A 144,179-nucleotide genomic window follows, 5' to 3' on the forward strand; every position below is an offset into this window, starting at 1 on the left:
AGTCTCCGAAGATTTAGATTTCTGATCAGATGCCTCATGTTTGATGACCGTACTACACGAGACGAAAGAAAACAGGTGGACAATATTGCTGCTATTCGTTAACTGTTTACATGTTTTGTTGAAAACTGCCAAAAGAACTATTCTTTGTCCACTAATGTTACTACAGATGAAAAGCTGGATACTTTCCGCTGCCGTTTCCGCTTCAAACAGTACATCCTTGCAAAGCCTACTAAGTATGGAATTAAGATCTATGCATTGGTTGACGCAAAATTATATTATACTTACAACATGGAAATTTATGCAGGAAAAATGCCTGACGGACTTCATTCCATTAGTAACAAGCCGGCTGATGTTGTCAAGAGATTAGTGCAGCCCATAGTTGGAACAGGACGAAATATAATTGCGGACAATTGGTTTACCGATTTGAATGTAATTGCTGACTTGAAAGTACGAAAATTATCGTATGTAGGAACCATAAAGAAAAATAAAAGACAGTTGCCGCTGGAACTTTTGAATCTATAGTATAGGCCTGAAAAGTAAAGCATGTTTGCATTTTTGATTGATGTTACTCTCGTTTCCTATGTATCGAAGAAAAACCGAAATGTTTTAGTAGTATCAAGCCAGCATTTTGATGATCGTATAGACGAAACAAGTGGAATTGCCGCAAAGCCAGAAATGATTACCTTTCATAATCAGACGAAATCAGGTGTTGACATTTTGGACAAAATGTGTGCCTCGTTCAATGTAGCCAGATATACACAGCGCTGGCTGTGTGTTGTATTTTTCTCGGTGCTGAATATAGCTGGTATAAATTCACAAATAATCTTTCTTGGTAATGGTCAGGCTAAAATTACTAGGAGGTGTTTCTTGAAACAACTAAGTTATGAGCTTGTGCAGCTCTGTGTCATGAGCAGCTCTGCAAGAAAAATCTTCTAAGTCAAGGGATTCCATCTGCTTTGCAAGCGAGTCTGGAAAAGTATCGACCAGCAAATGAAGCAGATGAAGAATCGGTTGGTGAAGGAACTGAACGTTCATAAAAGCGACGGAACTGCGATTTATGTAGGAAGAACAAAAAACGAATATTGAACAGAACTAAATACAAGAAATGCAGCCGACCAATTTGTCTCCAGCATATGGATCCCGTGTGCACCGATTGCTTTCCTCGATTAGAAACAATACCAGTTGAATCGAGTGACGAGTAAATGATTTGTGATTGTTTATATTTCTATGTTTTTTTAATTCGAACTAACGTGATATCAGGGGTATAATGACTTAATATAAGTTCATTTTTTCTATATACTCTCCTATACTTATTTTGTTTAGAGACATTACAACATTCCTAAGCAGTGTTTGTGCTTAGCAATATCATTCACGGAGGATTGAGTTGTTATAATAATCTTGCTTTAGTTGTCTAGTGCTTTAGATTTTGAATAAATAAAAGCAATATGTAATATGTTTGTGTTTTAGATACAAAAGCATATAAAGAAGAAAGCTTCCAGAAATTTGTGTGTCAGTCTGATACCTTGCGACTTATTCCCTGACTATTTTTTCTTTAGCTACTGTGATTTCATAGTGTTTTCAAAATATATTTTTTTCGTCAAATTAGAACATTTAAAACACAATGCGACGTAATTAATCGCCATAGCATAAGCCAATGCTTTCATGTTCTTTTTAAAAAAGGTAATAAAAAATAACTACTAGTATTAAATCAAAGGGAAAAGCGAATGTATCAATCTGATACATTGCGACAAAAACCTTGGATCTAAATGTTGAGACTAACCGAGGGTTAAGAAGAAAATGTACCCCTAAACAAGGATGCCAATGTCTTATTTGTATTTACTTTATTAAACACAATTCTGAATACAGTTTTAGATGTTACAGCAAAGTATATTTACTGTTTGTTAAGATTAAGGTTTCTAGTTCTCTGAACATAAATTTATTTTAAAATCCCAGGGATTACTTTGGAAAAAGCTGGAAGCTCTACACATTTTATATTATATTTTTCTATTGTCTCAATTTCTTAGCAAAATGATTTGCGAATGCTCGTATTCCAGCAAAACCTTCTTCAGCAACAGGCAAAATTTCATATTCTGGTAGATCGAATCCATCTCCTCCCAACTCAAAGGTATATGCATAGCTGATACCTGCACCTCCTTTAGACCAATCATCACTTGATCCAGCTGTATCACCTATTGAAAAAAATCTTTCTTAGTTAGTGAGAAACTTTAAAGTATTTCATGACATGTAACCGATCAAGCTGCTATGCAAATTGTACTAAGGAGAGAACGAGGATGTACAGGCAAAGTTTACGCAGAAACATAAATGAAAGCAACAAACCAGGAACTATTGTGCCTGTACACGGTTTGTTCATTTGCTTAACTAGTGTTACGACTAGTTCCAAGAACTTCGAAAGGAAATCTGAGTCTATACACTCTGCGTTACTGAGTGCACAAAACTAGTCATCCTGAAATTTATAAAAATTATGTACAGTGGAAATTGTACTATTATTAATATAAATATATAGATATTAAGTTGATGGTGTGCACTTCTCTGAGCGTACACACAGTGATGCCAACCTGAAACGTTACAAAATGCCATCTCGAGAGGCGGAAATTCCCATTTTACTCTTCAATTTCCCACGCTATACTTAAAACAAAATTCTCTAAACTAGAAAAGATAAACAGTGAAATTAGGTTATATAAAATGTTCAATATATGAGTGAATGATCCGAAAATTCCGATCGTCCAAGTTTATCAAACACCTTATAAACACGTATTTACCTTAATTGAAGAAGATAAATGAAACTGCTGATAAAAATAAGTAGGCTATATTTTGTTGTGAGTTTTGTATTTCCATCACGCTTTTCTGCCATGATCTTCCACTGAACGTAATAAAACTAGATAGACTTCATTCTTCAGTCTTTTCGTATGGAACGTTTTGAAAGTTGACGTTTCCCATTTCACCTTCTTCCGTTAATTCTGTTCTTTCTTTCATTGTTCTCTCTTTCTTTAAAAAGATACCAGAGTATATGTGACATTCTTTAACGCTTGTTTTTTGAGATTCACAAGTCGCTGCACAAATTACTTTAGCACTAACATGCATTTTACAGTAACAAAATTTGACAATTAGCATTAATTTCACGTTTATTAGACTCGCCTATAGACAATTTTATTGGCCTCAAACAATCCTGCTAATAATATGAAAAATCTCGTGAATCCTGCCAATTTTTATGATAATTCCTTTTATCCCATTTCGAGAAATAATTGTCAAAAATACCACAACATGGGATATTTTCCCCAAGTGGTGGGCATCATTGCGTACACATTAAACACGAATGTTTCCTGCATCTGATTGATACTTCTAATATAAAATTGATATGGTATGACAATCGTAAGAATCAAGACATAGGTTGGATTGTGATTAATGTTCCGAACGGTTTCCTAAAAGGCTCTCCCATCCGCAAAATGTGTTGCTGCTGTTATTGTGGTTCATCACATCTTTCTCGGTCGAGTTCAAACCATCACTTCGGATCATTACACTAGTGAACTTAATGAACTACATCATTAACTTGTCCGCAAAGCATCTAGCAAAGGTACCCTAATGTTACACGACAATCTATACTACATGTCGCTCAAAAGACGTTTAGCAGTCTCCATGAGTTGCATTATTAAATATTTCCTGAACTACAATATTCCTCTGATGGGTATGTCCACGGAAATAGGGATAAGATTCATGAAAAAAATACAGTTATAATTTTTAGTCAAGTTGTTCTTTTGATAAAAAATATAGTTGTATGTAGCTGGCATCATTAAATTTTTTTTCAAAGAATTACTTTTTACTTATTTTTCCCGTAGGTTACCTTTCATCTATTAAGTTTTAATGTTGATTATATTATACAATCCTTATTTATTATTACATAGGTCTTACCTTCTCCTGTCGGTATCCGAAGTAAAATTTCATATAACTGATGAAACCTTTTCTTAAAGTAAAGTTCAGAGTTCAACTTAGTTAAACTGTGCTTATTTCAAATTATTATTAATATTTGTTGCTTATATTTAATAATAAAAGATCGTTGACAAATGTAACGTGAGTTACCCGACCCTGTGAATATTTCACTAAAATAAGTAGTCATAAAATGTAAATAAAAATTTAATATTTTTGTCATATTTAAATTATGTGTCACTATCTTACATAGTAATTTCATGCACATAGCTGTGCCAGGACAAAAGAAAATGTACTAAAAAATCACAAGTTCTGAATGTAGGGAAAAAACTTGTAACGTGAGTTACTATAGTATTTTCTTTTCTCCTAGGTTTGCTATATCATATAAAATGACGATATTTGGTAATTATCTGTATAAATATGACAGCTTTCCTTTTTTTTAAAAAAAAATCGGAGCTTTTAAGTTTATTGTGGTTAGTATCCTTCAAAATATACATCATTACATAACGTGAGTTACCATGGACATACAATGATGTTTCTCTCACCGGATACAACATTTTCCGGCAGTTGAGTCACTTTTTGGCAAGGAATAATTTGAATAGTAACCCGACAGAGACCCGGTGTCACAGGGAATTTTTACCCCTGGAAACATTTACCCCCTGGAAATCTTTACCCCCCCTGTCGGTTTCTGATAATTTCAAAGGAAAAGTCAAAAGTTACATTAAAAATTCATATCATTGAAAGTGATCTCCCAGTGTATGCACTCACTTTGGTCAAGATGGCTTTAAATCCGAATATTTGGTAGGGGGGTAAAAATTTCCTAGGAAATTATTACCTCCCTGTCCGCTATTGGTTACTTCAAAGACAAGCTCAAAAGTTACATTATAAATTGAAACCAGTCCGTAGTATATCTTAACATACACAGTCACTTTGGGAAAGATGGCTTTAAATCCGAAGATTTGGCAGTGGGTAAAAATTTCCTAGGAAATTAATACCTCCCTGTCGGCTATTGGTTACTTCGAAGACAAGCTCAAATGTTACATTATAAATAGATACCACTCCCTAATAACTCTTAACAGACACACTCAATTTGGGCAAGATGATTTTAAATCCCAAGATTTGGTAGGGGTTAAAAATTTCCTAGGAAATTATTACCTCCCTGTCGGCTATTGGAAATGAAATGAAATGAAATCTTTCAGTTTTACGTCCCACGGTTATGCCGGTTAGGCTAAAGGAGACGGTGATGATGATTAATGAATGAAATGGTGGAATGAAGAAAGTGGGAGGAAACGGGAGAACCCCGAGAAAACCCAGGCACACGGTGTTTTTCCCCACAAAGTTCAATTGGCGGGAGGTGGATCGAACCCGGGACGCCAAGCACCAGAGGTGAACGCTCTACCAATGAGTCACAGCGGCACCCTGTCGGCTATTGGTTACTTCAAAGACAAGCTCAAATGTTACATTATAAATAGATACCACTCCCTAATAACTCTTAACAGACACAGTCACTTTGGGCAAGATGGCTTTAATCCGAAGATTTGGTAGGGGAAAAAATTCCTAGGAAATTATTACATCCCTGTCGGAGATCGGTTACTTCAAAGACAAGCTCAAATGTTACATTATAAATAGATACCACTGCCTGATAACTCTTAACACACACAGTCACTTTGGGCAAGATGGCTTTAATCCGAAGATTTGGTAGGGGGAAAAATTTCCTAGGAAATTATTACCTCCCTGTCGGCTATTGGTTAGTTCAAAGACAAACTCAAATGTTACATTATAAATTGAAACCAGTCCGTAATATCTCTTAACAGACACAGTCAATTTGGGCAAGATGATTTTAAATTCGAAGATTTGGTAGTGGGGTAAAAATTTTCTAGGAAACTTCCTAGGAAATTATTACCTCCCTGTCGGATATTGGTTACTTCAAAGACAAGCTCAAATGTTACATTATAAATTGAAACCACTCCGTAATATCTCTTAACATACACAGTCACTTTGGGCAAGATGGCTTTCATCCGAAGATTTGGTAGGGGGAAAAATTTCCTAGGAAATTATTACCTCCCTGTCGGCTATTGGTTAGTTCAAAGACAAACTCAAATGTTACATTATAAATTGAAACCAGTCCGCAATATCTCTTAACAGACACAGTCAATTTGGGCAAGATGATTTTAAATACGAAGATTTGGTAGTGGGGTAAAAATTTTCTAGGAAACTTCCTAGGAAATTATTACCTCCCTGTCGGCTATTGGTTACTTCAAAGACAAACTCAGATGTTACATTATGAATTGAAACCACTCCGTAATATCTCTTAACATACACAGTCACTTTGGGCAAGGTGGCTTTAATCGGAAGATTTGGTGGGGGGTATAAATTTCCTAGGAAATTATTACCTCGCTGTCGACTATTGGTTACTTGAAAGACAACCTGAAATGTTACATTATAAGTAGATACCACTCCCTAATAACTCTTTACAGACACAGTCACTTTGGGCAAGATGGCTTTAATCCGAAGATTTGGTAGGGGGTAAAAATTTCCTAGGAAATTAGTACCTTCATGTCGGCTATTGGTTACTTCAAAGACAAGCTCAAATGTTACATTATAAATTGATAACACTCCGTAATATCTCTTAACAGACACAGTCAATTTGGGCAAGATGGTTTTAAATCCGAAGATTTGGTAGGGGGTAAAAATTTCGTAGGAAATTATTACCTCCCTGTCGGGTATTGGTTACTTCAAAGACAAGCTCAAATGTTACATTATAAATAGATACCACTCCGTAATAACTCTTAACAGACACAGTCACTTTGGGCAAGATGGCTTTAATCGGAAGATTTGGTAGGGGGTAAAAATTTCCTAGGAAATTATTACCTCCCTGTCGGCTACTCCCTGTCGGCTATTGGTTACTTCAAAGACAAGCTCAAATGTTACATTATACATAGATACCACTCCTTAATAACTCTTAACAGACACAGTCAATTTGGGCAAGATGATTTTAAATCCGAAGATTTGGTAGGGGGTAAAAATTTCGTAGGAAATTATTACCTCCCTGTCGGCTATTGGTTACTTCAAAGACAAGCTCAAATGTTACATTATACATAGATACCACTCCTTAATAACTCTTAACAGACACAGTCACTTTGGGCAAGATGGCTTTAATCGGAAGATTTGGTAGGGGGTAAAAAATTCCTAGGAAATTATTACATCCCTGTCGGAGATCGGTTACTTCAAAGACAAGCTCAAATGTTACATTATAAATAGATACCACTCCCTAATAACTCTTAACAGACACAGTCAATTTGGGCAAGATGGCTTTAATCGGAAGATTTGGTAGGGGGTAAAAATTTCGTAGGAAATTATTACATCCCTGTCGGAGATTGGTTACTTCAAAGACAAGCTCAAATGTTACATTATAAATAGATACCACTCCCTAATAACTCTTAACAGACACAGTCACTTTGGGCAAGATGGCTTTAAATCCGAAGATTTGGTAGGGGGGTAAAATTTCCAAGGAAATTATTACCTCGCTGCCGGCTATTGGTTACTTGAAAGACAACCTGAAATGTTACATTAGAAGTAGATACCACTCCCTAATAACTCTTTACAGACACAGTCACTTTGGGCAAGATGGCTTTAAATCCGAAGATTTGGTAGGGGGTAAAAATTTCCTAGGAAATTAGTACCTTCATGTCGGCTATTGGTTACTTCAAAGACAAGCTCAAATGTTACATTATAAATTGATACCACTCCGTAGTATCTCTTAACAGACACAGTCAATTTGGGCAAGATGCTTTTAAATCCGAAGATTTGGTAGGGGGTAAAAATTTCGTAGGAAATTATTACCTCCCTGTCGGCTATTGGTTACTTCAAAGACAAGCTCAAATGTTACATTATAAATAGATACCACTCCGTAATAACTCTTAACAGACACAGTCACTTTGGGCAAGATGGCTTTAATCGGAAGATTTGGTAGGGGGTAAAAATTTCCTAGGAAATTATTACCTCCCTGTCGGCTATTGGTTACTTTAAAGACAAGCTCAAATGTTACATTATAAATTGAAACCAGTCCGTAATATCTCTTAACAGACACAGTCAATTTGGGCAAGATGATTTTAAATCCGAAGATTTGGTAGGGTGGTAAAAATTTCCTAAGAAATTATTACCTCCCTGTCGGCTATTGGTTACTTCAAAGACAAGCTCAAATGTTACATTATAAATTGATACCACTCTGTAATATCTCTTAACATACACAATCACTTTGGGCAAGATGGCTTTAATCCGAACATTTGGTAGGGGGAAAAATTTCCTAGGAAATTATTACCTCCCTGTCGGTTATTGGTTACTTCAGAGAAAAACTCAAATGTTTAATTATAAATTGATACCACTCCGTAATATCTCTTAACAGACACAGTCAATTTGGGCAAGATGGTTTTAAATCCGAAGATTTGGTAAAGGGGTAAAAATTTCGTAGGAAATTATTACCTCCCTGTCGGCTATTGGTTACTTCAAAGACAAGCTCAAATGTTACATTATAAATAGATACCACTCCCTAATAACTCTTAACAGACACAGTCACTTTGGGCAAGATGGCTTTAATCGGAAGATTTGGTAGGGGGTAAAAAATTCCTAGGAAATTATTACATCCCTGTCGGAGATTGGTTACTTCAAAGACAAGCTCAAATGTTACATTATAAATAGATACCACTCCCTAATAACTCTTAACAGACACAGTCACTTTGAGCAAGATGGCTTTAATCGGAAGATTTGGTAGGGGGTAAAAATTTCCTAGGAAATTATTACCTCCCTGTCGGCTATTGGTTACTTCAAAGACAAGGTCAAATGTTACATTATAAATTGATACCACACCCTAATATCTCTTAACAGACCCCGTCAATTTGCGCAAGATGGCTTTAAATCCGAAGATTTGGTAGGGGAGTAAAAATTTCCTAGGAAATAATTTCCTCCCTGTGGGATATTGGTTACTTCAAAGACAAGCTCAAATGTTACATTATAAATTGAAACCACTCCGTAATATCTCTTAACATACACAGTCACTTTTGGCAAGATGGCTTTAATCCGAAGATTTGGTAGGGGGAAAAATTTCCTAGGAAATTATTACCTCCCTGTCGGCTATTGGTTAGTTCAAAGACAAACTCAAATGTTACATTATAAATTGAAACCAGTTCGTAATATCTCCTAACTGACCCCGTCAATTTGCGCAAGATGGCTTTAAATCCGAAGATTTGGTAGGGGGTAAAAATTTCCTAGGAAATTAGTACCTTCATGTCGGCTATTGGTTACTTCAAAGACAAGCTCAAATGTTATATTATAAATTGATACCACTCCGTAATATCTCTTAACAGACACAATCAATTTGGCAAGATGGTTTTAAATCCGAAGATTTGCTAGGGGGGTAAAAATTTCGTAGGAAATTATTACCTCCCTCTCGGCTATTGGTTACTTCAAAGACAAGCTCAAATGTTACATTATAAATAGATACCACTCCCTAATAACTCTTAACAGACACAGTCACTTTGGGCAAGATGGCTTTAATCGGAAGATTTGGTAGGGGAAAAAAATTCCTAGGAAATTATTACATCCCTGTCGGAGATCGGTTACTTCAAAGACAAGCTCAAATGTTACATTATACATAGATACCACTCCCTGATAACTCTTAACACACACAGTCACTTTGGGCAAGATGGCTTTAATCCGAAGATTTGGTAGGGGGAAAAATTTCCTAGGAAATTATTACCTCCCTGTCGGCTATTGGTTAGTTCAAAGACAAACTCAAATGTTACATTATAAATTGAAACCAGTCCGTAATATCTCTTAACAGACACAGTCAATTTGGGCAAGATGATTTTAAATTCGAAGATTTGGTAGTGGGGTAAAAATTTTCTAGGAAACTTCCTAGGAAATTATTACCTCCCTGTCGGATATTGGTTACTTCAAAGACAAGCTCAAATGTTACATTATAAATTGAAACCACTCCGTAATATCTCTTAACATACACAGTCACTTTGGGCAAGATGGCTTTAATCCGAAGATTTGGTAGGGGGAAAAATTTCCTAGGAAATTATTACCTCCCTGTCGGCTATTGGTTAGTTCAAAGACAAACTCAAATGTTACATTATAAATTGAAACCAGTCCGCAATATCTCTTAACAGACACAGTCAATTTGGGCAAGATGATTTTAAATCCGAAGATTTGGTAGTGGGGTAAAAATTTTCTAGGAAACTTCCTAGGAAATTATTACCTCCCTGTCGGCTATTGGTTACTTCAAAGACAAACTCAAATGTTACATTATGAATTGATACCACTCCGTAATATCTCTTAACAGACACAGTCAATTTGGGCAAGATGGTTTTAAATCCGAAGATTTGGTAAAGGGGTAAAAATTTCGTAGGAAATTATTACCTCCCTGTCGGCTATTGGTTACTTCAAAGACAAGCTCAAATGTTACATTATAAATAGATACCACTCCCTAATAACTCTTAACAGACACAGTCACTTTGGGCAAGATGGCTTTAATCGGAAGATTTGGTAGGGGGTAAAAAATTCCTAGGAAATTATTACATCCCTGTCGGAGATTGGTTACTTCAAAGACAAGCTCAAATGTTACATTATAAATTGATAACACTCCGTAATATCTCTTAACAGACACAGTCAATTTGGGCAAGATGGTTTTAAATCCGAAGATTTGGTAGGGGGGTAAAAATTTCGTAGGAAATTATTACCTCCCTGTCGGGTATTGGTTACTTCAAAGACAAGCTCAAATGTTACATTATAAATAGATACCACTCCGTAATAACTCTTAACAGACACAGTCACTTTGGGCAAGATGGCTTTAATCGGAAGATTTGGTAGGGGGTAAAAATTTCCTAGGAAATTATTACCTCCCTGTCGGCTACTCCCTGTCGGCTTTGGTTACTTTAAAGACAAGCTCAAATGTTACATTATAAATTGAAACCAGTCCGTAATATCTCTTAACAGACACAGTCAATTTGGGCAAGATGATTTTAAATCCGAAGATTTGATAGGGTGGTAAAAATTTCCTAAGAAATTATTACCTCCCTGTCGGCTATTGGTTACTTCAAAGACAAGCTCAAATGTTACATTATAAATTGATACCACTCCGTAATATCTCTTAACATACACAATCACTTTGGGCAAGATGGCCTTAATCCGAAGATTTGGTAGGGGGAAAAATTTCCTAGGAAATTATTACCTCCCTGTCGGTTATTGGTTACTTCAAAGACAAACTGAAATGTTTCATTATAAATTGATACCACTCCGTAATATCTCTTAAGAGACACAGTCAATTTGGGCAAGATGATTTTAAATCCGAAGATTTGGTAGGGGGTAAAAATTTCCTAGGAAATTATTACGTCCCTTTCGGCTATTCGTTACTTCAAAGACAAGCTCAAATGTTATATTATAAATTGATACCACTCCGTAATATCTCTTAACAGACACAATCAATTTGGGCAAGATGGTTTTAAATCCGAAGATTTGGTAGGGGGGTAAAAATTTCGTAGGAAATTATTACCTCCCTGTCGGCTATTGGTTACTTCAAAGACAAGCTCAAATGTTACATTATACGTAGATACCACTCCCTAATAACTCTTAACAGACACAGTCACTTTGGGCAAGATGGCTTTAATCCGAACATTTGGTAGGGGGAAAAATTTCCTAGGAAATTATTACCTCCCTGTCGGTTATTGTTTACTTCAGAGAAAAACTCAAATGTTTCATTATAAATTGATACCACTCCGTAATATCTCTTAACAGACACAGACAATTTGGGCAAGATGGTTTTAAATCCGAAGATTTGGTAAAGGGGTAAAAATTTCGTAGGAAATTATTACCTCCCTGTCGGCTATTGGTTACTTCAAAGACAAGCTCAAATGTTACATTATAAATAGATACCACTCCCTAATAACTCTTAACAGACACAGTCACTTTGGGCAAGATGGCTTTAATCGGAAGATTTGGTAGGGGGTAAAAAATTCCTAGGAAATTATTACATCCCTGTCGGAGATTGGTTACTTCAAAGACAAGCTCAAATGTTACATTATAAATAGATACCACTTCCTAATAACTCTTAACAGACACAGTCACTTTGAGCAAGATGGCTTTAATCGGAAGATTTGGTAGGGGGTAAAAATTTCCTAGGAAATTATTACCTCCCTGTCGGCTATTGGTAACTTCAAAGACAAGGTCAAATGTTACATTATAAATTGATACCACACCCTAATATCTCTTAACAGACCCCGTCAATTTGCGCAAGATGGCTTTAAATCCGAAGATTTGGTAGGGGAGTAAAAATTTCCTAGGAAATTATTTCCTCCCTGTCGGATATTGGTTACTTCAAAGACAAGCTCAAATGTTACATTATAAATTGAAACCACTCCGTAATATCTCTTAACATACACAGTCACTTTTGGCAAGATGGCTTTAATCCGAAGATTTGGTAGGGGTTAAAAATTTCCTAGGAAATTATTACCTCCCTGTCGGCTATTGGTTAGTTCAAAGACAAACTCAAATGTTACATTATAAATTGAAACCAGTTCGTAATATCTCCTAACTGACCCCGTCAATTTGGGCAAGATGATTTTAAGTCCGAAGATTTGGTAGGGGGTAAAAATTTCCTAGGAAATTAGTACCTTCATGTCGGCTATTGGTTACTTCAAAGACAAGCTCAAATGTTATATTATAAATTGATACCACTCCGTAATATCTCTTAACAGACACAATCAATTTGGCAAGATGGTTTTAAATCCGAAGATTTGCTAGGGGGGTAAAAATTTCGTAGGAAATTATTACCTCCCTCTCGGCTATTGGTTACTTCAAAGACAAGCTCAAATGTTACATTGTAAATAGATACCACTCCCTAATAACTCTTAACAGACACAGTCACTTTGGGCAAGATGGCTTTAATCGGAAGATTTGGTAGGGGGTAAAAAATTCCTAGGAGATTATTACATCCCTGTCGGAGATTGGTTACTTCAAAGACAAGCTCAAATGTTACATTATAAACAGATACCACTCCCTAATAACTCTTAACACACACAATCACTTTGGGCAAGATGGCTTTAATCGGAAGATTTGGTAGGGGGTAAAAATTTCCTAGGAAATTATAACCTCCCTGTCGGCTATTGGTTACTTCAAAGACTAGCTCAAATGTTACATTATAAATTGATACCACTCCCTAATATCTCTTAACAGACCCCGTCAATTTGCGCAAGATGGCTTTAAATCCGAAGATTTGGTAGGGGAGTAAAAATTTCCTAGGAAATTATTACCTCCCTGTCGGATATTGGTTACTTCAAAGACAAGCTCAAATGTTACATTATAAATTGAAACCACTCCGTAATATCTCTTAACATACACAGTCACTTTGGGCAAGATGGCTTTAATCCGAAGATTTGGTAGGGGGAAAAATTTCCTAGGAAATTATTACCTCCCTGTCGGCTATTGGTTAGTTGAAAGACAAACTCAAATGTTACATTATAAATTGAAACCAGTCCGTAATATCTCTTAACAGACACAGTCAATTTGGGCAAGATGATTTTAAATCCGAAGATTTGGTAGTGGGGCAAAAATTTTCTAGGAAACTTCCTAGGAAATTATTACCTCCCTGTCGGCTATTGGTTACTTCAAAGACAAACTCAAATGTTACGTTATGAATTGAAACCACTCCGTAATATCTCTTAACATACACAGTCACTTTGGGCAAGATGGCTTTAATCCGAAGATTTGGTGGGGGGTATAAATTTCCTAGGAAATTATTACCTCCCTGTCGGATATTGGTTACTTCAAAGACAAGCTCAAATGTTACATTATAAATAGATACCACTCCCTAATAACTCTTAACAGACACAGTCACTTTCTGCAAGATGGCTTTAATCGGAAGATTTGGTAGGGGGTAAAAATTTCCTAGGAAATTATAACGTCCCTTTCGGCTATTCGTTACTTCAAAGACAAGCTAAAATGTTACACTATAAATTGATACCACTTCGTAATATCTCTTAACAGATACAGTCACTTTGGGCAAGATGGCTTTAAATCCGAAGATCTGGTAGGGGGTAAAAATTTCCTAGGAAATTAGTACCTTCATGTCGGCTATTGGTTACTTCAAAGACAAGCTCAAATGTTATATTATAAATTGATACCACTCCGTAATATCTCTTAACAGACACAATCAATTTGGGCAAGATGGTTTTAAATCCGAAGATTTGGTAGGGGGGTAAAAATTTCGTCGGAAATTATTACCTCCCTGTCGGCTATTGGTTACTTCCAAGACACGCTCAAATGTTACATTATAAATAGATACCACTCCCTAATAACTCTTAACAGACACAGTCACTTTGGGCAAGATGGCTTTAATTTGAAGATTTGGTAGGGGGTAAAAAATTCCTGGGAAATTATTATATCCCTGTCGGAGATCGGTTACTTCAATGACAAGCTCAAATGTTACATTATAAATAGATACCACTCCCTAATAACTCTTAACAGACACAGTCAATTTGCGCAAGATGGCTTTAAATCCGAAGATTTGGTAGGGGAGTAAAAATTTCCTAGGAAATTATTACTTCCCTGTCGGATATTAGTTACTTCAAAGACAAGCTCAAATGTTACATTATAAATTGAAACCACTCCGTAATATCTCTTAACATACACAGTCACTTTGGGCAAGATGGCTTTAATCCGAAGATTTGGTAGGGGGAAAAATTTTCTAGGAAATTATTACCTCCCTGTCTGCTATTGGTTAGTTCAAAGACAAACTCAAATGTTACATTATAAATTGAAACCAGTCCGTAATATCTCTTAACTGACCCCGTCAATTTGCGCAAGATGGCTTTAAATCCGAAGATTTGGTAGGGGGTAAAAATTTCCTAGGAAATTAGTACCTTCATGTCGGCTATTGGTTACTTCAAAGACAAGCTCAAATGTTATATTATAAATTGATACCACTCCGTAATATCTCTTAACAGACACAATCAATTTGGCAAGATGGTTTTAAATCCGAAGATTTGGTAGGGGGGTAAAAATTTCGTAGGAAATTATTACCTCCCTCTCGGCTATTGGTTACTTCAAAGACAAGCTCAAATGTTACATTATAAATAGATACCACTCCCTAATAACTCTTAACAGACACAGTCACTTTGCGCAAGATGGCTTTAAATCCGAAGATTTGGTAGGGGGTAAAAATTTCCTAGGAAATTAGTACCTTCATGTCGGCTATTGGTTACTTCAAAGACAAGCTCAAATGTTATATTATAAATTGATACCACTCCGTAATATCTCTTAACAGACACAATCAATTTGGCAAGATGGTTTTAAATCCGAAGATTTGGTAGGGGGGTAAAAAATTCCTAGGAAATTATTACATCCCTGTCGGAGATTGGTTACTTCAAAGGCAAGCTCAAATGTTACATTATAAGCAGATACCACTCCCTAATAACTCTTAACACACACAGTCACTTTGGGCAAGATGGCTTTAATCGGAAGATTTGGTAGGGGGTAAAAATTTCCTAGGAAATTATTACCTCCCTGTCGGCTATTGGTTACTTCAAAGACTAGCTCAAATGTTACATTATAAATTGATACCACTCCCTAATATCTCTTAACAGACCCCGTCAATTTGCGCAAGATGGCTATAAATCCGAAGATTTGGTAGGGGAGTAAAAATTTCCTAGGAAATTATTACCTCCCTGTCGGATATTGGTTACTTCAAAGACAAGCTCAAATGTTACATTATAAATTGAAACCACTCCGTAATATCTCTTAACATACACAGTCACTTTGGGCAAGATGGCTTTAATCCGAAGATTTGGTAGGGGGAAAAATTTCCTAGGAAATTATTACCTCCCTGTCGGCTATTGTTTAGTTGAAAGACAAATTCAAATGTTACATTATAAATTGAAACCAGTCCGTAATATCTCTTAACAGACACAGTCAATTTGGGCAAGATGATTTTAAATCCGAAGATTTGGTAGTGGGGTAGAAATTTTCTAGGAAACTTCCTAGGAAATTATTACCTCCCTGTCGGCTATTGGTTACTTCAAAGACAAACTCAAATGTTACGATATGAATTGAAACCACTCCGTAATATCTCTTAACATACACAGTCACTTTGGGCAAGATGGCTTTAATCCGAAGATTTGGGGGGGGGGTATAAATTTCCTAGGAAATTATTACCTCCCTGTCGGATATTGGTTACTTCAAAGACAAGCTCAAATGTTACATTATAAATAGATACCACTCCCTAATAACTCTTAACAGACACAGTCACTTTCTGCAAGATGGCTTTAATCGGAAGATTTGGTAGGGGGTAAAAATTTCCTAGGAAATTATAACGTCTCTTTCGGCTATTCGTTACTTCAAAGACAAGCTCAAATGTTACACTATAAATTGATACCACTCCGTAATATCTCTTAACAGATACAGTCACTTTGGGCAAGATGGCTTTAAATCCGAAGATTTGGTAGGGGGTAAAAATTTCCTAGGAAATTAGTACCTTCATGTCGGCTATTGGTTACTTCAAAGACAAGCTCAAATGTTATATTATAAATTGATACCACTCCGTAATATCTCTTAACAGACACAATCCATTTGGGCAAGATGGTTTTAAATCCGAAGATTTGGTAGGGGGGTAAAAATTTCGTAGGAAGTTATTACCTCCCTCTCGGCTATTGGTTACTTCAAAGACAAGCTCAAATGTTACATTATAAATTGATACCAGTCCGTAATATCTCTTAACAGACCCCGTCAATTTGCGCAAGATGGCTTTAAATCCGAAGATTTGGTAGAGGGTAAAAATTTCCTAGGAAATTAGTACCTTCATGACGGCTATTGGTTACTTCAAAGACAAGCTCAAGTGTTATATTATAAATTGATACCACTCCGTAATATCTCTTAAGAGACACAATCAATTTGGCAAGATGGTTTTAAATCCGAAGATTTGGTAGGGGGTAAAAATTTCCTAGGAAATTAGTACCTTGATGTCGGCTATTGGTTACTTCAAAGACAAGCTAAAATGTTATATTATAAATTGATACCACTCCGTAATATCTCTTAACAGACACAATCAATTTGGGCAAGATGGTTTTAAATCCGAAGATTTGGTAGGGGGGTAAAAATTTCGTAGGAAATTATTACCTCCCTGTCGGCTATTGGTTACTTCAAAGACAAGCTCAAATGTTACATTATAAATAGATACCACTCCCTAATAACTCTTAACAGACACAGTCACTTTGGGCAAGATGGCTTTAATTTGAAGATTTGGTAGGGGGTAAAAAATTCCTAGGAAATTATTACATCCCTGTCGGAGATTGGTTACTTCAAAGACAAGCTCAAATGTTACATTATAAATAGATACCACTCCCTAATAACTCTTAACAGACACAGTCACTTTGGCAAGATGGCTTTAACCGGAAGATTTGGTAGGGGGTAAAAATTTCCTAGGAAATTATTACCTCCCTGTCGGCTATTGGTTAGTTCAAAGACAAACTCAAATGTTACATTATAAATTGATACCAGTCCGTAATATCTCTTAACAGACCCCGTCAATTTGCGCAAGATGGCTTTAAATCCGAAGATTTGGTAGGGGGTAAAAATTTCCTAGGAAATTAGTACCTTCATGTCGGCTATTGGTTACTTCAAAGACAAGCTCAAATGTTATATTATAAATTGATAACACTCCGTAATATCTCTTAACAGACACAATCAATTTGGCAAGATGGTTTTAAATCCGAAGATTTGGTAAAGGGGTAAAAATTTCGTAGGAAATTATTACCTCCCTCTCGGCTATTGGTTACTTCAAAGACAAGCTCAAATGTTACATTATAAATAGATACCACTCCCTAATAACTCTTAACAAACACAGTCACTTTGGGCAAGATGGCTTTAATCGGAAGATTTGGTAGGGGGTAAAAAATTCCTAGGAAATTATTACATCCCTGTCGGAGATTGGTTACTTCAAAGACAAACTCAAATGTTACATTATAAATAGATACCACTCCCTAATAACTCTTAACAGACACAGTTACTTTGGGCAAGATGGCTTTAATCGGAAGATTTGGTAGGGGGTAAAAATTTCCTAGGAAATTATTACCTCCCTGTCGGCTATTGGTTAGTTCAAAGACAAACTCAAATGTTACATTATAAATTGAAACCAGTCCGTAATATCTCTTAACAGACACAGTCAATTTGGGCAAGATGATTTTAAATCCGAAAATTTGGTAGTGGGGTAAAAATTTTCTAGGAAACTTCCTAGGAAATTATTACCTCCCTGTCGGCTATTGGTTACTTCAAAGACAAACTCAAATGTTACATTATGAATTGAAACCACTCCGTAATATCTCTTAACATACACAGTCACTTTGGGCAAGATGGCTTTAATCCGAAGATTTGGTGGGGGGTATAAATTTCCTAGGAAATCATTACCTCCCTGTCGGATATTGGTTACTTCAAAGACAAGCTCAAATGTTACATTATAAATAGATACCACTCCCTAATAACTCTTAAGAGACACAGTTACTTTCTGCAAGATGGCTTTAATAGGAAGATTTCGTAGGGGGTAAAAATTTCCTAGGAAATAATTACCTCCCTGTCGGCTATTGGTTACTTCAAAGACAAGCCCAAATGTTACATTATAAATTGATACCGCTCCCTAATATCTCTTAACAGACCCCGTCAATTTGCGCAAGATGGCTTTAAATCCGAAGATTTGGTAGGGGGGTAAAATTTCCAAGGAAATTATTACCTCGCTGTTGCTATTGGTTACTTGAAAGACAACCTGAAATGTTACATTATAAGTAGATACCACTCTTTAATAACTCTATACAAACACAGTCACTTTGGGCAAGATGGCTTTAAATCCGAAGATTTGGTAGGGGGTAAAAATTTCCTAGGAAATTATTACCTTCATGTCGGCTATTGGTTACTTCAAAGACAAGCTCAAATGTTACATTATAAATTGATACCACTCCGTAATATCTCTTAACAGACACAGTCAATTTGGGCAAGATGGTTTTAAATCCGAAGATTTGGTAGGGGGGTAAAAATTTCGTAGGAAATTATTACCTCCCTGTCGGGTATTGGTTACTTCAAAGACAAGCTCAAATGTTACATTATAAATAGATACCACTCCGTAATATCTCTTAACAGACACAGTCAATTTGGGCAAGATGATTTTAAATCCGAAGATTTGGTAGGGTGGTAAAAATTTCCTAAGAAATTATTACCTCCCTGTCACCTATTGGTTACTTCAAAGGCAAGCTCAAATGTTACATTATAAATTGATACCACTCCGTAATATCTCTTAACATACACAATCACTTTGGGCAAGATGGCTTTAATCCGAAGATTTGGTACGGGGAAAAAATTTCCTAGGAAATTATTACCTTCCTGTCGGTTATTGGTTACTTCAAAGACAAACTCAAATGTTTCATTATAAATTGATACCACTCCGTAATATCTCTTAACAGACACAGTCAATTTGGGCAAGATGATTTTAAATCCGAAGATTTGGTAGGGGGTAAAAATTTCCTAGGAAATTATTACGTCCCGTTCGGCTATTCGTTACTTCAAAGACAAGCTCAAATGTTACACTATAAATTGATACCACTCCGTAATATCTCTTAACAGACACAGTCACTTTGGGCAAGATGGCTTTAAATCCGAAGATTTGGTAGGGGGTAAAAATTTCCTAGGAAATTAGTACCTTCATGTCGGCTATTGGTTACTTCAAAGACAAGTTCAAATGTTATATTATAAATTGATACCACTCCGTAATATCTCTTAACAGACACAATCAATTTGGGCTAGATGGTTTTAAATCCGAAGATTTGGTAGGGGGGTAAAAATTTCGTAGGAAATTATTACCTCCCTGTCGGCTATTGGTTACTTCAAAGACAAGCTCAAATTTTACATTATAAATTGATACCACTCCCTAATATCTCTTAACAGACCCCGTCAATTTGCGCAAGATGGCTTTAAATCCGAAGATTTGGTAGGGGAGTAAAAATTTTTTAGGAAATTATTACCTCCCTGTCGGATATTGGTTACTTCAAAGACAAGCTCAAATGTTACATTATAAATTGAAACCACTCCGTAATATCTCTTAACATACACAGTCACTTTGGGCAAGATGGCTTTAGTCCGAAGATTTGGTAGGGGGAAAAATTTCCTAGGAAATTATTACCTCCCTGTCGGCTATTGGTTAGTTCAAAGACAAACTCAAATGTTACATTATAAATTGAAACCAGTCCGTAATATCTCTTAACAGACCCCGTCAATTTGCGCAAGATGGCTTTAAATCCGAAGATTTGGTAGGGGGTAAAAATTTCCTAGGAAATTAGTACCTTCATGTCGGCTATTGGTTACTTCAAAGACAAGCTCAAATGTTATATTATAAATTGATACCACTCCGTAATATCTCTTAACAGACACAATCAATTTGGCAAGATGGTTTTAGATCCGAATATTTGGTAGGGGGGTAAAAATTTCGTAGGAAATTATTACCTCCCTCTCGGCTATTGGTTACTTCAAAGACAAGCTCAAATGTTACATTATAAATAGATACCACTCCCTAATAACTCTTAACAGACACAGTCACTTTGGGCAAGATGGCTTTAATCGGAAGATTTGGTAGGGGGGAAAAATTTCCTAGGAAATTATTACCTCCCTGTCTGCTATTGGTTAGTTCAAAGACAAACTCAAATGTTACATTATAAATTGAAACAAGTCCGTAATATATCTTAACAGACACAGTCAATTTGAGCAAGATGGCTTTAAATCCGAAGATTTGGTAGGGGGTAAAAATTTCCTAGGAAATTATTACCTCGCTGTCGGCTATTGGTTACTTCAAAGACAAACTCAAATGTTACATTATAAATTGAAACCACTCCGTTATATCTCTTAACAGATACAATCAATTTGGGCAAGATGGCTTTAATCCGAAGATTTGGTAGGGGTTAAAAATTTCCTAGGAAATTATTACATCCCTGTCGGAGATTGGTTACTTCAAAGACATACTCAAATGTTACATTATAAATAGATACCAGTCCCTAATAACTCTTAACAGACACAGTCACTTTGGGCAAGATGGCTTTAATCGGAAGATTTGGTAGGGGGTAAAAATTTCCTAGGAAATTATTACCTCCCTGTCCGCTATTGGTTACTTCAAAGACAAGCTCAAATGTTACATTATAAACTGATACCACTCCCTAATATCTCTTAACAGACTCAGTCAATTTGCGCAAGATGGCTTTAAATCCGAAGATTTGGTAGGGGAGTAAAAATTTCCTAGGAAATTATTACCTCCCTGTCGGATATTGTTTACTTCAAAGACAAGCTCAAATGTTACATTATAAATTAAAACCACTCCGTAATATCTCTTAACATACACAGTCACTTTGGGCAAGATGGCTTTAATCCGAAGATTTGGTAGGGGGAAAAATTTCCTAGGAAATTATTACCTCGCTGTCGGCTATTGGTTACTTCAAAGACAAACTCAAATGTTACATTATAAATTGATACCACTGCGTCATATCTCTTAACAGATACAATCAATTTGGGCAAGATGGCTTTAATCCGAAGATTTGGTAGGGGGTAAAAATTTCCTAGGAAATTATTACCTCCCTGTCGGCTATTGGTTACTTCAAAGACATACTCAAATGTTACATTATAAATTGAAAGCAGTCCGTAATATCTCTTAACAGACACAGTCAATTTGGGCAAGATGATTTTAAGTCCGAAGATTTGGTAGGGTGGTAAAAATTTCCTAAGAAATTATTACCTCCTTGTCGGCTATTGGTTACTTCAAAGACAAGCTCAAATGTTACATTATAAATTGAAACCACTCCGTAATATCTGTTAACATACAGAATCACTTTGGGCAAGATGGCTTTAATCCGAAGATTTGGTAGGGGGTAAAAATTTCCTAGGAAATTATTACTTCCCTGTCGGCTATTCGTTACTTCAAAGACAAGCTCAAATGTTACATTATAAATTGAAACCACTCCGTAATATCTCTTAACATGCACAGTCACTTTGGGCAAGATGGCTTTAATCCGAAGATTTGGTAGGGGGAAAATTTCCTAGGAAATTATTACCTCCCTGTCGGCTATTGGTTACTTCAAAGACATACTCAAATGTTACACTATAAATTGATACCACTCCGTAATATCTCTTAACAGACACGGTCACTTTGGGCAAGATGGCTTTAAATCGGAAGATTTGGTAGGGTGTAAAAATTTCCTAGGAAATTAGTACCTTCATGTCGGCTATTGGTTACTTCAAAGACAAGCTCAAATGTTACATTATAAATTGATACCACTTCGTAATATCTCTTAACAGACACAGTCAATTTGGGCAAGATGGTTTTAAATCCGAAGATTTGGAAGGGGGGTAAAAATTTCCTAGGAAATTATTACCTCCCTGTCGGATATTGGTTACTTCAAGGACAAGCTCAAATGTTAGATTATAAATAGATACCACTCCCTAATAACTCTTAACAGACACAGTCACTTTGTGCAAGATGGCTTTAATCGGAAGATTTGGTAGAGGGTAAAAATTTCCTAGAAAATAATTACCTCCCTGTCGGCTATTGGTTACTTGAAAGACAACCTGAAATGTTACATTATAAATAGATACCACTCCCTAATAACTCTTTACAGACACAGTCACTTTGGGCAAGATGGCTTTAATCCGAAGATTATGTAAGGGGGTAAAAATTTCCTAAGAAATTATTACCTCCCTGTCGGCTATATGTTACTTCAAAGACAAATTCAAGTGTTCCATTATAAATTGATACCACTCCGTAATATCTCTTAACAGACACAGTCAATTTGGGCAAGATGGTTTTAAATCCGAAGATTTGGTAGGGGGGTAAAAATTTCCTAGGAAATTATTACCTCCCTGTTGGCTATTGGTTACTTCAAAGACAAGCTCAAATGTTACATTATAAGTAGATACCACTCCCTAATAACTCTTAACAGACACAGTCACTTTGGGCAAGATGGCTTTAATCCTAAGATTTGGAAGGGGGGTAAAAATTTCCTAGGAAATTATTACCTCCATGTCGGCTATTGGTTACTTCAAAGACAAGCTCAAATGTTACATTTTAAATTGATACCACTCCCTAATATCTCTTAAGAGACACAGTCACTTTGGGCAAGATTGCTTTAAATCCGAAGATTTGATAGGAGGGTATTATTTTTCTAGGAAATTTTTACCCCCGGTCGGGTTTGGTTACATCAAGACCAATTGCAATATTACATTATAAATTTATATTATTTCGTGTTATGTCTTAACAGACGCACTCACTTTGGCTAAGATTGCTTTGTATCCGTAAAATTGAGAGGGGGTATTTTTTTCTTGGAGAATTTATGTCCCCTTGTCCGTTCTTGTTTTTTCAAAGAAAAAAATCTATTGTTATTTTATAAATTGATATTATACCCTGTTATCTCTTAACAGACGCACTGACTGTCGGTATGATGTCTTTATATCAGGAATTTTATAGGGGTGCTTTTTCCCTATTGAATTTTACTCTTGTATTGGTTCTGTGTTACTTCAAGGATAAGGGCAAATTTTTACATTATAAATTGATGTTATACTATTTTATGTCTTAACAGACACACACAGTCTGTGAACGATAAAGGATGGTTTTATTTTCGGAAAGTTCATAGGGAGATAATATATAAAGAAGGCTAAAAGTTGTATTTATTTAAATGAGATGTTGAAATACTAAATTTGATGACTGGAGTTTAATAGAGTCCGAAAATGTACACGTTTTTATAAGATAATTTTCACCCGTATTCTTCGCTTCCCCTTCGAAATTCCAAAAATCGTTTCTCTGTGGTATCTTACGTCTTAGATCCTATGTACTGAACAAGCTTTAAGTTTCCAACTTCAGCGGTTGTACATACAACTTGAGAATCTTCCTTTTACAAACCTTGTACGTTGTTCTGGTGGCTAGCTCGCGCTGGCTAGCTACGCCATTTTGAACAGTGTTGACAACTTTATCAATGTTTATTATATCTCCGGTACGGTTTAAGATATTGAAGTGCTGTAAACGGTAAAATAATTTGTACGTTCATTGCAAACCATACATGTAACTAGATATAATATTTACCTAAGATTTTCTTAAATAAAGACTTTCAAAAAATTCAAAATTTTCAACCCCTGTAACTTCGTTTCTATTCATTCGAAAAACGTCATACCATGACCATGGTATTCAGCGCTAGAGTTCTTTCGATGTACATTATCCTGTGCATCTCTGTTGTGCTGTGTCTGTTCTAGAAGCTTCCAAACTTCGGATGTTTGTGATACCATAATATGTTTAGCTTGTAACATTGATTAATAAAAGTTTTATTTTAACTTTACATTTGACATGTTGGTTTGAAATATGAAATAAACTGACGTAGTGCCATTTGAAAAAATATAAACTTATATTTGGTTGGCAACACTGTTGTGAATTTCTGTCTAAACCCGTTATAGCGGCTGATCATGATAATTTGTCTACCATGTGTATATAAGGAGAGAGAGAGGAATAAATTGCAATAACGTTGTTTTTAATTGAAAGATGTGTTTTACGTTTTCAATCATTTATGTTATAAACTGTGTAATAACAGTTGTCAAGATTATAAGGCAACTAATATCTAATATTTTACACTGCAAATTAGGTAATATTTTGGAATCAAATTCTGCTTTATCAGTTGCAAATAACATAATTTAAAGTTAGATTTACTTACCTTTGTTTCAAGAGAATGTTTATTCTCAATATATTTTCTTCCCACGTGTTCCACACTATCAAAAGAAACAAGTCGAGTTTCAAAATCAATAGTTTTCTTTCGACGCTACTGAATCCTTAAATCTCGACTACTAGTAGAACAAGTCAAGAGCTGCTTTCACGAACGAAACTATGAAATATTTTTTTAACAGTGCAGTGTTTCGGAGGAAAGTTTCTTCCTCCTTTTATACTAGTCAGCTAAGATGTAAGATTTGAATTGTTCCTCTTAAAGAGCAGCTTATACAAATTTCATTGAAATAATAAGAAAACAATTAATAGAAATTAACACTTTGACACTGCAACTATCGTAGGACAACTGGGGGGGCGCGGTGGCTCAGTGGTAGAGCGTTCACCTCCGGTGTTTGGGGTCACTGGTTCGATCCCAGCTCGGGCCGTGTGTAGTTTGTGGTGGAAAAACACCGTGCTCGTAGGCATTCTCGGATTCTTCTGTTTCCTCACACTTTTTTCATTCCATCATTCATTCATTTCTCATAATCACCGTCTAATTTAGCCTAACTGGCATATGCGTAGGACGTAAAACTGAAAGATATCATTTCATTTTTTCTTAAGACAACCTCATCAGAAAGCAAATCACATGCAAAAATGGAAAAGCAATTATTTCCTATGAAAGCATTACGAACTATCAAGTTTTGGGTTATGAAGCCAAATTTTCGGACATAAAGCAATCTTGGCCAGAGTGATTGCGTCTATTAAGAGATGCTACGGAGTGGTATCAATTTATAATGTAACATTTGAGCTTGTCTTCGAAGTAACCAATAGCCGACAGGGGGGTAATAATTTCCTAGGAAATTTTTACCCACCTACCAAATCTTCGGATTTAAAGCCATCTTGCCCAAACTGAGTGTGTATGTTAAGAGATATTACGGAGTGGTTTCAATTTATAATGTAACATTTGAGCTTGTCTTTGAAGTAACCAATAGCCGACAGGGAGGTAATAATTTCTTAGGAAATTTTCACCCACCTACCAAATCTTCGGATTTAAAGCCACCTTGACCAAAGTGACTGTATCTGTTAAGAGATATTACGGAGTGGTTTCAATTTATAATGTAACATTTGAGGTTGTCTTTCAAGTAACCAATAGCCGACAGGGAGGTAATAATTTCTTAGGAAATTTTTACTCCCCTACCAAATCTTCGGATTTAAAGCCATCTTGCCCAAAGTGAGTGCATACACTGGGAGATCACTTTCAATGATATGAATTTTTAATGTAACTTCTGACTTTTCCTTTGAAATTATCAGAAACCGACAGGGGGTAAAGATTTCCAGGGGGTAAAACTTTCCAGGGGGTAAAAGTTTCCAGGGGTAAAATATCCCTGTGACACCGGCATTGGAGACTCAGAGTTTTTTCGTTAATGGCTGAACGAAGTCTATTGAGGCAACAAATTTAGTTTGAATTAGAAGTCAGAAGATATTGGTTTGAATAGTCAGATATTTTAGCTTTAATGATTTGATTTTTGAAAGTGACACATTTGAACATTTCAGTCGCACCAACCCAAGAGATAATTAAAATGTTCAAATTATAGCCATAATGTACGAATTTTCATGTTGCAGGGAAAGCTTTAATTATATATATTCTAATAATGATGTCAAACGTCTAGTCTGCGTGTCACACTAATGCTAATAATAAAGCCATGCTTATAGATATTGCTACCTTTAGTAACACTTGCCTACCTAACACTAATAGATGTCGCTTCCTTCACTAACGTTTGCCTACATTAAAACATTTGCCTACCTTCACTAACGCTTGCGTACACGAAACTAAAAGATGTTGCTACTTCACTAACACTTGCCTACCTAACACTAATAGATGTTACTACATTCAATGACGTTTGCCTGCATGAAACAAAAAGATATTGCTACTTTCACTAATGCTTACTTATCTAAACTAATAGATGTCGCTGCTTGCACAATCGTGTGCCTGTATAATGAAGTCCTTGAATAATAGAATAAATATGTTGTGGAGTTTGAGGTTGTTGGTGGGGAAACACAACACACACACGCATATATATATATATATATATATATATATATATATATATATATATATATATATATATATATATATATATATATATATAGATATAGATATAGATATAGATATATAAATATAGATATAGATATAGATATAGATATAGATAGAGAGAGAGAGTATTTTTTTAGAAAAATAGAGTTTCCGTGAAAAAATGAGAACGTAAGATAAATGTTGATTGTTGCAATTCTGCGATTGTATATTATGTTTGTTTACTGTTTGCAAGGAAATTCTGAATAAAAAACATGAAATAACAAATTCGAAAAAAATCTAAAAGTTCCTATTTAGACATCTAGCTGGTAAATCGCCGCAACTGGTAGCTCATATCACACTGCAATTAAAATTGCTAACAAATAGTAGATTTAAATGACAAGCACATTATGTAGTAACTCCCCTTCCGAAATTATTTCTTTGTAAAATGTATATTAACACTAGGGGAAAATCGGGAAGTATCGGACAATGTTAGTTCTGAAATAGCTGTATGAGCTAGAACTACTGTATCAGCAGAAAAACAATGCCGTTTCTTCTTCAGTCCATGTACAAGTAGTAGGAGGTCTCGGGTTAACAAGTGTGGACGTTCTTCTTTTGCGCATTGGTGTTCCAACAGAAGTACTTTTCAGGACATTTATCTTATTATGATATATAAAAGAAATATAAACAAGTGTCTTCGTAAATCTTGGAGTTTAATCAAATCTTGGATGAAGTATCACTTAGATATTTGACTCATAGGACAATGGCTGATTTGCAAATATACCTAAAATAGAAAACAAAACAAGGAGTTCATGGGTCTTGGATAGAAAATGAAAAGAAAGCAGCAATTGGATGTATGTTTATTGAAATGTTAATGTAAGAATAGCTGCGAACAGATATGGTGTCCATAAAGCTCTTTGCAAGATAAAATTTCAAAACGAAAACAAAGGATGGACTTCCGTGTTTCACCTACATTAGGTTAGATAGCTTCGAAAAGACTATTTTCTGATAGGTATGAGGAAGTTATTAAATTCCATGTAAAGCAGCTAGCTGATAAATTAATGTTATTCTTTCGAAAGCAATTTCTAAAAATCTGACTTAGCTGAAGAACTACAATTTAACAACAAATTGAACGAAGAAAATTAGAATGCCGAAAAAATATTTATTACCAGTTTATGAAGTGACAATCTGATTTTTATCCTTGGACATTTGAATCTATGAGCGTAGTAGGATCAACATTTTTAATTTGGAACAAATAGGATAGTTCTTCACAAATTTGTGGACACTGATGGAGAAATATTTCTTTCCTGCGCTGCGAGTAAGTATATCTATATGCAACAGACATTCGATTCTCCTCATCAACTGTCAACTAGTAAAAAGGTTTCTATTATTGGAAAATTTTCACCATTTTCAGAGAATTGCAAGGAATGTTTAGCATCGAGAAGAGTAAGAACAAACTTGAGTGAAATTCTAACATCTTCACCATATAAGGAATGCCTTTTAAGAAAGTGAATTCAACAAAAGAACTATCACGGACGCAGGAAGTTAATCGCCAATCTACAGGTTTCTTGTGTGACAAAGGAAGAAGAGGAAATGTACTCAGCTGAACACGATAATATCAATGCATCCATAATTGTTAGGATATGTTTAACTACAACTGCGTACAGTACGAATCTTGTGAAGGCTGGGACAATGAAAACAGCACCCATATCGAACTTACAAATAACCGTTAAATATGTGACTTTTGTAGTTCGCGGATAAGTTTATACTGTCCCTTATTAGTAAACCATGAGTAGAGAAAGAATTGAGAGTTCGTGGAGGTCAGTGTATGGTGAAACAGGTCAGTTAATTCCAGGTTGAACTGATTTCGTATCAACTGTATTATATCCTTTACAGGAACTCCTGTAAATAGAGAAACTACGTCGAAACTGACCAGGAGGTCGTTAGGATTCAATTTCAGTTCTTCAGTATCTTAACAAAATCACAAGAGTTTTTATTGTGATGTTCACAGTTTCTAACCAACGGATTTAAAGTTGACGTGAGGTAATTTGCGAGGCGATATATTGGACTCCTTATGATTCTGACAGTAGGCCTCAGACGTGCACCATTCTTATGAACTTTTGGTAAACCATAGAGTTGAGGTCGTTGACTTCTGGTTTCTTCTAGGCTGGGTCATTTAGTAGGTCAGCCATCTTCTTACAAGCTTGTGTAGGCAATAGGACAGTGACATTACCCTTGTCTGCTGGCAGTTTTGTTATGTCTAGGTTATCACAAAGCTACACAAGAAGAGCACGTTCTGCTTCGGTTGTGCTGGATTTTGGTAGATTGGCCCTAGAAAAGGCCTGTTTAACTTTCACTCATATCTCGTCACTCACATCCGCTGGCAGGTGGCTGTCGGCTCGTGAAATCCCTTCCATGATATTCTCAGTGCGGATGTACTTTGGTGTAGGTGCAAAGTTTAGTCCTTTCTTCAGCATAGAGATGTTGGCGTCATCTAACAGTTTATCTGTACGGCTAACGATTGTTCCTTGTCATTGGATCTTGGTACTTTAGTTTTCTTGATCTGCAAACGTGAACATTCTTTTCTTGATTGGAAGGTAGGTTTCGTCGTAGTCGGTCGGCACTACTTGTGGTAGAAGCATCCACCCATTCTCAATCAAATACTGACAGAATCGCAATCTGATCTATTTGATAGTAAGTAAAGTGAATCCTTTCGCTAAGTATAGCATGACTGGTGTATGTCGAGATCCATGTGATTCCCGGAGAGTGTAGATGAAAACGAAGTGTTGTAAATTTAGGAATTATGACTTGATCTTTGTATCTCAGTAGAATGACTAGGTGTGTAAGTAAACATGCGTTCTTTAATCACAGTTTTTGAAGATGACGTATGCTGCGAAATCTATCCTTCCCGTAAAGGAATCCGAAGAAATAATTTAATTTTCCCTTGTGACATCATTTTAGTAGATGTTTTCATGTTAATAGTCAGGTGAAGATATATATATATATATATATATATATATATATATATATATATATATATATATATATATATATACAGATGGTGATCAGAAAAATGGAAACACCTGTAGTTGGCAACACGTCAGATGTATGGGTTGGCAGTGGTTCCGTGGCGCCCGCAGCGCCGGACCGCTGGTGGTGGTGTGTTAGGTCGGTCTCCATACTACGTCAGGCGCAGTGGAACACCAGTGTCCAGTGGCTGCAGCAGAAGGAGATAGTGTAAAATGAGAGACCTCTCAGATTTTCAAAGAGGGCAAATTGTTGGTGCGCGGTTATGTAGAGTGAATGTGACGGCAGTGACTACTGTGTTAGGTGTGTCGCGTGGGACAGTGTCGAAGGTGATGATGGCCTACACAACACACGGGAAAACCACATCGGGGAAGCGGAACAGTGGGCGGAAGAAAATCATGAGTGACAGGTCACGCCGGGTATTAAAGCGCATTGTCACGCAGAACCGTCGTGCCACTGCGGAGCAAGTGACGGAGGAACTCAATCAGCACCTCCCCCACCCTGTTTCGACAATCACAGTCCGCCGCGAATTACATGACATGAACTTACGGGATCGTGTTGCACGGGCCAAACCGCTCATCAGGGACCATAACGCTCTCGCAGACCGCAAATGGTGCCGTGACCATGCAACTTGGACCGTTGAGGACTGAAACGTGTGATGTGGTCGGATGAGTCATCCTTCACCCTATTCCCAACCACGGGCCGTGTTTTTGTGTGGAAAACGCCCAATGAAGCTTATGATCTGCAGTGTCTCCGCCCAACTGTGAAACATGGCGGCGGCTCGGTGATGCTATGGGCCGCCATATCATGGTTTTCATTGGGTCCTGTGATCACACTCAGCGGACCAATCACTGCCAACGATTATGTCGCAATTTTAGGAGACCACTTGCATCCTATGGTCCGGATGTTGTTCCCGGACAATGACGCCATCTTCCAGGATGATAATGCACCCATTCACACAGCTGGCGTTGTTGCAGCGTGGTTTGAGAAACATCGGGATGAAGTTCAACACCTCCCCTGGCCCGTCCAATCCCCAGATCTCAACATAATTGAACATCTTGAAAACACTACTCCGGCGACGATTTCCACCTCCATCCTCTCTCACAGAACTGGCTGATGCCAAGCACGAGGAATGGTGTAAAATTCCACTTGCTACTATTCACGACCTCTATGCCTCCATCCCACGTCGCATCAAGGCTGTTCTGAAGGCGAAAGGTGGCCCAAGACCATATTAATCTGGTAAGTTGCAATTTCGTGCAGGTGTTTCCATTTTTCTGATCACCATCTGTATATATATATATATATGGTAAATGTTTAGGGGTGAAGCTATGAATAGAAGCTTGTGATAGGCTGAGGAAAATGCTTCCTGCTGGCTGTTGTTGCTGCTACAGGAAATAACTTTGTTGGACGCCTGTTTTTTGCTCCTAAAAAGGGCTGACCAGATACCATATACCCGTACTACGTTGAAATCGATTGTCTCTATCGTGACTGTTCCTTTGACGTGAGATGGTTTCCTTTATTATTCTGTCCCAAAAAATGCTACACTTCGCTATTATGGTGGTATTTGTAAAATTAACTCTTTGTTCCAGCTCTAAGCTATGCTCTGCTAGTCCTGACTTTTCGGGTTGCTAAAATCTTACGTAGCTGTAGTGCTGTTTGCATCCTTGTTCTATGGTACGTCCAGTTAAACAACGTATAATCTGCCACATTTACATGGTATATGTTATACTCCAGTAGTACGCAGGTGAAGATTGTCTTTCACTGATTTGAGTAACGATTTGATGTTCGATGGAGATTTTAAATTCATTCGACGAGAAGAGGAAGTTCTCATCCCCATTGATCCGAACCCTGGATTTAATAGACCTAATATAAAACATTGTATCAGAATACCATGATAAACGAGAAGTGATTGAAAACTAATCTCTACATCTAGAATCCTTTTCCTCGATCTGTAACCTCAGGCATGCGCGCCGATACGTGGGTGCTCCGGGGCTTCGGCACCCACACAAACCGGGTTTGAATTCGTTTCTCTTGTGTTTAAGCCAGCTGTATTACCGACTGAGCTAGGGTAGCCCCAACTTATCCTTATAGTACCAGTGTATTTTACTTTATCACAGCACATCCCTTTATGACAGTGTTCATAAAAGATTTTAACTAAAAATAAATCAATCAAATATCAAAATTTCCCTGAAAACATATAGGCTAACACGTCCCTCCATTGATATGCACCTACATAACTTCTGAAAAGTCGGCACCATTGACCTCAGGGCGCGCTATGAAGTGGTTACAGGAGCCCATATACACAGAAAATAGAACCTCTTTGAATTAAGTTGTCAGTCGATTCGTCGCCTTCGACCAGTAGTTGATTAGGTCGAAGTCTTGTTTACACAGTCGACTGAGTTGTAAGTGACGCCAGTTCAACTGAATCGACTACAAATCAACTAAGTGAAAACGCCCCTAAGTTGTAGTTTGAAGTCTTACAAAGTAAGTTCGATGAAGAATAAGCTCTAAAGAAAGAAATAAACAATCCATTTATTACTTATTAGCTAAATTATAAATTTCTTAGGTGAGTCAATGAATAAGAAGTTGAATTAGAGAAAAACAAAATAATTTTTACTTACCAAAAAGCTCAGTAGATTGAGCTGCTTGATAATAATTTCCGTGCACATTATAAATAGCTTCAGAAGCCTCGTCAGCGAGACTTTGCTACAAATAGTATATATTAATTAGAATATTTTTACCAAAAGATATTCAAAGAGATTAATTTAAAAATACTTCTATTTATGGTTTTATAGTTCCAAAATGCGCTAATTGCAAACATGACATAAAAAGCATGGTGCTCGAAGCTTACTAAACCAATTGAATCGGTGAGGGAAAAAAGCGGAACATTTAATAACCGCTTCACTTTTGAGAAAAAGTAACTTTCCGGAAATAACTTTGTTTATTTAAAAATAGTTATATAGGAGATTTGTAGTGTATTTTAAGACGCTTCATTTTCCAAAATACCGAAAAAGTAATGTGATTGGATATTTAGTTATACAGAAATGGATTGTTAATCATGGAATGTACTTCTCTATTTTTGGAATATTCTGCTCTTTTCGAATCACCGATTCAATTATAAATATGAGCTGAATATTCACTCCTGCTTTTTGTTTGAATAAAAATGGAACTATTTACTGTGAAGGAACTTATATTCAATCCAATCTCTGATTTACGAGATCTCGTATATATGGAAATAGACTACACATTTATTGTATTACCATGCATCGTAATACGTAGGTCAGTCAGAAAATTAGTTGCACTCCTTCGTGAATATTTTCGGTCGAAGGCTATTTTGATGAGACTATGCGGCAACGCTGCAGACCTGTAGCTGTATCGTGTGAGGTAGCGCTTTCACGAGGCAAGTGGAGGTTTCTGATAATCAGTCGTAAACATGTATCTAGGGTTGATCGATAAGGCTGAGGACCTATCGAACTTCGGGATTAAAAATTTATCGAGTTGTCATCGGTTACTCGAAACCGTTCGAGTATTTGAAATTATCGAAGTTTCGGGTATTATCGAAATTTCGAGTATTATCGAAGTTTCGGGTATTATCGACATTTCGAGTATTATCGAAGTTTCGGGTATTATCGAAATTTCAAATACTATCGAAGTTTCGGGTATTATCGAAATTTCGAGTATTATCGAAGTTTCGGGAATTATCGACATTTCGAGTATTAAAGAAGTTTAGGGTATTATAAACATTTCGAGTATTATCGAAGTTTCGGGTATTATCAAAAGTAATGGACAGTTCGGTTCCTTCATCTCTCCAATGATTCCTTCTTACAGCCAAACTAGTCAAACAACTTTTTTTTCATCTGATAAGTTATTGCAAAGTTGTATTTATCGAAATCACACGTAAAATTATTTTTCTGCCTGCAATCAGCAAAGTGACTATTAGTAGACTAATGGTGTCTTGGGTTCGAATTCCATTCGGGTGATGCATGTTTTCTCTTCCTCTTTCTCTTTTCTGACAGACTGCTTAAACCTTGTACAGATCTGTGGGGAAAAAACTTTTCCTTCACTTCATTGCTAAGGAGAAAAGTTTTAATATGAACACTCTGCATATATGTAATACATATTATATATAACTATCATAACCTCGAATGCATTGTTTCTTCCGAACACTCCGATAATCCCGTACTTTTCAAAATATTCAAGCGACTTGACAAATGCGATCATATTGATATATTTCTGTATTTGCTGCTTTCAAACAATTCGAGACTCTCGAACAGTTCGAGTGTCTCGAAGTTGTCTAATGTTTCTTACATTTCGAGTGCCTCAAACACCTCGAGAGTCCCGAACATTTCGGGAGTCTCGAACATTTCGAGAGTCTGGAACATTTCGAGAGTCTCGAAAGTTCGGTAATTCGATAAAATTGAAATTCTTTATCGATGAAACGGTTTTGAAATTTTATCGAATTGTTATCGATTACTCGATTATCGGAACAGCCCTACATGTATCGACAGCTTTAAGTGACATCCTAATTGGAAATACAGTGCAGTGATTCGTTCTTTTTATGTGGGCGAAAAGTGTAACTGCACTGAAATTTAACGGCTGTTGCATGAAGTGTATGATGAAAATGCGATGTCATGTCAAGTTGTTACGAAGTGGTGCAACATATTTGAGAACGGACATACAGATTTTGACGATGCTGAGCGCGAGAGAAGACCATCAACTGCGACAAATCCGGAAATCGCTTCTTGCGTGAATGAATGCATTCTTGCAAATAGACGCGTAACAATAGACGAAAACGCAAAGAAACTTTCAAAGCGACGACATCACTCGGATTACGAGGTGGAAGCTGCAGTCCAAGAATGGTTATCGGGCATTGAACGGGATTTCTTTGCAGAAGGCATAGAAAAACTTGTGCCACGCCTCCACAAATGTTTAAATAACGGAGGTCATTACGTCAAAAAGTAGATTCTGAATGGAACTTATGACACAAGTAAAGTTATTCTAAAATTTCTATCCTGTTTTATTTTCTTAAGCAGTGCATCTAACTTTTTGACTAATCCTCTTATTTTATCTAAATTGTATTGAGCACTAAGTAACATATTGAACAAATTCGAAAAAGGAGCATATTATTTTGAAAATATTATTCACAGTACTGACAAATTGGAACATAATTAATAAAAAAAATTAATGGGCAAGAAAACGTGCTATAATATTATGATATCGAAGAAATTAACAAACAGGTATAATTCATAAAGAGATTTTCGTTATAAGGAAGGGTAACATTTACTCGTCTCTTTCTTTCTCTTCGAATAATGTTTGCGCTCGTCGAAGTTGGGTAATCGCGTTCATCTATGCACTCATTTCTTTTTGATCAGACTTTAACCACATGTTTTTCTGCCTGAATTTATAACATCGGATCGTTAGTGTATTTTGAACTGAATATTTCACATTTGTTATAATTATTCACAGGTATGACATCTACAGTTAATCGTTATTAGGGCAATCATTTATGTAAAGAAGTTAAATGGGCAAACATAGGCACGGCGAACTGTGTCAAGTCATGAGTCCTCTATCTTTTCAGATCCACTTTTACCCGATATATTTATCGGGTGTTCTAAAATGACGCCCACGGACTACAGAGCACTATTTTACAAGCCAAAAGAAAGCAGGAAAATATATACAATTATATACCTTTCAGATCTTCGTTTGGAGACGCGAATGTGGCAATGTCCCAGATAATGAATTAAAGAGATCTACCCATCTATCAAATAGTTATATCAATTTTTTCCAGATAAAGTCCATAGACGTTGATACTATCTACACTTAGTGTAACAATCGATGTAATTGCTTGATGGATTCGTAGAGTAATGTTAATGGTTACAAGTTAATCTGCGACATTGTCACATAATGAAAATTTGATTCTCTATAGCGGCTGTAGGAGGCCCTGGAGGGTATGCCATTATATAGGATTTTCGCCTTATTTTGACCTGAGGAATAGCGTTCTATTGTCTGTAGACATCATTTTTAGAACAACTTATATGTATATAATCTGAGAGAGATAGCAGATGGATAGGTAGATAGATAAATATAATTCTCTTAGAAAACAAACTATACAAGAGTTCTTACGTTTTAGAATGCAACGCAAATTTTACCACCTTGAGTTCGAACTAAGAACTGTTTCTATTGTATTTTGTAGCGTCACGTTCAAACAAACTGACTTTAAGAAGGGAAAACATACGAGATAATATACAATAGTATATTTTGGTTAGTGAGAGTTAGTCAAGGCTTTACCGAAACCAGTCTTTTCCTGTCTGAAAATTTTAAACGTTTATTCTCACAGATAAATATGGAGCGCTCAAAAGAATTAACAATTAAGATCCGGAAACTTTTTATTGACATGACTGGAAAACTCTATTGATCGCATCAGACAAATATCTTGGAATCTGTCCATTCAAAGGGCATCTCCACCTTGCATTGTTGACTCCTACTTTCTTGACCGATGAGTACTAGGGTTGATATGGGTATGTGGAGAACCAGTAGGCTCTCTAGCTCACGAGTATGTAGATCTCGATGTCGCAAAGTGAGGTGTGTTCGAACAGGAATCGTGAAACCGATCGACGGTCCCAACAGGGTCTCGTGCGCCACTGAAGAGGCTTCCGGTTGAGATCTTTGGATCTATCCTCATCTCTTGACTCTGCTGCATAATTCTATACCGTACACCACCCATGAAATCACAGAGATCCAGCAGGGTATTCACAAGAACTGACGAGAACGGACCCAGAAACACGGATTGTTTACTTGTGGAGGCACGTATCTCCGATAATCTACAGGCCCCTCGGGCGATGTAGATATGGGAAGAACGTGCAGACACGCTAGTTTTCAAATATTCAAACCTTGGTGTCTTATTTTAAGTTGTTTCGGTGCCAGAGCTCTAAACGGGCAGACACTGCTGATTGCTCTCGGCTATTTCGACCGAAGCGTCAGCTGAGCTTGGTTAGGTTCCAGTTGGAACCTATTCTTGGGCTTGGTTGTAATATCCAACAGGCCATAGCTAGGAGTGTAGACATAGTTCAATTTGTTTCCTGACTCTCTCTCTCTCTCACACACAAATCAAGTTCACCGTACGCATGGGCCAAAATAGTCGAGAGCGGCTGGTTGTTCATGACCCTAGCACTGCAACAACATCAAATGCGACATCAGGGTCTGCATATTAGGAAACTAGCATGTCTGTACGTTCTCTTCATATCCGCATTGCCTTAGGGGCATTCGGTTACCGGAAATACGCTCCCTCACAAGTAAACAATCCGTGTTTCTGGCCCCGTTGAGGACCCTGCTGGATCTCTGTGTTTCATGGGTAGTGTGTGGCATAGAATTTTGCAGCAGAGTCAGGAGATAAGGATAGACCCAAAGATCTCAACCGGAAGCCTCTCCAGTGGTGCACGATGACCTGAGAAGTGACCACAACACTGTCGGCACCATCGATTGGTTTTTCGACTCCTGTTCGAACACATCTTATTTTGTGACATGGAGACAAACGTATTCGTGATCTACAGAGCCTACCGGTTCTCTACATACTCATATCGACGCTGGTACTCATCGGTTAAGAAAGTAGGGAGTCACCGGAGATGTCTTTTCTGCCTGCACATTGAGTTGAACAATTCGTAGTTGCTTGTTTTTACAACAATAAAAGTAAGCCGGAAAAGTACAGAAGTGTTTCCCAAATTTGTTTGGCTTTTTTCTTTCACTCTTGGTTAGGTCATGCGTTATGTATCTATGTGTATTTATGTTTAGGTATAACAACGATTTTGCAAACTCGAACCGGTGCGAACCGACTGAATAGCACCACTGGTTATATCGCTTTGCCATGTTCTACGATACAAATTTCAACCTTCTAGAATCAAGACGAATCGCTTTTTTATAGTTCAAATTATATAATTGCGCAAGAACACTTCAGGCTTGAATTCATAATAATATAAATTTGGACAATGGAATAATTCACTAAATAATTTGCCTATTTTTTGTTATAACATATGCTAGAAAAGATAATTTTACTCACTAAATTTCGCCAATCGTCAGGACGTTCAGTTGTGTAGCTCCATGGATATACAAGGCACTAGAATAAGATAAATTACAAAGAATTATCTATTCTGTTATATTTTAAGTTACTATATTTTCAACAATAACTAATAAGAACATAAAGGAAAGTCTTACCGCGATTATTTTGTTATAGTCTACGTGCTTTGTATTTGGCAACAAAGCCACGTCCTTCGTTACTAGTACTATAAACCAGCAGTCGACGGATACATACATCATCGATGGGACACGTGACCGACACTAGCGCCGCCCCCATTCAGAAAGAAAATACAAAAGTCACCGAAGGACCTCTAACAGCATCAGTTTTGATTGGTCACTCTTCTCTTTCAGCTTGCCTGGAGCTCTTATGGGATTTAAGCCTCTTAGCTTGCCTGCATGCAGTTCTGAGGTTCCTTTCCCTCTCAGCTTACCCGGAACTTTGAAAGATATAGCTAACCTAGCCTCTTAGTTTACCTGGAACTCTGAGGTTCCTTGCCCACTTAGATTGCCTGGAGCTCTGTGGGTACTTGACCACTCTCTCTTTGCTTGTCTGGAATATTGAGGATTCCTAACTTCAACTCCGTATCTTCGCTGGAGCTCTGGGGTATCGTGACTGCGTGTCCTTGGGACCATCCGATTATCAACAAAATCCTATAGGGAACATTGTTTTGGTCTCGGAGATATATTTTAGTTCCTATTGCAAGATTCCACGTGCTTCCAAAACCACGTGCTGGCTGCAAATACGCTTCAGATGACAGTCACGAAGAAGATGTCAACTATCGCTAAAGATGAACAAGTGACTAAGACTCAAGCAGTCAGGAACATTTCTGCATAAAAGGAGACAAGACACCGCAGAAGGCATCAATCTCTATCGATTGATCAACCACCAACACTCTAAGACAAATGGCCTTGAGAGTTCCCATTCATCTCTATAAGATGCCTGGTCTTTGAGAGGCACCTATCCAACACGCCCTAAGAGACACAGTCATTGGGCTCCTATAATTTACCAGCAAAGTATCAATCTGTAATATTTATTACTATTATATGCGAGAGGAAACTTTTATAATAAAAGTGATGGGAAAGTTCAAACAATGTACCATCTACCATCTTCCATAAAAGACAGAAATCTTTATATATGCAGACTGCAGACAAAAATGTCGATATTAGTGAAAAGACAAGAATTTTCATCGTCATTCTTGTAAACATTATTAATTATTTACATCTTCTAACAGGAATATGAGAGTATCCATAGACCGTGTGGCCTAGACGTTGAAGTAGAAAATGAAGTACGCAAGGATGATAAAGGGTTTAGTATTCTTCGGGATGAGCTTGAAAAAGCCATATCCAAGATTAGGAATGGAAACGCAAATGGGCTACATAAAATATCACTTGAATTCATTAACAATGTGGGAAACAAGGGTAAGAAAGTATAGTTCCGACTCGGCAATGAAATATACGAAACAGGAGGGTGGCCAAAAGACTTCCTGAAGACGTTAATGATACCAATGGTTAAAAAATCGAATCCAGAGAGATGTGGGGATTACAGGACTAGTCTCATATCACTTGCAACAAAAACTTATTTCGAAGTATGAACAGCTGGTTGTATGGAAGAACAAATGAAAAAGTTGAGGAGGAGCAGTTCGGGTTCAGGAGAATTAAGGAAACAAGGTATGCAATTGGATTATTAAAGGTGATTGGTGAAAGGTTTATAGAAAGAGAGAAGGATGTTTATGTGTTATTCATTGATATAGAAAACCCTTTTGACTGTGTAATTTGGAAATTGTTGCTGGGAGTTCTAAAGAAGGTTGGGTTGAAATGGAAAGATCGAAGATTCATAATAAACTTATATGTGAACCAACAAGTAAGTGCTAGAATAGGGGAGGAAATGACAGAGGAGAGTATAATTGGAAGGGGAGTTCGACAGGGGTGCTGTCTCTCGCCAACATTTTTAATATCTATTTAGAAGAGATAGTGAAAAAAGCCTACATGATGAAGACGGCATTTCGGAAGGAGGTAGAATGATTAGATGTATACTGTTTGCAGATGATATGGCACTTGTGGTGGAATCTGAACCGAAGTTAGTAAGATGTTAGAAAACTTGAAGAAGGGTTGTGAAGAATATGGGATGAAAACAGGGGTGTAGCCAAGGGGGGGCCAATCGCGGCCGGGTCCCCCCAAATGGTTTCCTAGCCCCCCGAAATGACCAGCTTTTAAAACATCATAGTAAAATTATCTCGCTTCATTCATTTAAAAGTAACAAATTTTATTGACAATTAATAATTTATGGTAAAATAGTAAGGAAAAATAGTTTTTTTTCCATACCAATCGAAAAATAGTATAGTATCTCTTCCTCATACCGATCGAAAAATAGGATACTCTTTTTTGTGACAGCAGATTACACAATTTACTGTGATTTATATGCTTTAACAAGTATATTTTATATGCTTTAACAAGTGTTTTAAAAGACATAGAGGATGGAAAATTTGGTGAGAAACAATGTTTTTATTCAATTTGGATTTCATTCGCTCTCTCTTTTATTTCTACTCAGTGTAATAAAATAATTGTTTTTTTTTTTTTTTTAAGTCACGAATAATAAATATTCTTCTGGACCTTATTCTGGTACAGTGCTGGTTTCGGCTGTTTTAAAATCGGTTCATGGGATGCTAACCAATGATGACGGCGCCGTGGAGCTTCGTATAGGACACACTTTTTATCATATGTCAACGCCCTGTCCAGAAATGGCACCGAAACAGTAAATAAACACAGGCGACTGCCGCGTTTCCTTCTGGCTCGGAGTCAAAATATGTGAGATCCATTGACCCAACTTGTAGTGCTTCACAAGTTGATGGATGTGCTGCCGAATGGTTTCTCCACACACTGAATTGTAGTCCCAGTTCCTGTTTGTACATGTGTTGGTCTTCCGGCACGTGATGTTTTCGGGTGTTTCGTCATCGTCCTTAAACTTGTTAAACCATCGCTGCAATGTCCGCGTCGTCACGACACCCTCACCTAAGGCCTGGCATATCTTCTGTCCCGCTACAGCGGCGTTTGATCTCCATTTGAACTCGTTCAGCATACATGCTCTTATGACGCTCTGTGGATGTCCCATGTTCTCTCTGTCTTTACGCAAGTTCACGGTGTGTCTGAATTGCCACAACCAGGTAGTATGTTGGATATACCCACACCAACAGTTGACGTTCGCCTTATCTCCACTCGCATTCAACTCACGGTGTGAGGTCCAATTGAATACAGACTTCTACGAAAAGGAACAGAACTTTCTTGGTTACCTTTATAGTTATGCGCAAAAGTATAGCGTTTGGTCCCGGGCAGTTGTTCTTGATTAAGCATAATAAAAACTATCTTGAATATAATTTATGGGTAATAATAATAATAATAATAATAATAATAATAATAATAATAATAATAATAATAATAATAATAATAATAATAAGAAGAAGAAGAAGAAGAAGAAGAAGAAGAAGAAGCTAAAATAGTGTCTTTAGTTTTCCATAAGAAAACCAAAATTTTCCTTTCTTTCAGGCCTCAAAAACACTAGCAGCATCACTTTTTTTGGCTTTGTACATTGTAGCTGGCTCCCCCTCAAAAACGGCGCCCCCGTACAAAAACCTTCTGGCTACACCCCTGGATGAAAATAAATGTTAGAAAGACAAAATCCATGGTGATAGGAACGAAATGGTTGATATCAAATATAGAAATAAGAGGGGAGAAAATAGAACAGGTGATTCGTTTGAGATACCTGGGTAGTATCATTAGTGATGATAGAAAGTGCCATCGTGAAATAAAAGCAAGGACAAGAATGGCGAAAGGAACCTTTAGAAGGAAGAAAAATCTGTTTTGTGGAACCTTCAATAAAGAGTTGAGAAAAAGACTCGTAAAATGCTTCATGTGAAGTACTGCACTGTATGGGGCAGAAATATGGACATTTACGCAAAAGTTATGGAAAACAACTGGAAGCTTTCGAAATGTGGTGTGGAGAAGAATGAAGAGAATTAGTTGGGTCGAACAGAAGTCCAATAAAAGGGAGTTAGAAATGGTGCGGGAGAAAAGATCAGTTTTAAACATTATTGAGAAGAGGGAGGGAAACTAGTTGGGACAGTGGCTAAAAAAAACGTATCGTGAGGGACTTGCTAGAGAGTATGGTAGCAAGAGAGGGAGAGGCAAAGGAGGATACAATTGAAGGACAATGTCAAAACAGAAATATCGTACGTGAAGACGAGAAGGTTAACTGAAGACCGTGTAGCATTGGAGCTTTTCAGATGCGGCAAGTGACCTGCCAATAATGGCAGAATACCTATGATGATGATGTAATATACCGTAAATACCCTTTCGAAACAAATAATCACCAGAATAAAGTTGAGTTTCGTTAATTATTTTTATGTTTTCTGCTTTCTATCCCCATAATTTATAAGAAATGCTTATCTGATTTTATGACCGTTTTTGTTAGGTGGCTTATTCTTCCTTCTCGAGTGTCTTTTACCATTCTTTTTTCTATACGTTCTTTGCAAAGACTCCAATGTATTATGAGTTTTGAGAAACAAAGAAAAAGTATTCGCTCTAATTTTAACAAATATGGCATTACCATCACTTGAGAGAATTTTTGGGGTAATTAACAAATACGGTATTACTACCAATCTGTATTAGAGGGAATCTTAAGTAAGTAGACATGTTTCCCTTTATTTCGTGTTTCTGTGTGTATATGAATTTTCTTTGATTTAGTTGACTTCCAATAGGAAGAGATAGCATTGAATGTTTGGCTTTAATTTTATTGATATTGTACTCAGTGGCGTATTTACGATTTTGTTTCGGGGGGGGCTTTGCTAACTTTCGGGGGGGCTTTGCCTGAAAATGTGAAAATTCTGCAAGATATTTCATATACTTTACTATAGTAAGTAAGATTTCGGGGGGGGGGCTTAAGCCCGGAAGCCCCCCTAAATACGCCACTGAGTGTACTATACGATTCACTAAACTATAAAGGGAATATTTAGAACTGTTATAGTAGGAATTATTTTTGAAATTGTAATTACTATAGAAGAGACAAGGTTGTAAGCCAATGAGAGTGTAGAAGCGGATCGAGATGTTGCGGAGGCAGATTGATATACTGCGGACCTGATATGTGTGCAAATTTTTGTATGCTTCCAGGGCTCTAGTTATTTAATATAATTTGATATTTTTCTTTCAACACGCGTAGTTATTTAATCACGAATACGAAATTCGAGCAACGGTGATAATTACAAATTCTGATAAATATTTTCCTTGCTATCAAATAAAAATAGTGACATCATGAGACGAAACTCCGCTCTAAACGACCTTGCTGATGGCTGGAGTGTGCTACAACTTGTGGCGTGATATTAACTACGTGCATAGTCTGCGTTCGTGAATCTGGAGGATGTATGGTTTCATAGAATTAAAGTTAATTACCGTAGAAGAAACCACCATCGATACCTCATTCTGTAACGGCTTGCGACAACGTAACGCAAAATCTGTGTTTTATTTTGCGATGTTTGGCTTAGTATTACTTTTGCATTGCGTTACGCTTCGCAGTTCTTGCGAATGCTGATTCAGAATGTGGTCCCGTTAATATCAATAATCGCAACTGATTATCTCAATTTAAATGGTAACTTATTTATTTTTACAATTTAAGTAAAGTACTTAATCTGAGCAAAACGAAAAGAATTACAGGCAAATTAGAGCAACCATCGGTTTTAAACATTAGGTCACTGTATCCTTCTTCACTTTAAATTTTCAGTGAATTTTATTGTGTGGAAATTACGTAAAACATTACTTTTTAAATCCATCCAACTTTTCTCAACCCAACCAAAATTATATGCAAACAGTATCGTTAAAATTTGAGAAATTCTTTATGTATAAATCGGGTTCATTATATTCATAATATGGATGGTAGGTGAACCAGTATCACTATTATATTGCTTTCTGTTTGTAGTGAGTGATTGAGTATCTTATTACACTGGTGGAAATGCATTTAAAAACACCTAAAACGAATTACAATGCTTTAAGTTGATACAGAAGAAGAAGTTGATATTCTCTGATGGTCAACACAATATGATGACGATGGAGCATGCAATATATGTGATACAGGATGTTCAGGAACATTTTAATGTATTATGTAAACCCTCCAAATGCTCTCATTAAGTGTTCTAGGAAACAGGCCCTTGGGTATCCTACCTTCTCTAAAGATATTAGCATAGTTGGCGGTGTTTCATTCGATATTTAGATAGGTGAGAGTGGGGAAAACCGGGACCCTAAGGGTTGAAGGCTTCCAGAAATCACTGTTTTTACCGCAAAGGAACACTAGTTATCTGTTAATGCAGCCACAGTTTTAAAAACATTATTTAATTGTTTTTGTAATTGTAGGTGCTGCTTTTGTAAAATAAGTCATTTTACCCCGTTTTACTCCACTAGTGAGGTAAAACTGGGTAGACGTGTTATTGTTATGGAAAATAAAAATGTTAAAAGTTTCCACAAAATTCAAGTTTTTCATTGACATAAGATAACTATAGTTATAAAATATAGGAATAAGTCTAAAAGGACCCAACTTGATGAGGTGTTAATAAATTTAATTTTCTTTCTCTTTACTTTTTTTCTGTAATAGAAGGCCTATTGACACAAGTCGCAAATAAAATAGTCATCTTCCTCTTCGGCCCCAGAGCAGTTTCCATGGGCCCGACATTGGGTGCATTGGATCCATCCCTCACCACCCTTGGAGTCCGAATAAAGCGTATCGGTTTCTCTTGTTTTGGGCGCTTAGTTTCTGTCTGTTGTTCTTTTTTGTGGCATCTTTAAAATTTTCCTTTTCTTTGATTCGTTTATTTGTCTTCTGTCCATCTTTGTTCTTCTTTTCTTCATTTTGCTTTTCTTCTAATGCTGTCTGAAGTTGATGCTTGTATGGGAAGCCCGTCAAAATGACTGTTTTTTCTTTTCGCGTGTCCTCCTTCGGCTGCGTCTTTCTCTGTGTGTGGGGGAGGCATCAATTCGGAGGGTGAAACATTGAATGATGCTTCAGGAACACGTTTAGAGTCAGGCGTCAAGGACTTAGAACAGCAGGATAAATTGAGTGGTTCAGGTTCAGAAGGTGTTGACACATTAGGAACACTTGCTGCAGGACTTATAGGGACTCTTACTGCTAAACCTTCCTTGTTTGTAGAGTCTTGATGCTGGCTTTGAGGATTTCTTGTAACTTCCACCGTGGTTTCTTTCGTTCGTGGTTCAAATCCCGCTGGGAGCTTCACACCTCCGATACAAACGCGAGTAGTAGCTGAACTGTCACTTTAAACAGTAGGCCCCATCTCATATAGACACAGTGCTGATGTAGAACGTAAAAGTGGAACCAACCAACCAAGCAGTTCATGGGAGCGGAAAAATGCAAGGATATTATTGTAAAATATTTTATTGTATAATATTAAACATTAATATAATACAATAAGAATATTTTACAATAATAATTAGGCCTATATACAATAATAATATTTTACTATTATTGTTTAATATATCTAGTTTCGTAACCTCTTACTTGTATACTAATATGGTCAAATAAAAGTATTTCAGGGTATATAATAATAACTTTCTATGTTTTAAAAACCCAAGGGCCAAAACAGAGTAGTGCCCGGTTTTGCCCCACACGTACAGCTTTCATCACACACGGCGTCATTTGACTATGCAAAACGCTATAGACAATTACTTAAAATGATAATGAAAATAATTAAATGCTGTACAAAGACAGCTACATACCTTTACTCTTGCAGAAACAGGAACGCAGTATAACCCGTCTATTTTTCTTCAAAAATTGTAAGCAAAAACCATTCAAACTGAATTTTCTTCACAGCAACAAAAGCAGCGAGTCTATTGCGTTCTGGTAATGGCCACTGTTCCTTCGTCAAGATGGAACGTAGTTCCGGCGATTTCCGCGCGATCGCAGCAGATACAAAAGCTAGAAGGAGGTACCCGGTTTGCACCCGACTTTCCGGGTTTACCCCACTCTCCTCTACTGTACAATCATGTTCCTTACATGGCTGATAAAGCACAGGTCGTGATATCTGGTAGGTCAAAGTAGAAGGTAGAATACAGTCTACATTTTGGATCCGTTTGACACTGAATGTTTGGTTTCTTGAAGTTTTGTAGGATTCCACTTATGTCTAAACGCATTAAGCCACTGTCCTTAGCCACATTCCAGTTGTTCTGGCAACACAGTGAAAGGCAGCAACTGGCACGTAAATCCCACAATTCCTTATTAATCTTAATGTTTCAGAACTTCTGTGGCTAACAAATTCACATATCCCACTTATCTGATCTATAATCTCAGAATTCTAGCATATGTCTAGCACAAATGTCTAGCTAAATATTAAAATAATTTACCTGTCCGTTGCTGTGGTAAGTTATGTAGATTTGAATGCGGTCAGCATTCGCTAAAATAATATCTCGCATCACTCGTGTCTCAGGCTCAGAGAAAGGTTCAGATCCGGAGAAAATTATTGAACAAGGGTTATTGCTCGTACCACCCTCTGAAAATATGAGAAATAAATTTAGTTAGTTACGTTTAAATTATTTGACATTAGTTTTAAGTGCTGTAACTGCTCTAAAATTGGAAAGTCATTTTTAATGTCTCTATCGTGCTCATTATTCTAGATAAGTTGACTATAAACTAACTTTTATAAATCATAAGATGTTTTACTACGTTTCTTCAGATTTAATAGCTAAATTATTCCGTATATTGAAAAGTCTTGTTTAAAGATGAATATTTGTTAATAGTTTGGTATGCCTCTATTGTTGATTATCATCCTTTCTACTAAGTAAAACCTTCCATTCCTTAAAACAGGGATGCAAATAAGCACTCGCCGGCGAGTGATTCATTGGTACGGGCGAGTATTTAATATCATATCGAAGGTAAGTAAATGATTTCTATTATGGAATGTGGGCCAGTAGCTCTTTTCTTAGGATAGTAAAATTTTGTTGCTTATTTGCATCCCTACCTAAAACATATTGTGGTCTGTTACTGTCTTTTTTTAATAATTGAAAATCGTAAGTAAAATGGTTTATTTAAATATGGTTTGATCTGCCACTTGGCATCTTCTTGGGATAGATTTTCACAATTGATATTAGAACTATTTGTCGCAACACATAGTATAGCACAAATTACAGTGGATTATATTTTAGAAAATGTTTCCAGGTCAAGTAGTACACCTAGGCCTATTATTGTTATTTAAGTATTTGCTTCTCTTAATAAATAACATTCATCATAAATAATACCTACCATTCCAATGATATCCAAAATTTCTATTGTTATCAGCTCCTACACAACTCGGAGTATATATGGCACGGTTTTTTCTCCAAAATCTTTCCTGTAAAAGGATTATTATATTAGATGCTTAAATGTATTAAAACACTTTTAGTCCAGTCATTTTAGGTGAAAACATCAAACTAATTGTAAAAGAAATAAAGTAATGTTTTTTAGATTTGGAATAATATCCCCAACAACATAGCAGAAGTCTACCGAAATCCGAGCATGGGAAAGCAGCCATATTGGCCGCCATATTGAATTTCCTCACAAAATCTAGAAATTTCCAATTTAGTTCCAATTTAAGTGAAATATACATAAGTGGATAGCTTTTTAAACCAGGAATCATCCGATCATGTTTCTATTCATATTCCATTTATTACAAAATGATAATAATAGGCCTATAGGTAGTAAAGTTATGAATATTATAAGGATACATTATCAGTGTTTGTAAGAGATGGTTAAACTTGTACAGACTTGTTTAAATTACTAGACTCTCTTTAAAAATACTAACAAAACACAAGTAACTAACACAAGTAAGACACTGCTGTCACTTCCATCGTTATCACTCTCCATCAGAAACACCATCGTTGTATAGCTACACTATCTTCTGTATTGGAGTTGCAGCACAGTATACCATGACATTCACTGCAAACTGATGAACATTCTAAACCATGCTTTCTACATGAGCACCTTGAAGTGCTGCAATCTGTCTTGCATTTACATCTTATGATATCGAGCAGAACTGGTGGTGCTGGTGGGAGATCAGTGAGTACTGGAAGGAGTTGTCCATCCTGTAACTGCCAACCACAATCCTCAGGTAGAAGAGTTGTATTGCCTTTCCAATCCTGAACTTGGTAGTAGACCCGTAAGCTATGGAATTTAGCAGCAGCTGAAGTCGGTGGAAGTGACTGGGCTTGAACAGCTTGAACCATATTTTTAACAACCTTTGTACTGAAGCATCTGTATCTGAGTTCATCTAAGGTATCAGATGTCTTTCCTCCATACATGGCACAAATGACATGTTCCTCGACAGTGATTATGTCTTCTTTCAGACTGTTTGCATTGTTGAATACTTCTGCATACTCCATAAATGATGTATTTTTCATGATATTCGTTAGACCTTTGCCTTTGCCAATCCCAAACAACTGTGACGTGGTGTCACATCCCAAAAGCGCATGAATAAAAAGCAAGCCACTGCAGACTTTTAATCCTAATGACGACTTCGTAGATTGAATGTTCCATTCTCGGATGTAGGTTGCACCACGCTTTGGTTCTGGTCTGAAGAAGACTCTTTTACTATCCATTTTAACATAGAAACACAGAAGTATCAGGACATCAGTGTCGTTTTTATTTGCTAGTTAATGATAAAGCAAAAATGGTTATACCGTTGGATTTATGGTAAAATTTGCTATTAATAAGGTGTCAATGTTATGCATTTTGTTTAAAACTTTTGTCTGATTCAAAATGGCGGATTTGAACATGGCCGCCATCAAGGCAACTCTTACTATAGACCTAATATTTATCCACCTGCTTTTTATTTAATTATTATCATTAACACAAAATTTACAAGGTGCGGTAAAGGACTAATACATATGCTGCAACAATATTTAATTTCCTTGTAACTTTTTACCAATTGTGTGTAAATCAAAATTAACGTCACCATTGTTCTTCTGATTAAATTTACGCCTTAAATCATGTATCACCTGACCCTATTCCTATTTTAAAAACTTAACCTTAATTCAAAATGGCGGATTTCAAGATGGCCGCCGTCAGGTATATCCTTACTATATGACTTCCCCCTAGTCCTAATATATACCCATATATTTGTTATTCACCTTTTGTCGTTACAAGAGGTCTTACAGGGCTTTTACCTCCAACTGTATGAAGACTATTCTGTACTTCCATGTGATGTTCTGGTAGCTGTATCTCCTAAACCCCTGGAGCTTCGCACCTACAACATCACTGAAATACTGACCACATTTAGTACTGCTTTCTCATATGTGTCTCAGTCAGCAACTCGATTCACCCAAACGTAAGGTTTACTTGTAAGTCACATATGGTCATTTGGTCTTCATCATTATCTTTGAGGTCTTGCATGACAGCAAGAAAACTTTTCGTTCTTTCATCCTCCTGGGGTCGGCCTTTCAGTTGCAGCTTATTTTTGTTGCTTCACTCTTTGGCACATACCTCGTTGGAATTGCTTTTCCATTTCTGAAGTTTACGTTACATTGATTGTGGTAAACTGCATCTACGGCTGGAAGATCCTTAGCAAACAGAAGTCTTGCATACACTTGTTTACTCCATTCATCGTCCCTACTGGTGCATACATTCATTATGGTAGCATGCGATGCATGAGTTCGAACTGGGAAAACTTCATATCCTCTCTTTCTACCATCGAATTTGGCTTCCTGCCCACAAAACAGACAATGTTTATTGAATCGAAACTTCCCCACTTGTGATCGAAGCACAGATCCATTACTAGTACTAACAACTGGTTTTCTCCTTTTCAAAACCTTAATGTTCTTTGGATTACACCATGTTTTCCTACATTTCACATGAACGGATTGTCCTTCTTGTGTTCGTATACCACTTCCTCTTAATTCACTTGCTTTGTTTATTCCTTCACTTCCTTTGCTTCGTAATGTCACAGTTTGTTCATCCGATAAGTTCTTGTCACAAATGACACATTTCACATCTAAATTTTTATCCATGATAATTACATCAGCTTATAAAAAACAAGTGAAAAAAATTGTTAACAATATTAATGAAAATAAACTGCCTGGGATTATGATAAAGGAAAAGAGTTCAACAAATATATTAAAAGCCTTTCTCAAGTTTATTATTGGTAAAGTTTTTTAACTGGTTTAAATTAACACACTGTTTTAGAGTTCGTATATCACTTCCTCTTCATTCACTTGCTTTGTGGATTCACTCACTTTCTTTGTTCGACACGTCACTATTGGATCCTCAGATAACTTTTTGTCACAAAGGCACATTTCACTTTTACATTCTCATCCACGATGCTTAAACAGCTCAAAATAATCAACATCTGAAACAAAACGAAAACGAATAAATTTTAACAGCGGTAAGAAATAAAAAGAAACTGCATGGTATTATAATCAAGAAAAAGACCTCAAAAAACATATCAAATGCCTTTTTCAAGCTTGTTACTGGTTAAAATATTAGTAAATGGCTTAAAATAACGTTCATAGTGCCCAAAACTTTCTTTTCGATACAGATTTGAAGTTAATTGGAGGAATAATTGCATTTTATAGATTTTAAGAGTAAATCCAAGATGGCGGCCAATATGGCTGCTTTTCCATGCTCGGATTTCGGTAGACTTTTGATATGTTGTTGGGGATATTATTCCAAGTCTGAAAAACCTTACTTCATTTCTTTTACAATTAGTTTGATGTTAAGCCCTTTTTTCACCTAAATTGACTGGACTATTTCGAAGTGTAGAAACATGATATGTGCACAAAAACTACTATCATGTGTTTAAAGTTCAGAAACAACGAAATTGTGAGAAAATAGAAGTAATAGTGAATGAAATTATCTATAAACGGTACAGTTTCTTTTGTTTAGTCCTTAGAACGAGTTGAAGAACTTAAATTACGAAGTACTATGAACATTGGAATAATCAATAAAACGTTAATATTTTTACCTCATGGAAGACATTATTACGTAAAACTTTAATAACATCCCAAAGCTTACTTTAAGGAACAGTAAATCAAAATTTAACCAACTGCCTTCTTAACACGTAGTAAATAACTTGCAATGGTTTAGTGAATTGACTATGCTTATTAACTATTGAATACAACGGGAATAATGACAGTTATTATTTAATGGCTAATTGTCTATACCGTACTAATTTTTAAGTCGCTGCGTTAACGTTCTAACAAACAATTAACGTAAGTGTCATTTACCATAAATTACTAGATCCTAAGACCATTCCAGAAACCGTCCGTCAATTTGAAATTTATGGTGAAGTACGGCAGATTACGAGTATGTTCCAAGAAAACAAAAGTGTCTGCTGCTATTTTGTGCAGTATTTCGTAAGATTATTTAAGGAAGATAATTAATTATGTTGTTTTAATTATGAACCACTTACCATATTTGTATGTTGTTTAACAGTAGATGTAAAAGTATTACTAGGATCTGTACTTAGAATGTAAGTCAGGTTTTTTTCTTCAAAATGACCTGGGCGCACAGATCGCACCATAACGATGCCGAGCCGTTAGAAATGAAACTAGAGGAGAGACTAAAGAACAAAATTGAGCAACGGATTATTTCACGCTCGAAACGAGATACTGCTACTTTTCGAAACGAGGCAGCCGAAAATACAGAACTAAACTTTTCTTTAAAAAAGTGTGAGGCCTACTAATAACACATTGAAATTATGTGATTAGGATACGACCGTAACAAATTGTAAATGATACAGAATGGTATTATTTCTTGTGTGATAGTAGCATGGTGGAAATTAGAGTTCAATGTACCGATTGTAATAAATGGGTGCATGAATCATGTTCTGGAAGCACAAATATACAGATAAAATATCCTTCATTTACATTTGTGATACATACAAGTAAACTTTGGCTCATCAGCTTGCCAGTGATTATACTCAAGAACTACTCAGGCCATGAATAAGAAAATTAAAAGTGGAGCAACTTTATTATTAGCAATGTAATGACTATCATTTCTTAACGCTTTTCTTATGTTTGCCGTTTTCGTTTACACAGACTTTGTGTTTCACAGGTTTCGTATTAGGTCTAATAGTCCACACGTTCAGCATGTCAAAACTAAGAGTCATAAGAGATCAGAATTTGGTTATTCATGTTAACAATACAGTGTGGTTTTTTGTCTATTGCTTTTTTTAATTACAAGTCGCCACGTGTAATGTTAGTATAATTATTTCACAATTAAACAATTTGGGAGTAACGTTGCAACCCGATTTTCTAGTCATTGAAGTGTAAGCCTGCTACTTCTTATTAGTTTCAATTGCAGTGCGATATAGGCTATCGTCAGTGATAAAAGTGGATTTGGAAAGGTAGGGGGAGGGTAGGTAGCTTAATGACGTCACGCCGTCCCCTGCCTATCTTTGCCCATTGTGATTTTTTAGAAACTCGTGGGACGCCGTACATTTTTGAGGTGGAGGACGACGTACCGCCGCATTCCTTTGCATTTTTACCCCTGGCTATGGTAGTGTGGTGTAATTTAGCAGATCGGATGCCTAAATGGCACGGTTTCGATGGGCTTCGAATTTATTTGTTATTTCATGACAAATTCACTCTAATATATCATCCTTGCAAACTGTTATTTCTTATTTATTATTTCTTTTCATTGGAATAGATCTTCCTTGCAAACAGTAAACAAATGTAACATATTGCCACACAAATAGCAACAAATAACATTTGCCCTACGTTCTATGTTTTCACGGTAACTTCATTTTTTTTAACATGTGCGAATTAGGCAACTCTTCAGTAGATATTTTTCATGGATATCGAGTACAATAACACGAATTTAACAACATGAGAGCGAACTCAAAGATATAAGGCTTTTCATTAGAAGTCAATAGGTAATAACATAAGGCTTGCTCTTACTCTCATGACTAAAAAGCTCATTAGTTGTGAACTTGTTTACAGATTCAAATTCTACAAATGCCTTGTATTCAAATCCCAATAACGTTTAGGGTTCCACGTTTAGTGTCTTTGTGTCATTTATAATCTGGGTGTTTTTCAAGGATGAAAATCGTGATCACAAAACATATCCGCGTTGATATGTTAAATCCAGATTATAGAATGGAGTAAATGGTATAATAATCACTTTTTCAACATTGAAATCGGAAACTCATTAAACCAATCTGGTCTCTTTACGTGGTTTACAGTTAGGACGCCTCATGTTCTGATAATAAGAAATTATACAAAATTTACACAGCTGTGAAGTTAAAGCCATAGGAAAATCAAATGGAAGGAAATTGAAACCAAAGCTTTAAGGTGGATCACCACCCGGCAGTCAGTACATATTTTAGCTCGTTCTCTTAACTACTGCGCAATGAAACGTTACCTATTATAAATATTGTACTATAAAATAGAGTTATGTTTCAGCTACAACAAAAGACATTGATTCATTTGGTTGTGTCTTCTGATATCGAAAAAGGTAACAAGTAACAGAAAAATTTGATTCGTTTTACAATGACCATACAAGATGTCACTTACTGTTAGATCTTACTAGAACTTCTCAGTTTTATGAAATGTTTATTTGAATATGTAAAATATTTTAAAGTAACGATTTCATTATGAAACAGATATATTGTTTGACCGTTTTTGTGTTATGCTTCACATTTTATTTGAATATTAATCTATGTTTAAGGAAATAGATCTTAGAAGGAACTTGCGCAGAACGCCATTATGTGTTGTTGCCAAATTTGTACGTTTATTGTGGTAGTCCTGGATTCTAGTGTTTCAGTTCGAGAAGTGGAACTTAGCTGAGGGATCGTAGACTAATTTCTCCAGTACGTATCCAAGAATAATTCCATGATTACTTTACCTTTATTATCTGGCACCAGTAAACACTCCACACTATTTGGCAACACCACACTGTTCAAGCAAGGTTTCGCATTGCACGAATAACACCTAGTGATCCACCTTAACTCTGGTTGTGTTTTTAATATCAGTTTTACTGTAATTGTACAGGATGGATGAAAATAGCTAAGTATTTAAAACTGTTATTCTTTAATATTGATACTTATTTATTTCAAAAACATGTACATGTCCTTTCTTACGTAAAAAAGCAATATAATATAGTCTTTTTCGGTATTAACGCAGTAGGCGACATATTTTTCGAAATTGGCTTTTTTGCAGTTTTTGGCTCAGAATTTTAAGGCATATCGAATGGTCTAATCGCCATGTTTCTATCTTTAACCGTTGTCAAGATAGCTATGTCGCTTACACGGGTATTTTCGTGCTTGGATCAAATAAATGTGGTATGAACATGATTATTACAATATTCCATGACAAAAGTGTAGTAAGCGACAGCTTGAAGTTGGTTCTGAGTTGCTTGAAATAATTTTGATGTGGTGATATCAATGATTTCTAGTATTTGTTGCAGTTCTATTTACCTGCTAAGAACAAATACTTTTCCTTGCAGCAATTTTGCTATGTTAAAAATATACGTAAGAGACTCTCAGCCTCACTTCTGAAGCAAACGGTAATATTGTTATAGCTACTTACTGCTGTTTTACTTACACTAACAGGGTATAACGCCGTATAATACATTTTAAGGTTTCATATTTCGGTGCAGAAGTTCTTCGGCGAAAACTTCCAAAGCTGCACGAGCGTCCATTTTACACGATTTCAGAGCTCCTGTTAGGAAAAAAATAGTGTGTTGCGAGTAATCAAGGGGGTAGGAGCTAAGAGGTTCTACGCTTGGCGTTTAATACTTTTTTCCTAGTAGACTGAAAGTGACAATTGTATTTTAATCCATGCAAGAGGAAAATAATGGTATGGTTTGAAGCAACTTTTAGGAAGTTTTCACAATGATTAGGAATGATTATTTTATACACTAAGACTAAACGATCACTACATTAGGGACACTTATCTAATAGCGTGTTCGTTCACCTATCTGGGTAATCAAAGCATTCAAATGCTCATGAATAGATTCCTCAAGATATACTCATTGTATTCTGCAGGTTCAGTCCAAGCCATATATGCTGCAGCGGTTCCTGCAAGTGGTGCACATTTGGATGATGTGCAGCACACTGCACAGAACATTCCAGCATGTTCCATGCATGTCTAATAGGATTAAGTCTGGCAATATTGGATGTCAGGGTAGTATTGAAAATTCATTTTCATGTTCCTCCAACCATTGTGTAATAAACGTAACCCGATAACACCTTCCGTTCTCCTACTAGAATATGGCGCTGTTCTCTTCGAATTAGAGGTATGGGTTGCAATATCTTGCGCCATGAAAAGTTTAATCAAGTATGAAATACCTGTGTGTTGCTTTCCAGACCCAGACAATAAACAGCACCGCCATAGTCTTATTGAATTACCATACTGCAACTCGGAGACGCATAGGCCTACTCAGGCTGTTTCCAACAATCTCATCGACATAGTTTAGTGAAAAGCGGGACTTAACACTGCAGATAATCTTCATTCATTGATCCATAGTCCAATGATCCCTTTGCTTTTGTCAATGTCAGCCCTGTGTTATTTTTGTGTTGTTGTAATAGTGTTGGTCTACGGCTATGATACCCTTACCGATGTAAGGTATGGCACATGGTTATGTTTGAAATTAGTTGTAGGAATTATTGGCCCACTTTGTACTGGTGCGTCAACTCCACCATTAGACGAGTAAAATTGAGATTGAACCTAGAAATAATTGTAATAAAAGGTATTTTTATTGTCTCTTGTTCTATTGAGTGTCCTGAATAACATATCGAAAGTCTACCAAAATCTGACTACGGGAAAGCCGCCATTTTGGGCCGTCATCTCGAATATTTTCATAAACCATTTCCATAAACTTTTCTTTTAATATCTTCGCAACGAATCAAGCTAGAGACTTGGTTCTTGACCCAAAAAGGAGCTAATAAACCATACAATTACGAAAATGTATAATTGGTATAACTGTATGCAGAATTATTTAAATATAGTTATTTTAGGCTGAAAACGTTGTTGAATTGATCTCCTTTTCTCACTTTCATGGCTAGTAACTATAAAATCCTCAGAGATACTGGAAGACACCCCAAAATAAAAGTAATAGATTTCAGTATTAGCTTTCTATCGACACCAAAACTGCTTACCTATGTCTAAAAGTAAGGGAGCTACTTGGTTTTATGTGATACAGGATGTTGTATTTTGAGTCACTCACATACGCAATTCAGGTATTGTGGTTAGACATCAAAACAAGAAGAAAGTTGGCAGAAACAAGAAATGACATCTTAAAATCACTGGTTGAAAAAGGTCGACATACTATGGAACATTTCACGTCTTCTAAAGCCAAGTGTACCTGACTGCAGGGCGTGAGTCAACTATTTCACAAGGGCTAACATCATACTATATCATCTTTGGTTTTCCTCCCTATTATCGACATGGATTCAGCCAATGTGTCTTGCATTCTGTCAACGCTGTTATTTATAGCAAAGCATGCAGCAAGTTACAACCAAGTTCCCATAGTGACCTTTGATCAGCCATTGTACTTGAAAGCAGTTGGAGTCGTAAGCATCGAATCACAGGGAAGTCCTTCAAAGAAATGTAAGGAGGTCTGCACACATTAAGAGTTTCCTTGGGTGAATAGGTTTTGTCATGACTGGATCCAGTTTAGCTGAAATTTTGGAAGTTGTGTAGGCAGGAAACACAGTGAAGCATATGCTGTCGGACAAGCCAATTGCCAGAGCTATTCGTGGCCACATGCTGGTGTCATCAGTCCTTAATAATATTTTAGCTAAGGAAGCAGTAAGTACAGAACCTGAAAGCACCGATATAACCATAGAACGATTAATATTTGTACGATTTCTGAAAGAAGAAATGTTGGCTTCCGAAATTCCTAATGGGTAGGAATGTAATCAGTATGCTTTATAAGGAAGTAAATGATAAAATAATGGAACTGATAACCAGCAGTACTACTGCACTGTGCATGGTGTACTACCATGAGCAAAATAAATGACGCGTCTCTTTATTCTGAAGTTTTTTGAAAATATCTCTGTTTTCTTTATATGTTCGAAATTTCGGAAGGTTTCCCCAGCAGGATAGGTTAATAACAAACCCGTTTTTAATATTTGTGTTAGATATTAGCTTAAAATAAATAAATTAGAAGCAAAAAACATTAAATCGACAGAAATCTCGAGAATTACCAACTCTGCTAAAGTGGGAAATTTTCAAGAACGCGAGGGAATTCTGCAGTTCAAAACGAAGCAGCGACATGTATGTCATTGAGAGAAGCGTGGATTAGATCTACAAACGAAAATTTTAACGAAACATTTCTAATGTGTCTTATTACATGCATTATCAGCTAACTCCAAATATATGAATCTATGCTAAGTATTAACGTATAGATAGAGCAAATAGTGGAAATTACCTATGGAAAAAGACGAATTCTTAGCACAATCGTAATGAAAAATCGTCTTTACCGTAGAACAGGTTCAGTTTACGTAAGAAAACAAGTAGCTCAGTTAGTTAAAGCAACTAGTCTGTATGCCGAAGGTATTGGGTTCGAACCCCATGGAAGTGCCGTTGTAATTTTTATTACTGTGGTTATTTTATTTATTTTTTATGTGGGAAAAAATCAAATTGTAACATATGTGTAAAACTCATGACGATACCAAAAGAAATAAAAAAAATGCCGTTCTCGCACTTGCATTAGTGTCTCTAATTTTTGTTTGCAAACAGTTTCGTAATAATTTCCCCTGTGCTCACTACTCACTACATGCTCAGTGGTGCATAACGAATGTTTTCCAGTAAATGTTAAGTCTAATTTGGAGAATTTTATAAAGTTTCACAATGTTTCTCGCTTGATAGTCTTCTATCTACTTTTTTGGATATTTTGATAACAGATTTCCCTATTAAATGTTTAATTTCCCCTATATATATTTAATTACAGAAAAGTTTTACACGTATTTGTCTTAAATTGAAATTGTTTTGAATTTACCACATGAGGTAAGTAGCCCGAAGGAGGAGAACTGAAGTAACTGATATTCTACGTAGAAACAACCTATTGTAGAATGATTATGCTTCTTAACTTCAGCACATAATCTTTACGTTGGTCAGACAGAGAAAAACCCTGTTTTTTCCTCCCCTATGACCACTCATCTTAAAGCTCTACATGTAATGATTCGTGTCACATAATTTCGGCTCTCCAAAGACATTTATTATTATTATTATTATTATTATTATTATTATTATTATTATTATTATTATTATTATTATTATTATTATTATTATTATTCCTGAATATGCCACCCTTACATAATGTAACTTTAGATATCTTGGTTTAAAGTGCTTTCTTTAGTAATAATTTGAGCAACCATGTAATAAAATTTAAAATGTATGAGGGGGCACGAAGTTTTATTCCCCCCTCTCTTTTCAGCACCGTCCCAACAGAAAGTATATAATTTCTGACAAGCAGAGTAGACAAAATGAATTAAGAAATATATTTAAAGTAACCTTTCCTCCTTCGTGAATGGAATATCACGTAACATTTTTTATTCTACTGAAGACGACCCTAGGCCGTTATGGTTAGGTAACAAAAGAAATACCTAATATATTTATTGTGCACCTTGACTGTAATATTACCTCTTCTTTATTTGTTCGAGGCCACCCTACATAACCAAGGGTGACAAAAAGAATAGGAAAAGTGTCTAAAGATTACAAAACACTTTATATTTTGTCAGAAACAAGGCAGTGTATACACAGCATTGCTTTCGTTAACAAGTGTTTCACCGTTGAGTCGCTTATAAAATTAGGCAGAATAAAGTTTTCTAGAGGGATTTGTCCAGGATGGTTTTGTGTCGGGCTAATAACGATGAGTATATTTATTTACATCACCGTTAAAGAAATAGCAAACTTTCTGAAAGGAACTTACTTAGGAAACATCAGATCCTCCTTCTACTTAATGGCATCTGGCGTTCTGAATGAAAGTTCTATGGGACTAATAGAAAAATATATATTCCCGTTTCCACGCTGATGGTAGAATTTCTTAAGCAGTTATTGAATTACGTTCGAAGCATACGCGTAAATAGCGCCCCCGCAACCCTGTGGCGTGGGGACCGCACAAGCTGCAAGGCCAAAAATATACAGAAAGTACGCAGGGGCGGACCAGGCCAAATTTTCACCCGGGCAAAGTGACTTTTTGGCGCCCTCCCCCTAGTACTAGCCTATATTTTACATTTTATCATAGTGTTTTTAATATTTTAAACCCAGTTTTCAAAAAGACATTCATTACCTAGGAAAACTTCACAAAGAATATGGCCCGCTATAAACAATACGAACTCCCCGCCCCCCGCTTGGTCTTGTGGCTAGCACGCCTGCCTTCTGTGGTACCGGATCCAATTCCCGGTGGATTACTGTTGAACGATAAAAGTGGTTCAGATTCCACTATAATTAGTATCCACATCTCCTTTGGCCATTAAGGCATAACCGTGGAACGCTAAACTCAAGAAAACAAACAAAAAATACGTACACCCCCGCCACTCTTTATTCTGCATGCCATCTCTCCATTTTTCGATACAGCCCCCTTATTACTATGAAACTCTCTTCTTCCATGGTTATGTAATTGCCACTACTTTACAAGAATATAAACCAAAAACCAGTAGAAAACACGTTCTAAAATTTACTTTTTGAGGCTCGTTTTCGCGCCCCTCTTTCTCTGGCGCCCCGGGCAGTCGCCCGGCCCTTGGCACGCACCTGAAAGTACGGACGCATAACTAAGTACTGCGGAGGAGAGGTTAACCTTCATATTATGCCACTGGTTTGACGTGTTTCAAATGTTAAGTGACTGATCGGTTAGTGAAATAATTTCGACGGTTACTGATGTTTAAAGTTTAGCTGAGACAAAGTTACCTAACCAAATACATTTGATATCGCGATGTCACAATTTGATTTTTCCTCACCGAAAAAAGATAAAAACAATCAATAGTAATAAAAACCCTTACTCGTACTGGGCTCTAACTAACAACCTAATTCGTACAGACTAGTTGCTCTGACCAACTGAGTTTCGATTTCTTACGCGAAAGAAGTCTGTTATATCACGAGGCATGCTATTCATTAGCAAAACTGTTCGAAGTAATACGAACATGGCTCAAGAACAGAGACGGAACTGAATTACCACTCGATTGACCTTGAGGCCAAATCACCAAAGGGTAGATATAAACGTAAGTTCAGCATGCATTTCTGTGGAGTTCTGTTCAGTATTCCTATCTGCCAATTACGCTTGTTTGTAAGAGTAATATTTTACAAACCTAACCTTTCGATAGAGCACAATAGCAAAAGAATAAAAGGGAAGGAATTCTTGCCCTTGTGAACGTTGAATACCACCATGTGCAATAAAACTGTCGCGTCTCCTTGAAGTGATATTTTATCGAAAATAACTCTTTTCCCTTTATATATCCGAAGTTTTTGAGGGTTTCAAAATGAGGAAACGTTACTGACAAACAAGGACGCATTTAGGGGTGGGTACAGGGGGGCCAGACCCCCTCTCAAATCCCAACTTTTCTGTAAATTTAGCCTAATTTTTGGGATTATCTTCTAAAATTTTATTATAATTTATCCTAATATTGAAGTCGGGCCCCTTCCGAAATAAATTACTGTATACGTGCCTGCTGACAATTTTCAATATATTCGTTAAATAATAAAGTAAAATAATTAAATTAGGAGCAAAAAGCTTCAACACAGGCTAACTTTTGTCCACTGCCAATATTGTTAGAAGGGATATTAATAGCAAAAACTGCTAGTCAATGCTTAACCTTGAAACTTCACCCCGAACAGCAAGCCTATTATTGAGAACTACATATGAAACATTTTATCAAAACTTATCTAGCTTTTATCTGACATGAAATTATTATATACCAAAATGCACTATCCTAAAATGTGTATCTAAACATTGCTCTACGTATCTCCGAAGCAATGAAATTTTTTTATCGAAATATTTGGGCAGGAAACTCTAACAGCCAGCCATTTTATTTAAATCGTAATAAACCCTGTAACCGTGCGTTAACGTGAAGACAAAGCTTGGTCCATTGGTAAAGTGTTGGAAGAATGAAAACTCAATGTTCGTAGGTTCGAATCTATCCACTCACCAGAACATTTTATTCTTATGTGTAACGATGAAATAAGAAAGAAAAAATGTATAACCGTTAAGACAAAACTTCAACCAAGTCTGAAGAGAACAATACTAAAATAGTAACACAATGACGTCAACCAAGAATTATTTCATGTAGCTTTTGGACGAAATTACAACTGTCAATAATTGCAGAAGTAAAAACAGGCTGATAGGCGTAATGTAGTCTAGTCTTCTGAATGCATTTACTTCCTCAAAACTTCCGTCTCGTCATTGGTATACCGTTAGTCATGGTAAAACCTTTCAATTGGAAGTGAAAGACAAACTAAAACAGTTTTAAATCAATAAATGTCTATGTGTAAAAGCAGGTGTCTCTTATCTGTAGTTCTGAGTTCCTTTTACTTTGAAGTGACAAATGAGAGAAGAAATTATGGTGATCGAAAAAAAAATCAAATTTGAGATTTCAACGAATTTACACGTATTATAGCCCCTAATACCGAAAAAGTTATTTTTTGATACATGTCCATCTGTTCGTCCGTCCGTTCGCTACACTTTTCTGTGCACTCGCCTAGAGGCCAACCGTTCAACTTATCTGCACCAAATTTTAATTTAAGATTTTCATAATATTTCCTATAGTTTCTTTTATTTCCCTCGTACTCCCAAAACAAGGGTAGTTTCCTGTACGATGAAAATAGAAAAAATATATTTTCTCATAACTGGCTCTAACGATCTTGTTTTCTTTCTTTTTTTATAAATCAATATTTAATTAGCAACCCTATTTTGTGGTATAAGGCATTTATCTGAAAAAAATCTACAAGGGGTAGTTTATACTTAGGGGTGAGTTTTTTCTCAGTGATTTTCTCAAAATGGACTCAAGTGTTTTCGTTCATATTTCATAAATAAATATTTCATTAATAACTTAACAATATGGCATAAATAACTCGTTTGTCCTAAAAAAATGCGAGGGGTAGTTTATTCTTGGTTGAGTGTGTTGTCTGGGCGATTTTCTCAAAAATGACTCAAAAGAGTTTATTCGTATTTCAAAAATACATATTTCGTTAATAACCGAACAATATGGCAAAACTCGTTTGTCCTGAAAAAAAAAATACGAGGGGTAGTTTACTCTTGGGAGTGTTTTTCCTCCACGGTTTTTTCTAAAATGAATCAAGCAATTTTGTTCGTACTCAGAAATAAATATTTCATTAAAAACCTAATAATATGGAATAACTCGCTTGCCCTGAAAGAATCCTCAAGAGATAGTTTATTCAGGGAGTTATTTTTCCCTCACGATTTTCTCAAAACTTACGTGGACAATTTTATTGATAATTCATAAATAAATATTTCATTAATAACCCTATATTTTAGTATAAGTCATTTCTATGAAAAACAATTACGACGGATAGATTATTTTGGGGATCAAGGTTTTTCCCAACAATTTTCTCGAACGACAGGCGATTTTGTTCAAATTTCGCAAATAAATATTTCATTAATAAGCAAAAGTATATCTTATCTCATTGTTCGAAACAATTCACAAGAGGTAGGTTACTTCTGACGTGTTCTTTTTGAACGACTTTCTCGAAAATGACTCATTTGATATTTTCATATTTCATAAACAATTATTGCATTAATTGCTCTATTATATGTCTAATGAAAATGTGCTCAAAGTGTGAGTTAGTTTTGTAGTGTGGATTTTCTTCAATCGAAGTTTTTTATTCGATAATCTGACATTCGATGTATTTGAATAATACGATATTTTTTTTTCGTATTATCCAAATACACACTTCAGTAACAACTGCGGCCTAACACAGTTAAGAAATTGAATTGGAAAAGTTTAGTGCGGTGGCCCTGTAATTGAATATTTTTTGGTAAACACCCTAGCTTTTTGTGGTAAACTCAGGCTTTTCTTTTCGAGCGACAAAAGAGAGAAGAAAATATGGTGATTGTGAAAATAGCATATCAAATTCAGATTTCAACGGATTTACATACTTCATGACGTCTACATACCGAAAATGTGATTTTTCGATACCCGTCCTTCCGGTCCGTCCGTTCGGTACACTTTTCTGTGCACTCGCCTAGAGGCCATACCGTTCAACGTATCTACACCAAATTTTAAACTTAGGGTTTACATAGTATTCCTACAGGAGATTTTCCCATTTTTTCCTACCGCCTAAAATAAGTGTGGTTTACTAGCAGCCGAAAATCGAAAAAAGCTATTTACTCCAAAATGGTTTTAACAATTTTGTTTATTTTTCATTAATCAATATTTAATTAATAACCCTATATTGCAGTATCAGATATTTCTCTTAGAAAAATTTACGAGAGGTAGTTTATTCTTAGAGGTGACTTTTTCTCGACGATGTTCTCAGAAAGGACACTGGCAAATTTTGTACACACTTCATAAACAAATATTTAACCTTGCAACATGGTGTAAGTCAATTGACCTGTAGTAGCTTATTCTTGGAGTTGAATTTATTTCCAGTGAGTTTCTCAAACACAACCAGTTGGCAACCCTGTATCTCGACAACGAAGCTGAACTCGAAAACTGCAAGAGGGCTATTTGTCTCCTTTTGATGTCACGAATCATCTCCCGAAGTTTGTGGACATCTTTCAGGTTCACCCTTAATGAAGCTTCTTTTCGAAAAGTTAACTATTAACTTTAGACATTGTTTATTTTTTTTAAAATCACAAATGCCGTTATTAATTTTAAGGCAGAGAGCTACTTTTGAGAGAATAGATCTTTAAAAATAATTTTAAAACTTAGACTTTTGTTTTCGAGACATTCCAGACAAGACGAGACATTTTAAAAGCTATCTCGTGTCCAAAACATTTGTTAAGTCTTCTTTTGGATGTCACAAAGCGCGTCTCGTCTCTTTCTCGAGACATGTCTTATCTCGTGCGCATTCGTTAACACTTGGGAAGGATTATCTTTCTACTCAAAGCATTGTTTTTATAATGGTTGCATATTTACGATAATTGCCGTCAACATAAATTACAGTTCTTTCAGTTGAATTAATTGTTTATTATTATTATTGAAATTAAAATTAAATGGAATATCTAGTTTAACGTTGCACGATTATGCACCTACGCTAAGGGAGAATGATGATGAATGAAATGATGAAATGAAGAAAGTGGGAGGAAAATGGAAAATTCCAAGAAAACCCATACCCATGCACACGGTATTTGTCTACCTCAAATTTCACTTGGCGCAAAGTGGAGTCGAGCCACGGACCCCATGAATGCTCTATTATTATTATTATTATTATTATTATTATTATTATTATTATTATTAATAATAATAATAATAATAATAATAATAATAATAATAATAATAATAATAATAATAATCGAACTGAGCTTAACGAGTTTCAACCGTCCGATTCAACCAATGTTTGAGTGCCTATTCGTTCGTCTACTCCATGACAACTTTTCATAAAATACATTTCCTTTTAATGAAACTAGTAAGTGCCTTTTAGCTTTGAGAAGTAACTATTGCTTGGAATTTGAAATCCGCAAAATAAAAGAGGTAAAATTAACCAAATGGTGCAAGTTTACACTAATGTATACAAAACAATTTTGCAATATCAATTACGTGAATCTTGTCCCATAAAGAAGCCGAAACCCCTACACCGAAGAGCCCTCCGAGATTTGATAATTGTCCACAAGGACTGAAATTGTCATTTGAAGCCAAGACTTTAATATGAACCCAATAATTTCTTCAAAATAGACGAAAAATTCGAAAGTTATAAGCATTTTCATATTTTTGCCTTTTCCCATAATGGAGCCGTAGCACACTATACTGATGAGCCCCCCGACTCCAGGATTTGATCATTCTCCATCGGACTGAAATTGCCATTTGGAACCAACACTTTAATAGGAAGCCCAACATTTCTTTAAAATAGACGAAAAATTCGAACGTTATAAACATTTTAATATTTTTGCCTTTTCTCATAAGGGGCCCGTATTAGGCTACACTGAAGAGCCCTACAAGATTTGATCCTTGACCACTGGGACTGAAATTCTCATTTGAAACCAAAACTTTAATATGAAGCCAAAAATTAAACTTTTACATCAATTTAAACTGACTGGGTTTCAGTTCACCCCACTATTATGTTTAGTTTAGTTAAGTGGTAATTTGTGACAGCTTCACATCATCAAAAGAATCTTTCACTCCCCCCCCCTAGAAGTTTGTGCTGGATCCACCACTGGATTCAATAGACATTTTTCCTATTCTTTTTATCACCTTGTTGGGGCTCCCTCGTAGAAATAAAGAAGCGGTAATATTACAATCAAGGGGCGCTATATATTAGGTATTTCTTTAGTTACCTACCCCTAACGCACAGGGCCATCTTTGGTAGAATAAAAAAATGCTACGTGATATTCCAATCATGAAAGGGGAGAGGATGCTGTAAATATATTTCTTATTCATTTTGTCTACCCTGCTTATCAGAAATTACTTTCTGTTGGAAGGGTACTGAAATGAGAGGGGTAAAATAAAACGTCGTACCCCCTCCTACATGGTTGTTCAAATAATTACTAAAGAAAGCACTTTAGACTAAGATATCTAAGATTTAAACTACAAAACTAAGATATCCTTACATTATGTAAGGATGGCATATCCAGGATTATTATTATTATTATTATTATTATTATTATTATTATTATTATTATTATTATTATTATTATTATTATTATTATTATTATTATTATTATATGAATGTTTTTGGAGCACCGAAATTTTGTGAGACGAACAATGGAATGTAGAGGTTTAAGATGGGTGGTCATAGGGAGGAAAAACCAGAATTTTTTTCTGTCTGACTCTCTAACGTGAAGATTATGTGCTGATGGCAAGAAGTATCATCATTCTACAATAGGTAGCTTTTACGTAGAATATCAGTTACTTGAGTTTTCCTCCTTCGAGCTACTTATCTCATGTGGTAAATTCAAAACAATTTCAATTTAATACAAATACATTGTAAAACTTTTCCGTAATTAAACATCTAGGGAAAATTAAACATTTAATAGGGAAATCTGTTATCAAAATATCCAAACAAGTAGATAGAAGACTATCTAGTGAGAAATATTGTGAAACTTTATAAAATTCTCCAAATTAGGATTAACATTTACTGGGAAACAACGCGCCAGCGAGCATTACGTATAGTGAGCAGTGAGCACAGGGGAAATAATTACTAAACTTTTTGCAAACAAAATTAGGGATGCTAATGCAAGTGCGACAACGACATTTTTTCTTTTTTTGATATCGTCATGAATTTTACACATATGTTACAATTTGATTCTTTCCCACATAAAAAATAAATAAAATAACCATAATAATAAAAATGACGTCACTTCCATCTGGATTCGAACCCGCTACCTTCGGCATACAGACTAGTTGCTTTAACTAACTGAGCTATTTGTTTCCTTATGTGAGCTGACCCTGTTCTACGGTAAAGACAATTTTTCATTACGGTCGCGCTACCAATTCGTCCTTTTCCATAGACAATTTCCACTTTTTGCTCTATCTTTACGTTAATACTTGGCATATATTCATATATTTGGAGTTTGCAGATAATGCACGAAATAAGACATATTAGAAATATTTCGTTAAAAGTTTCGTTTGTAGATTTTATCCACATTTCTCTCAGTGACATAGATGTCGCTGCTTCGTGTTGAACTGCAGAATTCCCTCGCGTTGTTGAAAATTTCCCACTTTAGCAGAGTTGGTAATTCTCGAGATTTCTGTCGATTTAATGTTTTTTGCTTCTAATTTATTTATTTTAAGCTAATATCTAACACAAATATTAAAAACGGGTTTGTTATTAACCTATCCTGCTGGGGAAACCTTCCGAAATTTCGAACATATAAAGAAAACAGAGATATTTTCAAAAAAATTCAAAATAAAGAGACGCGTCATTTATTTTGCTCATGGTAGTACATTGAAATGATGGATATTCTGAATTCATTTAAGAAAGCTGAAAGAACAGATAATTGAGAAATGCATCTGCATACGGTAAATGAAATGATTCCTTTTTTCGAAGCATGTGGCCATACTTCGTATGCATGTTGAGCGCGCATGTTACAAGGCATCTTAGAACTTGAAGACGTGGCTCCAAACGTACACACAACTTTCAGGAATGGACTACATATTGTAAAGCGGAGTAATAGGTTTTGGGGCGGACTCTCCACGGATTTGATAATTGAGCAGGTAATAATGAGGAACATAAAATGTATTAGCAATGGGTTAACACATGGTAAAGGGATGACACAAGAGCAGCAGCTCGCATGGGTAATGTTGCGAACCGTTTGTGCACTTCTCGGCCAGGGGGTGCAAGAGTTTACTGGGATTCAACAGGCGATGACTGAACAACATATGGCTCTGACAAAATCCCGCGTGAAGAGGAACAACGCTGATGCACAAAAATTGTGGAATTTGTGGAACAACTCAACGTTTTTCATCCTGATCAAAATCTAACAGTGTAAGAAACGTAATTACATGCATCACATATTCTGCAGAAATAAATTCTGTAATGGCTGGTGAAGTAGGGAGCAGAATTCTTGTTGATATGAACGATAAATTGGTCACACAATTTTCATTCAAGAGAAACAAAATGATGAAACCAATGAGGGCAGTACTGGTAGTTAAGGTGAAGGATGAGACATTTTACATAGACCCTTAACTGCTTTCCCAGCTTCTTCTCATTTGTACAAAAAACAGTGAATTCGATTTGAAACATTTTTTCCATTAAGAGCTATGCACAGTACATACGCAGCTTCGATATTTGACACACATGGACTTATGAGAGATTCCAGAAAGAGCCAGCTTACACCGTACTAGCGCGGCCAATACTAGGCAATCCCTACAACACCAGGAAATACGCACTATGTCATTGATGGTGGGTTGTTTCTTCACCGTTTGCCTTGGAGCAAGCAACAAACATTTGAAGCAACCTTCCTTTCATATGTACAATATGTTAAATCAAAGTTCGAGCAATCAAATATTATGATTGATGCCTACCAAGGAAAACACTTATGAACAAAGTCTGGGGCTCATTCCAAGCGCAACAGAGGTCTGGAGGGACCAAAAGTGTATGTAACTCAGTCGACAGTTCTCGTCATCACCAAGGACATGTTCTTGGACAACAAAAAGAACAAGCAGATTTTTGTAACTGTTGGCTAAGAAGTTTACGCAGGCTGGGTATAGTATAAAACATGCTCCTAGTGTCGCAAATATCCTGATTGTAAAACAAGCTATTGAAATATCGCAGGTGTGTCTGACAGCAGAAGAAATTGAAATTGAGAAAATAAGATCAACTCAACAACGCTTTCAGCCTAACAGTAACCATATTTAAATAATTCTACATACAATTATACCAATCGTACATTTTCGTGATTGTATGGTTTATTAGCTCCTTTTTGGGACAAGAACCAAGTTTCTAGCTTGATTCATTGCGAAGATATTACAAGAAAAGTTCATCAAATTGGTTTATGATATATATTCAAGATGGCAGCCCAAAATGGCAGCTTTCCCGTAGTCAGATGTTGGTAGACTTTTGATATGTTATTCAGGACACACAATAAGACCAGAAACAATAAAAATAACTTTTGTTACGATTACTTCTAGGTTACCCCCTTTTTGGCCTAAATGTACTCGTCTACATTGACATACGCCTGTGGTGAGATACCATATGCTATTCGTTGTTCATTTTCTGCCCACCGCACGTACCTGATCCAAGTGTGATTGCTTAGCGGATGACTGACCGTCATGAGCACTGTAGCGCTTGAACATCCCACAAGTACGACTGTCTCAGATGTACTGGCAGCAGTTATTTGTGCCCCAACAGCTTGGGCTAGTTAAAATTTACTCACATAATGTTGTTTGCCCATAACAGGCATCATCTGCGTTCTATTATGTTCGGTAGCAGTGTGCGTCTTCTATGTTACCTGCTCATGACGTGGAAGTTATGTGTTATCGATATTTGATGGCGGTTATTCCTATTGTAATGATCGTTCTGTGCATATAAGATGTAGGATGTAGCTGTTAGTTTTCTTTTAGTAACTAATTAGCAATGTGAATTAGTTGTGGCCTTTAGGAAACTAAAGAACAGGCTGGAGGAGAATGGAGTGCAAGGATGTGGAAAGCCAGCGGCTCTAGCCTTACAGAAGGTGCCGTCTCGGTATTCGTCTGTTGAGACTGAGGAATATCACGCAGATCCTCAGTTTGGATGACCGGTTAGAACAAGGTTCGTGCTCACGTTCGACCTATCGAATGCTGCTTGGCAGGCAGGCAAGTTACTCCTACCCCACCGGCCAGGTAACAAATTGTCAATGTTAATAATATATAAAAAATTAAACCGATTTCAAAGAGCGTGGTAAAAATAGGAGAGTAATATTTTCTTAAGCTTCGACTTATACTACCACGTGCCTACTACTTATAGCTGAACTTTCAAGTCAATGGAAATCAAAGCTACCTAATTTATTTAATTAATGTAAGATTTCTGCCAACTTCAAAAATCAGCTTTATTTAGTAGGCAGGAGATAATATTAGTCAAAGCTTTTAAAACTATTACTTTGCAAAAAATATTACTTTTATCACATTTTTAGGTCGGTTTAATTTTTATTTTTTTTTTAAATTTTTTTTTGCTATTTTCTGCTTTCACTTTTTCCGTGGGAGGAAGATTTTAAATCTAACCAAACAGCAAGTTGAAGAACAAGTCATGAAGCTGATGTTATCAAACGAGACATATTCCAATATAGTTAACTGTTCGAAGAGTGAGATAATGAAAATGGGGACCCTTACTCACAGCAGTGGAAGAGGCCCTAGACCAGGATGAGAAGAAAGCTGAAGAAAGGAAGGAAAACCCAAACAAGCATCAGAAGAAAGTAGCAGTAGAAGATACTCTAAAGTCGGATGAGAAAAAGGCTGAAGAAGGGAAGAAAAACCCAAACCAGCTTCAGAAGAGAGTAGCAGTAGAAAATACCCTAAACCCGGATGAAAAGAAGGCTGAAGAAGAGAAGAGAAACCCAAACAAGCATAAGGAGACAGTAGTAGTGGAAGATACTTTAAACCAGGATGAGGAAAAGACTGAAGAAGGGAAGGAAAACCCAAACAAGCATGAGACAGTAGTAGAGGAAGAGACCCTAAACCCGAATGAAGAGGGGATTTTAGAAAAGAATCGAGAAAGAGATGAACATTATTTCGCTCAGAAACGGAACTTGAGAAAAAGAACAAATTTGGGACTGAGCTATTTAGACTATTTCTCTGACGATGATATCATACTTAACCAGGCTTGTCCTTCAGAAAACTCAACAGATTGGTCGGACATAACACCAACCTCATCAGATGAAGATATATGTTAAGAGAAAAAGGGCTTCAAGAAATTCAGTTGCAAAGTCGAATTCAGGTGATGGTTACAATGAGGAAAGCGGTGCTACGAAATGGAGGAAGATTGTAAGTAGAAAGATTATTTTTACACCAGAAAAGAACATCGTAGGGGAAAAGGGATTGAGAATTAAAAAGAAAACTCCTCAAAAAGAGAGAAAAAACGATTAAAGCAAAGTGACCAAGGCTACTACAAAAACAGGCAAGAAAGAGTGGAGAAGAAACAAATACAACCAAACAAATGCACGTCTTGCCTAAATAAATGATCTGATATTCCGGAAGAGAGGCGCCAATTCTTATTTAGATCTTTTGGTCTTTAAAACCGAATGATTAAAGGAATTGGATCTTAGGAGCAACCAGGCAAGTTCAGTGAAAAGAAGGAAGATTTAGAGAGAGAGCCCACAGGCATCATCTTTTCAGAAATTTATTAAAGAAGGTGAAGGCTATAGAAGAATTTGTCTTCAATTCTTGCTGTTTGTGTTACACTGTTACATAATCCACTGAAGGCTCAGCAAAACCTGATGGTCAAGGACGCCACTCAGTTCGCCCCAATGCGACTTATGAAGCTCGTTGTTGAATTCATTAAAATACTTCCTGCAGTGCCTTCCCACTACTGTAGAAATGAAACAACACGACTATACCTTCCCGAGGATCTCAAAAACGTCACTTTCTTTATACGATTTACTCATGTGCAATGAACGAAGAAGGAAATATTCCTGTGAGTGAAAGAGTTTTTCGGGATATATTTAACTCAAAATTCAACCTTGGGTTTCATAGACCCAAAAAGGACAAGTGCCAGAAATGTATCGCATTTACCAACAAGACAGACGTAACCCAAGAAGATTAGGCTGATTAACCCGACATATTGAAGATAAAGAAGCAACTAAGGCTTGTTTCAAAAAAAAAAAAAAAAAAAAAGCAGAGTTTGAGTGGTAGTCAGGAAGGAACACTTGTCGTCAGTTTCGATTTGCAGAAAGTTTTGAGCGTACCTCATGGCGATTCCATGCTTCTATACTACACACGAAAGTATTACGTATACAATCTCTTGATATATGAATCAAAAAGCAGAAATGCATACAATTATGTAAGGGGTGAGAGTGAAGGTAAACGAGGTTCGATGAAATCGCTTCCCGCCTTTCGAGGTAATGGACGAACGAGGTAATGTTTCAACTCTAATTCTGTATTGCGATAACTGTGCCGGTCAAAATAAAAATATAAAAATATTTTGGCCATGTTGAAATATGAACTTGAAATATCCAAAAACTTGCAAAGGATCGAGATCAATTATTTGGTTCCAGGTCATACATATATGCCTGTGGACAGTGTGCATAGTCAAATTGAGAATGCATCTCATAGTCAAAAGATTGAAAGTCCTTCCGAGTGGATTACAATCATGAGAATGGCGAGAACAAAGCCGCATCCATATAATGTTGAATTATTGAAGCATGGTTCTTTTAGAAATTGGTCAACTTTTGCAGCCTAAATTTTCAGTGCTAAGAAACATGAGTCAGGAGAACCTTTCTTGCTGTCAAAAATAAGAGTTGTCACTTTTTCAAAAAAATAGTGAATTTGGCAAAGTTAAGTATTCAATGACTAAGGACGCAGTGTATCTTACACTGAAACTTCGCTCATCAAGACAAAAGCAGCTAAGCAGACTTTATGCACCCTATTAGTAAGGCCAAGTACCAGGATGTTGTCAAATTGTGTATTCAGAATATTCTACTAAAGCATCTACATGGGTTCTACTAGCAGTTGCCACAAACGGGAGAAGCACAAGATACCGTCTTTGAGACAGATGAAGAGGACACCGAAGAAGAAATTCAAGATTGAAATATGTTATCATTTTTGATTTTTTCTTGCAATAGTTAAAAGTTGATTAAGGTAAAGTTTTGTGAAGTTTCGACAATTTGCATTTATTTAGTAAATGTATGATGCAAATTTTCATTGTATCAGTAAGCTTAAGAAATCAGTAATAATTTGCAATATTCTAAGCTTTAAGAAATTAAAAAAGATAACGCTAAAAATAAATGAGAAAACTAAATAATGGTGTCAGTTATTATTAACTTAACCATTCAGAAGATTAGATTAATTTTTACACATAAAGGAGAGACAAGCCAAAGCATTTTTCTTGGCTAATTGATTTTAAGCAGCATTATTTCAAGAAGCGTTCAATATTTTACCGACCAGTATACAACTAACATTCTTGATCAACGAATCAGCAATTTATTACCATTTATTCTTCCCCCTAAATATTGACAACCGGCTCAATTCGTGCCTTGAAATGGGGATGCAAAAGTTGAATTGAGCAGATCACCTTCCACTCACCATCTAGAATGAGTGGGCAAGTTACTGTTTCATATGCGAGAGGTTTTGCATAGAGCACATTTCTATTGGGGATTAAATCGAAATGACAACTCATAAATTCAATTATTGACTAACAGTTATATTTCTTATTTGAAAGTGTGTTGCTTATGTAAAATGTCGTGGATTATATCGGATATCTAGAATCTTTGCCAGACGAGCAGTGCATACCAAGCATTTAGCATTTGAACTCTGAATTTGAAGTCACACATACCTTTACTGATGTCTTCGGTTGACGTTCCCTGATGATGCTCTCCGGGGTTGTTTCGTAGATGTCGATATCGCCAGGTTGATATCGAAGGTGACAGGCGTCTCTGGTCAATAGATGGTCCACATTGGAGATGGCGTCGTAATCCAATGCTCTGGTATAACTAACGTTAACTGTTAGTTGTCTGAAGATCAGATTACCGATGTTGTGATTGACTTTGTACTTCAAATCACATTCGAAACTTAGCAGCGATTAACTTCTTCTTTCAAGAACTCAGAACTACTCCATCTAAAGGCTCAGCACTTCTCTCTCAAAAGACTCGTAACTTCTCCCATCGAACGACTCGTCACTTCTCCCATCTCGAGACCTCCTGTCCCCTTGTTTTGTTTCAGTGTTGACTCCCGGAATTCGGTGGCGTTGTCTGACGTCAGGCACGTGTGTCCTCCTTTCTTTCGGAAAAACAAAGTCCTTCCTTGTTTCGAGAACAAAAACTGCAACACTCGGCATGCTCTGATTTCCCGATTCTAGGCAATTTCTACATATCCGTGAATGTGTCTTGTGTTCACAAACATGTTACAAATGCAACTCGTAATTTTACAGAATGTTATAGCCGACGCATTTCATGAATTTCTTTCCTGCATTCGAAAACTACCAATTATGTGTTTTTGTTTATTTTATCTGCTGACGGCAAAAATAATATAATTTTACAAACTTGCATTGACCTGAATTATGACAGTTGTTTTCCTTCACCAAACAATTTTAATATTTTACAAAAAGCCAATATCCTCAAAAATAAATAAAATTAATCATTAAATTAAGAATTCTGTTAAATAAAATACTGGCTCTGCCACAATATCGCTTAAGGCAATTTCACTATGACACCGTGCACCTTAATGCATTAATGCATTTGGATGAAAGTCGTTTGAAGCATTGATTTCTAAAAAAATTATAAGCAAAAATGAATTAAGCGCCGAAATAAGTGAACATATTGAAGCTATTATATACGTCACTGTTCTATTTGACGGAGCTTGTTTAATTATATTAGCTGTATTTATCTTACGAAGATAGTTTTCAGAAAACAAAACTGTTATACAAGAAAAACCATCAAAATTTCAGTTTTTCCGCTCTCCTGTAAACTTTTTCAAAATGTAGTTTACTGCATTAATGCCGGAAAGGGACGATATGTTAAATCTCAACATGGGCACCCAGTGTTTCTTCCAGATATGTTTTTGGGGGTACTGCTCCCCGGATCTGTAAGAGTGCACAGCAGAGGAGACCAAAATAGGACGTCTATAGTATAATAATAAATAGGGTAGTACCGTGTGAAAATAATATGTGCCCCTCTGAATATTGTGTGCTCCCGCGGAACATTTTTTTGAAAGAAACACTGTAGGCACCTGTGTTGTTAACAAGCTTCCTTAAACTGCCAGGTATATACTTGATATTTTTCTGAAGGAAGTCAGTTGGGATGTTGGTAATAACCCCTTGAATGAGATCCTCAAATTCTTCCACTGTGCGATATTATCTTATACGCCTCATTGCAGCTTCACAATAAAAAAAAATCATATGAAATGAAATCTGGACTTCTTGCTGGCCATTTATAAGGTCCACATCGTCTAAACAAACGTCCAAGAAATGACTGGTCCAACCAGTTACGAACAATTACTGCAAAGTGTGGTGATGCACAACCTTGCATGAAAACGAGGTCATTAATATTTTTCGATTCCATAGTGCAGGTCACACGTAATCTTGAAGCATCTGAAGGTAGCTATCAAAGTTCCTAGTATCACGCAGAAGATATAGATTAACTAGTTTTGTTTCCGTCATTTAGCACCACACGGTCACCTTGTAATGATTTTGCATTTTTACAGCAGTCATTTGGGGTTCATTATCATGTGATGCCCAGTAATAGCAGCTATGATGATTGACAAAATTTCTCCACTCCACAAGATATTTTCAAGCAGTTGTTGGCAATTTTCGTGCCAAACCAGCATTAATTCCCCGAATCTCATCTTTCGGTCATGGTCCTCGAATTTCAACTCTTGCACATAATGGGGTTTCCATGAGCAAAAATTGAGTTCTTTATGATGCGAAACCATGCATATTGATAACCCACTTTCATGTACTATGGGTTGATATTTTCGGGCTGCGGGTAAACATCTCTTGAACTCTTTGCACATCTTCTTAAATCGTAATAAGAATGATCCGTGAACTCTTTACACATCTTAAGTCATAATACGAATGGTCAGCTACTTCTTACGTCTTTTACAGAGCCTGTGGTTAATAAGTTTATGTGACAGTTCTTAGTTGTCTATGGGCAAATTGTAACATTCATCCAATTCACTGTTCACCACCACCTCTGCACTAAAACGATCGATTTCTGCACTTCCTCCGCAGCAATCTAAGTTAGCTTATAAACAGTTAAACGGTCTGCCATGTTTGGTTACATTGCGTGTATTGCTTCCAGTGGCCAAAGAGTAAAATAAGTAAGGTAACGTAACCAGAGAGAAATCACAATAAATACGTTATATTAGTACACTATTTTCAACATGAAATCAGTGATATTATAATTTTGTAGAGTATTAAAATATGTAGTTATTTTTCACCTATCCGTCAGAAACGAGGGTTGGAACTTTAGTACAGGTAGCTACCTGTTTACTACTGATAAGAAAGCAATACTAACGTGAAACGACAAAGTTTACTATGTTTCAATGTAGACACCAGCAGTGTGTATAACCCCTTGTTAGTATTGTATAAATAGTAATACGAACGCACATCTAATACAGCGCTTGTTCTGTTGATTGTATATTTTCAGCTGTCTGTTACCTGAAGAATCTATAGACAGCTAAGAAAAGAAATGGTACCAAGCAGTTCATTCATATTCAGAATCGAAGTATAGTCACTTATAGGATCCGATGTAGCGGGAAAAAATAGCCACAGGTTACATTGAATACACCCAACCAATGTCCGTCTTAACACTGATAGCAAGTTATGTTCCAAAAGTGAATAGTGATACTGCGTATTAAAAAATTGTCCTTCGGATGCGGTATGCATCAGGATAAGATTATCACCGTTGTACACAAGAATAATCGTAATCTTCAAGCAGTTGCGGTTCTAATGAGCATTTGATGTTTGTGATCACTAGCAATGATGTCGCATATTCCGTTCGTGTTTCAGTTTTAGACTCTGATAATGTTTCGGTTAGTGTGCCATCCAGCAAAACGATATTGAGCAAGAAAATGTCTTATCTGTGCTCATGGCGATGCAAGCTGATTTAACCAATGTTGTTTCGTAGTGATGTATGAATTTCCATCAAATGATCCAAAGTCTATCGCGATGTAATTTTTTTAGTCAGTACTTTAGAATATGAATCACAGTTATATGAGATAGACTTGTCCCTTCCTCGAACCCGCTAATCATAATCCGTACTGGCACAAGGGCGACGAGGCCAACACGTTACTGTCAGTCTTTGGTATTCCTCATTAGAGGCATTTTTATGAAAGGGAGTACAAGTTCTCTTTACGCCTCACAAACACCTCGATGGCACTTCTGTGCTGTAAAGCAGCGGACATGTTACATTTTTGTCCATTGTTTCAAGAAGATGCCATTATCTAAAAAAAGAAAGCGGGATTTTATTTTTCTAGTCATAGTACGTGCGCTGGCAATTGGCAAAAATTATTAATTTATTGAGTAGCCTGGATATCGAACTAGTGTGGGGTATAAGCGAGAAACATTGTTTCCGTTTCATAGCATGTCGCAGTATTTCCAATCTTAAAGTTCCTATACGCATATTCAAGATTAGCTTACTGTAATCTTCTTTTTTAGTTTATTGTAAAGAATTACTAATGCGTCAAAATAGGAGTAAAAAGTAACGTTATGTGTATATACAATTTCGCAATACTATTTACATAAAAGAATATGTGTTACTGTCACCGTTAGGGGACGACAAACAACAATAAATACAAACTTCTAGTTAACAGTGTATTTTGCTACGTATGCAGTACGTAAATAAATAATTTATTGCATCAAAATAATAATAATGAAAAAAGAACTGGCATTTATTATTGTCATCCAACGATACACATTTTGGCGCTACAGAAGTTGTTCCCAATTTTTTTGGCGAATTAGGCATGAAAATTAACCCTCATGGATATTATTTCGATGGCTAATATTTTAGTTAAACAGAAATTAAAATTTAAAATTTAATGAAAATTTTAGAATATATATATCTCGTTAAACATATTGGGCCTTATGGAGAGTCGTTCCGACGCGTGATTGTGCCATATTATAGAGTTCGACTAACGTGTTTGCTGCGGATTGTCGTGTTTCTAGTATCATAATGACGAGAGCTTAATCAGGGTATGTATGAGCGACATGGTTTCTATAAAGCATCAATATTTAGGTTTCAAACAAATTCATTTTTCTTGATTTTTTGTAAGAACTACGCATAAGCTGTTACACTTACCTCAGACCGTAAAATCTGTGGTGCAAAACATGGATGCCTCCGGAGCTAAGAGCCTTGGACCCGCTGTTTGAAGTTCATATTATTTGTTACGGAATGATTAAATTATTCTGTTACTGGTTTTGTGTATATGAATTTTTTACATTTAAAAAAATCAGATAAAATTTCAGACCAGAAGAAGAGAACCTCAGTAAGGGGTCACGTGGGCATTAAGCCTTATAGAATCAACTGAGGAATCATATAAGCCCTATACTGTATAAATCAGATCAAGGGAGAGCCTTGTTATATATACTGACAAGGCTATAAAGCTTTAACTGTTATAGCTTCAAAATAGCCTGCTGATGGCGGTCCCTCAAAACTCTCTCTGCACCGGATTCAGCTTGCTGAGTGAGGCCACTCCAAATACCTTCGAGAGAGAACCCGAAGGGATTTGTTACGGCATTGAACTTACATTGTTTTGTTCAGCTTAACGAGATGAAATTAAATGAAATTTTTTAGTTTTGCGTCCCACGGTTATGTCGGGTAGGCTAAAGGAGACGGTGATTATGAGAAATGAATAAAATGGTGGAATGAAGAAAGTGGGAGGAAACGGGAGAACCCCGAAGGAACCCACTCACCACAAAGTTCACTTGTCAGGAACAGGGTTTGAACCCGGGATCCCATACACCAGAGGTGAACTCTGTACCACTGAGCCACCGCGGTCCCCAGCTTAATGAGATCTACCGACCGGTGTATATCTCATGTTTAAACCTTTTTCATGAAATGCTTATACTGTTGTACAATTTACTTAAAATAACGAAAGTTGAGACAAGAAAGCTGTAAAATGACAGCACATAATCTATCTTTTTAGTTTTTTTTTTTTGTAATATTTAATATATGAGTGTAGGAACTTTAATATTGGTAACACTGCTACATACACGCTGGTTCTCGCTTATGTCTCTCGTTCAGTACCATGCTGTGGGGAGGACGAGCGAGGCGGCGACCTCGTGCGCCGAAGCAAGGGGGCGCAAAATTTGGGAGGAGAAAAGAAAAGAAAAGAAGGAAAAAAGAGAGAGGAAAAATTACGTGGAATATTTTAGAACAGCAGCAGTATTTTTTCAATCTAATATTTGATTTGACCAGGGTCAGAAAATGCATGTGCATATATATAATGGAAGGAGAAAAGTAATAAAATGTGCTCAAAATCAAGGGAAAGCAGGGTTTATTTTTGAAAATTTTCTTACGTTTCGCGCCAACCATGATGGATCTTCGCTTTTGGTCTGTCGACCTCACTCATATGTACGGGGACGTAGTCTTATACTCTCGGTTCGGACGCTGATACTTCCATGGCACGGCACTGATCTCGTTCGTTCGATATTTAATTATATTTTAAAATTATAATTGCTCTCTAATTGGAAACCTAGTGTTCCATTTCATTGATAAGTCAAAACAGTTTTGAATGAAGGAACATAATGTTAATTTCCATTTGAAAGCTTTACTTCGGAGGCTCCTTTTTATATAAAAGAAATGTTAATTGCATTACAGGACAATGTAACCAAAGCAAAAAGTTAAACACGGAAAGTATGTTAAATAAAAATATGGATTATAATTGTACATTGGATTGTATAGATGTTAATGGACTTACATCGGTAAATGTGTATTCGTAACCATCTGGGTTTATAATGGGCACAATTAGCCAATCCAAGGTATCCAGAAGGTCACTGTTGGCAGTGTTGTTTTCTACTAATTGATTAATTATGTAGGTAACAGTGGCTGGGGATATCCATTCTCGTGCGTGGATTGCTGTTAATAAAAGAAAGAAAACAGTAGAATTTTTAAACATAATTGCTCACTAATTTATGTATTAGAAGCAAAATCATGCTCAAAACACCAATTTCCATCTTTTCAAAGTTTTTTGAAAATTCACATTCGTTGGTAGAATACGCAAAATTGATTTTTGACCTACTTGACACATACAACACATTACTCTGTTATCTGATACTAGGTGATATTTGAACACAGGACAATTCTGACAAAACTTGAAACAAGCTTCTGCTGATCACTTTTAAACATTCAAATAAGTATGGCGACTAGGAATGCAACATATCCAACATGCGAAAGTGAACTATACTGTTCGGCCGACAGCAAACTGAATGACGCTACGTAAACGTCTATATGAAACGCAAGCTATTTGGTTTAACAAACAGATCCATGATTAAGCAAAAATTGCACACTTTTCTAACGAGGAGACGGGGAAAGAGTACAGTTACGTGTGTTATCATACATATATGTTTGGACAAAGATTTTCGAAGAGACAAAGAATATATATGTTTGTTGGCTCAAACTTCCAAATATGAGTTTTGAGAAACAGATAAATACTCAATTCCTTGTTTAGACCACCTCTGTATACAAAACGATGTAATGCAAATGGACATTAACAAAAGTTATCAATGAAAATGTTTTATATTGTGATATAATAAGATAGAAATATGGGTTTCATGATTACAAAGTAAAACAAGTATTTTAGGAATGATCAAGAAAAATGGATCAAAAGATTATATCTTGGCCAACAATTTTAGATATGATAAAAAAAAAGTGCATCGAAAGATTGCGATGTTAGCGAATAATTAGTTTTTGGATCAGGGGTCATAAAATTTTTGAACAGCCCCTAAATCGAGTTTTCCTATTTCCTACCGAATAAGCACATCATACTGAGTTAAGTGATAGTTTGGGTTGGCTACACTATATGCAGTTCTCCTGATATAAGGCGTAAAAGAAAATTTTTGATTAAAATATATTGGATATTTTGATCGAAAAAGTATCTACCATATGCTGTTTGTAGCATGAAATAATCGTATATGCCGCTGCTAATAATACCATTTAACTATGCTATAAGTAGTGTAAGACATTCTTATTCTAAACTAGATCAATTAATCCCGAAATTTGCATATTTGGACTCAATGATTTGGTTCGTGTACCTCCTAGACTCACAGTGCGTTTCTTAAATTACGTTTCTTAACACAGCAAACAAATTTAAATATAAGTCTACATAAATTAATTTCATTTCGGTCTGGTTAAATCGAAATTCGAGTAAAAGTTTGTATGTAGTAAGAATACCTAATAAAACTTAAACTGAAATGTTGTTCGATATACGTGTGTTAGATATTGGGTTGAGCTGAAATCAAGATGTTTTTCATTAACTAATAACAATTATTGCATTCTATCTTACTATTACTGTTGCAATTAAACATTTATTTTCATTGGGGTGAAGGTGGATGGTTCGCCGGGATACATTCTATGCGTCCCATCTGATATAGCACCCTTTGAGAGCGACAAAGAAAATAAAATGAATAATCATTTTTTAAAGTGTTTGTAAAGTTCCCTAACTGTAAGTTACAGTTATGATACTGCCGGGGCACCGCTTCTGTCTCCTGTAATCAAACATCGAATTAAAAGTCTCCTGCTCTAGTGTAAATCATGCGGTTATAGGTATAAATGTAAAATCTACAGCAACATATTTCCATAAACGACATAATACCCTCCCTGACCAATTAGTATATCATCGCCGTAGCCTAATGGAGCCAGTTCACCCATGTGTTGCCTAGACCCATCTTCAATGGTATAAAGTGTGTGAATTTCAGTAATTATAAGATACCCAGTAGAAACCGTTAAAGTTAGGAAATTTATTAGTATTTCTACTAATGTACTTTTCCATAATTTCCTAATAAACGCATGATGATTTTGCCGCTTATCAATTTTAACGAAGAAACAACAGATGATATAAAAAAGATAAAATGCCAATTTCGGACACTAGTGTAACCATAAATGAAGTTATTTTCTTAGATGTATCATCTCATAGGAAAAAAATAAATGGCGTCAAGATTGTAGCATAGTTTATTAAAAAAGTATAGGGCAGTTTAATTAATTTCCCATTTGTCGCAAATCCGCTGAAACTATTTCATTGCTGTTGATTAGCTGATAGTTTTTACAATTGAATTTCAGTCTTGCACAACACACATGGAGCTGCTGTAAACCCCATTTTGTCAATTTCAAAACCCTTCTTCCGTATAATGCACTACGGTAATAGAGTTGTTTACTAAAGTGCTTTCGAAACTATACTAATGCCACATTGACTTGATCCCTAGTCTTCCGTTGCAAGCACTGCTATCGGCTGAAGGAATTCCACTCGCTTTCTCTTGCTTAGCAACAGCTGAACCCTTAATGGCTCAACGCGTGGGTGTGTGAGGGTGTGAGCTTTAGTTCGCATTTTTGCCACGGCTCAAGACATTTTGGCAGCACAATAGTGCTAAAACCTTAAAAATAGGTTCGCAATCTACCTTAAACGTGTCCGGTTTTGTGACGTAAAAGGCAGTTAGAAACTTCCGGAGGCATGTCGAACGGAGACCTCTTGTCTGGGTCGCGAACCCCAAACAATTCTCATACATGAAACTACTGAATTGCCTTAACATTCACCCAGTTCCTCCAAGAAGCAATTTAAATTAATGTGTAATTTTATAGTAATTTTGTTTGATTACACATTGTGGTACACAATAATAGAAACAAATTGGCAGCTCAAAAACACGTGCAGATTTGTTTTGAAGAAGGGACTCTACGTCACATAGTTATTGTGGTCACTCAGCGAGGGTCGAATCATAAATGTCATTTTAGCAACAGTGGGTGGGGGATTTCCTTGGCAACAGACTTTAACATTCCAATGTTGCCGCTGGCAAACACGGGTTTTTAGAAGTAAAGAAACTATTTTAGTCTTTCGTTTCTTTGTGCGTGGAAGTGATTAAAAAAGAAAAAGAAAACAGAGCCTCTCTTCCCAACATGTACAATCTGGGCCGGGATGCGCACGAAGTGGCAACAGCGTACCACGTGCTTCTCCAAATGTCAATTTGTTTCTAGTTTTGAAACACTTTATAATCACTTTTACTCCGCACGGAATGCCCTCGGTTTCATTCATAATTACACAGAGCCCACTATTTGAGTACGTAGCTATGGTATGTGAGTACTATAGGGAAAAGTTAGTTATATTGTTCATTGCTTTGTACTTTGACTACCTGTAAGTTACGTATTAGATGAAACAAGGTGAAAAGTAGACAGTTATAAACATTTCAAAGATACCAATTACTTCCTTTTATAGGATTTTCTCAGTAATAGGTTGCTATAAAGCTTATATATGAAAATTGTCTTGTGATCTCTTGTAATTATAGAAGCTGGAAAATGACAGGTCCTAAAATTGGCGGAAGCAGGAATAGATGAATTAAGTTTTGAAAATTACACCAAAAAACATTCTGAAGCTAGTTCTGGTCCAATTTATTCGAATTCTGCCTTAAAAGCAGAAAACATTTTAAATTAGCAGCACGTTATACAAATAGATACTATAGAACATTAAGTTACCAATGATAGTTCTATGGAAAAACTGCATAGAACGGGGAAAAACTGCATGAAATCTAAACAAAGTTCAACAAAATCAAACAAATATGAATTGATTATACATTCAACAGAAGAAGTAATAAAGAACAAAATGGAAGTTCAAGGCGGAAGAAGAGTGTTGTCAAAAGTAGAATAAAAGAAGAAAATGTTAAAATTAAGCAATGGAAGAGTGTGAGCTATAGTAGATCTTATTATCACTATGATTATAAAGCTATTAAGATGTAGAAATAGCGACGCATAAAGAATTGGAGAGCCAACTGTGATCCAGTTTGTTGACCAATAGGAACTGATATGTTGGGACAAAGAAATTCAATAGATGGTAAGTAAAATATCTGATCTAGAAGAAGAAATGAAGAAACTAGAAACACAGTTAAGTGACGGAAAGAAGAAACAGACTCATTAGTAGCAACTAGAAAAATGAAGTTAATATTTCAGAAACGAGAATCCTTTATTAAACTTTTTGTAATTGTACCGAATTGTTCATCAAGAGTTTAATATTACTTTAAATAACAACCAAGAGAATATTGGCATGGTTAGAACTCTAGTTCAAGATGTTCAGTGATTATGAAGAGCGTATGTGTAACGCTGTTATATATAATTGTTTGTAGTCAATGCGTACAAACAATATAGTAGGCTGTACGAAGAATGTATGCTCTTGAAAGCAGAGTTTATCCTGTATTGGGGTTTAAGCAGATATTATAAGCTTTTGGGGGATGTCTGATATATGTAGTGAGAAAGTACAGTTGGAACGGAGAAGTCCGTAAGAATAACAATAGGTAAACAGTTTAAGAATTGTAGATTGATAGTTTGTGTTATCGTGGCTCGATGTTGTAGAAATTGTGCTGGCTACGAAGTAAATAAATAATATAATAGCCAGATAATTCAATGTTAAAGAAGTATTACTGACGGTATATAGATTAATACTTAAGGCAATTGTCAGTATTTAATTTAAGTCAATTAGTCGATTTCATTAAAACAGATCCCAGATTTCCCATCAACTTATATTAAAAAGTATACAATTAGTATTGTGCAGCGTTCAAGTGATATGCTAAAAATGAGAAATATGCAGCTTACAGTGTAAATGATGTGCTACGTTTACTTACTTCCATCTACAAATATAACAGGTTTGGATCCATTTCCTCCGGAAGAAATTGTGACTAATCGAATATCTCTTCCCTCGTAACTTTGACCAATTGTTTCTACAGAAATGAGATTTGGGTAACTTTCCACAAGTTCATCGATATAAGCATAGATCTAAAGAAAAAAAAATCAAGTTTTAATACCAATATTAAAGGTAAATAGTGGGTAGGATAGAATACATGTTCGTTTAATTAATATGTGTTTTCCGATAATGATAAGTACATGTTATTAGTATTTTGCTTTATTATTATTATTATTATTATTATTATTATTATTATTATTATTATTATTATTATTATTATTATTATTATTAGAAATAATTTTTCTATGGATAAATAAGGAGTAGATGATTGGACAAATCTATTAGTAAGATAGTCTGCACAGTGTATTAGGTCACCCTTTTGAAGTCTATACGTAATTAAATATGTACTCGGAAGAGTTTGTACTCGTTGCTTTTCGGTCACAGAGATTAAGTATGTTGTAGTTTAGAAATATTAGCTAGTTTACGGATTGACAGAAGAGAAATATTCCAAGAGTCACTTCTCCGAAACGCAGCAGAATCTTTTAAGTTTTTCTAACTTGGTTATTGTGCAAACCATGGAAGGTATTCAGCTACATATTAATGTCATCAAACACTTTATTGTCAGTCTTGCTTATGAACTGGTGATTATCATCCTCGTAATATTTAGTTTCTATAATGAATTTTATCGTCGGGTATATTTTGTGTACAGAATTATACATCTTTTTTTTTTTTTTTTTAACAGGATATACTTTTCCAATTTGTTTTGTTGAAGCCCATTGCTGCTCTAAAATGGCAAAAGATTGAATTAACCCAATAGTTGGTTTCAAGAAATTGCAATTTTGTATTTAGATACAAGCTGAAAAATTAATGGTTAAATATTCGAATTATTAATTCTGAAGTTGTCTTGGAATTGGCGTGCCTTTATGCTACTGATGTCTTCCTTTTTTTATGACATAGTGATTCTGTTTGTGGCGAGAACTGCACATCCGAGTTTTTGTCATTGGAAAGCATAGTTAGTTTATGTAATTTTGTTAATAAGATTTTAGTAATTGATAATTGTTGAAAAAATAAAAATAAATTATTCTATTAGTTTTATCTGTTTATTAGTATTCAACAAGAAAACTAACCTTTAGATTTTAACGTATGTCAACAGTCATGCTTTTTTTTTTAATAGACAGTATCTGTTTGTTCCACACTTAAAACACTGTCACAGTACCTTATATAATAAACAAACTTTTCTTCTCATATTATTATTGAACTGTCGTAATCGTATCATAGGTTGAAGGACAAAATGCACAGTTGTTGTAGTAAATAAGTTGTTAGTATGTTTGCCCAATTTATTGCCAATTTAGAGGTTTGAATAGTGTATATATACTATAATTTACTACGTAAAAAATAAGCACACAAATACGCTACACAAATACACACAGTGGCGTCGGAAGTATTTTTCACCTGGGGGGGCAAACTGCTGTCTTGAAAATAGACACGGGAATGTAACATAAGTAAAATAATACGAATATATGTTTGTAATGTAACAATAATTTGATTTGATTGATTAATAATAATAATAATAATAATAATAATAATAATAATAATAATAATAATAATAATAATAATAATAATAATAATATAATGAAGCTGTAAACAGTTTCATGAGAGTAAAATTTCCATCTATGAGAGGCATCTTAGTTTACATCTTTAGATTAATTAATCCCGTGTCAGTTTTGTGCTGGATTTTGGTCTGGTGCAGAAATTTTCAACCACTGAAATCAGAATTAAAAACATATAAAATTGTAAAATTTGTACTGCTCACAATGACTATTTGTAAGTACAATTTTTACCATTTTATATGCTGGTACATATTTTTAACTGTATTGGACGTGGTCACACGGACACTATTAAAGAATCTTAAAGTTACTTAAATCACTTGGAAACGAGGAAATTAAAGTTATATTTCTAAAAATCCAGTTCTAGTGTTGCAGTACACTATAATATTAGAAGATGCTATTTAGAACTACAAACTTTGTAGCACTTTGTAGTAGAAAGTAACTTGTACATTATGATATAAAACAGCTACATAATTAAGTAAAAAATAAGAAAATATATTTTTTTCTACCTACTTGACTTCGTACCAGAAATGAAAAAATGGAATTTTCACTAAAGACTTCATAAAATTTATATAGAAAATTCAATTACACTAATTATCCAGAGTTATTTGTATTTTTTACTACATTTCAGTATATCCAGTTTGTTATTACATTCACCTTTCTTCCTAATCTCATTACATTCACTTCACTTCACACTAATAAAGTAACTGTTACGACACAATCAATAAGAAATAATTCAAGTTTGTATTGAATTTTAAGTGCTATTTTGTAATTTGAATAATTGGTTATAATACGCATGATATTTTCACTTACATAATTCTTCATTTATTTCTTTTCAAAATTAACCAATAGTATCTTTTCTTTCACTTGTCTCTCATATGAATTCTCTTGCAATGGTGTTTAAGTCTGGTCGCTACACATATGCAGCAACAGCAGATGAGTCAATCTTTCCTGTGTCATGGTCGTCCTCAAATATGTCTTTAGACGTCGCAAATAGTTGAAAGATCTTTCGCAAATGCTCAAGAAGCTGGCATAGTGAGAACGAAAGTCCCTAGACGAACAACTTGGTCGAGAAGCTGCGAACAGTTGGGGGTTCAGCACTAATAGTTTTTAATATTCTGGTGGTCATCAGCGACTCAGTCGTCATCAAAGTAGGTGGAAGCAGCCTGAGCTGAGCTCATAATCTATCCAGGTTAAAATCCGACGAGTGAACTCCCAATTCCTGCTTCAAATATTCTCTTTAGAGAGGCCCACCAACCCATTTAGCTCCTTCACAAAGTATCTTCTAGAGTTTTATGAGTTGTTTGAAGCCTGGCTGATTGAAACGACGCTGCACTTCATTCAACAAATAGTCAATGATTTCGAAGTACATTTTTGGAAGATCTGATACAGGTTCTGGGATAGCTGCTTAGAAGGATTATCAGTCTGCTCCAACCTAATTGGTGTTCTATTTGATCTTGATGAATGGGCAATTTTAAGTGTAGTCTGTTTGCATTTTCCTTTGCTTCCTTATAGATGTTTTCAAATGCACTCTCCGTTCGTAGGTTTCTCAGAGTATCCCCTAGATAGAATTGCTGCTGCTCTTTTAGCTCCAGAAGCAGAAGCTTCAGAATTTTGAAGCACTTTCGCCAGTTGTCCACAAGGCACGTACAAAAGCACGTATAATGACTATCAGGAAAACATCATTCCGAATTTGTTCATTCTTTTCAAATACCCTTTTAGAATTACTTTTTGATCATCATTTGGACCGCTTGTACTACTGATGATTCTTTTCCAACGTGACTTGAATTCGTTTGTAGTAGATTAGAATCTGATTAGAGATTTTCGCCTAACACACCAGCGAGTAGGACAAAGAGGCTGCAAATAATTAGGATTACTTTCGTTGATAGTTTTACAGGGCTCAAAAACAATGTCGGTGTATGTTGTCTATCGTTTTGCAGAATCCAGGTTGATGTTTCAAACGTCTTTCACTATAGCCCTACGTCACACAAAGATTCACATTTTCGTGCTACTTCCTGCAATGGAAGATCTAATGCATGATTGTTGCAATGAATGTATACAGCTTTCGGATGTTGAGTCGAAATTATCTTCTGCACACCATTTACCCGTCCTGACATAATACCTGCACCATCATGACACTATTCGCGTATATTTTCTGCATTCAGGTTAAATGAAATCTTTGAGTTTTACGTCCCACGGTTATGCCGGTTAGGCTAAAGGAAACGGTGATGATGAGTAATGTATGAAATGGTGGAATAAAGAAAGTGGGAGGAAACGAGTGAACCCCGAGAAAACCCACGCACACGGTGTTTGTCCACCACAAAGTTCACTTGGCGGTGGACCCGGGACCCCAAGCACCAGAGGTGAGCGCTCTACCACTGAGCCACCGCGGCCCCTATGCTTTCAGGTTAAGTTTCGTTAGAATATCTTTGACAGTGAATTCTGTTTATATCATGTGGGGTGATCATTCCCATAAATATTTTTTGGGGGTTTGATGAATCAGAGTCAATACAGCGCACACAGAGACAACTGTTCTCTCTTTGAAATATCAGTCGTGGAGTCGGCTATGATTGCATAAAATGGAGACTCTTTAACTTCTGCTACCAAGTATCTCTATATTGCATGTTCCATAATCTTTAAAATATCATTCTTTCAATCAGCACTAACTCAGTTATCCCGTCGATTAATCCATTGATTGAGAACAGGCACATCCATTTTTCTTTCAGCCAGGAGCGACATCAAATTATCCGTACTATGCAAATGTCCACTGATTGCTTGACCACTGCGAGCTGAATATCTAAGACTACTAGTTATTATAGGCAGTGGCTGTCTTTCTTATTCTTGTTTACGAACTTGGTCTGAAAGGAGAGCTGAAACAGGTGTTCTGTTTCTGCACTCATATCTTAACCCTTTCACTACCACTGGGACATATGTGTTCCACGATACATTTTCAGAGGACTTGTGGTAATTTACCGCATATTATTGCTATGAATCGATGTTCCACTAGTAAAGACAAGCCTGCTAATGGTTCACAGAATTGTTATGAACATTATCAAATAGACAGTAGTGGAAGTGAACGTGAACAATGTGCTAGTGATAAAGCAGTGGTTGCATGTACTGTCATTTGTTTGGAAAAGGATGCCGAAATGTAAAATATTTGTAATCATAAATACGACCTTTTTTTTGACAATATACGTATCATAATTGAAAATACAAGATGATCATTCATGTCTCTACCACTAGGACATATAGGTCCCACGTAAAAATATCAGTGGGATATATAATGTCCCACCCTTCCCACGTTGAAAAACTAAACGGCGGAATATATATATATATATATATATATATATATATATATATATATATGAAAACAACTTACTTAAAGTAGCCATATATTAATGTTTCTCACTCCGAAAAAAATGGTAGTGAAAGGTTAAACGACCGAACGACAATGGAGTTCGCATTTTTCATGTGCTCTGAATTATTAATCTGACTACCTTATACATTTTTCCTCCTCACTATAAAACTTACTGCACTCTGCGTATTGTTTGTAAGAACATTAATTTAACTTTATGGAAAATGTATTTAGGCCCTTAATGTCCTGTTACTCATTTAAACTGTTATATTTTTCAAACTTTAAAAACTCGCTCGACGATTTGTTTCATATTGCAGACTTACGATTACTTAAACAACAATTTTTAAAGAATTTACAGTGTTTTGAGTATGTACACCAATGGAAATAAAGAGAATTTTCAATTCTTTTTCTTAACTCTTTCTGTCTAACATGGGGGCAGAAGAAGCGCCCGGTCCCTTGTTTCAAAGAGAAAGATGAATCAGAAATAGATATTTTACCATAAAAAGCAAAATTTAGTTCTTATAATCAGTGTTGTGTGATGTTTTTAGTCTGAAAGTGAGGGGGCAAAACGAGTATCTTGCCCCTTCTCAAAATTTCAGGAGGGGCAACTGCCCCCCTTGCCCCCCCGGTTCCGGCGCCCCTGAATACACACAAAAATAAGCTACGTAAAAACTAAAATAAATATTCACACAAATTAAGTCAAAAGCAGTCAAATTGTTGTTTTTTTTCAATATTAGTGTTTGTATTTTCGGATATAAATTTAGCCTAAGAGCTTTGTTTCTATTATTATTCAGAACCTCACATTAAGACGAAACTGTATTACTAAATAATTTATTTTACCACTGACTATTTTACCTCATCTGTAGTGTAGAATGTATCGAAAGAAATAGCTTTAGTCGCAGCACTTCGTTTTACTCTCATTCTTTGCCGCTCAGCTTCAACAACTCTGAAATTAAAAAAAGAAATTATGATGTAAGTTGAGAAAAAGGAGCACTTAGTTCTCGTTGTTTTAGTATAAATTTTGAGGTGGAAACATAGACGTCATTGTTTCTAAGAACAGATTTATTAGAATATATTACAGATATAATTCTGGACTCAGGAGTATGTAGTAATTGCAGTGAGAAGAACGAAAAAAATATATATCCTTGGTATGAAATCTCATTCCGTAGCAAATTTAAAATTCGGCTCTGGCGAATATGATGAATACAACATGGTGTCTACGACAGTATCGCATATTGTATGAATTAAACATCCATTGCACTAATCTAAGGACGCAAACAAGAGAACAAAAGTATTCGCTCTTCGAGAATTTTTCAGCCATAATAGAAGAAAACATTTGTTTATAAACTGTCGAATAATTTTCTTCAAAATTATTTTTTTAACATTCCTTATTTTGTTTATTTATTTTTAAAAGGAAATTCAAAAGTGTATGATTTACATTGTCCTTTAGAAACAACGTACTCACATTAGCTGGTACTTGCAGCACGAAATAATGAAAAAAAAAAAAAACTGTGTGGCGTGATCTTGCATGATGGCGTGATCTCGGCAACTATCAATTACACAAAATTCAAGGCCATGATTCAGGCACTCGTAAATGGTTTCTATATTTTTTCTAACCTTAATGTTAGTTATAGAGCCTAATTCTATTTTTTCCAAGATCGTACAGCAACAGTAAAATTGCTGTAATAACGCAGTTTCATTTAGAAATATTATCCTACAGTTACCTTGACAAAATTTCTCTGGTGAATCGGAATAAATCGATCAGTTAGATTACAAATTGCACGTTTTCAAATAAATAGCTTTTTCTTCAGGTTCAACGAAACTGAACCTTATTAGTGACATTATACATAACTGTAACATTAAACATAGGGTCTAACTACTATGTATAACTGTGAATATCGTAAGGATGTTCAGTAGAAGGTGAAAAAAAAAATAAACTTTCCACGTTGTTACTAAGTAACTTTCGTTATAACAGGAGGTGAGACAGTGTGAGCTAATCACTAGGTACTCCATAGAATACAGCTTTAACTAATATGAAAGGTCATACCGCGAATGGAGCCTTCAATTATCTTCCAAATCTTTGCCATCTTATTCATCAACGATAAGTTTAGGAACAAGTTTCAGTTTTAACGTGTACTTCATGTATGTAAATAAATGTATGTGTTACGTATAATATATGTGTGTCTGAGTTGCGAGAGATGCTAGTGTATTGCAGGATCACATATTAAATATAAGAAACACATTGAGTTGTGCACTCTTCTTAGAGATGAGAGTATAATTTCTGAGAGTGTCCAAATTCATTTCCTGAGGTTAATTTCGAACTGATGTTGATCAGCCAATTCTTTCCACTAGATTCGCTTGAGTTCACCTAGATTGTCGACATAGACTATTAGAGAGTGGAGAAAGATGATATTGGTCAGACCTAAGTCTAGAGTCGACTTCAAGTCCTTTTTGACTCCTAGTATTCGTAGGTATATGTCTCCTTTGACTTCTCTACTTGTTCCCGATATTTGAGTTTTAACCATATTTTTTTATATTAAAATTAATGCTGCGTTGTTAGCATGTATCACAAACATTTACGTAATTCTCACATGTAATGTTATGTGTTCACATTTTGAACGGAGTCATGGATTGTGAACAGATTAAAAGTGTCTATATGCTTATTTATGTAAAGAAGGAATTTTAATAACATAAAGTTGCTGTATCAAGTCATGCATACACATATTATAAAGGTAACTAAGAAAGTTCTGTCGCTTTTTGTGGAGGTCTGTGTTCGATTGGCCCTCACATTGTGAGTTGAATGCAAAAGGAGGTAAGGAGAAGGTCAGTTGTTGGTGTTGGTATATCCAACATACTACCTGGTTCTGACAATTCAGTTACACCTTGAACTAGAGTAAGGACATAATGAACATGGGTACCTCCACAGAGCGTTATAAGGGCATGTATGCTGTACGAGTTTAAACTGGGTTCAAACGGCGCTGCAGCGGGGCGGAAAATATGCTGTGCCTTTGGTGTCGTGACTATGGGGACAGTGCAGCGGTATTTTCATAAGTTTAAGGACGGTGACGAAACACTTGTTGACACATCACGTGCCGGAAGACAAATACAGAAGATCTTCAGGCAGCAATTAAGGCGAACAGTGGCCAGACATGGAAGAACTAGGACCACAAAAGAGTGTGAGTGGAGAAACTATTGTGAATGCGAGTAGAGCAGCACCTCCATCGACTTGGGAAGCACTAGAAGTTGGGTCGATGGGTCCCACATGATTTGACTTCGTCCCAGAAGGGAACACGAGCAGACACCTGTGCTTCTTTGCTCTCTCGTTTGAGGAAGGAGCTATTTCTGGACAGGGTGTTGGCATATGATAAGATGTGGGTCTTGTAATAAGCTCCACGGCGCCGTCATCATTGGTTAGCATCCCGTGAACCGGTTCCGAAACAGCCGAAACCAGCACTGCACCAGAAGGTCCTCCTGTGTGTTTGGTGGACTGCTGGCGACATAGTGCATCGGGAACTGCTACAAGATGGTCAAAGCATCAATGTAACTGTGTACTGCCAGCAGTTGAGCCGTGTTCAAGAAAAGCTCAAAACTCTGGAGGCAGCACTTCTGAATCTCAAAGAAATACTCGTGTTTCATGACAACGCTAAGCCCCACGTGCCTAGGATGACACGGGACACCATTATACGCCTTGGATGAGAAACGCTATTGCATCCGTCATAGTCCCTGGACGTTGCGCCGTCCGATTATCACCTGTTCTATTCCTTGGACAACAATCTTGGATGACATCAGTTCAAATCCCTAGTGGAGGTGAAAAATGCACTTCATACCGTCTTCACTTCTCCGCCCACCAAGTTCTACCACGATGGAATCCATGGCCTTCCGGAACGTTAGCAGAAGGTCGTCCATGCTGATGATGACTATTTTGATCTTCCAGGTTCGTCTTAGGAGACATATCGATGTTCGTAGTTTTAGGGTGAAAAAGTGACGGAACTCTTTTTGGTAACTTTGTACCAAAACGGACATATAAATTTAATTCAGAATGACAAAATGTTTAAATTATTCAAAAATAGTAATATTCAATATCGAGTAAAATAAAATATGAGCATCACAACTAACAGCACAACGATCTTTCATCAATACGTTTCGAATTAATTTCAACAAACTATAGCAGTATAAAGTGAGTCATAATCCTCACAATCTGGAACTTCTATATGTAGCATTACACGCATACAGAAAGGGTATTAAGATTGTCTGGAGTTATAAGTAGATTGTTATTTGAAACTGAGAATTGTCTCACGTAATGCTAGATTCCTCTCATCAGAAGAAGAGTAAGTGTGAAACTAAATAAAAAGAAACCAATGAGAGATCATTTTACTAATTTGTACTTCTTGCATTACAAAGGATATGAAAATGAAGAAGGTAACATTGTATTTTTCACATATTATACAATGAAATATAATTTGTATAAAGTAAGTTGTTTCTCTACCCAGCTAATAAGAGATATCAAAATCTACCATGGAAAGAAATTACTAGTGTTATAAGTATAATTTTGCCCAGTATACAAATCAGAAAGTAATACTTCCGTGAAGAATCTACAATAAAGCTTGAAACAAAAATGATTAAGGTAAGAGTCGTCATGGACGACGCCAAAATTGGATAAAACGGAAATGAAAAAAAAAGCTAAAAGAAAAAAGAAACTTTTGTGTATGGCGGCAACCTTTTATAAATGAAATGTACTCTTTCAGTTTTACGTTCCACAGTTATGCTGGCTAGCCTAAATGAGATGACGATGACGAGAAATAAATGCAATGGTGGAATGAATAAAGTGAGAGGAAACGGGAGAACCCCGGGAAAACCCCCGAACACGGTACGGTAACTTTTTAGCAGAATTCATTGAAGATCAAAATATGTACCTCCTCAGGATGGATATGGCCAATCTCAAGTGAAACAAATGAAACTGACTACATCATGTCCAATAGAAAACTTATTCTGAACAGATTCTTCCACCCTCATGTATGTAGGAGAGACTTTCGAATGGTAAGACACAAACTGCATAGTATTAGGAATATGAAAAGAGGGAAACCACCAAAAGATAATGAACTCACATCACATTGCTAAAAGAATCTGGCAAACAAGATGAAAGTTTCTTGTGTAACTTTATACTAAATAACTGTTAAGGTGGAGTTCTCGAGCAGTGAAATTTCACATAATGTTGCTGCATTAAATTTAGGACACAAAGATGTGCGCAATTACAAACTTTTAGGTTCTCTTCGGAGACTATAAAATTGTAAGAATCTACTACATAGTACCATATAAAAAGTATCTAATTTATTTAACAATTGCTAAATGAACATCATTTTAAGTTTACGTTTGAAGAAAGAGGAAGAAAAACTGTGACAAGTCATAAATGTATGAGTACCAGATTATAAATATTATCAAACACTTCCTATGATATATATGTGTCCACAGTTCCTAAAAAAAATGCTTATTATGTGAATCTAGAAAGTGATAATATTCGCTTGCAGCAAATAACAGAGTAATAAAATATATAAGGTGTCAACCATTTCTAGGAGGAAGTAGTGATGGATAAATTCCCGGGAAGATATTATTCGGGAATATTCCCTGCGAATATTCCCGGGAAGATTCCCAAAATGGGAATTTATCCGGGAATTTATGTACAATCAGACACAAAATTGCATTCTATTACTATATTATGATTTCAAAGTTGAATTAATTTTTATATCACAGCATATTATTACTGTTGTAAACAGAGAATTCTTTAAAATGTATATTCTGAAGGGTAATATGTTACTTTATTAACACTTTATTATATTTAGAGAGTACGCATAAATGTTCTATCAATTAAATATATGTGGAAAAAATATATAGTAACAGTTTAAATTTATATGTAAGTGGATATGCTCAACTTGACTCTATTACTGATATTATAAACACATTAAATTTATAAATGTTATAAACCAATTAGATTGGGTAAATGCTAGAAAATACATGTCTCACCAGCTCATTTATCAACATTTGCGCATACATATTTATGTTCACAAAATTTGCAAGATACTTACTTATCTTTATATTTTAGCACGTAACTTTGCCATAGACGACCTTTCATTCTACCTATTTCTCGAAATTCCATACGTTAATTCACATGTAAAAAAAAAGTCCGAGTACCTCTTCAGAAATTCGAGTCAGAGACAGGACAAAGACCGATGTCTATTACTAATGGTGGTTCAGGGTTTATTAATAGTACTTCATCTCCATTTCTTCATAATTCTAAATTACTTTACAAAATGGTTCCTTTTCATCATTTGTAAATTAGTACTTTGCTAATTTTGGCTGTTCTTTAGCATTGGGGGCTAGCTTTTGCACCTACTTTTTTGCGATAGTCTATACCGATGCGGTTCTCTTATGGTTTCATACGTTAAATTACGTTACCAACATTAAATTCAGGCAGCATTGCAAAGCGAGCGTTAGCGAATGAAGGCGGGTTAGAGCCCCGAATGGCATGTTGTTTTCTATCTTCGTTACCAACAATTCACTATCTTTTCTCACATAAATCACTTCCACTTACCTTTCCTTTTTGTATAAATCCCCTACTGCCCTAAAAAAAATGTGTTCAATACTTTCTTGATTACTTGAACATCACTATCAAATCATTTCTTCAGAAAATCATCCTACTTTTTGCTAGTTTTGGCCCCCAATACTAAACAATTACCCTAGTTTTAGTGCAAATGGAAATGGAACTTAAAAATCATATTATTAGTTATATAAAGTACCGTCAAATAATTTTAAATTTTTTAACCTCCAAGTTCTTTAAAACCTAGAAGTAAATCATAATATATTAAAATAAAGTATTAAGTCATATGGTTCTTATAATTTGGAAGATAAAGTAAAGAAATGGAAATAAATTCCTTCCCGGGAATTTATAGGTCAGGGAAAATACCCGGGAATATTCCCATTTTTAAATTCCTTCCCACCGGGAATATTCCCACTGCCCATCACTAGGAAGAAGCATTTGAATTCAAATGAATTATTTATAATATCAAATACGACATGGTAAGTCAACGAAATTACAGCAGATCGACATGACCGTCCTCCATATTCAAACACAATTGCTATCTCACCCTGATACACCTGAGCACACGTTGTAACATTGCTGGGATAATTGCACGCACCGATGCCGAGATGCGTTTACTTAGGTGCACATTTCGTAGATTAATATAAACAATTTATAAGTATATTCTTTAGACTAAAGAAAACAACGGTAAATGCGAAAATATTATGGTGAAATAATATTGTTAATGTGTAAAGTAGTTCTATAATAGTACTAGAAACTTCCCAGAAAGCTCAAAGAATGATTGTATCTTCCTTGAAGTTTGTGCGTCCGAGTATTGAATTCAGTAGCGAACGTACGTTACTTTTACTTGGAGAACTGTTATCTTCTGGATAAACTTCTTCAGGCTTCTCATTGAATGCATTCTTTATCAAATCTACGACGAACTTGCATACCAGAAATTAGCATTCTAGTATCAAATCACCGTGATTTTATATCGTTTATTTCTTTCTTAAGCATGAATAACATTCACTTCGTAAAGTCGATGGGTGAGGCAAAGGTGAGGACATTAATTAGTGTATTAACTCAGTCTGCAAATAATATCCATTTACGTAAAGATACTAAACAAAATCACCATGACAACTGCCTTCGTGTGTTTATAAGTACAACAAAGGACATACGCAGGAATTTGTTTCGGAAGGAGTCCAAATCGTTCCAGGAGGGATGAAAATTGAATATAATGATAAATTCTATTAAAATTTGTAAAATTACTCCCTTCTGAGTAATTATATTCGCAGAAAAATTGAGATTTCGGGTAGAATGGTTCCGGACACCCTATATCCACTCATTGCGTACGTCCCTACGTGTAACGTATGTTACAGATTTTAAAAGAACTACAAAACTTGGATGAGTACGTATACTCATAGGCACTGATTGTGATGTACTACTATGAAAACAACGATAGTTAATATATTTTGATGGTTTAGTAAATTCACTGAATTGAATTTGTTACCAAGTAATTCTTCGGTACTATATGTTAGATACTTTGTTGTATACTCTTGGAAATCAATATACCATAATCTTGTTCTTAGATACTAGAGTATGTTAAAATAATTGATTATAAACAAATAGACAAATGGTTTATTTTGCAAAGAAACCGTGAGTTTGTTACCTTATTTTATGTTTTATTAACAATATCTTAAACAGTTCAAAACATGCATAATATCTTTTGCAAAGTCTCTTCGATACTGAGTAGCGCAGACAATCCTCCCTACACCAACAGATGACGTACAAACATGGCGGTCATTGTTTTAAGCGCACGAATAACAGACCGAAATTCAGTCTTAAATTTGGACTAGTGGAATCAATGCATGATTGAAAAGAAATGTATTCCGTAAACAGTTAGCTCTAAAGTATTTTATAGCACAATCAAAATTAGTAGAAATGTCTATTATTCCGTCACCGTTGTCTTCCCTTTATTGTCTATCTTTTTCAGCCATCAATGCACTGGACCAAAGTCTTTATTTGATTTTCTGTTTAATAATAACATTACGGAACAAAATGGCCATATAAAGAAAGAAAACAAAGTAATACAAGAATAGAGATAAAAATAAGTTGAGAGAAAATAGAAAAGAAAGGATAATTGATACTGCACTTACCGTTCAACATCATCAACAATTATTTCATAGTCCAGATGATGATTTATTAAGTAATTTGTCAACGACGTGAAATTTTCAGGTGATACTAGAATATCTGCATGTTTCCCTAGACGAGGTGCTGACCAGAAGTCGTATTCAGGTCGTCCGTAGATTGGAACGAGAGCATTTAGTGTATCTTTATCATTCACTTGGACTCTTAATGCCTTGTATCTGCACAGGAAGAAAAATATCACACTATAGTAATAGTATCTAGCTGGACCCAGCAAATAATAGATTAATACACTAAAACTAATGTCTTGGATTTAATTAAAATTTAATTCTTTCTATAGAATTTATAGCTATTAAATTTTCTCGCTCCTCACAGCCAGCTCACGTTTTTGTCAGTTCTATGTAATGAATTATTAAAATTTCATTTTTTTAAAAGTTCATGTTATATATATATGAATGTAGTTGAGTGTGGATTAAGTATGTTTGTGCAGTTGCAAAACAATGTTAACATTGTAAAATTAAGTAATATCGAGCGTGTCCATACACTGGACTTCGAAACAAATGGTGTTTTCTCGGTATAATTTACTTTGGCGGAGTCTTGACGTATCAGTATCACATCTGTGGTGCACACGATGGGAGGCAGATAATTTCTGCCGCAGAGGATGTACTCCAAATGCTCCCTCAACATCCTGGGAATCATAACAATGTTAAAGATGCCATAATGAACATTAATCAAAGTTCAACCAGGACCACGCTTTCCCCTTTAACTCAGTGAGCGCACAAACACCACAAATCGATTGTTGAGGGAAATCTATGTTCCAGTCTTCAACTTGCATGACTACTCAAGGCATTTGCTCTTCACCGAGGTGAGACGAATGGACAGAAGTACCATGAGAGTACTTTTCTGTTTTAGACACAGTTACGGCCGTGTGCATGTCCGTAGGTGTTGCAGGTGAGAGGGAAGATAGAGCTGATACCTGGCATTATGGAATGAGAGGGAAAAAATAAATTTTGGTCGCCTCTGGTATTCAATCAGAAGAGTATGACTAGAGCTCCATGCATTCATAACGACATCAATCCTTTCCCTATAGTTAATCTGGGCACTTTTCGAGGTCGTTTCTTTCAGCATGACGACGAACGTCTCCATAACGCTAGGATAATCGATTTTTCACTATCCGGTACATGCTTCTATCTCGATTTCCTACGTCCTTAGACATAAGTCCTCATAGAGCACGTCGAGTGGTTGGATTGCTACTTACCGTGAGGCAAACGCTGACCATCGCTCAGGTTCGCCAAAATCTACAACGAGCATTGAATATCGTACCTCAGTCTGAGTACAAGCATCTATGTGTCAGGTTATGTACTCAAATAGCTGTTTGTGTAGCCACTTGGGATGATAACACGTTCTGTTAAAGTGAATATTTGTGTTTTATAGTACTCCATATACTGTAGGTCCAGGATGTTTCATGGCTACCATGTTGGGATCACTACCACCTATCACCATCGTTTTGTTGCTTGGATGATTTGGGATTTAGATTCCTTCCAGTACCGAAGCTAGATAAGACGTGAAACTACGGTTTAACGTGGGATCCGAACTTTACGAGTTCCCACTGGCAATCTAACCGCGATAATGACCTTCTCCCGCGATAATGACCTTGTTGTGTTCTAACTTTGAACTAGATCTGTATAGAGAGTATTCTTAAGTAAAATTCCACCAACGTGTGTTATCTAATGAGAACAAATATCTCTGTGAACTGTTAAATATCCAAGAGGAAAACGAAACGGAAAGCAGTGAGGTACACCAAAACAATGCTTTATTTTTTAATCGTGCCACGCAGAGATTAAAAGAATTATTAAAATGCAAGAGAATCACTAAAGCTCTCCAAATTGATATTAGTATAGATAGCGTTAATTGGTTGTATCATGATAATCAAGAGATTAAACATACTTAACATTGTACAGGAAAAGGGAATGAGAGAGAAAGGTCATGGTGCGTTTATTTAAGAAATGGGACTGTCTGCCAGACACATTTTAGAGTGGACAGATGGACTGCAAGCTCTGCCTCAGATTTGAAGTTGCCTCTACCATTCAACCTATAATTTTTAACTTTTATCTTAGAATAAGTTCATTTCCATTAAAGATTATACATATTATATCCGTAAAGCACAATATCATTACGAGTGGGTAGAGAGAACTTGCCTAGCCTTATAAGAGGTTCTATTCAAGATAGTATTCGAATATGCTCCAATTTAGTGAATTTTATTACGCACATGTGTTTTGTAAAACAGAAAGTCTTTTTGGGCTGGAGGCTTGTATTTAGTACCTGGTTAGGGCGCATATGATAGGAGTTCAATAAAAAAAAAGTAGAAAGGCTCTTTTATATAAACTTTGTATTGAAAAGAGATGTTAAAAGCCCGGAAACAAATAAGTAATTAAAGACAGACGACTTATTGAATCCCGCTTCACTTAAAACAACACAATGCGACAGAGTTTCATTTTACATACTGTATTTTTCTGCATTTTTCCTCATACAATGTCATAATTATTAAATAGCATGTCCAACTTTTCATCATAATTTCTTTGTTTCTCTATGTTATATTCTTCCTCAAATTACATTCTTCCACAGGAACTAAAAAAGAACCGTATTTGTACATTATTTGTGACAAATTATTTTTGTTTTGTGTTAACCCATTATCAGCCATTGTCCCTTTTTTGGGACTGGAATTTTGATTATTTTTTGAAAGTGTTTGCAAAGATATTCTTTCGATATTTCAATTTCTTTCATTTGTTTGGAGTCTCTTCTGAATTTTACAGAAGTTACTTGCAAATTTTTAATAATACGACGACCAAGTGATGTCGCCAGGTTATGTCGAATTTGCACTTTTCAGCTGCATAAACTTTTTTCTGTTTTAGCGTAATATTTGTATCGAATGCTCAATAAAATAAAGTTTGTTCTGTGACAACATGTATTTCAAAGTAATATGATCGTCTGCTATGCAACATAAATGCAGTTAGTTAAATTTCTCATATATTTATTTCAAGCGTCCCAAAATTGGGACATTGGCTGATTACGTTTGTGTTATTTCTTATGTGAGTTATAGTTCAGTGTTGTGTCGAATAGTGATAGTTTTGGAGATATAATTAGGTGCTGGCGGTAAGTAACGAAGGTTGCATTTCGTAGAACTCTATGACATTGTATAAGCCTGCCCTCACAGTGGGTGAAATAGAGAATTTATTAGAAAAGTACGATAGTGATGAGATCGACTCCGAAGATGTGGAATTTGTCATTATACCTCCCGAACCAGATGAATTTACAGACGAGGAAGAGGTACCAGAGAACTCTTTACTGGAAAATGCTGTTAGTGATATGGCTGGTACCTTGGAATTGATCGACAACTCCGGTAGAATTGAGGACGGAACGAGCACATCACTTCCAAAGAGGAGGAAAATATCAGAGGTAAGTGTCGATGTTGCGCCGTCTACGTCAAATGTATCTGAAGCGGAAAATGAACCAGGCGGAAGGAGTTTTTGTGCCTCGAAATGGTATCAGTGTGATCCAAAATATAGTAAATCAATGCAAACTCAAGAAATAAATTTAATGTAGTAAGTTGTCAGGTAAAACAGTGCCACAAATTTTTGCTGTGTTTTTATCAGACGAGGTTGAGAAACTAATAATTGAACAGAGTAAAGTGTATGCTGCTCAGAAGAATTGTGGTAATTTTGACATAACAAAAGACGATTTGCGTGCATTTACTGGTGTTGCTGCTATCAGGATACCACAGGCTTCCGCAAGAAGATATGTATTGGGAGCAAGCACCAGATGTGGGTGTTCCACTTGTTTCCAGCTCTATGTCAGGAAACAATTTCAAAGAAATAAAGAAGTATTTACATCTCAACGATAATTCAAAAATTGACAAGAAGGACAAAATGTATAAGTTCGCTTATTTTTTGACACTTTGAGAAAAGAATTTCAGAAGTTTGGTGTTTTTCATCAAGAATTGTCTTTAGATGAAATGATGGTGCGATATTACGGAAAATATCCTGCGAAAATGTTTATGCGCGGAAAGCCTATAAAATTTGGCTACAAATTATGGTGTCTGACTAGCTCTTCAGGTTTTCTGTACAACTTATCACCATACTGTGGCAGGAGTGGATCACTTGGTGACAGAGTGATTCAGGAACTTACAGTTTGTATTCCAGTTGCGGACAGAAAGAACTATAAAATATTTTTTGACAACTTCTTCTCTAGCACAAATACATTTATTGCATTGAAAGAAGACGGACTGAAAGCAATCGGAACTATTAGGGAGAACCGTACCAACCACTGCCCTTTGATGAACAGCGAACAGATGGAGAAAGAAACAGAACGTGGTTTCATGGATCATAGATTTGATAAAGAAAATGAAATTCTGATTGTGAAATGGAATGGTAACAAAGCCGTTTTTGTTGCAACAAACTTTGACACGATCGCTCCTCTGTCGTCAGTTCGGCGTTATTCCCAGAAGCAAAAAAAGGATATATATATATACACCCCAATGCCACATCTTGTCAGAGTACAATGCGCATGTGGGAGGAGTAGACCTTCTAGATAAACAGCATTATACAAGGTAAGAATCAGATCAAAGAAGTGGTGGTGGCCTTTGTTTACACAAATGTTAGATCTCGCAGTTGTAAATACTTGGAGGATCTATCAGATTGTCAATGCAAGCGAGAACATGTCCCTGCTCGATGTTCGGAAGCGGATTGTTCTATTCTACCTTTCGAAGGGAAACCGTTTTGCGACAAGAAGAGGGCCTCAGGCAAGCAAAGTGTTAGATGGCAGAGTGAGAATTGACGTGCGTACAGACCCAGGAAATCATCTAATAATAGTAACCAAAACGCAGAAAAGATGTGCACTTTGCAAGAAGAAGACAATAAAGATTTGTATAAGATGTAACGTAGGACTGCATGACAAATGCTTTGACTCATTTTACACATAAATTGTAGGGAAACATTGTTGCTTATGTGAATTAGTGAAGTGAGTAGTGTTTTATATTTTTTAAAATTGGTTTTCGTGTAATCCCATATAATTTGCAAAATATGGAAATGAACTAACAAATGCATAAAGATAATTCCAATGTTAGTGTACAAACTGCTGTAGGATAACAATAAAGTAATTTAGAATTATATATATGTAAAAAAAAATGAAGTGTGCAAATGTGTATTCATTTGGAACAATTTGATAAATTTACCAATTTCAAAGACGTTTGCGAAATGCAAATATAAAATGTTCACGTATTCTGCCATTGTCCCAAAAATGGGACGGGTTGTATTTCCTGAACTATATTTGCTATCTCTATTTTAACACTAATTTTAAGTCTTTATGTCTCAAACAGTTATGAATAAACACATTTTAAACAATCAACAACGATACAAGAGTTTTGGCGGGTAATGGGTTAAGGTAAGTTTTCGCATTTTACTGTTCATAGGGCCCTTGCATAGCTCAGTAACAAGTCTGTGAAGCCATTTTATTAAAATAGACGTGAGCAACTCATTTAATCTAGCAACTAGTATATGATGATACCTTTCTGTAATTTCCGTTTATTTGCGATAACTTTGTGGGTAGAGACCCACTATAGTCAAATGTCTGCCATATCTTCATCTTATGATTTTACTTTATTAAATTATGTCCGGGAACAGGCTGACCAAGGTAAGGGCTAAGTAATAGGCACAGATTCTGTGATTCACGACTTATAGCCTCGGGTAAGATGTACTATTTCACCATATATTTTACCGTTAAATTTAATTTCTCATCATTTTATTTAATCTATGTGTATAAATGCGGAAGATATACTATACATAAATATAATGAAGGAAGCATTTTGAACTCAATATGTTCACTTTCAAATTATGGTGGTTAAATACCACTAAAGGCATGAACTTTATACTTATATGTAGATGTAGGATCAAATATCATGAGGTTCCACGAATCAATAGTTTACATGTTTAAACAATCGTAATAGGAAACTAGAAACGAACATACGAGTACGATAAACTGGTGTTTTGTACAGGTATCATCCGAGTAAAATATTCTGGAAAATTTTGATCTTCAACGGAGTTATTACACACTGGTCAATAACTTCCACAGTAAGATAATATAAAATTATTGTTTCGTGAAACACGAGTGATGTTTTTAACAGACTACAAATGAAGGAATAGGTTCTCAACTCGACCTGTTTATTTATACCTACTACTTGTTGTTTGAAAGAGTATGCTTTCATATCAATTTCATTAGGATCCGGTGGTAGTCTTCGGAACTAGACCACGAAACGCTTCAACGACTGACACTGTTAATATCGTTATTAATCGACTTTGTTGTGAGCATGTTCACACAAAGCTTTAACATAGATGTACAAAATTGCTATTATTCATTTTTAGGTTCAAAGAATATACGTTGTCGCAGGTTCCGTGTGAATTTTATCCAGATCTTGTCAATATTTGGAGATAGGAAATGAAACTATTCAACAGGTGATAGTATAAATAGCAATGTAGTCTATGTTCACGTAAACCTATGATTCCGTAACGAGTAGACCTATTTTTTTTTAAATACACTTGTTCCCTATGTTTCTTACGCCGAACCATTTTATAAAAAGTTGCTATCTTTAGTATAGGTATCTAACTAAATTACTGGGGTAGTGACAAGGTGGAAAACTTAAGCTTTAGGTAGAAAAATTAACCAACTTCAGAAACGGACTAAAACGCACAAATATAAAATTAAAAGAAATTAACTGACTTGAATGAAAGTCCTAAAAAGTAGAGAATAATAAAAACGCTAAAAGCAGTTAATAACAATAATAAATAATACTCTTGAAACCACTAAATAAGTAGTTGCTATAGTTATAAAAAAATTAAGTCTGTTTCAAAACCAAATTAATGCTTAATATATAATTAGTTCGGAATGTAACTTTATGAGGCATTAATTTCTTTGACGGGCACAGACTTCAACGATTTTTATGTATCATAGTAATGAATTATTTTCTGCTTTTAAGTATTTTTATTTTTATTTTCTACCTTTTAGATATTTTTTATTTTCTGCTCTTTAGTGCTTATGTTGAAATTGGTCAATAATGTTTCCTTTTAAAGATTTAAATACTACAGTTGTGTTTGAGGTTCCATTAACCCTTGCACTACCAACGAGAGTGGTTTGTGCTTACCACAGTATGTTTTTTTTGTAATTATACTTCTAATTGTTCCTCTAAAATTGTGAAAAAAATATGTTATTACTTAACATGTTTAGCTAAAGCTTATACATTACGGTGGTGCAAATTGAACGTTAGTGTGTTCCATAAATCTGCTATTTTAAGTTAGTGCGCACAAAGTACTCCCCCGTTTCTGGGAGATGTGACTAGTGCACGCAAAGTACTCCCCCGTTTGTAGGAGATGTGACTGACATTTAGAAGTGTCATTCCTAGATGACAGTATAATAAATAGTTGTTAGTTTTACTCCGTGTACTGTTTACTTCACTGTAGATTTTTGCAAGAGTTTCTAAATTTGTTTCTTTTGCGATATATATTTAATCTCAACAGGTGGGTACAAAATGACCCCAACTTGGTAGTTCGTGTTAAAAAAATGCCTAAGTAGTCCGAGGGTTAATACTTGCATGTATTAAAATAAAAAGAAGATACAGTGACTCACATTAATATTCGGACACTTGCATTTTCTTAAAAGTAGGAAGGTTTATGAAATAAATGAGAGCTGTGTGAGTGTAAAAAATAGGTATTTAGATATTCATATATTTACAGAAAGAAACGAAGTACAAATACGGTGTCTTGAACGAAAGAAGCAGAAAGAACGTACAGAGACTGATGACACTGTGTATTTGCAACGTCACTTTAATATTCGGACACCTACTACATATATGTTTTGTGTGTGTTGTTTCTTGCTCACAAACGCTTCACTAGTACTTAGTGGGAAACCCACGACGTTTCATGACTTCCTGTAAACGGTTGGACATGCTTTCAACAAGTTTGTTGGTAGAATGGGGCGATATGTCATCCCATGCTGCGCGGAGGGCCCTTTTCAAATCGTCTCGTGACGTTACTTGTACCCGTTTGACCTTATTCTGTAGCTCATCCCAAATATGCTCTCTAGGGTTAAGGCCGAGACTTTGCGGTGGTGTTTCAAACACTTTCGGACAATTATACAGCAATCATTCGCGCACCACATGCGCTTCATGCTTCGGGTCATTATCCTGGTAAAATTTAAACATCCCCATAATTCCTAATTTTTCAGCACTTTGGTGGAGATTTTGCCAGAGAATATTCAAATAAACCTCCTTTGTCATAATCCCTTCAACAAAAACGAGTTTTGCCTCTCCCGATGCAAAAATATAATCCCATACCATCACACTTCCTCCTCCATGCTTTACGGTAGGTTGAAAATTTGTAGGATCTAACTCTGTGTATTTGGCTTCTGCCACACAATTACCTCGGCATCGGACTCATGGAGATTGAATTTTGATTCGTCCGTGAATAACACGCCATTCCATCAAGTTGCGGGCTTCTCAAAATGATCTTTAGTGAACTTAACTCTTTTATCTTTGTTAATTTTACTAATAAAAGTCCTTTTTTCTAGCTATTTTCCCATTAAACTCTTCACTTCACAAAACTCGCCGCACAGTTTCAGGATAAGCCGACTTCCCTGTGTCTTCATAGAGCTCTACTGTTCATTTCAGCGCACTTATTCTGGAATTTGTCTTCACTTTCTGAAACAATTTGCTTTTCTCTCCATCATTCAATTTCACAGGTGGACCTTTATGAGGCACTGACTAGATTCAATCCTCTCTATTAAATTTTTGTACAATGTCATAAATGGTGCTTTAGCAAATATTGAGTAGTTTCTGCAATTTCCCTGTACGATAGACCTTTCGAATGGTGAAAAATTACTAAATGCCGTTGCTTAAACGTTGTATTTGGTCCCTTCCGCTCCATTTTCCTTTTATGCTTTCTCTCGGTCACACTAATCACTCGTAAACTAAGCAGATACACATGTCCTGTCTCGGGACAACTTAAATTGCAACTGGAACTTTTCTGCTGTCTCGCTTACTATTGTTAAACAAACGTCAAAACAACTGTCCGAATATTAAAGTGGCGTTCAAAATACGATATATTGTAATTGCGTGCTCATAAAGTAGACTTAATTTGCATAATTTAATTAACTGATAGCATATTTGTTCGATCAGACCATTGCCTTTTTGCTTGTTTTCCGTTGGTTTCCCATTTATTATTTTTTCCATGTACAGCAAGCAAATTATGTGTAATATCTATGGTGTCCGAATATTAAAGTGAGTCACTGTATTCTGATAACATCACTTTTAAGTTATATATTTCAACAACAGCATACAACCTCATTCTGAAGATGGAGCCGCGGGGTCTCAGTGGTAGAACGTTCACCTCTGGTGCATAGGATTCCTGGTTCGATACCAGCTCGCGCCAAGTGAGCTTTGTGGTAGGCAAACACCATAAGCGTGGGTTTTCTCGTGGTTCTCTCGTTTTCCCCCACTTTCTTCATTCCACCATTTCATTCATTTGTCATCATCACCGGCTCTGTATCCTAGCCGGCATAATCGTAGGACGTAAAACTTAAAGATTCCATTCTTAAGATTGCATATTTTGTTTCCTTCATCTTTTTGAGTTGTGCAACCTCTCATACATCTCAAAAGTAAAATAAAATTTTTCAGTTTTACGTCCCACGGTTATACCATGTAGGCTAAAAGAGATAGTAATGATGACAAATGAAGAAAATTGTGGAATGAAGAAAGTGGGAGGAAACAGGAGAACCCCGAGAAAACCCACGCACACGGTGTTTGTCCAGTACAAAGCTCAATTGGTATGAGCGGGGATCGAACCAGAGACGCCCCGCATGTCAACGCATTTCCACTTAGCCACCACGGCTCCATCTCGAAAGAGCATACGTGTTAACCTATCCCAACTGAATAGCAGTTAAATTTAACTTTTCTCAATACGGTTATGCTTAATTTGTTTCCAACACAGATGTGTTCAACTCTGATATTAGTTTATCACAAGAAAGTTACATAAAGCCGTAGTAACTTGTTATATGAAGTGCTCAATACACTCATATACGTAGCGGTATATGTTGTCATGTTTAAGGAAGTTAAACCTTCTTCGCATAAATCTTACTTGTTTAAGCTAAGTATATTTATTTGGTCTAGTGAGCAGCTGTATAGGCCTACTGTCTCTTTCTAGATAGCCCTTTTATATAATTTGTTTTGGTAATGCGCTCGTACTATTTAGGATGAGTTACCTCTAAGACACTAATTATATGAGATTAAGCATGTTATAAGTTCAATCGAAAGAAGGTTCATGAAAGATTAATGATATTTTTCCTTTTTGACACTTATATGTATGTATGAAAATGCACTGTGAATTTCAACGAACAGCCGCAGACCTATAGATACATCTATCAGTGATAAATATGTAGCATAATATGTTTAATGTGGTGGGATGTTGTTTGTTTGTCAGGACAGATTCAAAAGTGTGTTATTGGCACTTGTGTACATCTTATCTAAAATAAACGAGAGATAGTGATGGGCAAAGGGAATGATAATACTTTGTTTGCTTTAGTTAGATTTTATTGTTCAGAACCATAAGATGATACACGTGTGTGTCCACGCTATTTTGTTTCATAAGAAAAACCCTTCAATATTCCATATATTATCAAAATCAGTTACATACTAAAATGCACAGTAGCTGAGAGCACTCAGAAATAGATTTCTCCCTATTAAAATCAAGAACTGGTTACTTCACATTTAACATTGCAAATAATAAAATTTAATATATTCAAATTATTCATAAATATAAATACGTCTCTGTGTGTGTAAATGAATGCGTGTATATTCCAGCATGACTCTGGATCAATTTCAATTCAACTTGGTATATCTGGAAAAAGCCTTGTAGGGGTAAGATGCAGCAAGTAACCTTTTAGTGAGTGGAAAGGGTACTATATATAGAAATAAACGAAAATCATCGATGTTAGTTTTGAATCTATAGTTTTTGGTGTCACTAAGCTGATTTGTGACACTTCCCATGACATTTAAGCTCAAATTTAATCAACCCTATCACCCCTAAGAGTGTTGGTAAATAACCGAAAATGACTATTATTAGTGTCACATCCCCTAGATTTTAAGGTTGGTGAGATGAAATATTGTCACTTCTAATTGCCGTTTAAGTCCAAGTTTAGCCCCATCGACATATGGGGAAAGAAGAGTGAAAATAAAATATACAAAATGACAAAGGGCAAATGAAAAAATATACGATACCTAGTTTCTAGCGTCTCAAAATCGAATAAACTATCAATGAACTCATTAAATAGGACACACCATCAATGGTTATCAATGGAGTGGCTACCGATCCCACTGTTATGACTGCAGGGGAAAGTACTTTAGTCACTAAAGGGATCTTTTCAATTGTATCTTTAGCTAAGATTCTATCTTCTTCGATTTTAAACGATGAAATGATTTTAAACATAATTATTACCCACCTCAAGTTGAGTGCTAATCATGCTGCTACGATCAAAGAACGACATGATGAGGTGTTTCAACATTTATAGCAAAAGTAGAGTATCTTATGGATTTTTATCATCACATTTTCCTTGAAATGAGTATCCTAAGGAAGAAGGGAACTTAAATATGTTCCACAAACATATTCTCCACGTGCGGAGATTAACATTTTACCTCATTTGAAGCAATACAAATTAAATAAAATAATTGTTGCTTCGCTCGAAAGCAGAATTATTGTAAAAGTAATACTGTAAAAGTGTTAATAGTATACAAGTAATATGATTTTTGGATGATGGATTTTGAACACAAGTGGACCAGATGGTGGACTAGAATACAGAGTTTTGAGAGTAAGCCAGCCAATTGAACAATGATGAAGGAAAACGTAGCAAGAACGTTGAAAGGAAATATGTACAAAGAGGTCAGAGAATTTTCAGATTCGTGTGTGTCCCTCGCACTGCTCACGTTCCATTATTTCTGTTTCAAATGGTAGGCCTTTCCTTAGCGAGATTTGGATAATTAGTGAAATTTCAGTACGCAACACTTGCCTTTCTTAAAACGCAACTTTTTATCGACTAGTGTGATGATTATTTACGTATTTTGAACAAATATATTTAAATATAAATTATTTCCTTTAAACAAAAATTGAAGTATCAGGATTTCTGTACCTATCCAAAGTTTATTAAACATAATGTTGTGTAAGTAGTCCAAGGTTTGTTAATGTCTAAATCCATAATGTCCACAAAATTATCCACTTTTTCAAGCTAGAAACTAGATCAATTACTTGAGCTTTTTGCTAAAAAAATAAATAAGCTTCAGCAGCCGATTTTTATTACCTTGTCGTGACAAAAAGAATCATACAATCTTTCCACATTACTGCCTTTAATAAATAATAATAATAATAATAATAATAATAATAATAATAATAATAATAATAATAATAATAACTAGGAATGCAATGGATGTACCCGATTGCAATGAAATGAGCTGAGCGAGCTTAAACTACGTAATCATTCCTGGCCATTATGCAATAATAAATGCCATTTTTAATTGTTGACAAAAAAATCGCGTGAAAACTTTTTCCCCATGTTAAGTCTATGCAAGCGTTTTTCGGTGATTATTCCTCGATGGTACATCGGATTTTTGATTTCGATCTATGTTGTCACTCAACACGACATACTCTATCGGCGTGCTAAGTTTTCTTCAGATCGGCCAAACGGTCTAGGAGGAAGCGTTTTTCGGTCATTATTCCTCGATGGTACATCGCATTTTTGATTTCGACCTATGTTGTCACTCAGCACGACATACTCTATCAGCGTGCTAAGTTTGGTTGAGATCGGCCAAACGGTCTAGGAGGAAGCGTTTTTCGGTCATTATTCCTCGATGGTACATCGGATTTTTGATTTCGACCTATGTTGTCACTCAGCACGACATACTCTATCAGCGTGCTAAGTTTGGTTGAGATCGGCCAAACGGTCTAGGAGGAGTTCGCGGACAACCAAACGGCTAACCTGAGTATAAGAGCTTCGCTTCGCTCAGTTCAATAATAATAATAATAGGAATAATAAATTTCTGGGTAAATGGAGTGATGGGTAATTATTATTACATTATTAAATTATTAAATCTAACTTGATATTATATAAAAATACAATCTCAGGAAATTTGCAGCATATTATATAAACTTTGCTATCTACATTTGCACATAACGGTATTCCTATATCAGAAACTAAGTATGTTTGTACGACTTCAGAGATCATTTTTTTCCGAGAAGAAAGAAAAATATCTCCCATAAATTTATTAATATTTAGTAGAGACTACCACAGCATGCAACAATGCTATGTAGACTTCTGCTACTACGCGTAGTTTCACTATATTTTTATAAATTATTAATGTTGTTTGTTTTGGTATTTATCGTTTCTTGTAAGTAATAAGGCCATAGGAAGACTTTTTCTCAGGCTTAACGCGGACTCGAACCACAAGTTCCCATCTGGAATTATATTAAAACTTTCGCGCCAACAACACAAGTATTTAGCTCTGAGTGGAAACATAAACAATACGATGATGTTTGCTTATCAAAATATATTATTTGAGACACTATCATATTACTATCTCTGATTCCTTTCGCTTAGGTGTCAATGTTTCTTCAGAATGAGAGTAACGTGTATTTAATGACGTTTAGTCATTATGCTTTTATGATATTGATAACTTACGGATGAGTAACTAAACTGAGAAAACTTAGGAATCTATGTACCAGAATATAACATTTTTCCTCAGTTGTGAAATGTTGAAAATATAATTAGCACGTAACACATTGATATTTTGTGAATGGATAGCGGCATCTTGAACATTAAGGTAACGAATATTTCTGTAAAGCTTTAACTAAGTACTTTATACATAGGCTACTAGAAATTTGTATATATACTGCATAGCTCTGAATCAATTTCAATTTAATATATATAGGCTTCAGCCCAGAAGGCAACGCGAGCAGACACTTGTGTTTCTTTGCTGTCTCGTTTCAGAAAGGAGCTATTTCTGGACAGGATATTGAGACGTGATAAGAAGTGGGTCCTGTACGAAACTCCAAGGCACCGTCATCATTGGTTAGCATTCTACGAATCGGTTCCAAAAAGAGCCGAAACCAGCACTGCACGAGAAGAAAGTTCTCCTGTTTGTTTGGTGGACTGCTCGAGGCATAGTGCATTGGGAACTGCTATTAGATGGTCAGAGCATCAATGCAACTGTGTACTTTCAGCAGTCGAGTTGTGTTCAAGAAAAGCTCAAAAAACAGCACTTCTGAATCGCAAAGAGGTCCTCTTGTTACAATATGATTCTAAGCCCTACATTGCTAGGATGACCCGGGACGACGCCTTGGATGGGAAACACTATTGCATCCTCCATACTCCCCGCACATTGCGCCATCGGATCATCACCTGTTTCACTCCTTGGAAAATCACCTTGGGTGATTTAGTTCGGTCTTAAGGCAGTTTGAGTCGAACATTATCAGCCAAGAAAACTGTATTTATAGACTCAGTGATTAAGGCTCCGCTTCAAATAGACCGAGAAATACAATATTGGTATTAAATTGTCATTTTTAAAGATATTAAGTAACCTCGTGCAACGAAAAGCGGGTTATGTGTGATTATTTTTTACTGAAACACCTATTCTTTCACTGTAGAGGAATCTAGTGGTATCATTTTTGAAGATACTAACAGCCCATCTTGTCCAAACCGTAGGACATATGTAATTTTTTTGTATTGTTTACTTATTCTTTACGTTTTACAGGTATCTACTTGTAGATAAATGAATAACGTTTCGTGAATTGTAATATTTGCTTTTGATGTGAGATGATATATATTAGTTAACAGCTCAAAGGCTGGCGGTATCAAATAGACAACTGTCTGTAGTTTATACTGTGTTATATACATAGTTACTTAATTATATTCTGCGAGATATGGAATAAATACTTGTGGATTTTTTATATCTAATTACAACTTCATTTCTACTGAGTTGTGAGCATTAGGCCTAATGGTAGTACGCTTCACATGGGTTGGCGAAATATTTTAAGCAATGCACTGTCCTAGTGAACGTAGCGTAGTGCCTATTATTAACTATTAAAAATTAGATTACCTACAGACAAAGTATTGCTATCGTAATAACTCGAGAAGTAATAAAAAAGCTTACCCTCTGTATGACTTGGCATCGGCCAAAAGTGCTATACTTAGAGCAAGTAATGCTGCGATATGTTTCATGGTAGATTCTATATGATAGATAGCCTATGAATGAAACCCTAACCGTCTCGTCTTGCTCTTATATTAGGCCTATCTCTAAGAAAAAATGTAGGAGTTTTTCTTTATCATTTTCTTCGTCTTTCAACAACGATTAGCTCATTGACACAGATAACGACCATCGAAGTAGGTTGTAATATATCTATCGACACTCATAAGTATTCATAAGTGTCGATATTTTTGATATTGTAAGAGCTCTTAACGATATATGATAGTTACATTCACGGGTGGTCGACAGTTTGAATAATTGATACACCTTCCCCCGCATATTAATGATCTTGTAAATGATACAGAAGAAATACGATAATATACGCAGCTATAAATTTGTAAGCGTATGTATCAAGGATGTTATAAATAGAGGATATGCCCATATGCATCTTCATCCTATTAAATCTGTGAAGCCAAAAAGCAACCGAGCATCGGCACGTCTGATTGGCTACTCTCGTTTCTACCATCGTCTGATTGGCTACTTTCGTTTACGCCATGATTGTTGGCTCAAAACATTGCGATCCTATTGGGCAGAGTAGGGGTGGCGAAACTGACGTATGGCTTCAAGATTTTGTTGTAAGGGCTGATCCTCTATTTTATAAGATCCTTGGTATGTATGTTGTATATTGAAAGAGAATGTCAAGTATAATAAATGATTTCCGCTTTTTGTCTCTTGTGAAATTCTAATTTGACAAGCAGAATATAAAAAAGGCCTTTTGAAATGAAGTATGCAAATCACACACGTATAACAAGGCAATATACAGGGGTTGCACAAAAAATCAAAAACTTTCCCAAAGGTGTGAAAATCATACCTAGTATGGTGTGGGGCCTCCTTTTGCGTCCAAAACAGTTTGAATCCGACGCGGAATGGACGTATACCGTAATTGCGGGCTACTTGGACCCTTAAGGGGCTACTTGGACCCATACCAAAAACTCGTTTAAAGTCCCATATGCAATGCAATAATGAGTGAGTTCAGAGTTAGATCCGTTAGATAGGATCAAAATGCAGGCGTACACACATTGAAACTAGTTCTGTGGTAGGCTACGATTGAGCAGCATTGGTGAGAAAGATCGTTGACGAAAACAGTGTATTTGTTGACCGCCAAACTTTTATGTCTGGACACTATTTGCAAGGAAGTGGAACCAATGCTAAGTAAACACATAAGTAGTTACATATAGGTTAATGAAACTGACATGGTAAACTTTCTCATATATAATAAGATATGTGCGTAGTTGCATTATTTATGAAGTGTGTACATATGACCTGGAAAACATAGATATTTTGTCCCAGCACATCTTTTGTTATCTTTATCCCACCCCGTCCTTTGTTATCTTTATATATGAAAAATAAAGGTCTGTTGTCACGAGTCACACAAGTAAAAACTTTTTTATTGCTTCCGTAAGGATACCGGTACAAAATGGTACATCAATATAAAGATTGTCTGCAGGTCGAAAATATGCTGATTTTTCATAACAGCTTGAAGAATGTTTACCAGCAATTCAGTCGAGGAAAATGTCGCAAAAAGAACCAGAAGCTCACTTCAAGATAAGTCGTTCCACCATAGAAAGAAGATTAAAGAGCACGTCAAGGCAGAATCCGGGCCATCTGAAAGTGTTCACTGAAGAAGAAGAATTAGCTTTTGCTAGTCATCTTGATAAAGTTTGTGATTTCGGATTCCTCGTTAATTAACTTGATTTCAGATTTATTGTGAAGTCCTATTTAGCCATGCATGGGAGAACTGCCATTACTTTCTTAGACAATCTTCCCAGTCGAGATTGGGTGAAGTTATTTTAGAAACTGCACCTCCAGTCAACGACTAAATTCGCTGCTAATATTGATAAGGCTCGTGCAGCTGTAGAAGAAAACGTAATGAGTCATTATGTTTGATAGTACCTCTTAACATGTTCTCTTTGTGGTTTGCAGTAAATAAAAAGTGTTTTTCTTGGAACACCTACGTCCTACTTAGTCTCAGAGCAGATTTCAATGGTTTTCTGTAGGAAAATATGCGGGTGGGTTCAAGTAGCCCGAACGCGAGTCTTACTTGGACCCATTTTTTACAATAATCGCCTGTGCTTTGTTTTCAATATATGTAACTAAAACTTTCCTCGATATGTACAATAAAGCCTGTAGTTCCACTTAATATGGGTTATGACAATAACTTTCGAGTTTTTGTGGATGAAAACAGGCCGAAAGAACGAATTTATTGCAAAATTGGGTCCGAGTAGCCCGCATGTACGGTACAGCTCCTGAATCGTGGTGTGTGGAATTTTGTACCATTGTTCCTCCAAACCATGCTCCAGTTCCTTAAGGGATGCTGGTGGAGGCTAATAAGCTGAACACGCCTTTCTAACTTAGACCACAATGGCTCAATGATGTTCAGATCTGGTGATTGTGGGACCCAGGGGAGGTGTGATAGCTCCTGGTCATGCTCTTCAAACCATGATCACACCGTTTTTGCTGCAGGACAGGGTGACAAATCATTTTTGTAGATGCCATCACCATCAGGGAACACTATTTGGGCCATGGGTAGAACTGGTCTCCGAAAATGGCCTCATACGCCTCAGCATTCATCATTCCAAACACGACCGGTTGTTGAAACAAGGTGAAGGTCGATTCATCGGACCACATTACATGTTTCCACTGCTCACGAGTCCACGCCTTGTGACCGTTGCAGCACTGGATACGCCCCTTCGCATTTACTGCTGTGACCAGTGGTTTGGCGATAGCGCCCCTGCCGTGAATTTTCATTTTATGAAGTTTCCGTCGCACTGTTTTCGATGAAACCGGGTTCTGTAGGCCGGAATCGAGTTAAGACGTAATTTTGATTGCAGTGGTCTTCTTTTTAGCTGCTACAATCCGTTTTAATGTCCTCCGGTCCCTATCTGAGACGATTGTCTCTCGACAACTGTTGTGCTTTGCAAACGTCGTTTGCCCATGAATTGTGTATGTCCTCGTGACATTGGACACAGTGCCTTTCGATACCCCACAATGTTTATGGTTGTTTCCACTCAAGCTACAACCAGACGGGTACCAACGATCATGCCTCTTTGGAAGTCTGTCAGGTCGCTCACTTTACCGCACCACTTTCAAACGCGACACTCACAGGTGAACTGGTTACTGCTGACGGAAAAGGAAAGTCCACATGAAAAACTGAAAACAAAAAAACGATCGGGAACCGCAACACGTGTTGTACAGTGGAGGGCCAAATTTACGTGTCTTGTATGAAGATTTTTAGATTTTTTCTACCCTCTGTATTGGTGTTTCATTTATATGCATGACATGTAACAAGGCAGCGGATGTTGGTCGTGGGAGAATATTCTGGAATTTTGATCGTTGGAATGGGGGAAAGAACATTCTGGAAGTTTCCAGGTTGTTCTCAAGGTTATTATCGTTGAAATAGAGGAAAGAAGATTTTGGAAGTTTCCGGATGGTCTCAAAGTTATTAGAGTTATATAAATACCGATTCATTTGCATGATGTGTACACTTACGAAAAAGATCGTATGAAGAGCAAATGTTAAGTTTGCGACGAAAAAAATCGACACTGGAAGAGAAAAAATATTGGTAAGTACTAACTTTGTAGTTTTCTTGCTTTAAACTTAATCATTTTTATATGGGAAGGGACATTGGAAATGAAATACAGGTAAAACATATTGTAATTGTTGGGAATATAAGGGGACGGAAGTGTTTGTCTTTTATCGGGAATTGATTGCAGATTTTCCGGCATTGAATACCATATGACTCAGTGTACTTATATGTAATTATAAATTAACTAAGATACAGTGTAATATAATATGGAGGCTATAGGGAATCAACATCTTTTATTGCACCAGGACTTGAACTAGGTTTCTCCCACGTGGAGAACCGTACGATAAATCTTTTGCGAGGACATGGAGGGAATGAAACAGACTGTAATATGTTTGAAATTGTGGGAGAAATGTGAAAGAGTACCCGCGTTTCAATATGAAAGGGATGGAAATTATTGTAAAACTAACGGCGGAACATGTAATAACAAATCATATGGCTTATATTACATCCATGATGGATTATGCGCTCTCTACCGTTCTGAGGGATACACGACCCCACGATTTTGTCGGTTTAAGAATAAATTCCGACAAAGATCTCTTGAATAAGGAAGTGTTTGTTTCTTGGCGAAAACATCAAAATTTGAATATCGATGTTGTTCTTAGAACGTTGGAGAACGGACTAAATAGCAACAAATCATTTCTTTTAGGGAATCAAATAGAACTTTGGTTTGACATAGTTGACGGATTACACGGACAGGGTGTACCTAAGCGCGCAGCGGTACGAAAAGATGCAGACATGAGAATTTTTTAGAAGGACCATATGGTGGCCATAAATGTTAGCGATTTCTTCTGTATGCCAAAATCCATAGTATATTGGATTACAAAACATGAAGAAAGCAAAGATGCCCTATATGTTATGACCCTGCCTACGCGGAAAGCATGACAGAATAAAGCAGAGAAATTGTGTAAGGACGCAAAAATGTATGTTGAACGGAAACGGGGATTTGATTTGGAAGATGTAGTTGCTTTTCAAAATTATTTATTGAAAAATAATTATCAAATTGTAGTATATTTACTACCGGCAAGTTCAAGAACACCTGTGGTACGATATCCAGAATACATGAGGAGAAAAAGATATTTATGTTGTATAAAAGAGCGGATACTGTGGGCTATTTACAACCAATTAAGAATATTACTTCATTTATAAGTAAGACCAGTTTTTTGCTTTTTGTGTTTGGAAGGATTTTGTGAACACGTGCGGCTCATCAATGTCAGATGAGATGTTCGTACTGTGAACATTTTCATATTAAGGAAGATAACGCGAAAATGGTACATTGCACACAATGTAATAGGAACTTTGCTGAAGGCACTTGTTTTAATAATCATTTGGCAGTGAAAAAAGTTAAGAAATCCACATGTGATTACGTGAAATTGTGTAACTCTTGTGATGTAATTTACGATATGAGAAAAAGAATATCACCTCATTTATGCGGCCACTACTATTGTAGTCTTTCTAAAGTGCACGTAACTGTTGGTCATCGATATTTCGTTCAAAAGTGTAAGCTAAAACGCACTGAACGGTTTTTGTGCATTATATTTGATGTGGAAACAATGCTATTAGCACCGAACGAGAAAGGTGAACTTGAGCATGCTGTAAATTTGTGTTGCTGTTTGAATGTATGTTTTCACTGCATATATACTGGAGTAGATAGTTTGTGTATTAAATGCGGAGATAAAATAACTGGGAACCGTATGTTTTCTTTTACAACCATGGAGGCGTTTATTGAACATGTACTTATGGAAAGGCCAGAGTGTCAGATCGTTGTGGCACTTGCTCACAATAATTCGCGATATGATGCCGGTCAATTTTGTGTTTGGACACTTATTGAGAAACAAAAAATAACTCCTCATGTTCTTATGCACGGGCGAAATATATTTTAAATCCGTATCAGTAATCGATTTTATTTTCGGGATACTTTTCTTTATCTTGGTGTAAAATTACCCAAATTACCGAAAATATTAGGTTTGAATGTTGAATTGAAAAAGGGTGATTTTCCATACCTTTGTAATACAAAGAAACATCAAAATTATGTCGGAGAATATCCCACATTGCATTATTATGATCCTGACTCACGTAGTACGGCAGACCGGGTAGAACTTATGTTGTGGCATGAAGAGCGAGTACGGACTGGTGATATTTTTGATTTTCAGAAAGAATTGTTAGAGTACTGCCGGAACGATGTGCGTAGTTTGGTGGAGGCAGTGATTAAATGGGTCAAATGGATCGAGTTTTCTGAGTGGATCATTGGGTCGTGGGTCAACAGCATGTGACACACTGCGACCCAACATCCATCGTGACCCACTTCGACCCACCACCCACCGTGAGCCACTATTCACTATGACCCACTCTGCTCACTGCATTGTAGACAGCATCTTCTGATCAAATTTTTTCGCCCTCGACCCTAGCCGCAGAAACTAAAACACGTTTCTGATTGGTTGCAGCTTGCGATTGTCCAAACCTTTTGTATGTATTGTATATTATAGTAGTAATAAAAGAAAATTGTCTCTTAGTTGGAATTGAAGAAGAAAATTGAAGAAGCAGTTGAGGTTAAATTTATATCATCTCAGTCAAGGTGGAACAAAGCGAGCCTTGCAGGGCTTCTAACCCGCTCCTCCTTCTCCTCCTCCTCCTCCTCCTCCTACTACTACTACTACTACTTATTTTGTGGATTCGTGTGGCAAAACTGCACACGTGGGGTAATTATTTTTTGAGTATTATTTTCATCTTTTAATGAAAAAATAGTTTAGAAAATTTTAAAAATAAAATATAAGAAACTTACCTTGGCCCGGGTTTGATCTCACACCGAAAGCAATCATAATTACTAGCCCATTGCACTAGTACTTTCGGCCACGATGACCGCCAGTAACAGACACTTCATTTTTGCTATATTTGTGCTACGTGGAGAGAAACGGTTAACTATAATTTACAAGAACCGCGTATTTAGCTCCTATGAGTAGGGTTGAGCGTGATTTAAAAACATGCTTCTGAACACTGGTCAATTTGTCTACGTTTTACTTTCAAGGCCGCTATTACCCGTTTTCATTTGTTTCTGTTTACTTACCTGAAATGAGTATATCTAAGTGAAAACAGAACTTGAGTCATTGATATTTCTAATTGTAATAATAACAATAGGACGTATACTACTACTTGGCTTTTGAGACACACAGCCTATGAGTTTTAGAGGAGCTAACTACTGGAAACAATACATTTTTGAATCACTTTAAAAATAAAAATTGAATGTAACTATGTATGTCTAATCATCACGGCCAAAATGCAGTCAAATAAAATGACTTTAGGCTTATAGTTTGGCCTGAATACAAACTGTGATGTTATCATATTGCGTTCATTATAATAACATCTTAATGGATAGTGGGGATCCGAAGATTTGCGAAAAAATTGAGTATCTCACAAGCCGTTAAACTTACGGAGCTGAAATTCAGTAGATTAACTCTTCGATCGATATTAGTTGAGAAAGAAGAAAAACGGTCGTTTTCTATTCCCGGCAGGGGCTCATGTGTTGCGGATTCACGTTAATCCGCACCCCAATTCGTAAGCATTGGTTGATCACTGATGGGCAATTAACGAGATTTCTCCAAAAATTGGCGACCCTGCAGCGACGATCCGCGGTGGCGCCTCTTCTGTTTTGAAAATTATACCACCAGCGGCAGAGACGCGACTAAACGCCAATTAACGACAAAATTACTCCCCCAAAATATGTTAAATCGCATATATGTGTGATTTGTTTACATTAAAGAGAGTCTAAACACTAAAAAAGTACCAAAAAAGTACTCCGGATGGGGCTCGAAAAACCAACCTTATGATTACTGGGCGGGTGTTCTTCCGATTTCGCCGCGGATGCGATGAAAGTGATGTTGCTTGCAAAGGGATAAATCGTTGAGATCTCTCTAATTTGGTCAATTAGAGTGCTCCTTTAACAGTGTATATGAGACGATAACTGTTTGGAATAAGATAAAATGCGTTCGGCATGTAATTGTGTAACAAAATGACGCGTGACTATTTACTTTATTTCATAGTTCTCCCATACTCACTTTCTAAGGATCGACGACAGTTGCCATCTAAATGCATACAATTATCGCACTTATCTCAAGACATTTCACTTCATGATGTTGAGGCAGAGGTTATTCTTGACCCCCGGAGCTCTCTTTATGAACAATTCGTAAAAATATATATAATAATGAACTGCAAACACATGACTGGCGATAGGTCGTGTTGGTCCCTTCGCGATTCTCCGCAATGAATCGAAGGAGCGCGGACCAAAACGAAGTCCTCGCTGCTACGCGGTGGTAACTTCAATTCCCCGACTCGAGATATCTGTTTCAACTCGACGAAACCCTGCCGCCAGTGGGACACTACCGGCAATCCTTCGACTCGTCGCTATATTGACGATCGACGTTTATCCGCAAGTGGGCCACTAAGTGTTAGCGACGTTTACGGCATGGTGTAGTAGGACGTGTCGATTTTTTCAATTTTCAAAATCCTAAAATGAGGGGTGCTAAAAAGTTGAGACCTGACATTGTATTTCGAAGCATATATTTACAAATTCGATATAATGTTGTTTTGCTAGGTAAATATCAGTCCGAAGTTTTGTCATTTTTGATCTTTTTTACAAATTTAATTTTGTTGTACATAGATGGCGCCAGCGTTTTATTTCATTTATTGAGCAGAAGTACATGCTTGTTAAGATTAGTTTTATCTATTTGCACATTGCTGAATTAAATTTTTAATATTATTTCAAGTTTATATTTTACAATCACTAAATTAGATACATTTTCAATTTTAAACGGGTGCTAAAGTTTTCTTATTTATAATATAATAACTCCAAGGGTATAAGATTAAGAGCTTCAAATTTGAGTGTGTAAACTTTTTCAGCTAGTTCTTATATTAAGATCGTGGTTTCTTGATGTTTCTTTACAATGACTTCTAAGACAAAATCAAAACGTAATACGTTTACACATAGGAGTAATTTGATTGGAACCAGCAGAGAATTTTTACCCTCTGAACTTCCCCTCATTAAGCTATGTTGTCATGCAGAGCATTTGGTATGGTGTCGGCTTGAGTGCCACAGCTGCCATATCTACTACCGCCCTTATGGATGTTGGCTTGATGACCGATAAAGACCAAAGGCTTGTGATTGATCACAATAAAGTGAAGAGAGCACAAGAAAAAAATATAATGAAATCCGTGAACCAAGAATTTGATGAGTTCTGTCAGCAAGGTATAATCTACTGCATCATCTTTGACGGCCAAAATTCAAATCACCAGTTCCCTGGGATTATATGAGAATACTATTCTGTTTACAGCGAGCCATGTGGAGGCTATCTTTATCGTTTCACTCCTCAGAAAAAGATTGTGACAATAAAAAGCAAGCTGAAATTTTTGCTGATAATCTTGAAGATTTTAGAAGGACATTGATAAAATCTTACAAGCAACTGGAGGTGATTCTACCAACGTCAACACTGGTTGGGAATGTCGTACTATGCATTGGGTAGTAGTCAAACCCGGTCGTAAGCTAAATTGGTTAGTATGTGCTCTTCACACCAGCGGGTTACCTTTGCGACACTTAATCACAACACTGGATGGCATAATTTTGACTAGTAATCAGTGGAAAGGTAGTATTGGAAGTATGCTAGACGCAGTTACTGGACTTGAAATCGATCCTCCATAGCAAAAGCTCCCAAATAGAGAGCCTCTTATTGCGCTGAGTGAAAATATCGTAAAAGATTTATCTACAGATCAAACATCCGGATATCAGATTACACAAGCCAATCTCACTGGAAAACCTCCATGGGATCTGACGCTTCTTAAAATTGGTCCAGTCATTAATTCAAGATAGTTGACTACAGCAAATAGACTGCGTCGTTTGTGGGTTTTTAAACATGAACTTAACGTCAAATATCTCATAAATCTTAGGCGGATAGTGAAATATATTGTCAGTGTCTATTACCCTGCTGGTTCAACATCAAAGTCAAGCATTGCTGGGAAAAAGGGCCACGCCACATCTTGTTTCAACTGCAGTGACTTAATATGCAGAAGAAGATTGTTGTGGATGCTGTACTTCAAAAGATACTAAACTTGAGAAGTGAGGCAGTACAAGGAAATCTCTCTGTACGTCCGAGGAAAATACCTGCTATCGACCCAAATGCCTCGTTCGTGCTAGAGATGATCGACTGGTCTAAAGGTGTTTATGAACCTGCCTTGACATGCAAACTTTCAATAGTAGTAGTAAAGAAATTTGTAGACGTTCCGAAGAAAGTACCACAGTGGCCATATCACGCTCAATCTATAGAAAGGTGTGTGAAGCAAGTTACGTAGGTAGCAGCAAAAAGTCTATGCGCATGAGAAACGTAACGGTATATGATAGTTCAAGAAGCAAGTCCACAGATGATGTCCGAAATGAATCAAAACAGGACATAATGGAACTTGTTTTGTGAATAACTTGCACAAAATAATTCATAATAATGAAAATTAGTAGTTTGTCAATGTGGTTGAGTAAGGTATTTTTAAAATCAATGAAAAATGTGTTTCTCAAGATTTGTAACATAAGCTACATACTTCAAACATGGAGAATGTTATATGTTTTTACTAAAACGATTATAAAGCATAATAATACGTAATCAAAATAATGTTTTCTGTTCTTAGTAACTGAAATGCAATAATATAAAGTCTAAATACAGTATTTCAATACGTACGTTTATATATGCAGAAATTTTATTGAGTGTTTTCTCAAAGTATTGGTTATATACTCTTTCTTACTGTACCTCTAGCTTTATTAATAAGTTTGATGATTAATAAAATACGGAAAAATAATTTATTTTATAGTATCACATAGCATTTTTGAAAGTATTTCAGTATACAATTCCGAAAACTGCTCTTGTGCTATATCCAAATCTCGATTTACCTAGCTAGAATTTCTCTAATCACAAAACTAAGTACGGATTTGAATTTCTCATACGTAAAAGCATATTTTTAAGACCCCTCATTACGAAAAATTGCAAAAAGGATATTTCACCCTAAAAAATGACACGCCCTAATGGTGTAGGTCCACGTCTCGCTGCTGAAACGGACGTTAAACTGAAAATCAACTCAACTCAATTCAACAAAAAATACAGTGGCTTCGCATCATATATCCATATGTGCTTACCATGCGCTTTATAATAATTGCTGAAGCTTGTTTATTATATGGAGCGCTTAGATTATCGGGCAATCAACCCAAAAAGTTGTTAAAATATAGACATAAAATTTGTAACGTAAGCCTCTGTATGTTGGTCTACTTACCTTGATTTGTGACTTTCAAATTTCATCCGGTTTTACACTGAAAAGTATCGATAATTCAACAAGGAAATAATTATACCATGATAATTTAAGTGAAATTCATCGTAATTTTGTCCAGGACAAACACTTTACCATTTTATATCGTAAAGGTCAGATTCATCGTTATTGTAACAGAGCGGTTGCTGATCGTAGAAATTCAAGCTCCGATTAGTTAGAATTTGACAAAATAGTTTTATTACAAGCATAAACTCTTTAGTCGGTAGACAAGAGGCCATGGATCATGTGTGAGAGTTGATGACGATGTGTTTTGGTGAGTGGTGGGTCGGATTGGGTCATGGTTGGTAGTAGGTCAGAGTGGGCCACGGTGGGTGGTGGATCGTGGGTCAGAGTGGGTCACGGTGGTGGTGGGTCAGTGGGTCGTGATTCAAGTTTTCATTGATTCACGCCATATATGATAAAATCTGTAAAACCAAACCAAGCAAAGAGCAATATTAATATACAAAACGCTCAAGATCTTAGCTATTCATGACATAACTGCTGCATGATCTGAGTAACTCTAGTATATCCACAAATCATCATATGTCATATTTTACCGAAATACGTCATGATTTTTCCCACAACCTGATACTTTAAATGTTGTCAATACGCAAAGTCCATTGATCTCATCACTTATTCACTTACACCCTTATGATCATCAAAACCTTTAGGGTACGTCCCGTAGATATAGAAAGGTGAAATATAGTATCCAGGCATGGTGTAGCGTGCAAGTAAACCAATGAAAAGGAACAGGATAATATTTCCCTTTCCGAAAACCCGTAAAGTAGAGTGTGTTTATCATTCAACAAAAAGATTGGAATTCCAATTAGAAAATCCATAAAATATAAAAAAATGTAGCCAAGTCTCGACTTTGCAATAATAATAATAATAATAATAATAGTAGTAGTAGTAAAGGAATAACAGAATTAAAAAATCAATTGCGTAAACAATTCCTTCCAATTAAGAAAAGTGGTTGCTACGACGCAGGGCTGGAATTTGTGGGGGCAGGGGGCCACTGCCCCTAGCGGAAACTCCCCGCCGTTCGAGGGGCACCCATTTTAAGACAAAATTGTCTTATTCCATATACGATACGAACATGAAATTATAAGTAAAGTATAAAACAGGGTCACTACATTACACAAGCAGAACAATACACAAAAGGTAAATAAAAGAAAAATGAGTCGTGGGCCCATTTCAGTAAAAATTTTCTACTATTAGGGGCCCTAGAAATAACATATATTTTCATATTATTGTCAAATTTTCAATATTGTCCCCTTAACTAATTTGTCGTGTATGGAACTGTCCCAGAGGCAAAACTAACGACCCCGCAAACCTTGCTATGCGGGAGAGCCCACAAGCTCCGGAGGCCTATAAAGAGTAAGAGAAGGGTGGATAGGGGGGCCCAAGAATTAGAAAAACGATTTTTTCTAGGGGGCCCAAATACGCGTATGAATGCTTGCCCCCTCCGCAGAAAAATTTAAGTTACGGCGCTGCCACGACGGGATTCGAACCCGTGTCTCTGCCATACGAGATTCATAATTTGCCAACCTACCACAAATTCCTCATACGAAGATAAAACAATAAACTAGTAGTTACGAAAGATAAAAATAGAACTTTCTTTTTCTACAAGTGTTGATGCAATTCAAAGAATGCGAAAATAATATCTGCCGCAGGTACGTAACCAAGAGGTGGGTCCGAGGGTCCGACCCCTCCCTGCTTCGAGACCAGAAATAAAAAACATAAGGAAAGATGAAACAAAAAGAAACGAGAAAAAGAAGAATCAGCGTTTAAAATATAAAGCTACAGCAAGCGTTTCGTTACTCTTTCTTATGAGAAGCTTTGTGTGGGGCAAATGGGGGGGATCAAGTTAAAAATGGATATTATTGTAACGGAGCATTCTGAATTCCATCTAGCTCCGTGCTAATTCTATGGACTACAAATGATGATCAGATAGATTCTCAGTTAGAACGTTAGAATTTTCAATTTCGCGGCAACACTAATCCATTTCGCAACAGGATGTTTTCACTACCGAAAGGGATCTCGTTGTTATCCTTAACGGCATTAAACGAAGACAAGAAAAAGAAGAAGAAAAGACAAGAAGAATCGAGTTTGAAAGATCTCGGAACACTATATCTGTTTCAATGTTTTTATATCCTTTTACTCGAGATTTCTTCATAGTTTGTTACTAAAATACTTACTAACATATCCTCATTTTATTTTACTAACAAACCAATATGGGTACATCGTCAGTAAATTGGTTTAGATTGATCGAGTCTTTTGTGGGAAATCACATTTTATGTCACCCTCCATTACAAAATCCTGGCTAAACGAACCAAAATATTTTACCAGTAAAATAATTTAGAATGACCCATTCCCTGATGTGATAATCTCAATATTTTGTTACGGACCCCGCTATTATGAAATCTTGGCTACGTGCCTGTCTGCCGGCTTGCATTTTCGCGGATTCTAAGAATTTCAAATATCCTCTGATCTTATTAGCCGATACAGATAAGACATCAAGAGTCATGACCTACATGTAGCGGAACTTAAGGACAACTGTTGTCGGCTCTTGTAGCCGAGCATACTAGGGCAACACTTTAGTAATGAAGATAGTTTTTGGCGTGGGTTTGAACCCTGCCCAAGGATTTTTTAAATTTTCGTAAAATATTTTTATTAAAATAAACTTGCAGTTTTACTATCCGATCCATAGTAAAAGGAATAATAATAATAATAATAATAATAATAATAATAATAATAATAATAGCAGCAGCAGCAACAGCAGCAGCAGCAGCAGCAGCAGTAGTAGTAGTAGTACTAGTAGTAGGAACGGGTGTGAAGCCCCACAGAGGTTGGTTAGGTTCTGTTCTATTGCACAAATTTTTCTGTACATTTTACATGACCAACTTTAAACAGCTGGCTAGGGTAGCGCGCGAATACTGAAACTCTTGGGATCGGCGTAAATGCTGCCGGCTTTTCCTCTTTGGAAATTAGAAGTTACGATGACGAAGAATGGTAGTACTGTAAATTGGGATCAATTAAAAACGATGAGGTAGTCTCAACTTGAAGAACGTTTCGCGATATTTTCCTCATTGAGGAAGGTCTATATAACTTTTTTTTTTAGTTTAAAAAGGAAATCTCGAGCAAGTCATTGTAACCTCATAAGGAACGTATTTTTATAGGAAGTGACGCGGTAGGTAAGTGCTTAGCATATTGAACTTCTGTTCTGCGGACCCGGGTTCGAATCCCGGCCAGGTTGAAACTTTTTCAAATGTTTCAATTTCAATTTCAATACAGACTCAGTGTGACAAGAAAGATCTTCTCTCCTCCAAAAAGAAAATGATGTTGGAATGAGGAGAATTGGAGAAGGTCTTTCAATGGGGGCAATCATTTACAAACCTTATTTCCAGCAGTTGTTCTAGATTTGATATTTTCAGCTACTTTCAAGCATTTCCTGGTAAATGCGTGGTCAGTATTTTTATTTCTCTAAACATACAGTATATAAAGAAATAATACATTACATACACAGCAATATTGAGATTAATATATGGCGTTCTTTGGAAAACACGATCCGAACCATACAGCTTCATCTTAGAATGGAGAACTGTTTCGTTAGTCGCCTACTTTACAATTTAGCCTGCATAAACACCTGGAACACGTCTATCAACTGCTGTCAGTACCGAGAAAAGTTACGTGTAAGTTGGGTTGCATCTATGTAGGCGTTCTCACAACTGCAAATGAGCTGGACCCCAAGTAAAGGAATTAGAGCACTTAGGCTGGGAGCTAGTTTTGTAAGTGGCTGTACATGTTGTGTATTCCTTAAGGAGAAGGAAAGGTTCTTAAACTTTGACTTAAAGACCTTAGCACATCATTTCATGCAGAGGAAGGGGAAAGTGATTGCTAAATCTAACAATACGAAGTGAATGGTGGACTTTGATTTTGTGACCTTCTTGTTTTAAATCATTGACTCCATTGCACAGACATAATACAATAGTCAACTGGTGCACACTCTGTTTGGTCATGTTAAATCTGTTGTAATCCTATGGAATGCACAACTCAAGAAAGGATTTAACTCCCTTTCAGTACCTCGCTAAGTCGCCCTTTGCCTCTTCATGAATAAGCTATAAAAGTAGCCGTGTCGCAAAATAAATTCCCAAAACGGTATAGTGAGTTTCTTAATCAGCAATCTTCATTAGATTTACTTTCGAAATATTCAGTGTCAACGCTATCAACATACTGAACACAAATAAAGAAACGTAGATTTCCAAACAAATCTTCTCTGAGAGGAAAAATTTTCAATGAAATTTTGCTTTCACTTTAGAAAAAATACATTTCAGAGGTCCCATTCCGAATCTTCCCTCACATATTTTGAAAATGTATACTTTATTAGGGCATATACTGGATATACATGTGAGCAGTTTTCAAGAATGAAGCATGCGAGTTCCAATACAAGAAGTCAGATTATGAACATTTTGAGAATATTATGCGCTTGGCGACTTCCAACATTTCTGCCAACTTCAACAAACTTGTCAACTTTCTCTTGAAATTAATAAAAAGTATATACTTTATTTGTTGACTTCATGGAAACATTGATTACTTTTACTTATTAAAATATACTGCGTTTTTATATTTTTGTTTAAAAGATTTCCATGTTAGGTACTTAATTTTTCAAACGGACTCGAGCCATGACAAAGAGCTCTGCGGACTACTTTTAGCGCACGGCCATGCATTGAAATGCTCTGCACTGCTTGTTTGACATTTTACCTTTCTAATGGGAAGGAGGCTGCATAAAGTATCCAGAATTTACGAAGGGTGGAGCCAGGTAAAGGAAATTGGGAACCACTTATATAGAAGCTCTGTGATCCCCGCCAATTATTTTTTTCAATTTCTATGGTTGTGTAATTACTCTTCTTTGGCCAAGTGGTTCCTTCCTTGATTCAAGTACAGCACATCTTTACTTCTAGTAATGCACAATATTTTCGTTCAGATATTAAACAAAACTGAGACTTGCTAAATATAAGACTCTATTTAATTTAATAGAATGTAATAAAATAAAACATATTAGAAAATTAGTGGTATTGAGTGTCTGCATTTTATTTATTTTAAACTTTTTTCGTAATGAGATATTGTACTACTTATCTATTTGAAACATATTTTTTTCAATTACTGATATCTAATGAAGAAAGGATGCAGTATATTACAAAACAACTTTAGATAGAACTGTTTTATGTCTAAAATATATAGTAATATTCACAATCGATAAAAAGTACTCTAAATTAAGATAAAAAAGAATAAATTGTAATGAAATCTAAAATAAATATATGCTATCATTACCAAATTGTCCGTGATGAAGATACAATTTTTAAAAGCGTACTCTTTTACCTTTAAAAAGTTAAAAAGAAGACAAGGTTTACATTCGATTTTTCATCTGTCTGATTATCACGCAGTAGACTTGTCTCGGAAACAAAAGACTTGCCGAAGGATGGACTTTAGATGTTCAATCCGTCTCCTCGATTTGTTTTCCTGTTTTGATTTTTTGATTTGGGTGTCTGTCTCTTCATCATCTCTTCCTCTCTGCTTAACGACCTTTTGTATCGAGTGGGAAGACAACTGTTGATAATTTACTTGAGATTCCGAATCATCTGCCTGGTATTTCCAACGTTTACGGTGGCGACCTGTCTATCTCAAGAACGATAACCACTAAAGAAACAGATTTCACATTCGGAATAAACATCCTTTGCCCACTTTTAAATGGCTTGTTGACTTTCTGTATGTCTACGTGTCAGACGTAAACATCTATATACTTAGTTAAGTCGATAGTAAGTAAGATAAGGGTTATCGAAAACGTAGAATGAGGACTTTTGATATATCAGCCCGTTTTCCAATGACTGACAGTGAGTTTTATTCGGGACATTACAAAATATTATCGAAACTAAACATGTTTGTTCTTTTTTGTGTACACTCATTTATAACTTAATTTGACTACCTAACACACAGTTTATTCCAAAGTGTATTCAATGAACGATCCAGTATTTCAAAATTGAGTAAAACATTTGCTTAATAAAATACAATGGTACATATTGACGAATTGTAGACAGAATAGCTCTTACTAAGGTTACGTCCAATTGTACTAAATTGAACTATTTTATCAGTTAAAATATAAGAGGTTATAAAATTAAAGTCGTTCGACTTCTCTCGTAGGAACAGTTGATGTCATAGGATTGCATTGTTGCAGTGGTACGTTTTAGGATGTATACTTGTAACATTCGTGTGGTAATAATTCGAAACTTTCTCTGTCTTTGCAAGAATAAGGTTTGAAGTATGACATTCAAATCTCAAATCCATTCAAGTCGGATCAGTGAACAGTTATCCCGTTTCTGAGTGCGGAAGGATGTTAACCAGCTGAAGTATTCCGTCGGATGAAGGACGTATATGAAAATGCAAGTGTATCAACGACTACTGTTGTGGATTGGGCACGAATGTTTCGCACGGGTCGAACAACAAAGGATCTTCCTCGTCCTGGTCGCGTAAATGTTGTGAGTACAAACGACAACCGTACTATGGGGGATGAGTTTGTTCGCAATAATAGACGTGTGAGTTTTCAAGTGATAAACACGGAACCGAATATGAGCTATCTAGAGTAGCACAAGAATGGTTAATGACCTAGAGTGCCAGTGTGCACAGTAGTTTTCATGAATGCTTACAGAGATATTAAAGTAAGAACGTATGGCGTGTTTCTTCAATATTTGGTGTGTTACCACACCGAAGGGGAGATCTGTCTTTTGCGGATTGTGGCAGCAATGAATAATGGTGCCACTATTTTGAACCGAGTTCCAAGAGCCGCTGGTGTAAGGTGAAAGTAGTGCTCATCACTATGCCCCAAGAAGTCAAGAAGAACATTTGAGCAAAATCCACGACGCTCGTCTTCGATACGCATGCACCTCTATAGACGTCTTTTATCGGACGGAACACCTCAGTCGGTTGCCATTCTTCTGCACTCAGAAACTGGATGACTACTTACTGATCTTTCATTGACTTGGGATTGTGAATGCTGTGGTTCAAACCTTATTCCTTCAAAGACAGGAAAAGTTTAATACCGGTTAGTACACTAATGCTATAAGTATACATGACACTATATACAACCGCACCAATGCATACTATGTTATCCTATCCATCAGGGGTTCTATTTCACTGCTCACTCTGATAGCCAATTAGTGGTAGCATGCATATAATGATTTGGTGTATTACCTATAAAAATTCAATATTTGTTTCTTATTTTTTTGTAAAACTTAATATGACATCAAAGAAAAGTCTTCAAATAAAACGTAAAACATGTATTATTATAAAACGTCGGGAAAGAGTACTAGGGAAACCACTTTTACTATCATTGTAATCACAAAGAATACACCTCTGGAACTGGTTCCAAGAACTACGTATTTTAAACTCGTTTATTTTTTACACTTCTAACAGTCCGAGAACTGGAGAAAGCAGATAAATAGCACATATTTAAAACTGCTTTTTAAAGTTTTCAGCTTGTTCACACTAGAGTAACTGAGTATAGGTAGATATAGGGGCAATGGAAGAATAGCATTAAAGCGTTCCGGAAACTTTTGGAATAAATTGCAGAAAATTGCAGTATTCATTTTATTATAGCCGAGAAGAAAAATGTTCTCATAAATCATGTATCATATTTCTGCATTCTTCCTCGATACACGTTCTCCACTATGCATTTAGAGTGTTAGGTGGCATGATTGTACCATGTATTTTCAACGTTTGAAAGTAGAAGAAAGTTTAGAAACTAGAAGCCATTTGCATAACGGATGCCAAGTAACAGTCATTTATAGTGTTGCCCACGATACAATGTGAGGCAAGGAACAATTAGAAAAAATAAAAGAGAATCTCATCTCGTCTCATAAATTTTGTAGAAGTCACATTTTGTTTCAAATCTAGACGGATTATCTTTAGTTATGTCTCGATTGTGGAAAAACTTATATCGTTTCGTCTCTTTCGTAAATTTTATGTACTTCACTTTTGTGAGTTGTATTAATAGAATTTCATTCTTACTAATAGGAAATACAAACGCTATACAGGAATGACTTATGTGTAATTAGCATTAATTTAGAAAAAAATGCTATAATCAAGTTTTCTTAGTCAATGTTTATATGTAAACGAATGTAAAAGTAGTAGTTATAATGGCACAGAAACTTAACCATTTTGTCTATCCAACATCGTAAATAAATGTAATACTCAACGGCTAATTCAGTTTTGATGAATCTACTAGCTTTGTCTTTTCACTATCAGATATTAATTCCAGCTCCCCGAGTTAACTCCCCGTACCCTACCTACTCTTCCGCGATCCGGACGCTTTCTGGTTTTAGCGAAGAGCTTAGCTCAGGCCTTGTTATGAAATTTCTTATCTTTCTGTTATTTCCTTATAGGAAAACTTCCTATAACTTGGTGTGATACCTCCTTATTTATTTTTATTTCCTTAAGCAAATAGATTGATTGTCGCTTCCTTATTTTATAACAGCCAAAATAAATTTCCAAAATGTATGTTTGAATTTTGGGTACTTTACAATATATATAAATCAGTCAATACATCCAACATGCTTGGAGATAACCTTTTATGTGCAGGTTTCGAGAAAACCAAGAAAAATTACGATTTTAGGCGCTAAAAGCTGTGTCGTTCGTTAGCAATCTGAATGTAGTTGATAGTGTTTTTATTTTTCTGGAATAGATTATTAATTTATTTATGATTATTTCGCAGCTTGTATATGTAGTATTGTTTGATTTTCCTGAACAATGATGCACATACTAATTGTAAATAAATATCAAATAACATAGTTTAAACCAGTATTTAAGAGCTAGATATTATTTAATAAATATTCAACTATTGAATGCATAGTTTAATTCTAAAACATTAATCAATATCATGACAAGGCGGACTTACTTTGGATATTCCTTATTTCTTAAGTATTTAGAAAGTTAACTATATATATATATATATATATATATATATATATATATATATATATATATATTCAGAATGACATATGGGGTCAGAAAAAGAGTACGATTATAATGTATTAAATTGCATGGTGTATGATCTGTCAGGAAAGTAAATGTACACCTATTTTTCGAGTCTGGCATTCCTGCGCTCCATCCGTGGAGAGTATGAGAATTAAATTAATCAAATATTTACTGAGGGGCAAAAAGAAAAGTTTAATCAGAATAAGACATTGCAGAGGAGCACAAGCTGTGAATACGAATAGTGCATAGTGTAAATAAAGGACGACACCGAAAGAGAAAGCCAGATACAACTGTTAAACTTAGAAAAAAAAGTAAAAATTGTCGAAGTGGGAACAAAAAAACACAAATACAAAAATACGCCGACAACTAAACGTTCACCATGCCATGAGCTTGGTGTAGTTGTTAAGGTGCTGGCTTACAAATGCAAAGGACGCAAGTTCGAATCCTCGGCAAGGGCATTTATAAAAATTTTTGTTAATAATACATACAACTCATGAGAGATGGTAAAAGAGGTCGTATTTAGTTTTTCGTAGCAATTATTATTGGTAATGTTTAGTACTGATAATACTTTTTGCCTTTGCGTATTGCTTTTGTTCTTGTCTTCATTTCGAAAGAGAAGAATATCCGAACAAATGCCACCAAAATTCCTCATATTTTGAATGTAAACGCCATTTGCAATTAGTGAAGAATAAAAATTGAACGTTCCGATGTAGCTGCAAAAAGTAAAAAGAAAAAGATGGAAGTCGACTATATTCATGGTTACTAAAAATACAATTTCTACATGCCTTACACCTCCCGACCACGTTTCTACGTTAGCAAGGAAGACGCTTGTGTTTAGGTTAGGCTGGTCAATACGTTTTGCAAAGGGGCCCGGTTTAGCTCTGACGCACCACAGGTACGAGAAGGGAGAAAAACACTTTTTCTCTCTCCCTCTGTGTGTCTATTTATCTATCTATTTGTATATATATAACGCTATTTGTGAATGCCATAACCACCCTAATTTTCAGCGGATTGAGACGAAACTTGGCACAAACATTAATTGTTGAAATACCTTGATGAGTTCGTTAACCAGAATAATCAGATGAAAATGTTCAAAATGGTGGCCCTTCAAACTCTTAAAAAGTTCCAAGGGAACCAAATTTCGCCCATAAATAAGTATTCAAAAAGTTTGAATAAATTTTCCTCTTTTACTGAAATATTTGTGTGCAGGGACTTATTGAAATATTGGACCCGATTAATCGCCTAAAGAAGGTTCACGCCCTTTCGCTACGGTCAGGCATTTTTTTTTTTTTTTTTTTTTGCAGGAGGGGGTTATTTTCCTATCGGAACAAGATGATTGTTAGTGATAATATGAAATTACACATTGAAAGTGAAGTAACTTGTGTAACGTGTTATTTGAAAGAATAATATAATAAATGTGCTTTCCTCTAACACAGAGAACTGTAAATCATGTATTTTGAGTTCGGGAGCCTGAATGGCGAGGAGTGTTATTTGATTTGCTTTTTAGTAACACATTGCATTGCAAATAAAGGTAGGCAACATTAGTGGTAAGTAAAACAATAATAATAATAATAATAATAATAATAATAATAATAATAATAATAATAATAATAATAATAATAATAATAATAATACGTGTTGTTTGTGGCAAGGCAATATCTTCCTCAGTGCTTCTTCAAACGTAATGATTGTAACGCCATATCTCCCTTACAAATAAAATATTAGCAATTTATATCGAGAGAACGGGAAACTGTAGAGCGATGGGACCAACGTGTGACAGTATGCACTCATAGTACTCAGAAAAGTAAGCGATTTCAATGCAAAATGAACGAAGAGTCATTGTCATGGGTAGTCATGGAGCCACAGCAGAGCCCTCTTTAGACAAAATGTCGATAGCTTATATCGAGAAAACAGGAGGTGATAGTGGGATGGGACCAACGTTGGACACCGTGGACCCATAAGGCGCATCGAAAAAATTATGGAGGCGGGCGCCAGCCGGCCTTACTTATTTCTACATAATAATATAAAATTATATTGTCGAAATACACACACGAGTTAGCTACTAATATTTCATATTATTATTATTATTATTATTATTATTATTATTATCATTATTATTATTATTATTATTATTATTATTATTATTATTATTATTATTATTATTATTATTATTATCTACAGCGTCTTTTCATTACGTGAGCATGTTTGACATGAAACCAAAGAGAAAATCCATCCTGTAGCCAAAAGAAACAATACTTTCTCTCAAATGGATAAAAAGTCAAGCCGAGATTGATTCGAACTCGCATGGACGGCGCGAAAAGCCAGTACTTTGTCCACTATTTTTATAACTGACTCACCGAACGCTTTTCAGTAACTTACTTATTGCTAATTTTACTTGCTTCACTCGTTTAACTTGCATTTTCTAATAACTTATAACGACAGGGACACGAACACAGAAACATCGAGAATAGTTAAAAATGATAGATGCTCTCCCGCCGAGAATCGAACCCGGGACTTCATACACCCAAGGCTCACGTGCTAGCCTCTAGACCAGCGGGGATGGTAACGCTCACTCTCTGTGTCGTTAGGGATTACGACCACTGTATTGCCAGCTATCACTTCTGTTGGTTGTATACTGTGATCACATGTTTCTTCTTTGCTGGAAGAACCTACATTATATGTAATACATGAGGTATTTAGACCTACATGCTCTTCATATAATGTAATAAAAGGGTCATGCTGTCGGATTTTAATACGGAAACTGCTGTCGGAGTTTAATACATGACGTATTGCAGGATACAACATGCTTTGCATTACTTGTTTGTTTGTAGACAGCTACTAGCTTAGTGTTCTGAAAGGTGTATAAACTAGGGGTAGCCCGTTCCGGAATTATTAGTTTTCGGACTCCCGAAAGTAAAGCCGGACAAATTCCGGAATTCGGAATATTCCAATTTTGTAATAATTTCGGATTTCGGAAAAATCCGGAATTTAGAAATTTCTGATTTCGTTAACATTCCGGAATTCGGAAAATCCGGATTTTTTCGAAAGTCGGAGTTTTTCTCAATTCCGGAATTTTATAAATTCCGGATTCTTTCCGAGTTCCGAAATTCTTCTGAATTCCGGAATTTAACTGAATTCCATAATTTTGCGAAATCCGGAAAGTGAAAGTTCCGCTTCCGAAAAATGAATTTATTTTGGTTAATATGAATCGTGGCGGAAATAAGTCTTTGACCAGGTAATGGCGACTGCTTTGAAAGAAATGGGGAGTATGAGAATTCAATCTGTCATATTTGTAGTTTCGTGTGGAGAAAGAACGAACTTGTGAACCAGTGGTTTAAGAAAAACTCAAGTTATTAATGTAAACTTTGCCGACTTCATAAAAGAAATACGAAAGACATTTTGAATCGAAAAATATAACATACAACTTTGCAAGCGGAGACAAAGAAACCTAACGTAACCAGACTAAAGACGAATCGTTTACCGCGTAGCGATCGCGGTTCAGTGGTCAAGGTGCTTCTGCGAATGCACGTTGCATTTTTTTTTTGTTTACTTTAGAATTTTTGATGGCGATTGATCAGCGATAACATACGTTTTATTATATTCAGATATTTGAATACTCGGATGTTTCAATACTTGAACTATCAAATCTTCAGGAATAATAATAGTAATAATAATAATTATTATTATCTCGTAGAAGATTAAAAGCTAGAAGCTAAATTATCGCTCAGGTCATACCATTAGAAGCAGAAACGTGACATTTGGAAAGAATATTTCGGTTTGGTTTAATGTTGCTCACGAGAAGAGGAGTTTCTCATCTCGTTTCTAAAGTGAACTTTATGGTGGACAAACACCGTGTGCGTGGGTTTTCTCGGGGTTCTCCCGTTTCCTCCCACTTTCTTCATTCCACCGTTTCATTCATTACTCATCGTCACCGTCTCCTTTAGCCTAACCGACATAACCGTGGGACGTAAAACTTAAAGATTTCATTTCATTTTTTCATCTCGTTTCTAAAACAAATAAAATAACATGAGAATTAACATTTTGCATTTGAGACGGGTCAGGGCTAAATCAAAATTTTCGTCTCTCTTTGGAGATGAGAATCGAGACGAGACGAAAAGTATCGTAAACATTTCCCGTCTTGTCTCGATTCTCGAAATAGTGTATGTCCATTCTTTAAGTAACAATATGTAGACTGAATCTCATAGGCTATTTCGTTACATTGTATTTCAGAGCTCATTGAATTATGCTCTGTGTAGGTATTTTTGTAGCAAAGCTTTTATATTTACCTCTGCATATTCTAAAAATTAGTTTATTATATGCCTTACTGTCACGTGATATTCAGTTATATTTATCACAGTTATTTTCCTCAAAACATACAGTAGAATACTTTCTACATGAAACTTCAATGAAAGGTTCTAGTTTAAAATGTTGGTAGTTGCAGAGGTGTGTCTTGAAGGTACGGAACCCTTTCCCCGAAATCTCTACTTTTAAGTAAGTTTTGCCAAATTTCAGGGCTAGTTTAAAACTTTTATTATTATTATTATTATTATTATTATTATTATTATTATTATTATTATTATTATTATTATTATTATTATTATTATTATTATTATTATTATTATTATTATTATATCAACACCATGTATAATCTTTAAAAGATATACGGTTTGTATCTGAATAGTAAAAGCTAATTGACTGTCGATCTCGGTCGTCTGGAAGTCTTCAGGAGGCAAGGACATCGGTCACGTTCTGGGTTTGAGTTCCGAAGGGGCAAGTATTCGGGCTCGAGCAAAAAATTGTTAAAAGTTATAGGCTTCAGCCAAAGATATTCAAAAAGCTGGGACCGGGTTTGGGCTACTCAACGGCTCGAGCGGCTCGGCTTGCAGCTCATTCAATATCGAACCGAATTGAGAAGTGAGCCGAGCCAACAGCTCACCCAACCGAGCCGATTTGAGCCATCGGCTTAGTTGAGCTGAGTCGAAACGTGCTGATGAACTAGTTTCAACTTAGCTGGCTCGAACCGGTTCACATGAGCCGAGTAGGTGACCCATCCCAACCGAGAAAGCTCGAGCCACCGGCTCAATTGAGCTGAGTCGATGGCTTGTTCCAACTAAGCCGGCTCGGGTCATCGGCTCATCCCAACCGAGCCGACTCGAGGTGTTCGCTCAGTTGATACGAGCCGAGCCGGTTGATATCACTACCCGAGTTGGTATTCTGCTTGGGCTCAAGAATTCGACCGTGCAGATCACAGCCTTGATTTTAAGAACTACAGTATATACTTATATTGGTGATTATGACATTTGAGGCTGTCTCGTAATAATAATAAAAAAAAAAAACTCTTGTCTTCTCGTTATCTAGACGAGACGAGATACACTAAAATTGCACCACGAGATGCACTAAAATTACGAGATGAGACGCACCTCTGTCGTGAGCAACACTAAAAGTATTCCACATTACTGCTTACATTTCTCATGGCTTTTGCTTTCCAGTCTGATCAGGCCAATATTTCAAAACGAGTTAAAACGAGCTGAACGAGTGAGCGAGCCATTATCAAACTCAACTCAACTCGAAACTCGACCTCGAAAACAGCGACTTGGCTCGGAACTCAATTCAAGCAAATTACCTTTGACTCGACTCAAATTGTACTCGAGTCGAATTGAATTTTGGCTCGACTTGTGCTCATCCCTATTCGTGTTTGTATTTTATGTTTCCACTTCAACAATGTCTACTCTTTTTTCTCCTTTTACCTGCTGTTTCTGGATTTCTCTTTCGGTGTCGTCCTTTATTTACACCGTTCACTATTCTTATTCCCAGCTTGTGACCCGCTTCAATGTCTTATTCAGTTTAGGCTTTTATCCTTACCTTGACTACACATGTGATTGATTTAATTCTCACTTTCCGCACAGGACCGATGAAAAATTTTTATTTTTATTATTATTATTATTATTATTATTATTATTATTATTATTATTATTATTATTATTATTATTATTATTATTATTATTATTATTATTATTATTATACTATTGAACTTGCACGGCGAAACTACTGAATAATACGATATCATTTCTGTAATTTTACTCCATTGTATGTTATTTAGTTTATTAATGGGCACTAAATTGTCTCCAGATCAACGAATAAATTAACTACGGCATGCACTTTGGTGGAAATATCATTACAATAAGATTATTGGTTCGTTCCAAACATGTTCATGTAATGATATTTCCACCAAAGTGCATGCCGTAGTTAATTTATTCGTTGATCTGGAGACAATTTAGTGCCCATTAATAAATTAAATAACATACAATGGAATAAAATTACTGAAATGATATCGTATTATACAGTAATTTCGCCGTGCAAGTTCAATAGTATAATAATAATAATAATAATAATAATAATAATAATAATAATAATAATAATAATAATAATAATAATAATAATAATAATAATAATAATAATAATAAAACATTTTCATCGGTCGTGCGCGGAAAGTGAGAATTAAATCAATCACATGTGAAGTCAATGTAAGGAGAAAAGCCTAAACTGAATAAGACATTGAAGCGGGTCACAAGCTGGGAATAAGAATAGTGTATGGTGTTAATAAAGGACGACACCGACAGAGAAATCCAGAAACAATAGGTAAACGAAGAAAAAAAAAAGAGTAGAAATTGTTGAAGTGAAAACAAAATACAAATACGAATAGGGATGAGCAGGAGTCGAGCCAAAATTCGACTCGACTCGAGTTCAATCCGAGTCGAGTCAAAGGTATTTTTCTTGAGTTGAGTTCCAAGCCAAGGCGCTGTTTTCGACGTCGAGTTTCGAGTTGAGTCGACTTTTATAATGGCTCTCTCGCTCGTTCAGCTCGTTTTAACTCGTTTTGAAATAATGGCCTGATTAGACTGGAGACCGAAAGCCATGAGAAATGTAGGCAGTAATGTGGAATACTTTTAGTGTTGCTCACGACAGAGGTGCGTCTCCTCTCGTAATTTTGGTGCATCTCGTGGGGCAATTTTAGTGTATCTCGTCTCGTCTAGATAACGAGAAGACAAGAGTTTTTTTTTATTATTATTACGAGACAGCCTCAAATGTCGTAATCACCAATATAAGTATATACTGTAGTTCTTAAAATCAAGGCTGAGACCTGCACGGTCGAATTCTTGAGCCCAAGCAGAAGACCAACTCGGGTAGTGATATCAACCGGCTCGGCTCGTATCAACTGAGCGAAATTGTTGTATTACTATACATCTGCTTTCGCCCCTGTCAAATCTGGTCGATCTCGTTGACGCGACATATTTGCTTTTTAATACCCCTTTCTTCGTTTACTGAACAAAACAGAAACTATTCTGAAATATACTACTGCGCATGCCTCGTAGATAAATATTTCTGATGCCAATAGATTCCGTTTTGTCCAAGGAATGTTCTTTTTCTTATTCCCAGCATGACCCTTTTATTACATTATATGAAGAGCATGTAGGTCTAAATACCTCATGTCTTACATATAATGTAGGTTTTACTCTTCCAGCAAAGAAGAAACATGTGATCATAGTATACAACCCACAGAAGTGATAGCTGGCAATACAGTGGTCGTAATCCCTAACGACACAGGGAGAGAGCGGTGCCCTTCCCGCTGGTCTAGTCGCTAGCACGTGCGCCTTTGGTGTATGGAGTCCCGGGTTCGATTCCCGGCGGGAGAGCATCTTTCATTTTTAACTGTTCTCGATGTTTCTGTGTTCGTGTCCCTGTCGTTATAAGTTATTACAAAAAGCATGTTAAACGAGTGAAGCAAGTAAAATTAGCAATAAGTAAGTTACTGAAACTCGTTCGGTGAGTCAGTTAAAAAAAAAAAAAAAAGTGGACAAAGCACTGGCTTTTCGCGCCGTCCATGCGAGTTCGAATCAATCTCGGCTTGGTTTTTTATCCATTTGAGAGACAATATTTCTTCTTTACGCTACAGGTAGTCCACTCTTCGTATTTTTCGCTGTCGTTCACAGTTAAAGTAACTGACTATTATTCTTTCTACGAATGATGGATCTTCTCTTTGGCTTCATGTCAAACACGCACACGTAATGAAAAGACGCTGTCGATAACAATAATAATAATAATATGAAATATTAGTAGCTAACTCGTGTGTGTATTTCGACAATATAATTTTATATTATTATGTGGAAATAAGTAAGGCTGGCTGGCGCCCCCCCCCCTATTTTTTTCGATGCGCTTTATGGGTCCAAGGTGTCCAAAGTTGGTCCCATCCCAGTATCACCTCTCGATATAAGTTATTGACACTTTGCCTAAAGAGGGCTCTGCCGTGGCCCCATGATTACCCATGACAATGACTCTTCGTTCCTTTTGCATTGAAATCGCTTACTTTTCTGAGTACTATGAGTGCATACTGTCCAACGTTGCTCCCATCGCTTTACAGTTTCTCGTTCTCTCGATATAAATTGCTAATATTTTGTTTGTAAGGGAGATATGGCGTTACAATCATTACGTTTGAAGAAGAATTGATTAAGATATTACCTTGCCACAAACAACACCTATTATTATTATTATTATTTTACTTACCACTAAATTGCCTACCTTTATTTGCAATGCAATGTGTTACTAAAAAGCAAATCAAATAACACTCCTCGCCATTCAGGCTCCCGAACTCAAAATACATGATTTACAGTTCTCTGTGTTAGAGGAAAGCACATTTATTATATTATTCTTTCAAATAACACGTTACACAAGTTACTTCACTTTCAATGTGTAATTTCATATCATCACTAACAATCATCTTGTTCCGATAGGAAAATAACCCCCTCCTGCAAAAAAAAAAATGCCTGACCGTAGCGAAAGGGCGTGAATCTTCTTTAGGCGATTAATCGGGTCCAATATTTCAATAAGTTTCTGCACACAAATATTTCAGTAAAAGAGGAAAATTTATTCAAACTTTCTGAATACTTATTTATGGGCGAAATTTGGTTCCCTTGGAACTTTTTAAGAGTTTGAAGGGCCACCATTTTGAACATTTTCATCTGATTATTCTGGTTAACGAACTCATCAAGATATTTCAACAATTAATGTTTGTGCCAAGTTTCGTCTCAATCCGCTGAAAATTAGGGTGGTTATGGCATTCACAAATAGCGTTATATATATACAAATAGATAGATAAATAGACACACAGAGGGAGAGAGAAAAAGTGTTTTTCTCCCTTCTCGCACCTGTGGTGCGTCAGAGCTAAACCGGGCCCCTTTGCAAAACGTATTGACCAGCCTAACCTAAACACAAACCTCTTCCTTGCTAACGTAGAAACGTGGTCGGGAGGTGTAAGGCATGTAGAAATTGTATTTTTAATAACCATGAGTATGGTCGACTTCCATCTTTTTCTTTTTACTTTTTGCAGCTACATCGGAACGTTCAATTTTTATTCTTCACTAATTGCAAATGGCGTTTACATTCAAAATATGAGGAATTTTGGTGGCATTTGTTCGGATATTCTTCTCTTTCGAAATGAAGAAAAGAATAGAAGCAATACGCAAAGACAAAAAGTATTATCAGTACTAAACATTACCAATAATAATTGCTACGAAAAACTAAATACGACCTCTTTTACCATCTCTCATGAGCTGCATAGATTATTACCAAAAATTTTTAAAAATGTCCTCACTTAAGATTCGAACCGGCGACCTTTGCATTTATAAGCCAGCACCTTAACTACTACACCAAGATCACGGCATGGTGAACGTTTAGTTGTCGGCGTATTTTTCTATTTGTGTTTTATGTTCCCACTTCAACAATTTTTACTCTTTTTTCTAAGCTTATCAGCTGTTTCTGGCTTTCTCTTTCGGTGTCGTCCTTTATTTACACTATGCACTATTCGTATTCACAGCTTGTGCCCCTCTGCAATGTCTTATTCAAATTAAGCTTTTCTTTTTGCCCCTCAGTAAACATTTGATTGATTTAATTCTCATACTCTCCACGGATGGAGCGCAGGAATGCCAGACTCGAAAAATAGGTGTACATTTACTTTCCTGACAGATCATACATTTAAATCATACACGTTTATAACCTGAAAAAATTATGTAATAACTAGACTATAATTGTAGATGAAAAATGTGGTCAAATTGGTGGGTGGAAAAGTGACAAAAACATCGGTTTTGGTGGAAAATTCATGGAATAAAGCTATCGTAATTAATAATTAAACTACAGCTCAAACAAAATTTTAATAATTTTCTACCAAATTCTGTAGATCTAAGCATTTAGTCACTTGAAAAGTAAGTGCTTAACTGAACATTGAAAAATGTAAATCAATATCACAATTTGATCTTTGATTCGTTAAAATTGGAAGGCGTGGAAGAGCGAAATACAAATAAAATGAATTTGACAATATTCAGCATAACAATAATTATGTGTCGAATTCCCGTATGACTGATTCCTGTATGTTGAAAGTTTTTATTATTACAAAAACACATGTAAGTTAAACATCTATAAACCAAGAAAACTAACAATGAAATTTGATATCCAAATTGTAGATTATTAAATTATTATTATCATATTTTATTGTTAGATATCAAATATCAATGTTTTCTTGATTTGTAGATATGTTTAACTTATATGTGTTTATGTGATAATCCAAACTTTCAACACATCCCTCTTCTAGATTTGAGTAAATAACTGTGAAGATGATCCTAAATCTTCCAAATAAGTACAGAAAACTACCACTAAAGTTTATAATTGACTTTTTGAGAACATGGTGGCCCTAACTGATATATCATATGAGGAACTTTCTATTTTAAAAAAATCACAATTTCAAAATGGCGGATTTCAATATCTCGGCGGAGGATCGTAATCTATTCTGCCCATTCTTCTTTTGCCAATATGTAAAACTACCTCCGTTTGCATTGTCTATCTTTCACTATTTTCACGATTCAACAGTTTATTTGATGTATTTCAATAACATAACATAGCCCTTCTTCCACCAACTTTTGACCCCCTCCGTTTCTTATGGCGCTCAGCCGCTATAACTTTGCACATATACATGGTTTTACATCCTCTATCAGGTGCACAAAGTCTCATCCGACAACTCGATTCATCCATTTGGACCCTTTAGTTGTTAGTCTTTCGATAGACACCTTAGTATTTCATATCTAAGTTTTTATTTCAGTCATTAAAATAAATATGCATTATATCTTTAGTTTAAGATAATTCAGCTTATTTTATTTCTCATTTGTTGCTCCTCCACTGTTTGTCTAATTTTAATGTTTGTCTTTAATTTTTAAGTTGTTATTAAATGTATTACTCTCACAAAGAGGATACT

General features: G+C 36.0%; 1 protein-coding gene across 1 annotated transcript; it reads right to left on the reverse strand.

Annotated features, from left to right (window-relative positions):
• Positions 1 to 1,824: 1,824 nt before the first annotated feature.
• LOC145664535 (carboxypeptidase B-like) lies at positions 1,825 to 113,003 on the reverse strand. Its single transcript, XM_081731293.1, has 10 exons — positions 112,846 to 113,003; positions 97,622 to 97,831; positions 89,750 to 89,840; positions 83,874 to 84,024; positions 78,977 to 79,134; positions 47,149 to 47,236; positions 46,254 to 46,399; positions 37,846 to 37,902; positions 32,414 to 32,498; positions 1,825 to 2,189 (listed from the first exon to the last, which is right to left on the reverse strand). The coding sequence occupies exons 1-10, from the start codon at positions 112,911 to 112,913 to the stop codon at positions 2,005 to 2,007; spliced, it is 1,239 nt and encodes a 412-aa protein (XP_081587419.1). The 5' UTR covers positions 112,914 to 113,003; the 3' UTR covers positions 1,825 to 2,004.
• Positions 113,004 to 144,179: the final 31,176 nt, after the last annotated feature.

Source organism: Thermobia domestica, chromosome 11 (genome assembly GCF_964235325.1).
Source record: "Thermobia domestica chromosome 11, izTheDome1.hap1.1, whole genome shotgun sequence".
NCBI lineage: Eukaryota > Metazoa > Arthropoda > Insecta > Zygentoma > Lepismatidae > Thermobia > Thermobia domestica.

Coding starts and splice junctions, on each gene's coding strand:
- LOC145664535 (XM_081731293.1), bottom strand. CDS start 112,913: ATGAAACATATCGCAGCATTACTTGCTCTAAGTATAGCACTTTTGGCC. Junction 89,841..97,621: donor ATTGTTGATGATGTTGAACG/GTAAGTGCAGTA, acceptor TTTTAATTTCAG/AGTTGTTGAAGCTGAGCGGC. Junction 2,190..32,413: donor TCAATCTACTGAGCTTTTTG/GTAAGTAAAAAT, acceptor TTTTTTCAATAG/GTGATACAGCTGGATCAAGT.